The 142,579-nt window shown below is 36.4% G+C and overlaps 13 protein-coding genes, 1 long non-coding RNA gene and 2 pseudogenes across 17 annotated transcripts; 11 read left to right on the forward strand and 5 right to left on the reverse strand.

Annotated features, from left to right (window-relative positions):
* Nucleotides 1–262: 262 nt before the first annotated feature.
* On the forward strand, nucleotides 263–2,056 carry LOC147282552 (uncharacterized). The gene has a single exon (XM_086246135.1). It carries the CDS (start codon nucleotides 263–265, stop codon nucleotides 2,054–2,056), a length of 1,794 nt encoding a protein of 597 aa, XP_086102261.1.
* A 9,495-nt stretch (nucleotides 2,057–11,551) lies between these two features.
* On the forward strand, nucleotides 11,552–13,864 carry LOC147282553 (uncharacterized). The gene has a single exon (XM_086246136.1). The coding sequence runs from the start codon at nucleotides 11,596–11,598 to the stop codon at nucleotides 13,384–13,386; it is 1,791 nt and encodes a 596-aa protein (XP_086102262.1). The 5' UTR covers nucleotides 11,552–11,595; the 3' UTR covers nucleotides 13,387–13,864.
* Nucleotides 13,865–20,563: 6,699 nt separating this feature from the next.
* On the forward strand, nucleotides 20,564–22,712 carry LOC147282554 (DNA-directed RNA polymerase V subunit 7-like). Of its 3 annotated transcripts, none has more exons than XM_086247143.1 (2): nucleotides 20,564–20,835; nucleotides 21,964–22,712. In XM_086247143.1, the coding sequence occupies exon 2, from the start codon at nucleotides 21,984–21,986 to the stop codon at nucleotides 22,512–22,514; it is 531 nt and encodes a 176-aa protein (XP_086103269.1). In that variant the 5' UTR covers nucleotides 20,564–20,835; nucleotides 21,964–21,983; the 3' UTR covers nucleotides 22,515–22,712. The 3 variants fall into 3 exon arrangements, with proteins under 3 accessions (XP_086103269.1, XP_086103268.1, XP_086103270.1); XM_086247142.1 differs by having other exon boundaries at nucleotides 20,565–20,823; XM_086247144.1 differs by lacking the exon at nucleotides 20,564–20,835 and adding an exon at nucleotides 20,842–21,429.
* Nucleotides 22,713–23,408: 696 nt separating this feature from the next.
* On the forward strand, nucleotides 23,409–24,720 carry LOC147282555 (S-adenosyl-L-methionine-dependent methyltransferases superfamily protein). Its single transcript, XM_086247140.1, has 2 exons — nucleotides 23,409–23,623; nucleotides 23,861–24,720. Exons 1-2 carry the CDS (start codon nucleotides 23,474–23,476, stop codon nucleotides 24,509–24,511), a joined length of 801 nt encoding a protein of 266 aa, XP_086103266.1. The 5' UTR covers nucleotides 23,409–23,473; the 3' UTR covers nucleotides 24,512–24,720.
* A 3,257-nt stretch (nucleotides 24,721–27,977) lies between these two features.
* On the forward strand, nucleotides 27,978–36,721 carry LOC147282556 (70 kDa peptidyl-prolyl isomerase-like). Its single transcript, XM_086247775.1, has 12 exons — nucleotides 27,978–28,204; nucleotides 28,560–28,646; nucleotides 29,160–29,420; nucleotides 29,993–30,070; nucleotides 30,183–30,266; nucleotides 33,370–33,564; nucleotides 33,667–33,753; nucleotides 33,835–33,998; nucleotides 34,348–34,468; nucleotides 34,715–34,863; nucleotides 36,209–36,336; nucleotides 36,457–36,721. The coding sequence occupies exons 1-12, from the start codon at nucleotides 28,117–28,119 to the stop codon at nucleotides 36,557–36,559; spliced, it is 1,545 nt and encodes a 514-aa protein (XP_086103901.1). The 5' UTR covers nucleotides 27,978–28,116; the 3' UTR covers nucleotides 36,560–36,721.
* Nucleotides 36,722–41,620: 4,899 nt separating this feature from the next.
* On the reverse strand, nucleotides 41,621–54,680 carry CYSA (cystatin A). Its single transcript, XM_086246364.1, has 3 exons — nucleotides 54,388–54,680; nucleotides 54,081–54,266; nucleotides 41,621–41,961 (listed from the first exon to the last, which is right to left on the reverse strand). The coding sequence occupies exons 1-2, from the start codon at nucleotides 54,592–54,594 to the stop codon at nucleotides 54,084–54,086; spliced, it is 390 nt and encodes a 129-aa protein (XP_086102490.1). The 5' UTR covers nucleotides 54,595–54,680; the 3' UTR covers nucleotides 41,621–41,961; nucleotides 54,081–54,083.
* A 3,622-nt stretch (nucleotides 54,681–58,302) lies between these two features.
* Nucleotides 58,303–66,046, forward strand: LOC147282558 (protein kinase family protein / protein phosphatase 2C (PP2C) family protein). The gene is made up of 12 exons (XM_086248497.1): nucleotides 58,303–58,556; nucleotides 58,685–58,802; nucleotides 58,991–59,157; nucleotides 59,891–59,958; nucleotides 60,068–60,291; nucleotides 62,204–62,255; nucleotides 62,623–63,169; nucleotides 63,313–63,382; nucleotides 63,465–63,684; nucleotides 63,771–63,875; nucleotides 64,322–64,417; nucleotides 65,546–66,046. Exons 1-12 carry the CDS (start codon nucleotides 58,442–58,444, stop codon nucleotides 65,738–65,740), a joined length of 1,977 nt encoding a protein of 658 aa, XP_086104623.1. The 5' UTR covers nucleotides 58,303–58,441; the 3' UTR covers nucleotides 65,741–66,046.
* Nucleotides 66,047–80,510: 14,464 nt separating this feature from the next.
* LOC147282559 (G-type lectin S-receptor-like serine/threonine-protein kinase At1g11410) lies at nucleotides 80,511–82,643 on the forward strand (annotated as a pseudogene).
* Nucleotides 82,644–83,778: 1,135 nt separating this feature from the next.
* LOC147282560 (uncharacterized) lies at nucleotides 83,779–85,185 on the reverse strand. The gene is made up of 2 exons (XM_086246806.1): nucleotides 84,154–85,185; nucleotides 83,779–83,976 (listed from the first exon to the last, which is right to left on the reverse strand). The coding sequence occupies exons 1-2, from the start codon at nucleotides 85,168–85,170 to the stop codon at nucleotides 83,929–83,931; spliced, it is 1,065 nt and encodes a 354-aa protein (XP_086102932.1). The 5' UTR covers nucleotides 85,171–85,185; the 3' UTR covers nucleotides 83,779–83,928.
* Nucleotides 85,186–88,128: 2,943 nt separating this feature from the next.
* Nucleotides 88,129–95,237, forward strand: LOC147282561 (uncharacterized; annotated as a pseudogene).
* A 122-nt stretch (nucleotides 95,238–95,359) lies between these two features.
* Nucleotides 95,360–104,341, forward strand: LOC147282562 (uncharacterized). The gene is made up of 3 exons (XM_086248232.1): nucleotides 95,360–96,596; nucleotides 96,699–97,640; nucleotides 103,536–104,341. The coding sequence occupies exons 1-3, from the start codon at nucleotides 95,360–95,362 to the stop codon at nucleotides 104,339–104,341; spliced, it is 2,985 nt and encodes a 994-aa protein (XP_086104358.1).
* LOC147282563 (uncharacterized) lies at nucleotides 100,930–102,840 on the reverse strand. Its single transcript, XR_015122841.1, has 4 exons — nucleotides 102,636–102,840; nucleotides 102,503–102,548; nucleotides 101,972–102,055; nucleotides 100,930–101,378 (listed from the first exon to the last, which is right to left on the reverse strand). It is a non-coding gene; the product is annotated as an uncharacterized LOC147282563 (long non-coding RNA).
* Nucleotides 104,342–107,800: 3,459 nt separating the features above from the next.
* Nucleotides 107,801–113,405, forward strand: LOC147282564 (mitochondrial fission 1 protein A-like). The gene is made up of 5 exons (XM_086246808.1): nucleotides 107,801–107,896; nucleotides 108,069–108,207; nucleotides 111,978–112,099; nucleotides 112,841–112,904; nucleotides 112,991–113,405. Exons 1-5 carry the CDS (start codon nucleotides 107,801–107,803, stop codon nucleotides 113,077–113,079), a joined length of 510 nt encoding a protein of 169 aa, XP_086102934.1. The 3' UTR covers nucleotides 113,080–113,405.
* Nucleotides 113,406–115,097: 1,692 nt separating this feature from the next.
* Nucleotides 115,098–118,940, reverse strand: AUG1 (HAUS augmin-like complex subunit). Its single transcript, XM_086246807.1, has 6 exons — nucleotides 118,554–118,940; nucleotides 118,287–118,419; nucleotides 117,981–118,115; nucleotides 117,756–117,879; nucleotides 115,496–115,633; nucleotides 115,098–115,413 (listed from the first exon to the last, which is right to left on the reverse strand). The coding sequence occupies exons 1-6, from the start codon at nucleotides 118,822–118,824 to the stop codon at nucleotides 115,306–115,308; spliced, it is 909 nt and encodes a 302-aa protein (XP_086102933.1). The 5' UTR covers nucleotides 118,825–118,940; the 3' UTR covers nucleotides 115,098–115,305.
* A 1,071-nt stretch (nucleotides 118,941–120,011) lies between these two features.
* LOC147282566 (DNA-directed RNA polymerase V subunit 5A-like) lies at nucleotides 120,012–130,310 on the reverse strand. The gene is made up of 6 exons (XM_086246809.1): nucleotides 129,959–130,310; nucleotides 127,107–127,283; nucleotides 125,537–125,650; nucleotides 123,944–123,974; nucleotides 120,613–120,617; nucleotides 120,012–120,358 (listed from the first exon to the last, which is right to left on the reverse strand). Exons 1-6 carry the CDS (start codon nucleotides 130,235–130,237, stop codon nucleotides 120,269–120,271), a joined length of 696 nt encoding a protein of 231 aa, XP_086102935.1. The 5' UTR covers nucleotides 130,238–130,310; the 3' UTR covers nucleotides 120,012–120,268.
* LOC147282567 (uncharacterized) lies at nucleotides 121,462–123,813 on the forward strand. Of its 2 annotated transcripts, none has more exons than XM_086246803.1 (2): nucleotides 121,462–122,849; nucleotides 122,928–123,813. In XM_086246803.1, exons 1-2 carry the CDS (start codon nucleotides 121,462–121,464, stop codon nucleotides 123,811–123,813), a joined length of 2,274 nt encoding a protein of 757 aa, XP_086102929.1. The 2 variants fall into 2 exon arrangements, with proteins under 2 accessions (XP_086102929.1, XP_086102930.1); XM_086246804.1 differs by having other exon boundaries at nucleotides 121,462–122,845; nucleotides 123,035–123,813.
* Nucleotides 130,311–142,579: the final 12,269 nt, after the last annotated feature.

Raw genomic sequence — 142,579 nt, forward strand, 5'->3', positions numbered from 1 at the left:
GTAATTTCTTTCTGGATAAAGCCTTAAGCTGAAAGGATTTTGGACGTCCGTTACATTTGCAAGCCCACCCAGCAGCCTCCCAACCCAGCCACTAGCGGGTGGGCTGGAAATTGGGCTTGAAGGCTCACCCACTAGTCCACCTGCAAGCCCACCCAGTAATCCAAACCGAGATCCATTAGTTCATGCACTCCTCAACCGGTTGCTTAACTTGCTTCTTCCAACACACATTCCAAAACCACTTGAGCTGACCGTGTGCTCCGAGATGCTGAAGACGACGATGTGGAGAAGTGCTTCTTCTTCTTGCAACAGACACAGAGGTATTCCTTTGCCTTGTCTTCACTACTCTACTCATCTTCTTTTCTTCAACAATTACTTTGCCTTGTTTCATTCTCAATCCTCAAACCCAACAAAATCTACAAACCCCCAACCCAAACCCACTAATCTCCACGATGCTTTCAATTTGTTCAATACCATGCTTCAAATGCGTCCTCTGCCTTCGGTTGTCCGTTTCACTCAAATCTTGGGTCAACTTGCCAAATTGAAACATTATTCGGCAGTCATCTCTTTGAATAACCAAATGTGCCTGTTGGGAATTGCACCTGATATTTATACTCTTACTATTGTCATCAATTGTTTTTGTCATTTGAAACAAATGGGCTATAGTTTATCTGTCTTGGGAAAATTCTTCAAATTTGGCTTTGAACCAGATGTCACGACCTTCACCACTCTAATCAGGGGCTTTCTTCTCGAAGATAGAGTTGCTGAGGCTGCAGGACTGTACAGAAATATGGTGGAGGGAGGTTGTAAGCCCAATGTGGTCACATTTGGTACATTAATAAACGCCTTTTGCCAAAAGGGTAATAATGGTGCGGCTATTCAATTGCTTAGGAAGATGGAACAAGAAGGCTGTAAACCTAACGTAGTTGTCTATAGCACGATCATTGACAGTCTTTGTAAAGACACACTAGTTGCTGATGCATTGAATCTCTTCTCAGAAATGATTAGTAGGGGTATTCCTCCAAACGTCATTACGTATACCTCTTTGATTGATGGAGTTTGCAAATTAGGCAAGTGGGAAGAAGCTACGAGATTGTTGAAGGAAATGGTGAGTAAAAAAATCTTTCCAAATGTACGCACCTTCAGTGTCTTAGTAGATACACTTTGTAAGGAGGGGAAAGCTGTGGAAGCAGAAAGTGTGGTTGAAACGATGATTGAAAGAGATATTGAACCTAATACGGTTACGTACACTTCGCTTATGGATGGTTACTGCTTGTGCGGAGAAATGGACAAGGCAAAAAAAGTTTTTGATCTAATGCGTAGCAAGGATACCATTGTCAATGCTCATAGTTATAACATATTGATAAACGGATATTGCAAGCATAAAAAGATCGAAGAGGCCATGATGCTTTTTGAAGAAATGTCTCTCAAGGAAATCATTCCAGATACCATTACTTATACCACTCTTATGGGTGGTTTTTGCAAAGTGGGGAGAACACAAGATGCTCAAAACTTGCTCTCTAAGATGCAAGCTTGTGGCCAACTTCCAAATGTCCAAACTTATGCTGTTTTACTGGATGGCCTTTGTAAAAACCAACGACTTTCTATGGCAATAGAATTGTTTAGAGAGATAGAAGGCAAGAAGTTGGATATGAATATTGTGATTTACAATATTCTAATTGAAGGTTTGTGCAAAGCTGGAAAACTTGAATCTGCGAGGGATCTCTTTCGCAGTTTATCATCAAAGGGATTTGAACCTGATGTGTGGACATATAGTATAATGATTAGTGGATTTTGTACTGCAGGCTCAATGAACGAAGCAGAAAAGTTGCTTAGAGGAATGGAAGAGAAAGGTTGTCCTCCAAATGGTTGCACCTATAACATAATTATCCGAGGGTTTTTCAGTAACAATGAGACATTAAGGGCGGTGGGACTTATTGAAGAAATGGTGGAGAGGGGTTTCTCTGCAGATGCATCAACGACGGAGTTCATAGTTGATTTATTGTCTAAGGATAATGTAGACCCTGCTTTGTTGCCATTGATAAAAAAATCATTATGAAGTTAATATGTATCTTCAGAATAGAAAGTTGATACAGATCCTTCTCACCATCACAGTGAACTTTGAAACTTCATCACCTTTTACAACAATGAAAGTATCATATGTGCTATTTATTAATCAATCATGTGCAATTGCAATGTCAGTTTGTGGTTGGGCCCAATTTATTTTGGTTAAAATTCCTCAAATGTTGAAACTTATTTGCATTTTTTGTTTCGTGCAAGGAGAGAATATACTGTCACTTAAAGGTTCATGGCTACTTCCATTGCATGCCTGTTTATTTATTAAATCCATTTTTTCGTGGATCAACCTATGCATCAAATGAAATCGATGGCTCGCTTTTGTTTGCATATCCTATTTTGTCTAGAGAGGAATTCCTTTATTAAGGGTTACAGTATAATAGTTACTCGATCTGAAGTTCTATATGAGTAACATAAATGAAACTCTCATTTTATTTTTGTTTATGGAGTTGTATACCATTTAGTAGCTTTCACTGCAGGACTGGAGTCTTGTAATAAAGCTCTCATTTTGGGTTGGTTGGTGCAAAAAGTTGGGAGCGTAACAGCAAAAAGCGATACAGTACATGTTGAACTTGTATGATAGTTACTAGATCTAAACTTCTATATGACTAACATAAATAAAATTCTCATTTTCTTTTATCTCTGAAGTTGTATACAATTTATTAGCTTTCGTTGCAGGACCGGAGACTTGTAGAAAAACTCTCATATGTTATTGTTGGTTGGTGCAAAAAGGTGGGACAGTAGCTGAAAATTGAAGTGCTTTTAAAGAAGATTGGATTCTTGGGGAACTAGAGAATCTCAGTTTTTTAGTTTGTCTCCAAAGGTAAATATTCCGCTATTAATCATACTTTCTTGCTAATTGAACATGTATTCAGAAATCTAAACAGAAAATTGGCAATGCATTCAGTTTTCAGAAAATTGGTTAGCTCAACAGCCTCAACAACTTCAGACTGATTGTAATTCTCATTAGTCTTCTTCAATAAAGTTAATAATAAAAAAAAGAGGAAATTACAGATTTAGTCCAGTTATTTTATACCTAGTTCAATTTTGGTCCACAATCTTTTTTAAGTTCTGTTTTGGTCCACTAAATGTTCCACTTGTTCAGTAAAGGTCCATATTTGTTTTCTCAAATTTGGCATGCTTTTTATCCTATCAAATCTCACCCAAATTCAGCGAACATATACTTGTTTTAAAGCTATATATTTCTTCTTTACAATCATATAAAAATCATTCAAATTGGAGTTCTAAAACTCAAGATAATTGACCCCAAAGTAGGGTACCCGAAACTGCCAATTTTTAAAACTTCACCCAATCTCAATTCTTTTAGATTATAATACTCCAAATTTGTTTTTATGACTAAGAAATGATGAAATATAACTTATAGTTCAATTATAATTGAAGAAAACACAATCCAAATGATTTAAAGTCACAAATCTGGACCTTTATTGAACAAATGAAACAATTAGTGGACCAAAACAGAACTTAAAAAAGATTATGGACTAAAATTGAACTAGGTATAAAATAAGTAGACCAAATCTGTAATTTCCTCTTGATTGAAAACATAAGCAAAATGCATATTTTCTCACAGAAATGCAATTTTTTTTTTAGAGGAAATTACAGATTTGGTCTACTTATTTTATACCTAGTTCAATTTTAGTCCATAATCTTTTTTAAGTTCTGTTTTGGTCCACTAATTGTTTCATTTGTTCAATAAAGGTCCAGATTTGTGACTTTAAATCCTTTGGGTTGTGTTTTCTTCAATTATAATTGAACTATAAGTTATATTTCATCATTTCTTAATCATAAAAACAAATTTGGAGTATTATAATCTAAAAGAATTGAGATTGGGTGAAGTTTTAAAAATTGGCAGTTTCGGGTACCCTACTTTGGGGTCAATTATCTTGAGTTTTAGAACTCCAATTTGAATGATTTTTATATGATTGTAAAGAAGAAATATATAGCTTTAAAACAAGTATATGTTCGCTGAATTTGGGTGAGATTTGATAGGATAAAAAGCATGCCAAATTTGAGAAAACAAATATGGACCTTTACTGAACAAGTGGAACATTTAGTGGACCAAAACAGAACTTAAAAAAGATTGTGGACCAAAATTGAACTAGGTATAAAATAACTGGACTAAATCTGTAATTTCCTCAAAAAATAAATAACAAAAAAAAAATATTTGTATTAAGGTTGGACCTTACACCTTAAGTAATCTTATTAGGCCATTTAACCCCTTAGCATGCCTTTTTGCATAATTTTTCATCATTTTGCGTCTCACTATAGGGGGTTATATGCAACAGTTTTGAAACCTCAGAGGGTGTATTTGTAATTATTGAAACCCCAAAGGGTGTATGTGAAAAGACGATAAACCTCAGAGGGTGTAAGTGTAATTAACTCGATCTAATAATGTACTCACTTTTTCTTTTGCCCGCCTATTGTGACATGTTGATTTGATGTTACAATTAAAAACTAGCAGATCCAAGATTCCATTAGACTGACATTCGATTCTATATCGGTGATCTATCCAATACTAAATACTCACTTTTCTTTTGAACATACACACTCCCACTTTAAAAAAATATAATAATTAACTAATTACTTGCAAAACGGGGTTTATAAAGCTTAACATAATCATCCTCGCAAATAAGGTGCTCACACGCCTGGGGAGGTTTATCAAGCAAGGTCAAACCCAAATTAATAGAAGCTAAACACTCTTAACTATTTTTTTCGTTACATAAGTTCTATTTAGAAAATGATAAATATATAGCTGTAGTATAGTATATTGATATGCCATTGTATAGGCTCTTAGCAATCGGAGCCATTACTATTCTTCTTATTCTATGTCTACATTTATAGCATTGTTTGTCCTTTCTATTAGCCATATTGGTCATAAGTTTAGGGAACTGGATCCCCTGCTTTGCTCCTCTGCAATGCTGGTATCAAGCTCAAATCTGAGCCTTTGAAGACAAAGTAGAGAGAGAAAGAGTAGGGAGAAAAAGATTGTCTTCAAAGGCTCAGATTTAAGCCTGGTACCAGCCGTATAGGGAAGCAAGGTAAGGGATCCAGGTCCTAGGTTTAGATATACTATTACTGTTAGGTTTGTCTTCCCTACTGACTTGATCTTAAGCAATATACACGAAAGTTCTTACTACTTCCAAACTTTTTCCTCTTCTCATTTGATAAATTTTTCTAAGTAAGAAGAAGATGGTTTCATCTTCTTCTTAAATCAAAGACGTCAACTATTGCTAGTTGGTTTACAAGTTGTTTAAGCATATTCATGTTTTGAATGTATTTTCAATTTGTACAAATCTCACTTCAAATTCAACTTTGTAGTCAAACTTTTCGTAAGGTGATTAATTGATGACCTTAACGAATTGATGGACCACTTAATTAAAAGTGGACTAAGATGGATTAAATTTTTTTTTTTTGACTTATTCCAATGTTTTTCTATTTGTCCTTACTATTAATTGACTCGAAATATTACACTACTTTTGTGGTGTCCTAATTGGGGATCGCCACAGCGACACCTGCCTTAAGAACCCCTGAATATGATATCACGCCTTAGCATCACTATTCCAAGTTCCTTAGAACAAGTTAAGCATTTTTTTGATGGACTACGGGTTGGATCATAGAGTAAAATGAACAATACAATTGATATAAACATATTTCAAAATATATTTAAAATAAGTCAACCCGGTAAGGTAAGAAGGTTTACAAAAGTAACCCTAACACAACATGACGTCTGTAGAAGTCACGTTCGAGAAACAAACCCCAAAAAGCAATATCAACCGACTACTAAAAAGATGTTCTGAATATTTAGAAACTGGAATATAAAAAGGATAGATAATGAAACAGGTAGAAGACCCAGCAAGATAAACAACATGAGAAGACCTGAGGATGTCCAAAAAGATATATGAGTGCCTCACCCAACAGATTAGTCAAGATCGTCAACTAAAGGATAATCTGCAAAAGCAGTATAGGGGGTAAGCATCACATACGATCATAGCTTCCACTCGGGGGGACCCTAGCTGAGTTTAATAATAGTAAGTAATATATTTAATAGATATAGTCACTGATAAAACAATTCGAAAAGATTCACTAACAAATCAATATCAAAGTTAATCGTTGAAATCCCTAAAAAATTTTATGATGAGCATCCAACTTCTTAAAACGTTATGGGATCCCAAAATATCATTACCTGATGATCGATTACAAATGGCCAACTACATTTACCGCAGCAACACTCGGTAATGTAACGAGAGTATCCATTACCATGATAGTACCCCTTAAGCTAGCCTCCCTAGAAAGACAAATCGACTAGCTCGTCCATACCTATCCCTTCCAGAAGTTTAAGGGATCAAAACCCAAGGTCAACGTTTATCGAGACCTTTTACCCTCAGATCATCATTAACAACAAAAGTACGCAATATGGCATACAAATATGATGCACAGTTCACAGACAACAATATTTATTATCATACATACATACACAAAATAATCCCAACAGCCAGGGTGTAAGAATCCTCCTACATGGTGTCCAAGCTTAACCTTTGTACACTTCTATAGCACTACTGTTCTCAAATCCTCTTATGAGAAACTGGAAATCCAAATCCGACAGAATACCGACCTTAGTCAAACGGTAATTTCGGCAAAGTTTCGGCATGACTTTTCCTTTTGGTCATGTCTTCCCAAAAATTTCAAAAACTAGTTTACTAAGACTAAGTTTTTGAATTTTCGAGACTTAGGGTTTCTACTTAAAGTCTAATTTTATTTATAAGTCTGGAGGTTAACCAATTAAAGTCAAACAATATGACCTGGTCAGGGCATGAGAGACTGAGGGAGCTCTGGCCTAGTGTCCAGCGCCTGTATGCTCACGTACTGACTTCGACATCGCGTCGTTCGGTTACTTTAACAGGGTGTCGTCAATCCATTATTAGATTGATTAATTAATAAGTAATTAAGCCCAACTAGTCATGCAAGCAAAGTAAATTAATCCAACTTAAACTTTATTTGAATGCTTCTTTGTAAATCTATTTCTTTTTAGTTATAGCAATTCTATAATCCAATTTGATTTACATAATTAGTTAATTTAATTAATCCAACTCAATTAACTAATTATGTAATTAAATCCAACTTTAGACATGGTTAATTAATTTAATCAATCCAACTTAACTAATTAATTATACATAATAACCTTAAAGAGAAAGTAAAGATTAAATACATAGTTGTAGACCCTCTTATCTTAATTTACACAAATAGAATTGCTAAAACACAGAGCTCAAGAGTCTTACCCAAAGACCTTACCTAGGCGAGCAGAAAATTCGGCAGAGTCTCCCTACAAATTGCCGAAATTATTTGATTGTGATGTTCCTGGGTGCAAAATCCTTATGGGCACCCAATGGAAAAACCTGATCAAATATTTTAAACTAAGAGACTCCCAACAAATGGTTTGTCCCAAGGCCAAAAGCTTTGTAGAGAGAGAAGCTTTCAACTCTCACAAAACTCTCAGCTGAAATGTAAAGAGAAGTGAGAGACAAGGTCTTTATTTATAAGCACATGAAGTTTAACTAAGCTTCCAATGTGGGACAGTTACACAAAAACATACTAACAAGAGAGTGAAATCGAACCAAGTCTGGGGGGGGGGGGGTTAAATGGGTTGAAGAAACGGGTAGAAAATGCAGGTCAACGGGCTGGTCCGGCTGGGGTTAAATCAGGTCGACACGCTGGTCAAAAAGCCCACTCGGCAGTGACCAAGTTGCCTACGAGATGGACGGCTGAGATTGGGAGAGGTGTTAATGAGCGCCAACACTCAGGATTAAAACGTGGGTTTTAATTCCTTGTGGTGCAACGCACCACTTCCCTAGTACACTTGCTGAGTTAGCGCCACTAGGCGCTTCGTCAGATGCGCTGGGCCAATTGCTAGGGGTGGGCATAAACTCGTTCGAGCCGACAGTCCGACCAACCCGCCTACCAAATCACCCGTAGCCGACCTAACCCGATAGACGCTGGCTCGGGCTCGAGTTCTCATCATCCACTGATCTTCGGCACTTGAGCCGACTCACCAAGTGTGTGTGTGTGTGTGTGTGAGAGAGAGAGAGAGAGAGAGAGAGAGAGATCCAGGCGAAAGAGAGTGAGATACATGCGAGAGAGAGGGAGAGAGATCTAGGAGAGGGAGATAGATCCAAGTGAGAGGAAGAGAAATCCAAGCGAGATAGACAAAGAGATCCAAGCGAGAGAGACAAAGACCCATGTGACTAGGCGAGAGAGAGAGAAAGAGAGAGATCGAGAGAGTGGCAGCGGCTGCCATTTTTTTCGGCGAGAGAGAGAAGCCTTGTCGGCTTAACCCATCTTCGACACGCTCCGACCGCCAACCTGATAGACGATGGCCCTCTCCGACCGATGGCTGTGCGGGCGGTGGCGGTTTGAGCCCCAACCTGCCCGATGCCCAGTCCTACCAATTCAAGAGCACCACGCGTGCGCTGTCAGTCCCAGTCAGCATCCTTTTTTTTTTTTTTTCTAATTCTCCAAACTTCAAAAATTCAACAAACATTCGAACTCCGAAAAATCCTACGAACTCGTGAGGCTGAGTACTAATTATTTGAGGCTTCAAAACATTATTTTGAGAGGAAATTACAGATTTGGTCTACTTATTTTATACCTAGTTCAATTTTAGTCCATAATCTTTTTTAAGTTCTGTTTTGGTCCACTAAATGTTCCACTTGTTCAGTAAAGGTCCATATTTGTTTTCTCAAATTTGGCATGCTTTTTATCCTATCAAATCTCACCCAAATTCAGCGAACATATACTTGTTTTAAAGCTATATATTTCTTCTTTACAATCATATAAAAATCATTCAAATTGGAGTTCTAAAACTCAAGATAATTGACCCCAAAGTAGGGTACCCGAAACTGCCAATTTTTAAAACTTCACCAAATCTCAATTCTTTTAGATTATAATACTCCAAATTTGTTTTTATGACTAAGAAATGATGAAATATAACTTATAGTTCAATTATAATTGAAGAAAACACAACCCAAAGGATTTAAAGTCACAAATCTGGACCTTTATTGAACAAATGAAACAATTAGTGGACCAAAACAGAACTTAAAAAAGATTATGGACTAAAATTGAACTAGGTATAAAATAAGTAGACCAAATCTGTAATTTCCTCTTATGAGGTTATATGTAATAGTTTTGAAATCTTAAGGGATATATGTGAAAAGACGATAAATCTCATGGAGTGTAAGTGTAATTAACTCTATTATATCCAAATTAAACAATAGTGCCTAATTTTAAACACCCTACTCACCAAAAAAATTTGTCTAAACTCCCACCCATCTATAAACTCTTTCAAAACCCTCTAAAACTTATAATCCTAAATTACCCTTCTGACGCATGCTGACGTCACTGTAACTGTATTTTGGTGAAACTGTTTTTTTTTTTTTTTTTTGGAATTGAAGTTTTTGCTAAAACTCAATATTTCACTAAAACTAAAATCAAACACTGAAATTGAATTTCATTACACTAAAACTGAATTTCAAAAATTCAGTTACACTAAATTGAAGAATTCAGTTATGAATTCACTTACTGAAACTGAATTAAGTGATAAAACAATTACACCTCGACTAAAATGCAATTACACCTTAATTAAAAAACAATTACACCTTTACTAAAACAATTACACTTCACTAAAACAGTTACACCTTTACTGAATTCCGTTTCACTAAAAAGAACACAGCAACCTTATCAAAAAAAAAAAAAACCAACAATACAACAAGTCATTGAGATGAGAGGAGTAGCCAACAATACAACGTTGTCCGATCACCTCACGCGCGACGAGTACACGACAGTCGCCACTGCCTCAATCTGTTTCTACCTGCAAATTTGATTCATCATATTCCAGAACCATAATTTTATTCAAAGTTCATTTAAAACTCATGTTTCACGAACTGAAACTGTTTCAAGAACTGAAACTGTTTCACGAACTGAAACTGTTTAATCAATAAATTAAGTAAATTTGTATGTACTTATAAATCAATTAAAAAACCCACATTTCTATCCGATTAACATAATTAAGCTAGAACTGAATTTGGGGTGAAACTGAATTTTCAGAAAGTGAAACTAAATTTTCTAAAACTGAAACTGAATTTACACAGTTACACTAATTAAGCTAGAAACTGAAACTGAATTTGTTGAATTCAGTTGCACTTTTTAATCGCCGAGATACCTGTTTAAGACCAGACAGTTCAACAAATCAAACAGGGTTCATAAAATTGATCGTTCAACGGCCGAGTGGGGCGGTGACCACCACACACGGTGGCTGCCCAGCCCCAATCAACACACAGAAAATTACAGAACTCACCCAAAAATATTCTCGAACCTCGAATTGAGCTTTTAGGATTCGGGGGAGGCTGAACAGCAAAAAAAAACACCCAACCCGCCGCCACAAGTGGCGGATCTAGCGGTTGCAACGGCAAACCAACCTGAAAACCAAGATTTGAGTTAAAACAACCCAACCAATAGCAAGAGCAGGTCGAGAGGACAAAGATTGATACCTGGATCGACAGAAAACACCACCGGAATCGGCCCAAAAACCGTCGGAGAAGCCGCAGCTTTGTAGCTTCGCAAAAGCCGTGCCCAGTGGTGGTCGGAGTGAGGAAATGGCATGGAGAGACTCAGCGTGAAGAGAGGAAGATATTGGTGCCAGAGCTAGGTTGCGACGCTGCCGGAAAAGAGAGATCGCCGGCGGAGGCTTCGCTGCTGTTTGGCGTCGTTCCATCGCCGTCGAGGGTCGGTTGGATGATCGGTGGGCACCACCGTGTTCGTCGCGAGGAGAGGAAGCTATTGGTGCCAGAGTTAGACCGCGACGCTACCGGAAAATGGAGATCGCCGACAGAGGAACTTGGGTCTGCCTGGGTTGATCCGTTGCTGTTGTTGGGTTTCGTGGAAAGTGGAGGGCAAGGGAAGGAAGCGGGTACCAAAAAAAACATAATTAAAATTTTATAAAAATTAAAAGTAAATAAAAGGGGTAAAACTGGAAAATTAAAAGATAGGGAGTCAAACTTAGCTGGATATTAGTTGACTAGGGGGTTTAGGAAAATATTAAGTGTAAGATTGGGGGTTATGGGAGAGGTAGATTTTGGGTGGGGGTTATGAAAGATTTTTTCTCTAACTAGGGGGTTTATAATTATTTACATATTAAACAAAACAACAGTATTAATTGGATCAAAATTAAAAAGAAAAACAAAAAACAAATCGACATTGAAGAGAGATGACAGAAATAACAGGATGGTATTTTATAATTATTTTATAAATAGAAGTTTATCTGTTTATGTAACAAAAAATTAAAAAAGAAGTTAATAGCGTTTGGCTTATATTAAGTTTGTGGACAAATGTTAGTGGCGGACAAATGTCAAAATATTAAGAATGACATTGTGGGGAACAGAGTATTTGGGACAGCCGATTTCATCTCAAACAAAACCCTCTCGCTATCTGAACAGAGTATTTGGGGGCTCCGAGATGCTGAAGACGACGATGTGGAGAAGTGCTTCTTCTTCTTGCAACAGACACAGAGGTATTCCTTTGCCTTGTCTTCACTACTCTACTCATCTTCTTTTCTTCAACAATTACTTTGCCTTGTTTCATTCTCAATCCTCAAACCCAACAAAATCTACAAACCCCCAACCCAAACCCACTAATCTCCACGATGCTTTCAATTTGTTCAATACCATGCTTCAAATGCGTCCTCTGCCTTCGGTTGTCCGTTTCAATCAAATTATGGGTCAACTTGCCAAATTGAAACATTATTCGGTGGTCATATCTTTGAATAACCAAATGTGCCTGTTGGGAATTGCACCTGATGTTTATACTCTAAACATTATCATTAATTGTTTTAGTCATCTGAACCAAATGGGTTGTAGTTTATCTGTCTTGGGAAAATTCTTCAAATTTGGCTTTGAACCAGATGTCACGACCTTCACCACTCTAATCAAGGGCTTTCTTCTTGAGTATAGAGTTTCAGAGGCAGCAGGGCTGTACAGAAATATGGTGGAGGGAGGTTGTAAGCCCGATGTGGTCACATTTATTACTTTAATAAACGCATTTTGCAAAATGGGGAATAATGGTGCAGCTATTCAATTGCTTAGGAAGATGGAACAAGAAGGCTGTAAACCTAACGTAGTTGTCTATAACACCATCATTGACAGTCTTTGTAAAGACACGCTAGTTGCTGATGCATTGAACCTCTTCTCAGAAATGATTAGTACCGGTATTGTCCCAGATGTTGTTACATACACCTCTTTGATTGATGGAGTTTGCAAATTAGGCAAGTGGGAAGAAGCTACGAGATTGTTGAAGGAAATGGTGAGTAAAAAAATCTTTCCAGATGTACGCACCTTCAGTGTCTTAGTATATACACTTTGTAAGGAGGGGAAAGCTGTGGAAGCAGAAAGTGTGGTTGAAACGATGATTGAAAGAGATATTGAACCTAATACGGTTACGTACACTTCGCTTATGGATGGTTACTGCTTGCGCGGAGAAATGGACAAGGCAAAAAAAGTTTTTGATCTAATGCGTAGCAAGGGTGCCATTGTTGATGCTCGTACATACAACATACTTATCAATGGATATTGCAAGCATAAAAACATGGAAGAGGCCTTGATGCTTTTTGAAGAAATGTCTCATAAGGGAGTGGTTCCAAATACTATTACTTATACCACTCTTATGGATGGTTTTTTCAAAGTTGGGAGAACACAAGATGCTCAAAACTTGCTCTCTAAGATGCAAGCTTGTGGCCAACTTCCAAATGTCCAAACTTATGCTGTTTTATTGGATGGCCTTTGTAAAAACCAACGACTTTCTATGGCAATAGAATTGTTTACAGAGATAGAAGGCAAGAAGTTGGATATGAATATTGTGATTTACAATATTCTAATTGAAGGTTTGTGCAAAGCTGGAAAACTTGAATCTGCAAGGGATCTCTTTTGCAGTTTATCATCAAAGGGATTTGAACCTGATGTGTGGACATATAATATAATGATTAGTGGATTTTGTAATGGGGGCCTAATAAATGAAGCAGCGAAATTGCTTGCACAAATGAAAGGGAAAGGCTGTTCTCCAAATGATTTCACGTATAACACAATTATCCGAGGGGTTGTAAATAACAATGAGGCATTAAGGGCAATGGGACTTATTCAAGAAATGGTGGAGAGGGGTTTCTCTGCAGATGCATCAACGATGGAATTGATAGTTGATTTATTGTCTAAGCATAATGTAGATCCTGCTTTGTTGCCATTGATAAAAAAAGCATAAAGAAGCTAATTTGCATCTTTTGAAATTTAAACGGATCCTTCTTACTATCATAATGAATGTTGAAAGTGGTTCACCTTTGACAACTATGAATGTCTTCAATATGACATCTATTATCCATCATGTATTCTATCATATATAATTTGTAGGTGGCTGTAAACGTTGGGTGGAGTAGTAGATGTTCCAGGTTTGTTGATTGTGCTGGTGCTGGTGCTGGTGCTGGTGCAGTGACAGTTGTTGCGGGGGGAGGTTTTATGATTAAAGTGTTTGACAGTGCTTGTGGGTATGGGCGGGATGCAAGATCAGTCTTGACCTGGGATGGTTTTTCTTTCTAGTGGAGCTATGATGTTCCCAAAAAGTTAATATATGATTTTTTTAATATCTAATTTTTTCGCATTTCGGCCTTGTCTTATATATGTTATCTATTATCCTTTTTGTGTATGTATTTTATCATGTTGGTGCTTCTTGTCTTTAGAGGTGGCTGTGAATGTTGGGTGGAGTGGTAGTTGTTCCAGGTTTGTTGATCATGGAGGACCTGGAGGTGCTGATGCTGGTACTGTGACAGTTTTCTGTAGGGGCAGAGATTTTATGGTTGAAGTGGTTGACAGTGTTTGTGGGTTTGCGAGGCTTGACCTGGTATGATTCTTCTTTCTAGCAGAGCAAAGATTTCCTACAAAAGTTAACATATAATTTTTGACTCTCTAATTTTTCTCACATTCTGGCTTTGTAGTAAATAGGCGCTATGTGAGAATTACAGAGTTGGTTAGAGCTTTCAGCGCTGAATATTCCAACTCAGTTTTGAAATTTTGGTGTTGCAATGTGAGGGTGAGGGTGCAAGTTTGTAATGTAGTGAATGAGAGATGAAAAACTGATATGCAGAGAAGAAAGGGGTCTGTTAGGACTAGTGACCAGTGACTGTTACTCTCTGTTGTTTTCCTCTGCCTGTAATTAAGGCAGTGGTTATGGTGATACAGGTAATTGCATTTGGGTAACTTTACGAAGAAACTCTTTGATGGTGTGCTTTAAAGATCAATTGGCCTTGGTTTTTTTGTTTTTTTTTTTTTTTGTGGTTGAAATATTCTTACAGGCACTCAATCATAAAATAAATGAACTGTCTTAAATAATTTTATAGGAGCTGGAATCCTATTGAAGGGTTGGCATTCAAGCGTATTCCCATAAAATTAATGTAGAACTCAGTTATCATCATCTATGATTTCTGGTGCCTGCAAAATCAAAGAAAGATAGAACAGTATTGTATGCACCAACACATCCAATTGAGGCACGGTACGAATGAGTCACAGGCCATGTTGGGCCTAGGCCTTAGTTGTATGAACCGGCATGAACATGACACGAAAGTACTAATGAGCCCAACTTACAATTTTTTTTTAAAAGAAAATTTAATAGTTGGTTGGTAAACACGTATAATAATAAAAGGGAGGTTGAAATTACATAATTTATAAACATATGGATCTTTTTTAAGTAAACGATTTTAAATAAATCAAACCACCTAAATGTTACAATGATAAAAATATCATCTTTTTACTTGAAAAATGATAAATAAACTCATGTTATAATTGGGAGGTGTGTTTTTACAACGCTAAACACTCGACACCCCCTATAGAGCACTCAGTGTGTCGTTTATTTTTAATTTTTTACGTACTGGACATATTGCAATTGTTCGATACTGTCTATCATGGTCATTGACTCTAGAAGCTTGAATTTTGTGTTTTATATTAGTTTTATTAGTTTTCGACATATTTATGTAAAAAAAAAAAAAAGTCACTCTTCCACACTGGCAATCATAGTTACTACTGAACCGTGGCTATTTATAAAAAAAAAAAAAAAAAACCAAGCACACAACTCATTAAAGTGGATTCGCCTATTACCGTGTTTTTGTAAGTAGGTCATCTTATCATGAGCTTTTTCGGCCATTTGATTTGGACTGAAAAAAAAAAAAAAAAAAAAGGTTTTTTTTTTTAGTTTTTGATTTATGCATCATAATAAAGAAGCTCCAAAGTCCAAACCTATCTTTAACCTTCTCTTTATAAAGGTGGCCAAGAAAAAAAAAAACCTTCTCTTTATAAAGGTTTTTGAGGCATTCATCAAACAACCCGCCCCTCCCCTTAGAAGGAAAACCCACGAAACACTAGTTAAGGTTGCATTTTCACTCAAGAATAAAGGAATAAAAAATTTATTTGGGTCAATTGACCACACTCCACTATGTATTTCTTCACTTTTTTGATATATTTCTCTCTCCGCTTTCTCACGGATTTTTACAAAATATTTTCTCTCTTTAAAAACCAAAAATATAAATGTTATCAAACGGATTCTTAAATTAAAAAATTAATTTACATTGAAGAAATTTCAAGTTCACATATACGTATATGTAGACAATTGCCTCTTACTAACTTAAAAAGAATGGAGTAAGGGTGGGTGCTCTCATCTGCTAATAGCCAGAAAATTGAAATAACAAGAAAAGCAAAGAATGTTACACTTTTTTCGGAAAAATTTGAAGTTGTGTGATCCGCATTTTGTGTGGACACATACATAACTCTCAAGCACTTATTGTGAAACCATAAATTGCTACCGCTTATTAATGAAAGGTAAACGTAAACCTAATTAAGCCACTAAATTAGTTATACACTGAGAAAAACAAAAGAATTTATATCAAAATTAATTGATTTCGCTCATTTAATATATCAGAATGCTAAATTGCATCCATGAACATATAGATTAAAATTTTAATTCACAATATTATACGACATAAAGTACATAGATATTGATGAAATACACACAAACATAAAGTAAACAACAAATATAATTGAAAATACAATAAAGCATTAATCATATGATGGAAAGTCTAACAAGCATAATTAAAAACATGCAATTTTAGGCAACCAAAAAACGAGCATCAAATTAAGAAACCAATGTGTACATTTCGTACAGAAAATAGAACAAAATAACCTGAGGAGTTCAATCTATCAACATCCACAACAAGGTACATAGATTTCTCTAAATAAAACCAAACAAGCTTTTATGTATCAAAATTCTCGACTTGCACCGGGAATCATCTTGCTCTTCAACTCCATTACAGCAATACACTGGTCCGGGAAATGATAGAAAACCATCTTCTCCAAATTTTCAGCATACTCAAGGATATACCTTGCAAACTCAAGAACAGTATCCCCATGGTACAGGTCTATGGTTGCCTCCTTGAGATGAGAAATGAAAGCAAGGTTTTGCAGTTTCCAATATTCCATATTAAATTCTGAAGTATGCTGAAAAGTAAAAACAAAGCAACAAATCAGTTGAAATTTTACAAAAAATTAAAAGGAAATAACAATTTGCACAAAAAAAAAAAAAAAAAAAAAAAGACAAACTTACATTTGACTCATCTCGCAGAGATCGAGCTACTTTCAAAGATTTTATTTCCAAATAACTCAAATTAGGCATTCCTCTCAAAAGAGAGATCAGTGCAGGGACTAAGCCATCAATAAAAAAAAGAACTCGAAGGTGCAAACGACTAACGCAATTAAATGGCACTAGCATTGAACCTTTCCTTGATAGACCCTGCAGTGTTATAGAATGAAAAACTAAGTTACAATATATTGAAATTGTTTCTTTAACCAGATAGTATGCATGGCCACATAAAGAATATATATGAATCAATGATTATATTGATTCCTACCAAGACAATATAACCCTACATATATCACAATACCAAGATCTACTTGAATTTGATTACTTTCATTTGTGAAGGTAAGTGTCTCTTACCTTAAGCATTTCTTCATTCAAAATAAGAACTTTAACCCTGCGTATGCTATAAAGAAAATCAGGTAAGGCAACAGGTTGACTGAATTTAAAGGCAGTAGAAATCTCAGCCTTTTCTAAGGCCATTAACTCTCCAAGATTTCGGTGACATGGTAAAATGCCAAACCATTCCAAACATTTAAGATTTGGAGCATAAATGTCAAAAGACTTGTTGCTAGGATTGCAAAACAAGTTAATACTTATTTTTTCAAGTCTGTCACCTGAGATGTTAAGATTGCTGCAGTCGTTATTAAACAGATCAACAGACACAAAACTAAATGACTCCAAAGACGAGCTTTCAATGACAACATTATCTAAGCCACAAACATTCTCAAGGTGCAATTCCTTAATGCGTTTGCAGGAATACGAAATGCATTTCCAAAACCCCTCATCACAAATAAAAACACTACTCAAATTCAAGTATTCAAGATTAGACATAGAAGCCAAGGAGGGTACTTGATAAATTGAACACTTCATGTCCACAAACAGAGACTTCAAAGATCCACAAACAAAAAGGGAAGATGGGAAGTGCGCGCAGAAACCAATCGGGGCCGGTGATCACAAGATGAACCACTTCAACATTACACTTCACTGCACTGTCAATCCATGTGCTCAATCGTAAATTCTCAACATCGCCGCAACATGGATTGTTGAAATTGTGACAGTCGATCTTCCGGGTGGTGATAATGCCAATAAAAACGAAAGCACTCTATCTTATGATCCCCACGTTGAATTAAGAACCTATCCAGAGAATCCAACACCCTTTTCCGCATGTTACATGCAGATAAATCCACATCAGAAAAATCAATCAAATTCAATGACGGATTTGATAGATAAAATCCCCTGCATCTTTTGGACAAACAGCCAACCCGAATGAGCTCTTTGAAGGATAGGAGAGAGAATGTGATGAGCAACTTCAACTGGGAGATTACTGAATCTGTCTATAATACTCTCTTCAGCAGGAGCTCCCTGAGCTTCACAAGAGCTTGGAGTGGGCCAATGCAAACTGGGGAAACAAAATCACAAGAACAAGAAAAATATTTGTCTTTTTACCATTATTTGTTATGAAATTAAAGGGATGTCCCCTATTTATAACATTACAAGGGAAGTTGTGGAGTAACTTGAATAAGTTGGTAATTAATGTAACTTTGTATTTATACGATGGACCAACTTAAAGACAATTCTTGTAACGAGGAGACTCTCTACTTGATTGGTTCAGGTATTAAGAGGTATTAATTATTCTAGATGTAAGATAAAGATAATTGATATATGGGAGGATACATGGCATCATAAATATGACACAAATTCGCAACTTTCAATTTTCCAATACCTTCTGACAAAGATCCAATTAGAGAATTGGATGACAAGTCTAGGTACAAGATATATGTAAGTTCCCACAAGGTAGATGGTATTGTGCAAATTAACAAATTGGACCTCAATGATAGATTTCTCTGAGCTGCAAGATTACGCAAGCAGGATGGTATAGAACCAGAGAGTTGATTACCACCCAAAAATTGTTCTACAAGGTTTTCACGTTGACAGAGTTCAGTTGACATATTTCCTTGCAACTTGTTATATATCATGATCAAAATACAAACCTTGGAGGTTTTGTAGTCTTCCCATTGGAGCTGGAATTGATTGTGTCCCAAGTCTAAAACTATCAAGTTGCTCAAGTTGTCAATATCGATCATTGGGAATCTTACCCTTCATGCGTCATGTTGCAACTGCATGTTTAAATCAATTTATTGAAGAGACGTAGAGAGGTTCCTAAGGGAAACAAGAAGCATGGCACTTAATGGATTATGTGCCTAGTATAATGTACTCAAATTTCTAAAATTAGACAAACAAGAGAGAATGTTTACCGGAGTAGCAGTAGTATCAATCATCAAATTATTGACAATTTTGAAATTTTGATGGTCGATATTTTAGTCAATTTTCTTGTTGACATTGATATTAAGGGTCGATGTTATGTTTGATTTGAGTTTACACTTGCGGTGCTGCAGTATGTTCTTGTCCACCTATTTTTCTCAGGTTTATCTTTGAACACTTTAGATTTGAGTTTTTTTTTTTTTCATCATATTTATCTTCTTCCACTTTTTTGTATATTTTTGTTTTGTCGATTTATTTGTTGATCATTTTATGGACTTAAAAAAGATATTTGCTCCAAAAAATGGCAAAAGAGTCATAAATATTTATTTTAGAAGCTGAAGGTAAAAACAATTTAAATCGAGAGCTGCTATTTGCACACTTTTTTTTTTTTTTCTTTTTGCACACATTTTTCTCTTACACACCTCCTACTATCTTCTAAAATTTAAAATTTCTCTTTTACACACCCCTTCTATTACCAAAATACCCCAACCTCATTAATCTCACCAAAATTTCTCATTACACACCCACCTAATCCAAATACTATACACCCCACCCCAAATATGAATTTTTAAATTAAAAAAAAAACAAAGAACAAAAAAAAAATGTTGAAACCAGCCCAGCCCCTCCCTCAGCCTCTGCCATCCCAGCCCCTCCCCCTCCCTCACCCACCCCGACAACCTCTCTCCCTTCCCCTCCCTCACCGACCACCTCCCTCCCACTCTCTTTCCCTCACCTGACCACCTCCATCTCTCTCTCTCTCCTCCCCGCAACACCGACCCTCATATTTCTCTCTCCTCCTCGCAGCACCTCCTCCTCCCCCGCAACACCAACTTTAAAAAAAAAAAAATTGCAGGTTCGGCAGACCAGTGCCGAACCCGTTAGTTTCGTTCGGCAGGTACCCACCGAACGAACTAGGTTTGTTCGGCAGGTACCCACCGAACGAACCAGGTTTGTTCGGCAGTTACTTGTCGAACGAAACCGACGGGTTCGGCACTAGTCTGCCTAATCACCTGCCACCCTTTTTTTTTTTGCTATTTGCTTGGGCGAGAAGAGAGAGAGAGAGAGAGAGAGAGAAGAATGTGGTAGTGGTGGTGGCTGTTTTGGCTTAAGTAGGGGGAAGAAGAAGGTGGTGGTGGTGGCTGTTTTGGTGGTGCAGGGGCTGGGGGGGTTGGTGCAGGGGCTGAGGGGCTAGGTGGGTTGGGTGGAGGGGGGAGGCCGGAGGGGGAGGGAGGGAGGGGTGGGTCGGGTGAGGGGGTTGAGGGGCTAGGTGGGTTGGGTGGAGGGGCTCGCTGAGGGAGGGTTGGAGAAGAAGAAGAAGAAAAAAAAAAAAAAAAGGGGGGGCTGTATAGTCTTTTTTTTTTTTTAATAGGAGTGTGCAAAAAGAAAAAAGAGGGTGTGCAAATAAAAGCCTCTTTAAATCGGATCATTTTGCAAAATTTCCCGAATAAGTAGGAGTGTAGGACTTGTGTAGTTACCAACGTGGCGTGCAGGTATTGAACATGAGGGGAAAATAAAACGTGGTGTGCTGAGTGCCTACTCTCTACAGTCTCCTTCTCTCACTCACTCACGCAGACGCAGTCACTCTCTACTCAGCTGGAGGACCTGCACGCGTCGATTCAGTGAGTCAACTCGAGCTTCTTCACTTTATCCACTCAGACTAGCCTATTGGGCTCCACACGTTTGATCACTCTCCCTTTCTGTCTAGACCGAACCTCTCTCAGCTTTCATTTCATTTCATATTCAGGGTTTTAGCCGCTCAAGGTATTCTTAAAGGTTTTGCAAACCCTAATCCCTCTTGTTCTCTCTCTCTCTCTCTAACCAAATATGTATGCGCTTGTTTTATTTGATTATTTGGGCAATTGGGTTTCCTATAACTTGTGGAATTGAATATGGGCAGAGTTTGGGTAGGTAACTTTCTTGTGCTCAGATTTATTCGCATGTATTTGGGTTTGTGGAGTTCGTTAGTGAAATTGCCTTCACATTGAGTGTTTGAACAATGGGTTTTTTCTTATTTGGTACAATATTGGGTGTGTGTGACTGACACAAGAGCGGTTTTGCTACTGCAATTGAGAGGTTGGAAGAAAATTTGTAAAAATTGAGCAGCTACTTGTGCTGTCGGGACCTCTGTACCTTAGAAGACATAGAGATAGAAAGATGGCGATTGCAAGCCCTTGGGGTTAGCCCAAGTGGTGAGGGTGGATGGGGTAATGGATTAGGATTAGTGTAGGTCCAGTGTTCGATTACGCAACAAAAAAAAAAAAAAAGAAAGAAAGAAAGATGGCGATTGTTTTGTTGCTTCTGTTCTGGTATGTACTTTTCTCATCTAATAATGACCAGTGAGGGACGACAACACTTTGTATTAGTGAGGTATTGTTTTCAAGATTACTATTTTCTCTGTTTTTTTAAGAAAACTATTGCTTACTATTGGTGACTTTGAGGTGTTGCTTCACTTTGTTTCCTGATGGCTGTTAGTTCTTGCAAATCTTCACTGAATGTTTAGTCCAACTTTTACTTGCTCATTACGTGTTTTTTATGCTTTTTAGATTTGGTGCAGTTGATCATTTGGATACATGTGCTTGTAAATATGTACTTTAGCCTTCTCTTAGTTAAAGGTAGACGGATTCATATGGCAAATTTTTAATATCATCAAAAGATTTCAGTTAACATTTAAAATGGTTTAGAAACTGCTCTCCTCGCTCACGACATAGTTACCTTCTCTGAATGGTAGTCGCAGTTATGTCCTTTGTGAACAATCTTTTTCACTCATTATTTGTTGCATGCACGGAACATTGACTTCCATATGTATGATTTACACTACACAGGGCAAGAATATTGTTTGAGAGAATTCAGGGATCAGACCTAATGTACAATTGGTTGCTGTTTTTTTCTGGTTTTTGGCAGGTAGAGAAAAAAAAAAAACCATGTTTCTCAAAGTACAGTTGCCCTGGAATGTTGTAATCCCTGCCGAAAACCTCAATGCAAAAGGATTGATGCTCCAAAAGGAAATTCTTGTCCGCCTACTCGATGATTTTGCTGCAAAAAAGGCGACCAAAGATCTTGGATACTTTCTTTCTGTCACAACTCTGGAAAGCATAGGAGAGGGAAGAGTCAGGCAGCACACTGGGGATGTGCTGTTTCCAGTTGTTTTCAGCGGCATAACGTTCAAGCTTTTCAGGGGAGAGATCTTGGAGGGGGTTGTTCACAAGGTGCTGAAGCATGGAGCACTCTTGAGATGCGGTCCAATTGAGAACATTTACCTCTCTAATCTGAAAATGCCGGATTACAATTATGTGCCTGGGGAGAATCCTGTCTTCATGAATAAGAAGATGTCTAAGATTGAAAAAGATTCTGTGGTCCGGTTCATTGTCATCGGGACTAAGTGGCTTGAAGCAGAAAGGGAATTTCAGGCATTGGTTGGTTTACATGCTGATTATCTAGGACCAGTTTCTTAGCATATTCCACTATGCTTATGACCTGCAAGTTTGCTTCTATGTTTTGTCCTTAACTTTAAAAATGCTGGTTGTTCATGTTACTCTTAGTATATTCTTGTTGACCGTAACAGCAGCCTCTCTTTGGTATTTTAATGTGATGCCAGTAATTTGTAATGTTTTTCTGAAATGTTTTTGAATGGTAGGTCTGACATTGAAACATTTTGAAGGTCTTGATCCAAAATCCAAGTTAACGTCAAAATCTTTCAGAAGATGGTCTCCTTCTTGTTTGCGGTAGAGTCAAGTTTTTACATGTCTAGAGTCCCATGTTCCTTGACCTTTCCAAGTACAAAAAGATTTCTCCTTTCCTTTAGGTTTGCAAGCTAGCTACTTATTTCCTTTGTTTCCCATTTTAATCTCCGGGTCAAAGCTGGACTTTCAACTTGGAAAGTAAGAATCGATAAAATTACAAGTTAATAAAGAGACTGGCCAGTTAGTTATTAGTCTAATATTATTTGCCTCATTTTTGTTGGAAGAGGAGGTCCTTAAGTTCGAACCTCCCTCCTGTGGATTGAAATCATGAAGGAACGTGATGTTGCTTTCAACTAAGCTAAGAGAAGAAACCTTGTGCAATGGATGATAGCTAGGCCCACTTTCAAAGTACAAATTAGTTAGGCAAAAAAAGAATATATAGGAATAATAAGTCTCTTGCTAGGAAGTTGTCAAGTTGAAGTAGCCAAGTTGCCAAGTTTAATTGTTTTGCTCTTTCACTTTCCTAGTGTGGAGATCACCACATTCACGACTCCTTGGTCAAAAAACAACTACGCGCTCCACATTTCCCTTCCCCATATGTTACCCAAATTCAAGATATTTATATAGTTGATATGATATGGTGGCATTCAGCCATTCACGTGCCATATTATCTCCAATTCTGAAACTTGTATAAATTGGAAGTGCTGTTGTCTAAAAACCCCAACACAGAAATGGCAGAGCTTTTCATCAAACAATCGAAGCAGTATGCAAAGACTCGGCCTGGTTACCCAGAAAAGCTCTTTCAATTCATTGCCTCCAAGACTACTTCTCACGACCTCGCATGGGATGTCGGCACTGGCAGCGGCCAGGCTGCCAGATCTGTAAGAATTTCTCTTAGTTTCTAACATTTGTTGTGCATATTAATTAGGTTGCTTCATTGTCACTCTAGACCTCTCTCTCATCAGTGATCATTAGTTTAGATAGATTTAGAATGTGATAACATAATAACTGACAATTAGCTAGCTAGATGACATTTCCAGGTGTACATCTTTCTTATTTTTATCAAATGATATTAGAGAGAGATTCGAATCAAAACCTTATTGTTCAACTAATTTCAGCTAGCTGGGATCTACAAGAATGTGATAGCCACAGATACAAGCCCAAAACAACTTGAATTCGCACCCAAGCTGCCCAATATTCGCTATGAGCATACTCCTCCAGTCATTTCCATAGCCGAAGTTGAACAAAAATTGGCACCAAAATCAAGCATGGATTTGGTGACCATTGCTCAGGCCCTCCACTGGTTTGACCTCCCTAGTTTCTACCAACAAGTCAAATGGGTGCTCAAAAAACCCAATGGGGTCATTGCTGCATGGTGCTACACGGTGCCTAGAGTTGACAAGACGGTAGACGCCGTCTTTGATCCATTCTATTCCATTGATTCCAAACCCTATTGGGATCCAGCGCGTAAATTCGTTGACGAAAGGTACGGCAGCATCGATTTTCCGTTCGAGCCGGTGGATGGAGAAGACAATACAGGACCATTTGAGTTTGTGACAGAGAGGTTGATGGACTTGGAGGACTTTCTTACTTACATAAGGTCATGGTCAGCGTATCAAACGGCAAAGGAAAAGGGTGTTGAGCTTTTGAAGAGTCATGTGATTGAGGCATTTAAGCAAGCTTGGAGTGTTGATTCTGCTGATGGCCACAAGGCTGTCAAGTTTCCTGTCAATCTAAGAATTGGACGAGTGGGGGAATGTAGGGATTAATTAAGGAGATTGAAAAGTATTTTCAAATGATCATGTGATATGCATGCAAATGGTTGGTGAGCAATGTGTGTCAAATTATTAGTCTTTTAAACAGTGTGTATCAAATAATTAGTCTTTTTTAAACAGTGTGTATCAAATAATTAGTCTTTAATTGTTATAATACATCTATTCTATAATAATAATAAAAATGCTTATTTCACGATTTACCACTCATAACTGTTTTTCATTTTCACATTGTCACTTGAAATTTTTTGTTGTCTCAGTTTACCACACATTTCGTTTTACTTTGTTCCATCAATAACTCCGTCAAAAATGCTAATGTGGCGCGTTGGATATGTGTCACGTGTCACATCTTTTCTTTTCTTTTCTGATTTTTTTATTTTCTTATTTTTATAAACTTTGAAAATTAATTAAAAAAAGCTCTGGACTTAGAAAAATATACGGAAAATTTCTACAGACTCGTTTTGATTAGTACTAATTTACTATAAAGTTAAATTACCAATTTTCCCTTTGAGAGTTTTTAAAAAATTTGAAAAGTCTAAATTTATTTCTAAAAAATTAAAATAAATTTTCCTCTATTAAATGAATTCTAAAATTTTCGTAAAGTCTCAGACAAATTCTCAAAAATATTTTAGAAATTACCAAAAACCTATTTTAGAGAATTCTTTCGAGACTTTACAAAAATTTTAGAATTTATTTTATAGAGGAAAATTTATTTTCCTCTAAGACCGAGAGGTCTTTTGGGTATCAAGTGTTCATGAAAAATGTATTGTTAGTTTTTAGAAGATCAACGTACAGACCTCGTATTTTTTTAAGTTCGGGAGATTATCCTATGAATTTCCAAAGAGTCTGTCTAGAGTATTTTAATTTTCTAGAAATAAATTTGGACTTCCCAAATTTTCTGAAAACACTCAGAGAGAAAATTAGTATTTTGATTTCATAGTAAATTAGTACTAGTCAAGACGAGTCTATAAGAATTTTTCGGAATCCGGAGCTATTTTTAATTAATTTTCAAAGTTTATAAAAATAGAAAAATAGAAAAAAAATATGAAAAAAAAAAATGTGACACATGGCGCACATCTAGCTCGCCACATCAGCATTTTTTGACGAAGTTGTTAACGGAACAAAATAAATTATGACACAGACATAAGTTACAGGTAGTAAGCTGAGACAAAAAAATTTTTAAGTGACAATGTGGAAATGAAAAATAGTTATGGGTGTACTGGTTAATCGTGAAATAAGCCTAATAAAAAAGGGCAATGCTAGAGTGTCCTAATCTTGTGTCATATTTTTGTGCTCTAATGACTTGGAATTTCATGTCATTTTAAATATTTAATTTAATTAAATACATGTCATAATTTATTTGTCGCATTATTTTTTACAAAGACCATTTAACCTTTTATATAATTCTTATGACATTTAAATTATAATAAATAAAAGAATTAACTCCCCCTCGATCCGAATCGGATCCACCATATCTCTTTATTCGTCATATATGTCTTCACCTACCTACCCAGCCTTACCATTAACATTTTTTAATTTTGACAAGTTACTTCTAATACGATAGTAATTAAATTCAAATCATTAACTTTTTTTACATTGTTGACAAAAAATTTCATGTGTCAACACGTGGTTTTGCACATGAGTGGAATTTTGAACATCTCAGTTCACCTGGATGCCTATTTAAGTCTATCATGTCTTTGAACCCCGATTAGTTTGGTATTGAAATCCTTTATTTTTCCAAACTTATTGTACAATGGCAAGTAGGGGCTTATATAGGCATCCAAGCAAACTAAAAGAGAGCAGTTTTGCTCACCTCCTTTAACTCAGGTGTATGCTCACCTCCTATCTAAAATACTGCCACGTGTTTGAAAAACTAACCATGAGTTAACTATTGTATTTAATTATTTATGATGTTATAATGATGAGAGAGAAAAATAATTTGACAACTCCTTTCTTATTTTATCCTTATCTTTTATTACTCAACTTTTTTTTATCACCCGTTAATTTCTCTTTTCTCTTTTATTTAATTATTTCTAATAATTTTTACTTCTTTTGTTTTTTTGCTCTTCTCCAGTACGTCTCTAGTATTCAAAAAATCACATCCATTTTTTTGGGTCTTCTCATGTATACACATTTATCTATTTTTTTAATTAATTAAAAAATAAAAATATTTTAACAACACATTTGCAATTCGAACAAAAAACTCATTTGCAAAGTTTTATCTAAAATGTTGGCCAAACAAAAATCTAAAACAACTCATTTACATATATAGAAAATCCAATAAAAAAGTTACATGAGTTCAAAAAAAAAAAATTTATGTCATTGCAACTATTCTTCTCTCTTCAAATGCTGCAACACCTTAGATTGACCTAAGAATTTGTTTGATCTGAAAAGGTCATGTATGAGACAAGAAAGAAGAATTCTTAGGCAAAAAAAAAATGTGTTGTTGGAATATTTTTTTTAATTAATTAAAAAAGTAGATAAAAGGTGTATACATGAGAAGACCCAAAAAAATTGGATGTGGTTTTTTGGGTACTGGAGGCATACTAGAAAAGAGCAAATAAAAAAAAAGCAAAAATTATTAAATGCATGTGGTTTTTTAGATACTAGAGGCATACTGGAGAAGAGCAAAAAAACAAAAGAAGCAAAAATTATTAGAAATAATTAAATAAAAGAGAAAATAAAAATTAATAGGTAACAAAAAAGTGGAAAAAAGTTGAGTAATAAAAGATAAGGATAAAAGTAAAAAAGAGTTGTCAAATTATTTTTCTCTCTCATCATTATAATATCATAAATAATTAAATACAATAGATTAACTCATGATTAATTTTTTAAACACATGGCAGCATTTTAGATGGGAGGTGAGCATACACCTGAGTTAAAGGAGGTGAGCAAAACTGCTCTTAAACTAAAATGTCCAAAATACCACTTATGTACGAAGTATGTCAGATTTTATGCCAGAAGTTTAAATATGATTAACGATTTGGACTTAATTGCTATTATATTGAAAACACATGACTGAAATTGCTAAAATTAAAAAAAAAAATGACCAAAGTGAAAGTTTTACAAAAGTACAAAGACCAAAAGTATCATTTGACCAAATTTAAAAATACACTTAAATGGATCATTAACTAAAAAAATATGATAAGTATCAATAATTCGGAGCTGCCTAAAAGAAAAATAAAAAATAAAAAACACTCGGGATCATTCATATGAATGAATGAATGATTCATCTGACTCGGGATGTAACAACACTCCGAGTCAACTCTCCAAGTTACCAACACTCGTAAAAGTAAATCCTAACTGAAAGCAATAAAAGGAGGGAAACCAACAACGGCTTATCTTCAACTGCAACTCTCTCTCTCTCTCTAAAGGAGGGAAACCAACAACGGCTTATCTTCAACTGCAACTCTCTCTCTCTCTCTCTCTCTCTCTCTCTCTCTCTCTCTCTCTCTCTCTCTCTCTCTCTCTCTCTCTCTCTCTCTCTCTCTCTCTCTCTCTCTCTCAAAATTCATTATGGTTATGGTTATGGCAGACTCCTCCTTCAAAGTTCAAACCCAGTTGGGAAACTGAAGAAAGTCCAAAATTCAGGTTTGCCTGTTATGGAAATCGGGAACCAAGGCCTAAGGAAGCAGATTCTCAGAAAAGGACATTCATGGCAAACTCCATCTCGTGGGGACGAGGTTGAAGGTACTACTAATACAACCCATCAATTATACTTTACAAGTTTACAGTGGTTTGTTTGGTTGCTGAGAAACGGTATTGAAAGATTGAAAGGGGAATGATGGAAACTGAAATTGAACCAAAAGAATTAAAGAAAAAAAAAAAAAAAAGGAAGAAACTTTTTTTTTTCCAATGAAAAAAAAAGGGAAGAACCTTGAGTCTCATATTTGTTACTGGTTTGTTAAGAATCATGAGTGATCGATCATGAATCATTTTCGACAGAATTTCTTTCTTTCGAATCTTTCCCTTCGTTTTCTCAGTAGCCAAACAGAGAGTGAGAGTGTGTCAGTCATCTGACTTATAGTGGAACTTCATGTTTTAGTACATTTCAGCGGACGTATCAAAGGAGGGGCACATCTTGACTCAACTCATGATACAGGAACTCCATTTCGGTTCAAGATAGGCCAATGTAAGCACTGAATTTATCAAGTAATTATTTAACAGATAATTACTTTCATTTTGTACTCGGTACAATTTCTCATCTGAATTTATTAGCCAACAAGAAGAAAAATTTCAGTGGACTTTAATCTAATTATGAATTGCACTGAAATTCGTATTGAAAATCAATTAGGTGTTTATTTTTTTCTTGTTTTGGATATGGGCTGCTGCTATATAGTTACTTGAGTATGAAGTGTAAGTATCATGGATGTGTTTCGAAACAAAACTGTAATGAAGAGTAAGAATGGACTGCCTTTACATCTCCCATCTATTCTCAATATTATATATATATATATATATATTCTTCAAATTTCTAGATGTAATATTAGGCATGAAATCAGCAATTCTAATTCAGTCTATTGCATGTTTGGAGAGAGGTCTTCATTGGTTTGTAGCACAATTGCTTCCAGCTTGCTGAGGTGAGGGGCTGCTTATTAGACTGCCTCCAATTTTTCTTTTCTTTGACACTTGAATTCAATGTCAGGTGAAGTTATTGAGGGATGGGATGAAGGGGTTTCCACAATGAAGAAGGGGGAGAGAGCAATCTTTACAATACCGCCAAACTTGGCATATGGGGAAGACGGTTCTCCGCCCCTCATTCCACCCAATTCAACTCTCATTTTTGACATTGAGATGCTATCTTGGAGCATCATCAGGGATCTAACTGGTGATGGTGGAATACTGAAGAAGATAACAAAGGAGGGTGGGGGATGGGCTACACCCCGAGATGGTGATGAAGTTTTTGGTAAATGCTTATACAAAAAAATGGTTGCTCTTAAGTGGTCTGAAAAATCATATGGTGTCCTGTTTTACAGAGAAATTATATACTCCAAATTTCTTTTCTATATTAGACTTTTATGTTCAATAATGGTTGACAGAGAGAAGTGTTACATAAACATACCAGAAGCCTAACTGTATGAACCCAACAGGCTGACAAGTCTGACATAACGCCTTTCAAAAGCAAAAGATTGCCCCAAATCATAAGCCCTGTCGAAATTTCAAAAAGAAATCTACCTTGCATTGAACTATCCTTGACTTTGGTTCTATGTGTTAGTTTAGCATCTTCTGAGCTCCATATTAGACACTTTGGTTCGATCTAATACTCAGTGGAAACTGACTGAAACAACAATGGAAGCTTAATAGATACCTGAAGGCATTGTTCACATAGGGGGCCAAGGATTTTTTTTGTGAAGATAGGGCATGCTAAATTTGTTAGTAGGGAGTTCGCTGTGTTCATAGATACATCAATGTTTTTGACTTCTTGCAAAAATTTGAATGGCTGGCCATTGTATTTTTTTTTTTTCTACATATTTGTAGTGAAGTATGAGATAAGGCTTGACAACGGTACACTTGTCTCGAAATCCAATGATGGTATGGAGTTTCATATAGGTGATGGTGAGTTGAACTTCGTAACTTATCTTTTACATTACATCTCAGAAATTTACGGAACACAGAGTTTACAGTCATCATAAGGTTTAATATATAAGTTTTCTTTTCCTTCTGAAAGGTCAAATATGTTCTTCCATATGCAAAGCAGTGAAGACAATGAGAAGAGGTGAGAAAGCAGAGCTAGCAGTGAAGTTCTCCTCCTGTAAGTTGATGCTGGTACTTGTTCCTGTCAAATCAGTAAGAATTTCTTTTTTTGGTTTTATAATTTATTTTGGTGGGTTCTATTCCACTTTTCCCACTACTCTACCAAGAGCATGTTGATGTAGTTTGAGAATTAAATCTTAATTCCCACCGTCACGGCGTACAAGCAATAATTCGATGAAAGATAAATAACAAACACAGCCAAGAAAACAGAAAATAATAAACCAACAAGCACACACAATCACACCGAGATTTGTTACGAGGTTCGGCAAAATTCCTGCCTACGTCCCCGGGAGAGATCTCCGTTCTTCACTATGAGAATAATAAGTATTAAGATTACAATTGGACTAAATCACATAACCCAATCCCCAAATCCCTTGTACACCCTTTCACAAAGTGTTTCCCAAAACCCTAGATCTCTCACCCAAGATTAATTACCTAATCTTGATCTCACCAATTCTAGATTGTGTGCCTCCCAAGAATCCTAAGGACTTGCTCACTCTAATCTGATTCTCTCACGTTTTTCTAAGCCCCTAAAGTCCTATTTATAACCATAGGCCTTAGATTACAATCCTAGATAAAGTAGGAAGAAAGTTAACTTTGAGTAGGAAATAAGTTTCCTTTATACACAAGGAAAACCTCAAAACTTGCCCAAAACGAAGTCCAAAACGCACCAGGAATTAATAACCTTCCAACACCTATTTGGACTCCTAACTTCATCCTAGAATACCATGGAAATCCCCCATGAACCAGGAAATCTTCAAATGCGAGCCAAATTAACAACAATCTCCACCTTGGCGAGCATATCATGCAAATTACCTTGCACCAAATACCATTGGCCTTGACCTTGTACCAACTACACATAACCCGAATCAAGAAACTATGGTCCACCCTTGATTCGCACGGCCAATACCTATGTGCAGCTGCATCGTGTAACCAATTACCGGTTAGCACCGAAGAGGGGCCTCGATTCACCCCCTCCTCCAGTAGGATCTCCTTTCTCACCATCGTTTGAACCTTGGAAACATGTCACAACCGTCTCTGCTGTACCCGCAAACGAGACCTTCCTCAAGCGCTTGATTTCTTGTGCATTCCGTTTCCAACCAACCATCGAGGTTTGAGTTCCTATCAAACGATATAAACCACCACACTTCTCTCCCTTCATTAGGACCATGCTTCCATGAGTAATTTTCATGACTCCACCTGCTATCAAAACCAGGTAGCCCTTGGAATCCAACCTACTCAAGGATATCAAATTCCTTTGTAGCTTTGGGACATAAGCGACTCCACCCAAAGTATGCTCCACCCCATTGAACATCTTGATCTTCACCGTTCCAACCCCCATGACGTCAACTTTGGACCCGTCAGGCAAAGAGAAAGATCCTCCCTTTGATTCTTGAAACTTTTCAAAATATTCTTTCCTAGAGCATATATGGTGAGTAGAACCCGAATCCAATATCCAATCACCATGAGAAGAAGTGTTACCTATAGAGACTGTGAGAAGTTCTCCAGATTCATTATAGTCTGCTACCGCTGTACAGCCATGACCATCCTTCTTATTCCAAGTCGGACAGTCCTTCTTTATGTGTCCCCACTCTTTGCACTTGTAGCACTGCCAGCCCTTACCACTACCCTTTGATCTAGCCTTGCTATTATCACTAGAACCCTTGGTAGTTTGCCTTCCTCTTTGACCATGAGCAACAAACAAGGAATCTTTATCCTCAACTTTCTTTCTCCTTTCACTAGACAAGAGAGTTGACTCGACCTCCTCCATTTTCAGTGTATCCTTACCATACAAGAAGATATCCACTATGTTGTCATATGTATCAGGAAGTGAGGTTAGAAGTAAGAGGGCTCGATCTTCTTCCTCAATCTTTACCCCAACTCTTTCGAGTTGATGCAGCAGTCCTTTGAACACGTTCATATGATCCATGAGATTTGCACGCGCTTCCATCTTCAGCTTATATATGTCCCGCTTCAGATTCAACTTTGTGGCCATAGACTTCTGAGCTAAATAAAGCTTTTCTAGTTTCTTCCACAATTCCGGGGCAGAATCTTCATCTATATTGTTGATAATATTATCAGCAATATAAAGCCGAATTGTGCTTACACACCTGCACTCCAAGTCTTCCCAGTCATCATCTGTCATCTTTGTCGGTTTTCCTTCTTCCTTTCCCTTCAAAGCGCGTGCCACGCCTTGCGAAACTAGGACATCCTTCACTCTCTTTTGCCATAGAGTAAAGTTACCTCTTCCATCAAATTGCTCCACCTTAAAAGATGAAACACCACTACTTCCCGCTGCCATGACAAACTACCCTCGATCGATAAACACGGAACCACGATCGATGAACACGAAACCTGGCTCTGATACCACTTGTTGATGTAGTTTGAGAATTAAATCTTAATTCCCACCGTCACGGCGTACAAGCAATAATTCGATGAAAGATAAATAACAAACACAGCCAAGAAAACAGAAAATAATAAACCAACAAGCACACACAATCACACCGAGATTTGTTACGAGGTTCGGCAAAATTCCTGCCTACGTCCCCGGGAGAGATCTCCGTTCTTCACTATGAGAATAATAAGTATTAAGATTACAATTGGACTAAATCACATAACCCAATCCCCAAATCCCTTGTACACCCTTTCACAAAGTGTTTCCCAAAACCCTAGATCTCTCACCCAAGATTAATTACCTAATCTTGATCTCACCAATTCTAGATTGTGTGCCTCCCAAGAATCCTAAGGACTTGCTCACTCTAATCTGATTCTCTCACGTTTTTCTAAGCCCCTAAAGTCCTATTTATAACCATAGGCCTTAGATTACAATCCTAGATAAAGTAGGAAGAAATTTAACTTTGAGTAGGAAATAAGTTTCCTTTATACACAAGGAAAACCTCAAAACTTGCCCAAAACGAAGTCCAAAACGCACCAGGAATTAATAACCTTCCAACACCTATTTGGACTCCTAACTTCATCCTAGAATACCATGGAAATCCCCCATGAACCAGGAAATCTTCAAATGCGAGCCAAATTAACAACAGAGCATTCATCCATACTCTACCAAGAGCATTCATCCATATTAAGTCAAACCTTTTCAGATGACTTTAGAGAAAATGTCAATGGGAAAATCAAGATCGATGGTGTTGTACCAGCTGCATCCAATTTAACAATCCAACTTGAGCTAGTTTCGTGGAAGAGCATCATTGATGTCACAGGAGATAAGAAAGTCCTTAAAAAGATCTCAAAGGTTGGTGAAGGCTTTGACCATCCTGAGGAAGGAACTCTAGTGAGAGGTAGTTTCTTATGAACATAATGCATTTGTGTTTCATAATTCAATTAACTTTAAAATTTTTGATAAATCAAGAAGTTAAAGCTCCTAGTATTATTTTCTGCAGTGGCATACATTGGTAAGCTAGAAGATGGAACAGTTTTTGATAGAAAGGGAGCCGAGGAGGAACCTTTTGAGTTCTTAAGTCTAAAAGGTTACATATGCCCTTTTGAAATTAACAATACAATTCCCTGATTATGAAACATTGGCATTCATTTGTCCAATGCATTTCCAGAGAAAATAAATGAGGGTTTAGAAAGAGCAATCATGACAATGAAGAAAGGAGAACAAGCCCTCGTGATACTTGGTGCAGAGTATTTGTGTGGCTACGATGTTTCAGGAGTGGTCGCTACAAATTCAGTGCTACATTATGAGGTTCAGTTGATTGACTTTATTAAGGTACAATGCTCCCAAAGCTTTTGATTTACTTCAGTTCACATTGACATAGTGGTCCACCATTACTTTTTAAGATCTCAATTGCCTTTGCCTTTTCTTTTCCCAGTTATGCAAAACTTGTATATTGAAGGGGGTGGAGATGGTTATCCTTAGAGATGTACTGCATAGAATTACTGGTACAACTCTAAGGAAGTACTGCAGAAAGTCTTCTTTCCAGTTTAATTTCAAAATCTATAACAATAATCATTGCCACAACCATCATGTAATTCAAAATGCATAAATTGATAGAAGAACTGGCAATAGCATTTGAACTCTGTTGTGTGTTTCTTCTAGTATTCTATTTTGTGTGCAGGAGAGACCATATTGGAAGATGGATACTCGTGAGAAATTGGAAGCTTGTGAGAAGAAAAAGAAGGATGGAAATGCATGGTTCAAGACTGGGAAGTTTTGGCGTGCTTCTAAAATATATGAAAAGGAATGCTACCCTAATACCTTTACAGATTATATATGTGATTCAATTTTGGTTGGCCATTTTCACACTCCAATTTTGTATATTTGCACTCCTTCCCTTATCTTACTGTTTTAGTAGTTGAATTGATAAAAGCATAAAATTAAGGGGGAGGATTGCAAATGCACAAAATAAGTGTGGGAAAATTGCTACCCCCAATTTAAAAGAGTGCCATTCTAAAATCTGAAGTTTATTTTTAACCACTACCTGCAGGCTGCAAAGTATATTGATTTTGACCACTCTTTCACTGAAGATGAGAAGAGCGCAGCAAATGCCTTGCGGTTATCATGTAATTTGAACAATGCAGCTTGCAAACTTAAGCTGGGGGAGTATCTTGAAGCTTCAAGAGTGTGCACAAAGGTATTTTTTCCTTCCTTGCCTCTCTCTCTCTCTCTCTCTCTCTCTCTCTCTCTCTCTCTCTCTCTCTCTCTATCTCTCACATATAGAGTGATCGATGACCTCATTTAAAAAGTATCTGTTGACATGTGCATGGCATTTACATAGATTGGCTTCCTGGGGAAACTCTCCCTTTGATTGTCCGTGCATGCTGGAGCGACTCTCATGCGTGTATACATCAATTTATCCATGCATGCATTGTAATAGCTATTAAACAGTTGCATTGACTAAAACACAATAACAACCATGACTTTATTGTTCGAAGAGAGATTCTTTTGGATGTTGGAATCTGATTATTGAGGTTTATTGGTATGAGATCTGGTCCAGTTGCTCCCCATGTTAATCCAACAATAAGACATTGAATCAGATGGAAAAAAGAAAAGCCTTTCTTTTTCAAGTTCAAGGTTGAGCTTGTTCAATGAAGCTAATGCTATACTACTGCCCTTCCCTTGTTCTGTTTTTCAAGAGAAAGCGAGGACTTTGTTTTAGCTACTGGCCTAAACAAAAGAGATTAGCCTCTTGATCGATCGGTTGATTGGATAAAAGTACTGTACGAAGTGGTTGATGCATCACCATTCATGGGGAGCATCTCCATTGCTCCCCCATGTTCTCAAATATATATTGCAGCAACTCAATTGTTGTAAATATTAGGCTAATTTATGTGATAAGGAAAAAATGGATTTTATTAGAAAAGAACTAAATTACCAACAAAAAAAAAAATATACAGTGAGTGAGTCAGGCACACAGACACACAGAGACAGACAGAGGAGCACATAGGTTATGAGTTTGATTCCATTCTAATGTACAAAAAAGAACTTCCCTGAATGATAGAGGTGCAAACTCCATAGTACTTTGGTCCATTTCCTGGGAGATTAATCTTCTCCATTGTTGTATTGTACATCCTATAAGTTCATGTGTTCATCATAGCCTCTGATCTAAAGATTTGTAGTTTTTTTTTTTTTCCTCATCAGTCTTTTTAGCTCACTAATTGCAGCCATACAATGAATAAGTTTAATAGTTGACATAATATTGGTGCTTGCATTAGCATCCTGGAAAAAGAACATATATCATAATCAGTTTGTGATGCGGTGACAGCACTGAGACTTCTAGCTGAAAATTGATTAAGGCCTTTTTCCCCCTAACAACATGGACTTGAAATGTGGTCCAATGTTCCTCAGTGGCATGTCAGATATGCAAACTTGGATGCTGTGCTGAATGGCCTTACACACTTAAGCTTTTATATATGAACATTTTTGTACTCCATAACAGGTCTTAGATGTGTGTGTTTTTTTTTTTAAAATGACAACAGGTTTTAGAAGTTGATCCATTAAATGTCAAAGCTTTATATAGACGATCCCAAGCATACCTGAAAATATTGGAGTTAGAAAAAGCTGAGGCAGATATCAAGAGAGCATTGATTATAGATCCCAAAAACAGGTACCTCTAACACCAAAGTTTGGAAAAGTTGGAGTTAGAAAAAAGCAGGAGTGCTTGCTTTAAGTAAAAATTGCTCCATTTTTTAATTTATTGAATTCATCTTTATTGATTTTATTACAGAGAGGTGAAGCTTGGGTACAAGGAGTTAAAAGATAAACAAAAGGAATATGTTAGATACCAAACTGAGATTTTCAGCACCATGCTTTCTAGGATGGTTACTTAGCGATCTGGCAGAGAAGGTTTTTAATCCTCTTCTAAAGAAGCCATGCTTTGTTGGTTGAGTAATTTAACTTTATGCCTTGATAATGTCAGTTTATCTGGTTATCACTTCTTATTTTGGATTGAATTTACGTCAGTTCCATTTATTATCAAGTGATAGTTGTTAGCTTGATATTCATTATTAACTCGTTCTTTAAAAATTTAAGCTTTTTGGGATCTAAAATACCTGAGGCGAGGCCTTCAATCTTCAGAGAATCAGAGTAATCAGAGGCCAAATTGACCAAACGGTGGCCTAAATTACTACAAAAATGAAAGAAGTTGGGAAAACTTTTGGTTTCCCCTTTTCTGGCGTTTCATTACCCTTTGCTCATTTTCTTGATTGGAGCAAGTTCACAATACAAATTTCACCAAAGATAATACCAAAAATTAAGACAATATTGAAAATACTTGAGATTGCAGGTGAAAAGGCATTTTGAACTGAATCGACCAACTGAGCTATTTGATGTATTTCATATGGTATCCACTCAATATGGCTAAGAAGCTTTTAAATAACATGTTAAACCTCATTTAAATGAGCATGACATTTACTCCACTTGTACTTCATTTGAAAATCTGCCATCCTTTTAATCGTTTTGGTCCCTACATCATTTTCTATGTAAAAGAAGTGACATATTATCACAGAATTTTTTTCATTTAAAACATAGAGTCCAAAGAAAATACAAGGTTACACTCGAAAGTATCTACCTAGTGTAAACTAAACTTACATATTAACTTTTCGGGGATATCTTTGTTCCATTCGAAAGAAGAACCATACCAGGTCATACCAGGTCCTCGCATACCCAAAAGCACTGTGAACCACTTTGACCATAAAACCTCTACCAACACAACAAACTATCACTGCACCACCACCACAATCAACCAACCTGCAACAACTACCACACCAACAAACTTTCACACCCAGCTCCATAGACCAGAAAAATCTACATGATAAAAGACATAAATTTCACATGATGGATATATAATAGATAACATATAGACGACATCCATTGTTTTCAAAAGTGCAGTAGTTTCAAAGTTCATTGTGATAATGAGGAGGATCTAAATAAAATTTGAATTTTCAAAGATGCAAATCAATCAAATCATGTTACCAATGCCAACAAAGCAAGATCTACATTATCTTTGGACAATAAATCGACTATCAATTCCGTCGTTGATGCATCTGCAGAGAAACCCCTCTCCACCATTTCATGAGTAAGTCCCACTGCCCTTAATGTCTCATTATTATTAAAAAAACACTCGGATAATTGTGTTATAAGTCCAATCATCAGGAGAACAGCCTCTCTCTTTCATTCCTCTAAGCAAATTTTCTGCTTCACATATTAGGCCTCCAATACAAAGTCCATTAATCATTAGGCTTATTTCACGATTTACCACCTAGAACTGTTTTTCATTCCTAAATTACTATCTAAAAGTTTTTTTGTCTCAGGTTATCACCTTAACTTACACTTGTCTCCTATTTTAACTTGTTCCGTCAACACGTCTGTCTCGTCAACACCTCTCTCAAAAATGCTGACGTGGCCGTTAATGCTGAATGTACGCCACGTCTCACATCTTTTTTTTTTTTTTTTTTTTTTAGATTTTTGCTATTTTCCTATTTTTATAAACTTTGAAAATTAATTAAAAATAGCTCCGAACTCTGAAAAATACACAAAAAATCATATGAACTCATCTTGACTAGTACTAATTTACTATATGGTCAAAATACCAATTTTTCCCTTTAAATGTTTCTAGAAAATTTGAGAAGTCCCAATTTATTTCTAGAAATTAAGCAAAATTTCTCTATATTAAATAAATTCTAGAATTTCTGTAAAGTCTCGAACGAATTCTCAAAAAAAATTTTGAAATTACCAAAAAACTATTTTAGAGAATTCTTTCGAGACTTTACAGAAATTGTAAAATTTTTCTATAATTTATTTTATAGAGGGAAATTTGTTTTCCTAAGACCAGGAGGTCGTTTGGGTAGCAAGTGTTTATGAGAAAGGTATTGTTAGTTTTTAGAACACCAATGATGCAGACCTCATATTTTTTGGAGTTCAGGAAATTATCCTATGAATTTCTAAAGAGTCTTGAGTATTCTGATTTTCTAGAAATAAATTTGGACTTTCCAAACTTTCTGGAAACACTCATAGGGAAAAATTGGTATTTTGAGCCATAGTAAATTAGTACTCTTCAAAATGAGTTTGTAAGAATTTTTCATGTATTTTTGTGAGTCCGGAGCTATTTTTAATTAATTTTCAACGTTTGTAAAAAAAAAAAAAAAAGCAAAAATCCAAAAATAAAAGAAAAGATATGACACATGGCGCACATCCAACGCGCCACGTCAGCATTAACAGCCATGTTAGCATTTTTTACAGAAATGTTAACAGAACAATGTAAAATAGGACACAAGTGTAAGTTATAGCCTATAAGTGATAATCTGGAACAAAAAAACTTTCAGATGGTAATCTGGGGAGAAAACAGTTTTGAATAGTAAATCGTGAAATAAGCCTATATTGTATCTCCTGACAGAAGGTGGAAATCATTTTGATGATACACCGCAAAAGACATCCTTTGCATACTCAATTTTTCTAGCTATGCACAAACCTTCAATGAAAATATTGTATGTCACAATATTTAGATCCAACTTCTTGCATTCCATCTCTCTAAATAATTCTATTGCCATTTCAAGTTGTTGGTTCTTACAAATGCCATCTAGTAAAACAGCATAAGTTTTAACATCTGGATGTTGGCCACAAGCTTGCATCTTAGAGAGCAAGTTTTGAGCATCTTGTAATCTCCCCACTTTGCAAAAATCATCCATAAGAGTGTTACAAGTAATGGTATTTGGAACCGGTCCCTTATGAGACATTTCTTCAAAAAGCCTCATGGCCTCTTCAATCTTTTTATGCTTGCAATATTTGTTTATTAATATGCTATAACTATAAGCATCAGCAATGGCACCCTTGCTACGTATTAGATCAAAAACTGTTTTTGCTTCCTTCAATTCTCCTTGCAAATAATAATCATTCATAAGTGAATTGTATATAACCGTATCAGGTTTAATATCTCTTTGAATCATCATTTTAACCACACTTTTTGCTTCCACATTGTTCCCCTCTTTAGGCCTTGCACTACAGCATTGGAATGGGGGCCTAAAACCTATTTTGGGTCACAAATTGGTTACACATGCACTATAGAATTTGTGACCCATTATAACATGAGACCCAAAGTGATACCAATATATGGGTATTAGTGTAACCAAAACCCAAATCCAACTGGGGAGCCCACGTGAAGGAGAGAGAATTAAGAAGCACCAACAGCGATGCACGCCTCAGAGGTGGGCATGGGCCACGCATGTTGGGTCGATCTATGTGAGTCTCCCTAGCGCACGTGCAAACCACCAAAGGTTAGGATTAAAGGCATGTTGGTGGATATGCGGTCCAAATTAAAGGACCGTTGGTCTTATTTTTTTTCTTTTTAATTTTCTAACATGCCTTTTGAAACCAACGGCACAGATGTGCGGACCATTGGGAGTGAGTAGCCTATATCGCTCTTTTTTATTTATTTTTAAAATAATACAAAAATAATTAAAAATTTGAAGAAAAAAAAAATACCCGAAAAAATTTCAAAAAATTTAAAAAAATCCCTGCCATATTCCCAAAAATCCTATATATATATATATCATGGTTCTTCCATGGTTTTTCTTTACAAATATCAATCTTTGATACCAAATTTACACAAAAAAATTTGGTTTTTAATTGTGAGAAGCTATGTTTATTTGGTTGTTTATTTATCAAGCATATTTATTTAATTATATGATTGTAGTTTGCGGCTTTGTGCAAGCACTTGGTTTTTTTAGGGAAAGACTATAAGCAAGTTTGCATTTTTATATGTTTGAGACTAATTAAAGGAAAGTGCAAAGTAACGGCGGCACACTCCATCCCATGCACAGCCTTGTTGCTTCACATGTGGGATTTGAATATCTGTGAAGGTTGTGACATTTGGTTCAATACCAAATTTGAAGAATTTTCCAAGACAGATAAGCTATAGCCCATTTGTTTCAAAAAACAGTTGATGACAATAGTTAAAGTATAAACATTATGAACAATTCCCGACACATCCATTTGGTTACTCAACGAGATGGCTGCCGAATAATGTTTCAATTCGGCAACTTGACCCATAATAATTTGATTGAAACGGACAACCTAAGGCAGAGGACGCATTTGAAGCATGGTATTGAACAAGTTCAAAGCATCATGGAGATTAGTGGGTTTGGGTGGGTCTCTCAGAAGCTGGGGGTTTGTAGATTTTGTTGGGTTTGAGGATTGAGAATGAAACAAAGCAAAGTAATTGTTGAAGAAAACAATAGTAGAGTAGTGAAGACTGAAGACTAGGCAAAGAAATACCTCTGTGTCTCTTGCAATAAGAAGAAGCACTTCTCCCATCATCATCTTCAGCATCTCCGTATATGGAGGTCACCCTGGGGGTGATCCAAGTATTGTCCTTTCTAAAATCCAAAACTGACTCTATAGAATGTAATCTAGGGACTAGGGATACCCTATAAACTGAGTGCTACAATTTGGAAATAGAACTCTTACCATTAAGTGCCCCAAATTAGCGAGAAAATCCTAGCAATTCCAACAAGGCAAGCTTCTCAAAAAGTATGATCTTATCACTGTGATTAAGAATGGAGGCCAAACTAAGAAGGAAATCTTTCCAAATCAGGAGACCTATCAAGCCAATCAATGGCCTACAAATCAGGCATTTTTCTCATAAATACAAGACTAGCAGAACCTTAGCAAAAGCGCCAAGGCCAACCCCAAACCCAAAACTCTGTCAAACTAACGTTTCAGCATATCGTTTTTATTTTCATAGCAACACCAGCAAACTGCTTGGTTCTAGGTTGTCACAATTCCTTTTGTAAGCTGTAGTGTATAGTTGCCACAAGAGGGGCCACCAAGCAGTATATGTGTGGATGATCCATATGCAAAACTAGTACATGATGTGAGTCGGTAGACTCGGTACATTGAAGTAGAGAAAGTTTATTTAAAAGGCATCAAATATGTGGTATTGACGTACGTGGCTATGTACAAGGGAATATAAAAGTCGGGTCAAGAAGTAAGCATTAAGATTCAGACACGCACATAATTGGCTCTTGGCATTGTAGTTTTTAGTGATCTTTTAAGATCACATTGTACTAGATAGCACCATCAAGTCATCAACCAACACAAATTGTTTTACCATATACAAGGAAGGTTACTAGATTGGGCGATCTCCTTCTATCTCACTCCAATGGAACTTTTCTTCAATGTTCTTATTTAACTTGACCTTCAAAAGCAAAGCACATCTGGCATAATCTTCAATGACCTGCAATAAGCCAAAGCAATTTCCTTTATCAAGCAATCACGCTTCCAAAATATGAAGATAGATCCACCATTAGAGTGAAAGGCAAAGAAATTAGGTTGGGATGAAATAGAGAATAGATCAATCTGTAAACAATGGAAACCCTATCCTGAGTGAGAGGGTCGTATCAAAAAAACGAATTGGACCTGTGCTGAAGGGATTGAACAGCATGATTTGCTGGATCTTGAACCTCGGATCATGAGTTGGCACTGCTGGCCATCCTGGTCCACAGCCATTTGGTTTACAGATTGGACCATATAGTAATTAATTTATGATGCAAGTCTGAATAATTACTACCATCTCCATAACTATGAGTAACACAATATTTCAAAACACATTAATTGTAGCTAAACAAATAAACTTACTTTTCTTTTTTTAAAATGAAAGATAAAAGACCGCTTGTAACATTTCTTTTTGTGCTTTTGTATCAAAGGCTAAATTTAGCAATTCCTGCCAAAGAGCCGACATTTGAGGTGCCAAACCTGCCTATCAATGAGTCTTGGGGAGGATCAATTTATCATAATAAATTAATCATCCATTGAGCGGTGTCCCTTCCACTAAGCACTGTCAGATCACTAAGGCCGACTTTCGTCCCTACATGATGGGTGGGTCTTGCAGTGAAGCTCCCTTTTGGGTGGGTCTACTGAGACTGTCCCTTGTCCCAAAGGGGCTGAAAAACAGTTGGAATTCTAGCTCTCCGGTAGTAGTGCATCACTGATGGCTTGATCTCCCTAGAAGAGGAGTTCTTTGCCAGTGGAGCATGCATGATACAACTACTCCTCTATGTCAATGTTCTGGCTTTCAAGACACGAATGAGGAATGTAGAAGGGGAAGAGAGTTCCAGCAACAAATCCCGGATTTTAAAGTTAAGACCTACCCTTGAACCTTCACCATAATCTGCGCAGGAAAGGCCTAAAACCAATCCCAGGGAACAGTGAAGCTTCTGTTTTATTTAAGTGACCTGATGCCCCAACTTAAAATGCAAAGTTTGGTTTATAATTACACTGGCAAGCTAATTACTAGATTACTAAACCTTTCATGGCCAAAAAAAAAAGATTACTGAACCTTAACATCACATTTTATATTAGCCAATCATGCCAAGAAATTCGACATGTAGTCCAGTTATGGAAAAAAGGGGCAGAGCTAATGACTAGCACCTATTTGTGCTGATTCCTCTGAAGCTCTAGTTTGAGATATTTTACATGGGGGAATTCATACTATCTAAAGTTTGATTCTATGGAAGATTCTTCAGGAAGAGCTAATGATAAGCAGCTATGTGATCTGATTACTTTGAAGCTCTAGTCGTAGTGACTTCTTAATATGGAGGATGCATTACCATCCGAAGTTTTATTCTTAAGGGGAAGATCCATCTTTGATGGATAGACAACAAGTAGCTTTCAAGATAAGCATTAAAGGGAAAGAAATAATCCAATAAACAAAATAGCACCAGATTGAAAACAAAAATAAGGTCCCCTTACATCCCAACGCATCGCATGCTCCTCTAAAGTGACCTACACTGTTTTCTTTATGGCTACTTCAGGAGTCAAAGGTTTGTTTCACCAGGGACACAAAAAAGTTTTAGAAGTCATAAGCAAAGGATACAAGGTAATGGGATCATAGGTGGTTCACACAATTTCTTCTACTTAATTGTTGTTACTCATAGTAAGAGGAGTGTTCAATAGATATCGTTTACAAGAGTATTGTTTCTCAAATTTGTTTCCAATTCGGCACCATCTTTGCAGACATCTTCATTTTTTTGTTTGGCCGCTTGCAAAGATATTGTATAACTTTGTACAGTGTCCCACATCGGATGGTAACTTGAACGTTATTCTATTTATAAGCAAAATTTCAATGCTAGATGATCGCCGGGCTTAGTAGCGTAAGCCTGTGACCCAAGTGGGGGCATTAAGAGGGTTGGATAAGTCGCTTGTCTTGTTCGTGGTTTAAACTGGAATAAACACACTTGAAAAAGACAAAAAAATAAAAAAGTACAAAAATACAAAAAAAATTCCACGATCCCACAGTTGAAAAAAAAAAAACCAGGCAAGCAACCGACCTAGACAGCCCATTTTTTTTAACCATACAAGTCCAAATAATGACTATCCAAAGAAAAAGAATGACGACAAATTACTTCCATATAGATTAAAAATCAATATTTTCAAATGTTATAATTTTACCATTTCTCCAAAAAAATATAGATAGAAAAACAAAGGCTGTTTGTAACGTTTCCTTCTAAAGGCTAATTTAACAATTCCAGTCAATTGTGTCAACATGATCCCATTGTTAAACTACAAGTCTTAGTATGGAATAAATGGTATCCTAATGGCAAGCTAGTAACTAGAATACTAGATCTATGAATATCAAAATTGTGAATGATAAATTAATATAATATTTCATTATAGAAGGGAGGGAAAATAGAAAACTAACGAAAATACTTACCTTCCCTAAATTTTATGGTTTATATCTCTTCTAAATTCTAATTATCAAAACTTGAAATCAATTTCAATTTTGAAAAAGGTTAAAGATGGAAGTGTATACTAATTTATGTCAATATGACGTGAATGATTACACAGGTGGTATTGCTGGTCAATTTCATTTTGACACAAATATGATTATAGTACAGCCAAACCCCACTGATCTCATGGTGGATTCAAGTTGTGTTTTTCAAATCATGTGGACAATTTCTACATGTAGTCTCACAATGGAAAAAGGGGGAAGAGCCAATTACTAGCACCTATTTGTGCCGATTCCTCTGAAGATCTAGTTCAATATATTTTTCATTGGGGAATTCATACTATCTAAATTCTGATTCTAGAGAAGATCTTCTGGAAGAGCTCATGACAAGCATCTATGTTATCTGATTACTTCAAAGCTCTAGACCAAGGTATTTCTTTATATCGATAATGCATTACCATCTAAGATTATATTCTTTAGTGGAAGAAGATTCATCTCAGTGGGTACCAAACAAGAGGCTCAAATAAAATTCTTCAAGATCAGCATTAAAGGGACCCAACTAATCCAATAAACAAAATGTCACCAGATTGAAAGGAAAACAAGGGCTCCTTACATCCCAACGCATCACATGCTCCTTACATCAGGAGTCAAAGTTGTGTTTTACTATGGAAAGAAGAAAATGATTCAAAGTCATAAGCAAATGATACATGGACATGGAATCTTTGGTTGTTGAAACAATTTCTTCTACTTATATTTAGAGGAGTGTTAGATACATCTCGCTAATGAGTATTGCTTCTCAAATTTGTTTCCAACTCGGCACCATGTTTGCATAAATTTGCTTTTTTTTTTATTTGGGCTCCATGCAGAAATATTGTAACTTTGTACAATATCCCACATTGTTTGAAAACTTGAACTTTATTCTATTTATAAACAAAATTTCAACGCTAGAAGATCGCCGGGCTTGGTAGCATAAGCCTGTGACCCGAGTGGGGGCATTAAGAGGGTTGGATAAGTCGCTTGTCTTGCATGTGGTTTAAACCGGAATAAACACAGTTGAAAAAAGAAAAAAAAAATCCAAAAATATACAAAAATACAAAAAAATGACACAGTCCCTCAGTTGAAAAAAAAAAAAACCCAGGCAAGCAACCGACTTAGACAGCCTTTTTTTTTACCATACAAGTCCAAATAATGACTATCCAAAGCAAAAGAACGACGACAGATTACTTCATATAGATTAGAGATCTATCTTTGCATATAATATAATTTTCCATTTCTCCAAACAAATAGAGATAGAGAAACAAAGGCTGTTTGCAACTTTTATTTCTAAAGGCTAATTTAATTATTCCAGTCAATTGTGTGACCATAATTCCCATTGTTAAACGGCAAGGACTTAGTAAGGAATAAATGGAATGACAAAGGCAATCTAGTTACTAGAATACTAAATCTATGAAAACAAAATTGTGAATGATAAATTCAGACTAATATATATTCTAGAAGGGAGGGAAATAGTAAACTAAAAAAAAATACTTACGTTTCCTAAACTTTATGGTTCACCATCTCTTCTAAATTCTAATTATTAAAACTTTAATTTCAATTTTGAAAACGGTTAAAAATGGCAGTGGATTCTAGTTTATGTCAATATTTTTTTTTAAGGAACATAATTTATTGATTAATCAAATGAAAGGTACACAAACAGTAGACAAGAAGTCCAGTGACAGAAAGGAAAACTAACAACATAATAGCTTAGCTAAAACACCAACAGCTGAGAAACTATCTTATAACTGCTTTCCAATCTAGAAAAATAGCCGAAAGGGGTAAATCTTTGGATCCTGTGGAGACCGATGCCCAAAGAGAGGCTAAAACCTCACTCTTTCCCAAAGTTTCTCCACTCACACCCCTTTATAATTATAAAAAATTACACGAATGTTTAATTGCCAAAAAAATATGACGCAAATGTTTACACAGGTAATAATGCAGGTTAACTTCATTTAGACACAAATTGATTATAGTGCACCCAAACCCACTGATCTCATGGTGGATTCAAGTTGTGTTTGCCAATCATGTCGAGAATTTCAACATGCAATCACGCTATAGAAAAAGGGGTAAGAGCTAATGACTAGCACCTATTTGTGCTGATTCCTCTGAAGCTCTAGTTCAATATATATTACATAGAGGAACTCACACCATCTGAAGTTTGATTTTAGGGAAGATTCTTCTGGAAGAGCTAATGACAAGCATCTATGTGAACTGATTACTTTGAACTAGTCCAAGTTATTTTTTAATATAGAGTATGCATTACCATCTAAAGTTTTATTCTTAAGGGGAAGAAGATCCATCTCGGTGGGTTAAAGGGAAAACCTCACCACATTTAAAGCATAAACAAGGACCCCAAATTTCCAAACGCTTCGCATGCTCCTCTTAAGTGGCCTACCCTGTTTTCTTTATGGCTACATCAGGAGTCAAAGATGTCTTTCACCAGGGAAAGAAGAAAAATGATTAGAAGTCAGAAGCAAACAATTCACGGTCATGGGATCATTCGTGGTTGACACAATTACTTCTACTTAATTGTTGTTACTCATAGTAAGAGGAGTGTTAAATACATATCATTTATGAGAGTATTGTTTCTCAAATTTGTTTCCAATTCAGCACCATCTTTGCTGACATCTTCATTTTTTGTTTGGCCCCTTGCAAAGATATTGTATAACGATGTACAGTGTCCCACATCGTTTGGGAACGTGAACATTATTCTATTTATAAGCAAAATTTCAATGCTAGACGATCGCCGGGGTTGGTAGCGTAAGCCTGTGACCCATGTGGGGGCATTAAGAGGGTTGGATAAGTCGCTTGTCTTGTACGTGGTTTAAACCAGAATAAACACAGTTGAAAAAGACAGAAAAAAAAATACAAAAAAATTCCACGGTCCCACAGTTGAAAAAAAAAAAAACCAGGCAAGCAACTGACTTAGACAGCCCCCTTTTTTTTTAACCATACAAGTCTAAATAATGACTATCCAAAGCAAAAGAATGACAACAAATTACTTTCATATAGATTAAAACTAAATCTTTGCAAATGATATAACAATTTCTCAAGACAAATGCAGATAGAAAAACAAAGGTTGTCTTCATGTTTCCTTCTAAAGGCTAATTTATTAATTCCAGTCAATTGCGCGAACATAATTCCCAATGTTAAAAAGGGTATAATTGTCTTAGGAAATCAATTCCTACGCATTTCCCAGAGGAAAGGGAATGTAAGATTCTCATGCCGGTGTTTGGTAATGCTGGGAAAGTAAACCTGGAATTACCTTTTTATATTCATTACCATGTTTGGTTTGTACAAGAATAGGAAATAAACAAAATGTTCAGTTTTCCAATTATACCCTCATCTCTTATATATATACACAGGCTCCTTCTGTTGAGGTATACCTCAACTTATTTATGTTGAGGTATAACCTTGTTGGGGCCCACACAAGTCGTTTTGTGTCGATCCGAACCGTTCGCAAAGATCATCTTCATTGATAGATCATTCTTGCAAAAAATTAGTCAAATTGAAAATCATTTGCCTATCTAACTTTGATAAAACAAATGGGCGGTTTCATTGAAAATATTTGGTTCGTTCATTTATTTGATCAAAGTTAGATAGGCAAATGATTTCCGATTTAGCTAATTTTTTGCAAGGATATCTATCAATGGAGATGTAAAAAATGAACGGTTCGATCGACACAAAACGGCTCGTGTGGGCCCTCACAGGGTATACCTCAACATAAATAAGTTGAGGTATACCTCAACAGAAGGAGCCTGTATATATATATATATATATATAATGTGAAGAGTTTGTTTTGGATAAAATTGGTATTATCAAATATTAAAAGGGGTATAATTTTCTTGAAAATAAATGTTTTCCGAGAGGGAAAACAAAACCCAAGCTGAGAGGAGGGATCATTTTCCCCCCTTTGGGTGCATCAGATTCCCATGGGCCACGAAACTATTTCTCATGCCTGCACTTACCAAACATGAGAATAAAATTATTTCTCATATCCACCTTTCCAAAACTTGAACCAAACGGGCCCCAAAGTCTTTAGTTTGGAATAAATGGAGTGCTAATGGCAAGCTAGTTACTAGAATACTAAATCTATGAACATCGAAATTGTGAGAGTCAAATTCAGAATAATATTTCATTCTAGAATGGAGGGAAAATAGTAAACTAACAAATTCCTTACCTTTCCTAAATTTTATGATATACCGTGTCTCCTAAATTCTAATTATCAAAAATTAGAAACCAATTTCAATTTGATAATGGTTAAAAATGGCAGTGGATTCTAGTTTATGTCAATATGACAGGAACCATTACACCTGAAATATTGTAGGTCAACTTTTTTTTGACACAAACATGATTATAGCACACCCAAACCCACTAATCTCATCGTGTATTCAAGTTGTGTTTGCCAATCCTGTCGAGAATTTCAACATATAGTCCCACTAAGAAAAAGAGGGAAGACCTAATGACTAGCACCTATTTGTGCTGATTCCTCTGAAGCTCTAGTTCAATATATTTTACATACAGAAATTCATATTATCTAAAGATTGATTGTAGTGAAGATTCTTCTGGAAGAGCTAATGACAAGCATCTACATGATCTGATTACCTTGAAGCTCTTGACCAAGTTATTTCTTGGCTTATTACTACTTTTGCCCCCTGACATTGCAATGAAATCTCAATTCACCCCCTTTCGTTTCAATTGTCTCAATTTGCCACTTAATAGTACACATCGTGTTTCAATGCGCCCCTTCGGTTCAATTCCGTCATAATTGCCGTTAGCCTTGCTGACGTGGTGTCTACGTGGCATGGCATATTGGTCATTTCGACCAGTTTAGACCAATCAGCACCTCTCATTTTGCCACATAGACCCAAAGTGGGACCTACCCCTTTAATTTAATACAAAACTTAAAAAATTAAAACAAAAATTAAAATAAAAAAAAATAAAAAATAAAAACCCCTCCCCCCCCCCCCCCGACCCCATCGCAATAGGCAAACATTGACAAGGAGGACGAGCATTAAAGGGGTTTCCTAAAAAGTTTCGCGGAATGGAGTGGAAGTGAGAGGAGGGGATTCGCTTTGGAGGCGAAACGGCACTGTTTTGAAGATGCAGGACACGTGGCACGGCGTTGAGGAGGGAAGTGGCGGCTGGACGTTGGTGATGGGTAAAGAAAAAGTGGAGACGAATATAAACAAGGCATTGGGTTTTGAGAGAGAAAAGCTGTGAATCTCTGGATGGGCTGCTTTTCAGATCCTTAAAACCTGAGCACTTCCAACAATTTTGGTGGGAGGGGGTGCGACAGTGCGATGGGGGAGGGGGAAGGGCTGGGTGGTGAGGGGGTGGCCTACGTCGGGGAAAGGGGTGGCCTGGGTGGAGGGGGAGGGTTTTTATTTTATTTTAATTTTTTAAGTTTTGTATTAAATTAAAGGGGTGGGTCCAACTTTGGGTCTATGTGGCGAAACAAGAGGTGTTGATTGGTCCAAGCTGGTCGAAATGACCAATATGCTCTGTCACGTAAGCAAGGCTAACAGAAGTTATGACAAAATTGAACCAAAAGGGCGAATTGAAACACGATGTGTACTATTAGGTGGCAAATTGAGACAATTAAAACGAAAGGGGGTGAATTGAGATTTTGTTGCAATGTCAAGGGGCAAAAGTAGTAATAAGCATTATTTCTTTATATAGAGGATGCATTACCATTTAAGATTTTATTCTTAAATGGAAGAAGGTACCAAACAATAAGCTCAAATAAAATTCTTCATGATAAGTGTTATAGGGACCAAATTAATCCAATAAACAAAACCTCACCAGATTGAAAGCAAAAACAAGGGCCCCTAATTTCCAAACGCATCGCATGCCCCTCTTAAGTAACCTACCCTGTTTTCTTTATGGCAACATCAGGAGACAAAGGTGTGTTTCAGCAGGGAAAGAAGAAAAATGATTAGAGTCATAAGCAAATGATTTATGGTCATGGGATTATTGGTGGTTGACACAATTTCTTCTACTTAATTGGTGTTAATTGTACTCTGTCCCATATTGTTTGGGAATTTGAACTTTATTCTATTTATAAGCAAAAATTCCACACTAGAAGATTGCCAGGCTTGGTAGCGCAAGCCTGTGAGCGGGGGGTGGGTTGAATAAGTTGCTTGTCTAGTACGTGTTTTAAACCAGAATAAACACAGTTGAAATAAGACCAAAAAAAAAAATAGAGAAAGACAAAAGACAAAAAATGACATGGTCCCACAGTTGAAAAAAAATTATAAAAAAAAACAGGCAAGCAACTAACTTAGACAACCCATTTTTTTTAGGCTAAAAGGCATTTTTGGTCCCTGTAGTTTGCCTGAACTTGCACATTCATCCCCATGGAGGTTTTTTTTTTTTCATTTTTGTCCTTGTAGTTTCATTTGGTTACCAGTTTTTGTCCAAACTGTGAGTTGGGTTCATTTCCATTTTTGTTATCATTTTTTGTCCTTCTACTTTTATATTGTTATCATGTTTTTCCTTGTAGTTTCATTTTGTTATCATTTTTGTCCTTGTAGTTTCATTCAGTTACCACAAAAATGGACTAAAATGAAACCCAGTTGACAGTTTAGACCAAAAGTGGTAATATCAGATATTACAAGGACGAAAATGACAAAAAAATACTACAGGGATGAAAGTGCAAGTTGCGACAAACTCAGAGACCATTAGTGTCTTTTCGCATATTTTTCCCATAGAAGTCCAAATTAATGACTAATCAAAGAAAAAGAATGACTACACATTACTTCTATATAGATCAAGAAATCTATCTTTGCAAATGATAAACTTTTACCCTTTCTCCAAACAAATATAGATAGAAATACAACAGTTGTTTGTATTGTTCCTTATAAAGGCTAATTTAATAATTCCGGTCAATTTTGTGACCATAATTCCCAATATTAAAGTACAAAGTCTTAGTTTAGAATAATTGGAAAGCTAATGGCAAGGTAGTTACTAGAATACTAAATCTATGAACACCGAAATTGTGAATGATATATTCAGACTAATAGTTCATTCTAGAAGGGAGGAAAGTAACACAAGTTCTTCTACTTAATTGCTGTTACTTATGAGTGTTAAATACATCTCGCTAATGAGTACTGTTTCTCCAATTTGTTTCCAATTCCGCACCATGTTTGCAGACATTTTTATTTTTTTTCTTGGCTCCTTGCAAATATATTGTATAACTTTGTACAGTGTTGGGAACTTGAACTTTCTTCTACTTATAAGCATAATTTCCACGCTAGATAATTGCCAGGCTTGGTAGCGCAAGCCTGTGACCTAAGTGGGGGCATTAAGTGGTTTGATAAGTCACTTTTTTTGTACATGGTTTAAACTGGAATAAATGCGGTTGAAAAAAGACAAGAAAAAAGGAAAAAAGGAAGACAAAAAAAGAAGAAAAAAGGAAAAAAAGACCAAAAAATGACACGACCATGCAGATGAAAAAAAATAAAAACAAATAAAACCAGGCAAGCAAACGACTTAGACAGCCCTTTTTCTTTTACCATAAAAGTCCAAATAATGACTATCCAAAGCAAGAGAATGACGACACATGATTCCATATACATAATAAATCCATCTTTGCAAATGATATAGTTTTACCATTTCTCCGATCAAATATTATAGATAGAAAACAAAGGATGTTTATAATGTTTCCTTCTATAGGCTAATTTAATAATTCCAGTCAATTGTGTGACTGCAATTCCCAATGTTAAACTACAAAGTCTTAGTTTGGAATAAATGGAACGCTAATGGCAAACTAGTTACTAGGATACTAACCCTATGAACATCGAAATTGTGAATGATAAATTCAAACTAATATATCATTCTAGAAGAAAGGGCAAATAGTAAACTAACGAAAAAGGGTCAGAAGTGCTTATGATGCATTTATACAGGCAACAATATAATCCTTTAGACTTTCTGTTGGAATAAACTACAAAAACAGAGAGACATAGGTAGCTATATTCTAGCCTTCTAAACGAAGAATTCTACAATTTACCATTAATGCGCTGTAGACTTTTCCCTATTGTTGAATGGTAGATAAAATGTGTCATTATCTTCGTCAAGTATTCAGAAACCAATTCATAAGAAAAGAATATCAAGTTTTGAATGAAAAATAAAAAATAAAAATCTTGATCTATTCTCACCCAAAAAAAAAAACATCTTGATCTATACAACAAATACAGAACAGCCAGAACATGAAAATAATTATCTGGGAAGTAGAAAGAAAACGAAGAAACTTCTATTCTGTCATGGTCAACATATTCCAATCAAATCCTTTTACACAAATGCATGGAAATAAGGATTAGGATTAGGGGAGCTTATATATCTGACTCTCACATCCATTCCCTAATTCTATTTTTCAAATGTAAAAGTTCATGAAAATACATATAGGATTGGAGACCACCCAAAAAGTTCCAGGCCAACAACAGAATAGTGTTGGGTTTCAGAACATGTAGAAGGTGCAATAGTAGGTCAAAATACATGGCGCAATCTTTTTGTCATATATCTAATGTGTAATGTGGTTTAGAATTCTAACGTTATCATGGGGAAGCAGATCAATGATGTTGACGAAGAGAAATAGTGTTGTTGGTAGGGCAATTTTTTAGTGTTGTCATTAGAGAGGCCAAGGTGCCTATCAGGAAATATGCTTTTAATAGTGCAAATCTATTGGGCAACTCTAATGATGAGTTATTTGATAGCTATGTGGTAGATGCCTCTCTTTGCGGTGTTGTTAATCAGACTAATGGTCAAGATAATAAGTCAGGGCAGCGGGGAATTTTACTCCTATTATTTTGGAAGCTAATAAGATAACACAGGAAACATTGGGTTTAGCAAGTTCTTTGTGCGGTATGTCTCCTGTTAGTTGCTAAGCCAGATGTCGGCTCTTCTTGTGAAATTTTGGTGGTTATTACTGCTAATATGGTTGTTCTTTTTCGACAACTAGATATGGCCGTTCAAGATGGCCCCAGTCCCGCAAGGGCTATTGTCATTTTCAATGTTCTGGATGAAGTATATAAATGTGTAAGCTTCTCCTGAGTTGCATTAGATGATAAAGGATAAGCAAGTTGCGGACCATCCCAAAATCATCTGTCCTAATAGAGAGCATGCTCTATTGTTCTCAACTAGTTCGGATTGTTGATTTTTTTATGGAACACATTCACTTGTGTAGGCTTACAGTGGGAAACTTAAATAACCATATTAAGTATATGGTTAATGCATTGAGAATAAACTAAAACTTATGACATCAACTCCGATTGCATCTATTTTTCAAACTTACACCAAGGTATCAAAGTACCCAGAATTTTAAGCAGTGAGTCTGTGACTTCTTTGCTGATGTTGTGCCTCTTAAATGACACAGCTGATATTAATAATAATATTTTGAATCTTTATAGAGACCATTGCTATCTCAAAAAGAAGGAAGCAACCACTAAAATTTGTAAAACCCTTCATTCTCAATACTATAATACTCTATGCATTCACATGGCAATCCCCTATTATGGGCTCATGGCCCTCGACCATTAAAAAAAATAAAATAAAATAGAAAGCTACTTTCTTGTAATTTAACATAGAGAATTTACCTCTCATGGAAGGGCATGCTTGAATTCCTGCAACTGTTTGAAGTTGATCCATGGTTTCACCCAAACCTTAGCTTCATATATCTTCTTCACATCAGCATCAATGGCTTCCAGTGTCAGATGGTATATCTTACCAGCAACCACTTGTTCCCTTGCATTCAACACCCTCACAAACTCCAGCAGACCATTCTGAACAAGAAAATAAATAATGAAAAAATAAAAAACCCAAATAAGAAATCAATAATTATAAAAAGGGAAACGATTATTTCATGAAATCAGTGATTTAAACTGGACAAGAAATGGGGTGAACCTGTTGCTTGTTGTGTTCTTGGACAGCAAAGCGAGCGAGGCTTTCTGTTTCGGCGCTGTTCTGAGAGCCATGGCAATCTTTGAAGCCACCCAGTTTCATTTTTATGAGGGTGTCGTCCCTGCAAAGCCCCAGCTCACAAAACCCACAGAGGAAGAAGAGTACAAGGCTAGCAAGTGCAACAGAAGAAGAGAGGCTGCCAAGCTTCATTGGATATCTTGTGAGGTTTGGTTTGATTTTTTCTCTGTTAGATTTTTGTGTGCTCAGTCAGTCAATCAGTTTGTGGTTGCGGAAATTAAAGAAAGTCGGTATAATATCGGAGGATTGCGTGTAAGTTGGTTTGGTGTCTTTGTCTATTTGATTGGTGGTTAAGGAAAGTTTAACGAAGGAGGGAAATTCTGGGCCGGCCCGAAACTTCCGATCTTGGACTCGGGCCGATCTGGTTGGGTTTGGTAACGATGTCGGGTTGAGTCTAGCTTGGGTCTCAATACAATTGGGCATGTTTCAGATCTAGGCTTGTTTGAGACTACTTCTTGAAATCTGAAACCGTTTTTACTTAGTAGCGCTTTTACTAAAAGCACTTTTACTAAGAAGTATATACAAATATTTATAAAAATTATAAGTGGTTCATGTAAAAATACTTAGAAGTGTTTCATGAGGAAGCACATGCTTCTAAAAAAACTCCTTAAAAGCGTTTTTAAACTTAAAATCACTTATATTTATTTTTGTTAAACGATACCAAAAACATTTTTACTAATTTGAAACGCTTTTAACAGTTCTAAAAACAGTGTCAAACGGACCCCAAAATATATTTACATTTAGGCTAAGTCGCAATTTTGTCCCTTTAATTTGATCAAAATGTCAATTTCGTGTCCGTAGTTTTAATTTAATTATATCCATGTAGTTTCAATTCTTTATAATTTAAGGACAAATTTTAATTCAAGTGTCCCAAAAAAAAAAGGACAAATTTTAACTTCTGTCAAATTTATTTGACGGATTAATCAAATTTGTTTTTCCTTTCTATGTGTTGCATAGAGTAAAATTGGGTTTTAAAGGTCACAAAAAATGTGTAGGGTATTTTCAGCAAATTTTAGGATATAAATAGAATTTCATTTAACTTAAGGTTTTTATTTTTTATTTTTGAGGTTCGAATTTAGGAACTTCTTGGAAAAAATACCACTAGATCAATAACTAATTGGTAATTAATATTAATTTTTTTTAGCCACTTAGTTAATTTTAAGGATAAATGTGCTATTTAATGATATTTTTATGCTAATGTTCCTAAATAGGTTTTTAAGGCCAAATCATGTTTTAGGTCCTTGTAGTGTGGACCAAATTTAACTTTGGTTCCTATAGTTTTAACTATGTCAATTTTGTCTATGTAGTGTCCTAATGGTTGCAATTCAATATTCTTAATTTCATTAGTTTTGTTCGACAAAATACGTGAAGCTCACGAGTGAAAATATTTTAGGCTTTTAGTATATATAACAAATTTTGACACCATACAATAACACAACACAAACCTAACATGAAGTTAGTGGGTCTGATTGATCATTTCTTGACAAAAACACAATTATGACATGGCATGTTGCACATAAATAATAAAAGGGTCGAATTAATGTCAAACATGTGTAGATATAAATACGTTTAATTAGTATTAATTATATGAAGAAAATGAGTAACTTTTCTCAGTTTTTAACATGCATTATATGAGTCATTGTATGATTACATAAATTGTTTTTGGTATGATTTTGTAAGTATTAGGATTAAGGGTTTTTTACACTAACACCACCCAAACTATAGGTGGTGTGCAGATATACCACCAAAAAAAAAAAATTTGCAATCAACTGCCCAAACTTTACAAGATGTTACAATGTAGTTTTGTTAAATTTTATGTTAACTTAAAGGGTATTTTAGTCAATCCATTTTATTAATATTTTTAAAAAAATTAATTGAAATTTAATTTTAGAAACGTTTATTTAGGGAGAACAATTTTTTTTTCTTTTTAAAATTAGTTTCAAAACTAAATTAAGGGCAAAATTATTTAGATAGAGCACTTTTTTTATTTTTTTTTATCTAATTTAGAGGCAAAATTATGTAGATAGAACAATTTTGTTTCATACAAAAAAAAAGGAACAATTTTTTTTTCTTCTTTTTATTTTCTATTTTTTTGTTTGTAAATATAATTTAAATTAGACACTTTAAAAAAAAGATTTAGGAGTATAATTATATAGAAATACTTGTTAAAGTGAATATTCCTTTTTTAATTGTGCTCAAGGACAAAATGAGAAGTTTGGGACAAAAACTTAAGATTTAACAGAAAATTTGACTGTATGTGCCACATTGTTACATCTGGCAAAGTTTGGGAGGTTAATTTAAAAAAAAAAAATTTGGGTGATAAATCTGTACACCCCCCATAGTCTGGGTGGTATTAGTGCAAAAAAACATAGGATTAAATAGATTTTTGTGTTTATAAGTAATGCATAAGTGATAGTGTAGGTTTAAAAATAGGGAGGTGATTTTCACACTCTCATTTTCTCCATTTGCACTCCTTTACATTTGTTTAATGGTTTTTTTATATATTTTTTATTTGTATTACCAAATCTACCCTTTATTCTTTTGACGTTGAAAATGTTTTAATTTATGTATTATGCCTTCTCTTTTTAACCTATTATCATGCTAGGACTAGGTTTCTCTCCGGTGCTATTATCTCAAGAACTTGCTTAATATTGTCTACCTACTAAATATATATCTATGGTCACAATTGAACTACTTTAAGTATTTTTCTAATAGCTGTTTTGTATTGAAATTTTCATTTTCTTCATTTTTCATATTCTCTCTCTATCTCTTTCTTTTCTTTTTCATATCTCTGTAAGTGCAATTCAACCCAAAATAAATCAATAAGCAAATATAAATATTAATCTAATCTAAAGAAATAAACACGTACAATAGAATTTTTAAGTTGAGATTTTTTTCATTCATTCTCTTCCTCTGTATTTTAGATCTTTCTTGTTCTTCCTCTCATTTTTTTTTCTATTTCAGATATTTTCAACTCAAGACAAATATTATCTAAAACAGCCAATTATGATGGCCATTGCCAATAATAATGGTTCTCTTCTCCTTAATAATTCTTGCTTTCACACCCATCACTTGTAGCAAATTTGAGCCATTCTTTAACAAAAATGAAAAACACTAGAGAAAAAATAAATAAATCCAAATAAGATTGCAGACATTGATGTCTTAGATAATGAATTAATAATTAATAAACCAATAAGTCATAAAAGGGTAGATTTGGGAATACATATAAAAAATATATAAAAAAATCTTAGAAATATGTGAAGGAGTGCAAATAAAGACAAGAAGAGTGCGAAAATCGCCCCTATAAATAAATGAAATTATGTTTTTGTATTTAGATTACAAGATATATAGGTCAATCTAAACACGAAACAATTGTAAATGAATTGAGTAAAGTTGAACCATTCGACACGATTAATTAAATGAATTAGATTAGAGTTAATTAATATTAATACAAACACAAAATGATATGATTCGAACATAACTCGTTAACACGAATTAGTTTCTTTACTTTTGAGTGGTTTAGTATTATTGTCACTATCTAAAATACTTCGAATTGTGCAAATAACATACTATTTTTGTTGACCAAATTGACGGAATTAAGCCTGTATCCTCGAAATTGACACAATTTAAACTATAAACTCAAAATGAAACTTGATTCAAATTATAAGGACTAAAAACGTAATTTGGCCAAATTTTAATGGAATGAGCGGAGCCAAAACGATTTATTAAAACAAGATGCTTCTTTGTAATTTTTGGAACGTGGTGATTACTGGTTAGAATTAGAAAACGTGTTAAACTTCCGAACACCCGGGAATGATTGAAGCTGGGTTTGGTCATTTCATCCCATTCCCATCCCATCTAACCGAACGAAACTTCCAACACCCAACCTCTTTCCCGTACACTCCGACACTGTCTTTCGCACTTTTAAATCCTCACTCCCTTTTTCGCCACACGCCTCACAACCAGAGAGAGAGAGGTGATGGGGCTAGAAATTGCGGAGCCGAACGCGTGCATTAGAGGTTGCTGCAGCAGCACTTCCATTCCTCTCCATCTTCCACCTTCGTCCTACACTCTCCTCAAACCAATTGCCCGAGGTAACCGACTCTTGCTAAGGCTCTGTTTGCCCAATGGCTACCACAACTTGTTTTTTCTTTGGTCTGTTTTCATTGATTAAATAATTGATTTTCTTGTTTGGGGTTTTTGGTTCTAATTGTGTGAGTAGGGGCTGAGAGTGTTGTATATGAAGCAATTTTGGATGCGAAGAAAGTTGCTGTGAAGAAACCCATCTTGTCTACTTCTGAAGACCTTGATAAGTTCCACAAGGAGTTGCAATTGATATGGTATTTTTATGTATATATTTACATGTACATTGCATGAATGCTATAAGTTGTTTATGCGTATGTATGCATATGAATTTGAATATATGTTGAACATTTTAAGGCGATGAATGATTATGATAATGATGACCCTTCAATGTCATTTAATATTTTTTTGTTTTTGTGCCTTTGTTTTAATCATAATATTGAAGTAAGCTGGATCACCCGGGGATAGTGAAACTGGTAGCGGCACATGCAAAGCCACCCAATTACATGTATTTCTTCGAATTCTTTGAACCTCCCAATTTATCGGATAAATTACACGTGGAAGAATGGAGTCCCAGTATTGATCAGGTGCTCGTGATTGCTGTGCACTTAGGTATGACTTTGTTGGCTCAGTGATTGTTCCTAGGTATTTTCATGAGTTAGATTGTCTTAGTATTCAAACCTACTATTAAGATAGAAAATGTGAACTAATTATTTAGCAAATGCATTGTATATGTTTAGCATAAAAAGCGTGTTATAATTGTAACTTTAATTTTGCAATTAAATGGGTTCTGTCATTTTACCCTCTTTATTGTACCACAAAAGGGTATTAAGTGTCACAATACACAGGGACACGCACACGCACACGCACACGGACAAGCACACGCACACACACACACACACACACACACACACACACACTCACATACATATACATATACATATATTAAACCTCTGTGGGGTCGGTGATTTTTAGCCTCACCACAGGGGATGTCCGCAATTAGTCCTTTGACTAACGTGTGTGTGTGTGTGGTTTTGTTTTCTTGCATGTTAAGTGGATGATATACTATCAGAAGTTTATTCAGAAAAATATATTAGAAATAAGAATGTGGATAGCCACAAGACGTCCTAGGATTAATTGATGAGTTTGGCAAGTTGTTGTACTAGTGCAACCTCATGAATTGATGCAACTTGCTTCATCTTGATGTTGCCAATTAGAGCTTATTGCTGCAATAATTTCTGCAATTAGTAACTTTACATTTTGCACCACTTTCAATCAGAAGTTTCTATAAAGATTTATTTTGGTGATTTTACATTGTTTTCCTTTCCAATCTTTCCTTTTCCAGCAAAGGCTTTGCAATATCTGCATAACCTCGGGATTGTACATAGGGATGTGAAACCGGCAAATATTCTTGTAATTGCCTATCTTAAGTATCTTATTCTATAGTAAACAGAAATCTTTTTTCTTTTCTTTTTTTGACAATTTGAGGCCCTTAACTAATATTATTCCCTTTATAATGCAGCTTGACAAAGATCTTTATCCACACTTAGCAGACTTTGGTTTGGCGGAATACAAGAAAGATCTTAGAGGAGTTTCTAGCGAGAACTGGAAGTCATCTGGCAAGCCTACTGGAGGTTTCCACAAAAGAAATATGGTTGGCACACTCATTTACATGTCACCTGAAATACTAAAGAAGGAAATAAATACAGAAAAATCAGATGTCTACAGCTTTGGTATATCAATCAAGTAAGAATTTGAGAGTTGATTATGATAAAAACTTGCAAATTTTATTCTATTTATATCTATGAATACGATACAAAAGGAAATGCAGTTGTGTACTTTTGAGTGATGCTGTTTACTTTATGTTATGGATTATTGGATTGAATAAGTGTTTGAATTTTCTTTTTGTAACAAAACTTCTATATGGTACTTGTACATACTCTTAGGATCTTTGACCTGTGAATAGATGTAACGAGACTATCGAGTTTTCTGATACAGTATAACCTTGTTTGAGATATGCTGAACTTAGAACCTATGCAGCTAAAAGTCGTGAAAAATGGATGATTTGAAGACTTTGACCAAATAGTTCATTTTGCAATCCCTATGAGGTGACTTAGGTTGAAATTGAATAAGTTCATTTTGTCTCACAAAGCTTAAGAAATTGTCTTATTTAAATTCTTCATATTAAGATCATTTTGCAATCCCTATGATGGATCTTCGGTTTACTGTTGTTTTGATCATTCAAGGGTAAAATTTAAAAGTGATGCTGTTGGAAGAGCTTTGACATGTTCTGATGCCATTATTGGGCAGCATAAACAAGTTAAAGGTAATGCAGGGTGTTGCATATGTCCTCTTGCGACTAGACACAAACATAGGCATAAAGAAAAAATATTCTGCAATCACACGACAGCTTGTAGCAAAGAGAAGAAAGGAAACTGAAGCTGGATTGATAAAAGGATAGATTTCTGGGATCAAAAGACTTAGTTATTTTTCTGTTAGATGGATCTTAAACTGTATCTATGAGACTCAAAAAAATTGTTTGTACTAGGCTGATAACAACCCTAGCCATAAGCCTGCCTAGGCTGGGCAGGCTCAATAGTCAATAGCCTACTTACGTTCTTGTAGGTGTGAGTGCAGATTGTAACCCTGTTACCACTACCAGGAATGCTATAGTTGATAGTGTCTGTCTTTTGGCCAAAAAAAAAAAAAAGATAGTGTCTGTCTTGAACAATAATGTACATAGGTATGCACAGTTATTCTCAATTGTTTCTCAAGAACATGGTTTGTTATCAATCTAGCTTTTAGCTGCTTGGATGTCAAACAATGATTAATATCGTTTCTCCCTCATTTGGGTCATACTTATTGAAATCAGGATTTTGACTTGAACTCGTCAACTACATAGTCAACATTAAGCTCTATTAATGCATGATGGTAGTAAATTTTTAACCTGGATGAATGCGCATTTATAGTGATACCAAGAAAAGAATGGTCCGAAATGGTTACTCATTATATGCTTCGTAAATCCTCTCTGACCTAGAAAATATAGACAGCTGCAGAAACAAGGAATGTGGTAGCTGTCAGCATGGAAAATCATTAAGAAATTATGTTGTAGATATGTTAGGGTCCTGGGTCATGGAAGTTATTATTTATGATATAAAATGACGTGTTTTGCCAATTTCTGTGAAAAACTACTTTCAGACTTTTGATAAGATTAATGATGTTAAAACTGTGTGTAAGCGTGTGTGTGGTGTTAGTTTGCATTGCATTTACTTTATATATATACATATACAGGTTGGTTCAAGTGTGGACGTACGCATTGTGAACTGTCTCTTGGGTGTTCAAATGCGCAGACAGTCCACACTTGAACATTTTCGTGTATGTATATGAATACATATATTAGAGATTTCATATGCAGAGTGTGGTAATTTATATGACACTGCCACAAGCTTAAAAGTTTTACATTCCCATCCATACCTTTGGTTTGGATTTATTAGATTGCCTTATTGTCATATCACTCTGAATAGTAGTATTAGGGTTATTACTTTTTTATACCAATAAATTTTTTATTATTGTTATTACTGTATAGAAAAATATGCAATATACTTTTTTGTTTCTCTTTTTCCAATGAACATGAAATTTCAATATGATCCTCTTGCAGTGAGCTTCTTACTGGGGTTGTTCCATATACTGATCTTCGTGCAGAAGCCCAGGTTAGCCTTTATTATTTTTATGTAGCTCAACTTATGTTATGATTGGAGATATTGATTTATAGATTCTTTTTGCTGATACACGTGTTTGCACTTTAATGTACAAAGAGAGGGCTTAGTTCTTAAAAAGTTGTTCCTTTTTTGGTTTTCATTACTTTTCTAATTTGCCCTCATCTCAGATTGGACCTTTAGACTATTGGTCTTGTTTGTAAGCATTTTCATTTTTATAGTGGTGGATCATAAATTTAATGTCAAACACAATTTGTAGTTTTTCCATTTTGCAGTTAGTTGAAGATGGCTTTTAAAATGGATTTGACTCCTCATATTTGTCAGTGTAAAGCTCATGGGATAATATTTATATTGCTGGCAGGCACACACTGTACTGGAGATGAACTACACTGAGCAGCAACTTACAGCAGCTGTGGTGTCTGATGGATTGCGACCCATTCTTGCCGGTCCTGTGTCTGGTGCTCCATCAACTTTATTATCACTGATACAGAGGTGTTGGGATGCAAATTCTCAAAACAGACCTTCCTTTGATGATATAGTTGCAGAACTTGGAACAATTTTGGAACACAGAAAGAGAACGAAAGAACCAGATATTGCCTGCGGAAAATCTCCTAATTATCTTGGTGATCAACCTATATGTTCGGCCAACAACTTTCAAGCTTATCAAGAGGGTATTAACTGGTTTACTCAGGGAGAAAATTTCACCAAAAGAGCTTGTGAAAGTAAATCCGGTATGGAAATCTGGCTTGATGCTTCAAATGATCCCTTCGCATACCATCCAATACTTTCTTGGGGATCCTTTGCTACATGCGGGAGAAGGGAGACCATGGAGGATACACATTTCCTTTTGCCCCATATGTGCAATGAAGGGAATATCCATGTTTTTGGCATTTTTGATGGTCATAGAGGTGATTTACTTAAATTCTAATTGTGTATTTGGGACTTCTACAAGGGTCAGCATTGATTTAGTCCTTTGACTATTTCTTAGTGCATCCAGATTCCAGTGCTCAGTTGCATAATAATTTAGTGTTCATAACTGTAACATATGTAGGTGCGGCAGCTGCCGAATTTTCAGCTCGAGCTTTTCCAGGATTCTTGCAAGCTTTAAGTTCGATTAGCAGGTTTATTCCTTCAGTTTTTGTTTCCAACTTTTTTTATATTTTATATTTTATTCATCTGTAATTTACTTATTTATAAATGCAGTCCAAGTGAAGCATTATCCGAAGCATTCATTAAGACAGATATTGCGTTTCGAGCTGAACTGGGTTTTTGTCGTAAATCCAAAAAAGTAATCCAGAAAGACTGGCATCCTGGCTGCACTGCAGCTGCTGCTCTTATTGTTAGAAACAAGCTTTTTGTAGCTAATGCAGGTGATTGCAGGACAATATTATGTCGGGCTGGCTGCCCCTTTGTTCTAAGCAAGGTGAGTGGGATTTGTTACATTCTTGTTTGGCTGTTCTGGTTTACTACAAGGTGTTATATTCCTGATTATAATCAATGACATATTAGGATCATGTTGCAAGCTGTCTTGAGGAGAGAGAGCGGGTTATTGCTGCAGGGGGACAAGTAAAGTGGCAAGTCGATAATTGGCGGGTTGGTCTTGCTGCTCTTCAGGTTTGTCTCTTTAATTATCATCATGTCATGCAATGTTGTCTTCCAAAAATGTAATGTTCTTCAATTTGGTTTGGCGACAAAATGGATTGTACGCTGTTACTTATATGAGCAGAATCTTATTATTTTCCCAATGGAAGTCTCACTAGCAACCTCGTTTCTAGTAATTTTTCAGAACTTGTTTGGTGAATTATAATAAATTCGACAATTGATCAAATTTTCATGAGGAAAAGCAAATAATGTCAAAGTAATGTTTTCGGCAAGGGAAACAATGATGTGTGTTTCGTTGTTTATGTTCCACATATGCGGCACTTAGTTAGGCCTCATGTATGGTTATTTTATATATACAAAGCTACCAAAGAGAAATTAATCACTTTCATACAATACTAGTCTATATTACATTAGAAGATTTCTTGCCAACCATTCTTGTACATTTTTTCTTTCAACAGGTCACTCGTTCCATAGGTGATGATGATCTAAAGCCTGCTGTAACCGCAGAACCAGAGATAACTGAAACTATTCTGTCTGCAGAGGATGAGTATTTGGTAAGGACTATTATTTGGTTATTGGACATTATATTCAATTACTAAAATATGAATGGATAATGTACAGTTGAATTTTGGAAAAATCTGTATTGAGTGCAAATATAAACATCTCAATGGAAGAAAGGATAAAAAGTGAATAAGGAAAGAACCCCTTGTGAATAAAGTTCAAGGCCACTTACTTATCAAAGAAAGACAGAAGAAAGATTTCAAGGCCATTAGCTGTTGGGTTATAATAAAGTTCTACACATTTAATCAGTTGCCTTTAGATTAATATAAAGTTATAAACAGCTAATATTGACTGGGAAGTTCTGTATCATAAACTTAACATATTCTGCTAGTGCCTGGCATTCATGCCATGCTGGATTGAATTAAAAATTTCAGTGAGCTTGGTTAGGAGTGAAAAAGTTCCACGAGGTTAAGAATACTAGAAAAAATTTATTTGTATACTATTTATTTTTGACAAGGAAAATTCATACTTATCTAAGATGTTTCATAATTTCTTAAAGCAAATGCTGTGGAAGAATTTTTTTTCTTTCTCTTTTATTTATATTTGATCCATAGTTCCATTGAAGAATTGATCAAAATGTTAAATTTTTGCCAGAGCTAAAAGTATATCATTTTTCCAAATTTAATAAGGCTTTCACATGTTCATGCCAGAGCTAATTCATTGCCTTCTACATTAATTTTATGTACTGAAGTGTTCTTAGAGAGTCTTTTTTTATTTTTCAATTCTTTGGGGGATATTGTGAGATGCTATATTGGATTTCCTCCCCTACGATTCAGGAGAATTAATTGACCTTGGGCTTTTGTGAACTTTGGTTCCGTCACTTTCTTAAAATTATTGAAACGGGAATGTAATTTAATGAAGAATTAGACTTCATATATGTCTCATCTATTCTAATGGATTCCAGGGTCTACTTCTGACAATATAATTTATCTATTTTGTATTAAGAAGGATTTATAGAAACATACAATATGGACATGATACTGTTAGATAGGCAATTAGGCATTGGAACCCACATATAGAGTTTGCTCTGTTTAAAAATAACTAATCTTAGAATATACAATAGTAACTATAATTTCTTCTTTTTCTTTTTATCTTTTTGAAAAAGCCTGGTTGCTTGGCAGGTAATGGCAAGTGATGGACTGTGGGATGTTGTGAGCAATGCAGAGGTTGTAAGCATAATCAAGGACACTGTGAAAGAGCCTGGAATGTGCTCAAAGAGATTGGCGACAGAAGCTGCAGAGCGTGGCAGCAAAGACAACATCACAGTCATTGTTGTCTTCCTTCGTCCTGTATCCACGGCTGAGAGAATTTACTAGGTTGTCAATGGATATGGATCAAGCAAGGTGTTTCCAACTTCTGAATGAAAATTGTCCGTGCAAAGAATCAAATGTGGCAAGAAACGAAGCTAGATAAGCAGGTAAATTGTGTATTTAATTTAACACTTTATTTGGTAGGTGTACAATACTGATAATATATGTGGAATTTGCATTCAATGCATTCCACCATAATACACTGATAATATACTGATAATAATATACTGATAATACAACACCTTATACTAGTGTTGTATTTATTTTCAATTTTTCACCATTTAATGCATTCTGACCCTGCTTTCTTCTTTTCCCTCCTCATTTCTTAATTCATCGTGAGTAGACCACAATCAAGTATTCTATCCAAGCATTTAAACAATGCTCTTTTAATTCTTCATGTGCCAAGCATGTGCATTTGCCATCCACATTTAAACGATCTTACTTGCAAAAGGTTATAATTGACACTAGTTCATAATTTATGGTTCAAATTGTTCAAGTTAAAAGTTGAAGGACTAAATTGAGATACAAGTAAAAGTTGATGGGGGCTATTTATAATGAGTGATGCTTTTTCCACCCGTCTTTCTTATTTTCCTACCCTCACCAAATTAAAACAAAGTATTAAGTTACTCTTCTCACTCACCAATATTTTCAAATTTACCTTACCTCCTTTCATTACTTAAACTCTATTCCTAATTTCCATCTTTATTGACTAAAAAAATGGCGGGAAACATGGCTGCCACCATGGTCGCTGCCGATGGTTGGATGGTGCTGAAAACAAAACTCGTCCAATCTCATTGCATTTATATTTGCTTTAATAATTTAATATTGAACTTTTCTGGATATTTGCTTTTGGTTTTATTTTATTTTTTTTCAAATATTTGTAAAGTAGAAGACTCTGAACTTAATACTCAAATGGTTTTTGTCTTTTTGGGTTTTATATTTGGTTCTGAAATGGGTATAGTCTATTGATCGAAGACAAGAGGGAGCCCAAAATTTATTAATTATGATTTTATAGTTGGTAATTATTTCATTAGAGTGTGTGCATTGGTTATGTCTATAGATATAGCTATATCTGTAGCGGTGGTTATAGCTATAGCTCTGAACTTTTATCAGTCGAACACATCTTGCTCTTCTATGCAAAATAGCTCCTTATGGGACAGATCAAAGGATATACCTGTTTAGACAAAAATGGAAGAGAAGAATTCAAAACAAAAATAAAAAGGTTATTTGTTATCACAAATAAATTCAGCTAATAAACACAAAATTCAGTTAAAATCTATTACCGTTCGCTCAAATCTTTCTTGAACTCCAGTTAAATTTTTCTAACTTTAATAAATTTTCCTATTTCCCCTTGCAGCCAAGGTAAAGCTTTCGTCTCTCTAGGGTGTCCTTAACAATAAATCAACCCCTATATGGTTGCCTTGACAACTGAGGTAAAGAAATGCTAAACATTCGAACTTAAACTGAAACCAGACAAGTGCAGAATATGGATTCATTTTCTTTAAAAACCAGTAACAGTAAAAAGAGTATAATTTGGCAGTTTGAAATTTCCTTTTTATTGGTCTTGCATTGTAAATTTTCCCGGCAACCAAACTGACCCATAGTTTCTACTATTTTCCAAACTAATCAATGGAAGGTTTGTTTCCTTCCTATGCGTCTTTGACTGACTTTCACAAAGAAGTTCTAGATATATTATATATATGCTTTATGAAAGGGTATACCTTGGACCAGTTGAGCCTCTAACTTGGTCATATGCCATGGTTCTAAGTACTAGAACACAGTGAGAAGGCATTCTGCTACATTTGATAGTATAATAGTATATTGCTGCAAAGGATTTGAATCATTAAGACCTCTAACTACTCATGCATATGAGGAGTCGTGTCTTTAAAATAAATAAAAGATAGGTTTATTTCACGATTTACAACCCAAAATTGTTTTTCATTTCCAGATTAGCACATGAAAGTTTTTTTGTCCCACGTTACCACCTATAATTTACACATGTGTCCTATTTTACCTTGTTTCGTCAACACCTCCGTAAAAAATGCTAACGTAGCACGATGAATGTGCGTTGCGTGTCACATCTTTTCTTTTATTTGAGATTTTTGCTATTTTGTTATTTTGCTATTTTTATAAACTTTGAAAATGAATAAAAAATAGCTTTGGACTTAGAAAAATACAGAGAAAATTGCTACGAACTCGTCTTGACTAGTACTAATTTACTATAGGGTCAAAATACAAATTTTCCCTCTGAGTGTTTCCAGCAAAATTTGGGAAGTTCAAATTTATTTCTAGAAAATTAAAATACTCTAAACTCTTTGAAAATTCATAGGATAATCTCTCGAACTCCAAAAAATACGAGGTCTGCACTTAGTCTTCTAAAAACTAACAATACATTTCTCGTGAACACTTGCTTCCCAAAAGATCTCCTGAAATAAATTTTCCTCTATAAAATAAATTTTAGAAAATTTTTACAATTTCTATAAAGTCTCAAAAAAATTCTCTAAAACAGGTTTTTGGTAATTTTCAAAATATTTTTGAGAATTCATCCGAGACTTTACAGAAATTCTAGAATTTATTTAATAGAGGGAAATTTTGCTTAATTTTCTAGAAATAAATTGGGACTTCTCAAATTTTTCAGAAACACTCAGAGGGAAAATTGGTATTTTGACCCCATATTAAATTAATACTAGTCAAGACGAATTTGTAGGAATTTTTTCGTGTATTTTTCTAAGTCTGAAGCTATTTTTAATTAATTTTCAAAGTTTAAAAAAATAAGAAAATAGCAAAAATCCGAAAAAAAAAAGATGTGACATGTGGCACATATTTAGCGCACCACGTCAGCATTTTTGACGGAGGTGTTGACGGAACAAGGTAAAATGGGACACAGATGTAAGTTATAAGTGGTAACTTGGAACAAAAAAAATTTATGTAAATAATTATAAACCCCCTAGTTCTATTCTAATTAATTCATAGCCTCCAACCATTCTTGTAGTTAATTCATAACCTCCTGTTTTACTTAAATCTTTGTCTAAACCCCCAGGTCAATGGGTATACAGCTGATATTGACTTTTATTTTTATTGTAAATCCGGTTATGCCCCTTTCCATTTGAAAATCAGATTATCAGAACATGAGATTCATTAATCTCATTCTCACTCTCTCACTCTCTCTCTCTCTCTCATCTCTGTGCGTGTCTTTCTCTCCCTGCGACTATTTTCGGCGCGTGCTCTGTCATCCGGCGACGGTTGCCGGCGATACCAGTCCCAATCTTCTCGTCTCTCCTCCCTCTTCCTCCCCCTGTATTCCACTCGCCATGAAAGCTAGCGTGCACGCCGAATCGGGTCTAGGCAGACCCGAGCTCCCTCGCCGGAGATCCGCCAGTTCCGACGACGAAGAGGTGTCAAACCGTCATGGATGGCTTCCTCTCGTCATCCCAAGTCCACTGGTGCCCTCAGAAGATTTGGACGACCCCTAAGTCCGTCGTTTCGAAGAAGAGAAGCCGGCGACATCCTCGCCGGTGATCTCTGTCTTCCGGTAGCCATTTCCGTCGAGTCAGGTACTAATATTCTTCTCCTCATTGTACTCTTTAATTCTATGTGTTTGGATTGGACCAATTGTTGATGAATCAAAAAACCCCAAATCGAACCTCATTGTGTGTTTTTGTAACTGGGTATTGTTGTAAATGTGTGTTGCTCCAAAAATGTTTGGCGTGAATGATAATTAGCAAAGATTGAGAAAATTCTATTAGACATTGTGCCATTTCATATAATGTTAAAATTTTAGTGGCGTGCTAGGCTTGTATGGTAGTTGGTGCTATGTTGTGGTCTTCTACATCTCATTTTTGGTGCAATAAAAAAATGACCAAAAGAAAGAACCTATTGCAGCAAAGTTTGTCTAGTAACTACTTTTTTTGAACTAGTTTGTTTTATATGTTATTATTGATTAAACAGTTTCAGTTCGCGAAACAGTTTCAGTTCGCGAAACAGTTTCAGTTCGTGAAACATGAGTTTTAAATGAATTTTGAATGAAATTATGGTTCTGAAATATGATGAATCAAATTTGCAGGTAGAAACAGATCGAGGCAGTGGCGACTATCGTGTACTCGTCGCGCGTGAGGTGATCGGACGACGTTGTATTGTTGGCTACTCCTCTCATCTCAATGGCTTGTTGTGTTGTTGTTGTTGTTTTTTTTTTTTATAAGGTTGTTGTGTTCTTTTTAGTGAAACGGAATTTAGTAAAGGTGTAACTGTTTTAGTGAAGTGTAATTGTTTTAGTATAAGTGTAATTGTTTTTTAATTAAGGTGTAATTGCATTTTAGTCAAGATGTAATTGTTTCATCACTTAATTCAGTTTCAGTAAGTGAATTCATAACTGAATTCATAACTGAATTCTTCAATTTAGTGTAACTGAATTTCTGAAATTCAGTTTCAGTATAACTGAATTCTTGAAGAGTACTGCTATTTGCACACCATTTTTTTTCTTTTTGCACACCCTTTTTCCATTTTTTCTCATTTCACACCCTCACACCCTTCCCATAATTAAATTTTCTCATACACACACCCCTTCCAATTACCATAATATCCCCATTTTATCCAACACACCCCATCAACTCAGAAAAAAAAAAAAAACACCCCATCCTCCTCACCGAACCACCTCTCTCCCTCCCCCTCCCCCTCCCTCTTCCCCAGCCCACCCCAACCCAGCCCCGTCACAGCCCACCCCAGCCCCTCACCCGACCACCTCCTTCCCTCCCGCACCCTCCCCGCACCACCCTCCTCTCTCTTTCTCTCTCCTCCCCCGCAGCAGCACCTCCTCTCTCTCTCTCCTCCCGTGCGCAGCATCCGTTCGACACTGGTCCGCCGAAAATGTCACACTCGTTCGGCAGTCATCCGCCGAACGATGTGAGTGTTGTTCGGCAGGTACCCACCGAACATCAAGGACTCGTTCGGCAAGTACTCGCCGAACTAGCTACTCGAAAATGTCTACTTGGGCCGTTCGGCATTGGAGGGAGAAGGGGAGGGTCGGCGCGTGGCTGGGCTGCGCTCGGCTGGGCTGGGTTGGGTTGGGCGCGGGGCGGGGTGGGCTGGGGTTATCGTCAGAGAGAAAAGCCAGAGAGAGGAGAGAGAAGCCGGAGATGGAGGAGAAGTTGGGCGCAGGGCTGGGATGGGGGGTTCGGCGCGGGGCAAGGCTGGGGGGTTCGGCGCAAGGCAGAGCTGGGCTGGGAGGGCCGAGGTTGTCGTCGCCGGAGAGAAAAACCAGAGAGAGGAGGGGAGGGCTGGGGCGGGGCTGGGTTGGGCTGTGACGGGGAGAGATGGTAGAGAGAGGGAAGGAGAGATAGAGGGGATGGGGTTTTGGGTAATTTTGTTTTAGGTGTTTTTTGTCATTTCACAAATTAAAATTTTGGGGTGTGCAAAAAGAAATTTAGGGGTGTGCAAATAGCAGCCCTCTTCTTGAAATTCAGTTTTAGTGTAATGAAATTCAATTTCAGTGTTTGATTTTAGTTTTAGCGAAATATTGAGTTTTAGCAAAAACTTCAATTCTAAAAAAAAAAAAAAAAAAAAAAGTTTCACCAAAATTCAGTTACAGTGACGTCAGCACGTGTCAGCATGCGTCAGCGCGCGTCAGAAGGGTAATTTAGGATTATAAGTTATAGGGGGTTTTGAAAGAGTTTCTAGATGGGTGGGGGTTTAGGCAAATTTTTTTTGGTGATTAGGGGGTTTAAAATTAGGCACTAAAAAAATTTCTAATAGTAATATGGGAATGAAAAACAGTTTTGAGTGGTAAATCATGAAATAAGGCTAAAAGATATTGCTCTTTGCCTGTCGTTTCTCCCTAACTTGTTTTTTGTTTCTTCTAAACCTTTTATTGTCAGATATTGTTATAAGTCGAATAATTAAAAAGTATTTTAGTCGATCGTGGGAACATGATTTTTATCTGCACCTATCTGCAGAATGAGAAAGTCTAATAAACTCATATTGTGTATAATTTAAAGAAATATTATGAAAGCAGGGGAAAAACATGCGCGATCATAAGAAAAGGATCAAATACAAGCAGGATTACAACTACTCATGAATTGGATACATGTACATAAAATATATAAGAAAAAAGGAAAAGATTTTGTACCTTATTAGGGCACAAGACCTATGTGCCCTAATCTGATGTGACAAATACACATTACTATTTATTTTCTACATTAAAATTAAGATCCATTGATTTTAATGTTAATAATTATAAACCCCCTAGTTAGAGATCAAATACAAGCATGATTACAACTACTCATGAATTGGATACATGTACATAAAATATATAAGAAAAAAGGAAAAGATTTTGTACCTTCTTAGGGCACAAGACCTATGTGCCCTAATCTGATGTGACAAATACACATTACTATTTATTTTCTACATTAAAATTAAGGTCCATTGATTTTAATGTTAATAATTATAAACCCCCTAGTTAGAGATAAAATCTCTCATAACCTCCACCCAAAATCTACCTCTCCTATAACCCCCAATCTTACACTTAATATTTTCCTAAACCCCCTAGTCAACTAATACCCAACCAAGTTTGACTCTCCATCTTTTAATTTTCTAGTTTTACCCCTTTTTTTAGTTTTCATTTTCAATTTATGGGTGCTCTCTCTCTCTCTCTCTCTCTCTCTCTCTCTCTCCCATCTGGTGCCTCTCTCCTTCATCTTCCTCTCCTTGCCCTCCACTCTCCGCGAAACATAACATCGACGCCAGATCGGTCTAGACAAACCCGAGCTCCCTCGCCGGCGATCCGTCAATTCCGGCGACGACGAGGTGTCGAACCGGTTGGGTTCTTCTCACCTCTTCCTCCTCTATCTATCCATGGCCTTTTCTTTCCCATAAAATCCACAGAAACCCAAATGCAGCCCGAAGTCCGATCATCATCTCCGGCGGTGACTTCGCGATCCGGCGACGTCGCAGCCGCTCTCCACTTCCAGAAGCTTCCTCTCGACGTGGTGAGTGTGAAGGTGGTCTCCGATTCTCCAACTGACCACCGTGGACGGCGAATCGGCGGCGGATTGAAGTGGTTCCGGTCTCATTCTTCTCCCCTTGACAGTCTCTCTCTACTGGTCTACAAATTTTGGTTCAATTGCATTGAATTTCAAAAGCCCTAATTTGAAATTGATTTGTGAATCTGTTTGTGAAATGTATAATTTGTGAATCTGTTTTAATTGAATTTGTTATTAATCGGATAGAAATGTGGGTTTTTTAATTGATTTATAAGTATATACAAATTTACTTCATTTATTGATTAAACAGTTTCAGTTCGTGAAACATGAGTTTTAAATGAATTTTGAATGAAATTATGGTTCTGAAATATGATGAATCAAACTTGTAGGTAGAAACAGATCGAGGCAGTGGCGACTGTCGTGTACTCATCGCGCGTGAGGTGATCGGACGACGTTGTCTAGGGTTTCAGTTTCACTAAATTCAATTTCACTGAATTCAGTTTCAGTGCATTCAGTGAACTGAATTTGAATTTAATGAATGCAATGAAACTGAATACATTGAAATTGAATTCAGACTGAAACTGAATTTAGTCTAAAGTTGTTTGATAGGCTCACATCGATGGCTTGCTGTGTTGGCTACTTCTCTCATCTCGATGGCTTGTTGTATTGTTGTTTTTTTTTTGGATAAGGTTGCTGTGTTCTTTTTAGTGAAACAGAATTCAGTAAAGGTGTAACTGTTTTAGTGAAGTGTAATTGTTTTAGTGAAGATGTAATTGTTTTTTAATTAAGGTGTAATTGCATTTTAGTCAAGGTGTAATTGTTTCATCACTTAATTCAGTTTCAGTAAGTGAATTTATAACTGAATTCTTCAATTTAGTGTAACTGAATTTCTGAAATTCAGTTTCAGTGTAATTGAATTCTTGAAATTCAGTTTTAGTGTAACTGAATTCTTGAAATTCAGTTTTAGTGTAATGAAATTCAATTTCAGTGTTTGAAATTAGTTTTAGCGAAATATTGAGTTTTAGCAAAAACTTCAATTCCAGAAAAAAAAAAAAAAACAGTTTCACCAAAATTCAGTTACAGTGATGTCAGCGTGCGTCAGAGTGCGTCAGAAGAGTAATTTAAGATTATAAGTTATAGGGGGTTTTGAAAGAGTTTCTAGATAGGTGGGGGTTTAGGCAAATTTTTTAGGTGATTAGGGGGTTTAAAATTAGACACTATTGATTTTAACTACTAAATTTCATTAACTTTTTTGTTTAGGTACCAAAATTAAATAGCATTTTAGATTAGGTACTAGTTGAAAAGTCAAACAAAATAATAAAGTAAAAGGTATTAAAATTTACAAATATTACATCACATGCCACTACAATAAAAAAATAAAAATAATATTACATCAATTTATACTATATTGTTTAAAAAAAAAAAAATCAATTCAGTCACAACTTAACTGTGACTGTTTTGATAATTGAAAGAGACAACTCACACCACTATATTATGTATTATTTTGAGTAAAAATATTGTTTTGATCTCTATTTATACTATATTGTAGTATAATTTTTCTAAAAATAATTCAATTAAGTCACAACTTAACTGTGATTGTCTCACAACTTTGATGTGACTGTCGTTCAGTCACAAGTAAATTTGAAGTTGTGAGTGTCGTATAGTCACAACCAAATGTGAAGTTGAGACTACATTAGCAAATTTTCAAGATAATATAAAAGCCTCAAGGGCAATTTTGTCAAAACCTTATAAATTTTAACTAACACCCATCATATGTGGGCCAAAGGACAAAAATGTCAAATGAAAAAGGCTCAAATCAAAGGCGCCAATATATTTGTGACCTAATCTAAAAAATTACATTTAAATTTAGTAGTTCAATTGAAATATTATATGATCTTCATGCTATATCAAAAAATTATTAAAATTTGGTATTTAATCCTAATTTTTTATTAAAATTATCATTATTGTAAAACGACTATTTTATCCAATTCAATTTTAATTCAACTTAATTAATAAATATCAACAGGCTCCTTCTATTGAGGTATACCTCAACTTATTTATGTTGAGGTCTGACCTTGTTAGGGCCCACAAGAGTCGTTTTGTGTCGATCCGAACCGTTCACAAGGATCATCTTCATTGATAGATCCTCCTTGCAAAAAATTAGCCAAATCGAAAATCATTTGCCTATCTAACTTTGTTCAAACAAATGGACGATTTCATCGAAAATATTTGGTTCGTCCATTTATTTGATCAAAGTTAGATAGGCAAATGATTTCCGATTTGGCTAATTTTTTGCATGGACGATCTATCAATGGAGATGTAAAAAATGAACGGTTCGGATTGACACAAAACGACTTGTGTGGGCCCTAATAGGGTATATCTCAACATAAATAAATTGAGGTATACCTCAATAGAAGGAGCCTGTAAATATCAAATATGTTTGCCTATCTTTTTTAGCCCTAATTCTTTCAGACCCATGAGATAAAAAACTGAGGCCACTTTGTCGAGCACTCTCAGGAAATTCTAGCTTCTCAACTCCACTTGAAACCAAGGCTAGATGTAAAGCAACTAAAATTCTGTCTACACTGATCGAATATTCTCAATCATGTTGTACCAAAATATATATATATATATATCCTCAATCATAATCCACACAAGATCTAAAGATTTTATGCTAATCTCTCTCTGTATCTTGAATAAGGGGAGATCACTATGAAATTGAAGAAATCTTTTGTATTTTATATATTTTCATGTGATTGATCAAAAGAGTTTAATTAAGTTCAAGAATTGTTTAATATTGTTTAATTCCTTAGTAGAATTCAAAAGCAAAAACAATATAAGAACTTCCGTGAATTTGTGGGAAGATTGATGTGGGGTCGTGGCTGGGAAATAAAGGTTAATGAGTTTGTGCTTGCTTGATTCGAATGATCAGGAGAATATGAAGGGAAACTTTTTCTAAAAGAGTGGATGAAAGTCTGGCAAGATTTAATTTTTTTTTTTTGGCCAAAAACAAAAGGATTCCATTCAAAAAAGCCACAAAGGCAACAACAAAATAAGGGAAGCAAACATTTAGAAAATTCAAACAGAACCAAATTAGAAAGCTACAGTAGATAGAATAAAAAAACTAAAAAATCAATCCAGAGGGAGTCCATCAGCCACCAAAACTCCAAGCAAGGAAGATGGGGTGTCTCCACCCAACCCTCTGGGCATATCTTCCTTCTAGATAGCACAACAACTGCATTAGCAATTGACTGGAAAAGTAATTGTTGAAGAAAACAAGAGTAGAGTAGTGAAGACAAGGCCGGAATACCTCTGTGTCTGTTGCAATAAGAAGAAGCACTTCGCCGGAATACCTCAATTTGATTCACGAATTTTTCAAGTTGTACCAAAGCAGTACAAACGTTAACTTCCATCTAAAAATTAACAGAATTGGTCAAAAATGTGATCAACGAAATGAAATGCCCCTGAAAATGTGGCCACTTGTTGTGCACATGACCAATTTTTGTTAAATTTTTCGATAGAAGTTAACGTTTGTACTGTTTTGGTACAACTTGAAAAGTTTGCGGGCCAAATTGACACTTTTTATAATTAGTGAATTAAATTGAGATTCACTGTAAAGTTCATGGACAATTTTTGTAATTAACCCTATATTTTATGTACATTGTTTTTCTACTTCACTAAAATCTCTTTCCTAATTAATCTTTAGTTAAAAAAAAAAACAAAACAAAAAAACAAAAAACCTTAAGATTTTTTTGTTGGTTAGTGATGTACGTCTTGGAGCTTATTTGACAGTGCTTATGTATGAAGCGCTTTTGTTAAAAGCATATAAATATTTTTTAAAAAAATCAAAGTGTTTGCAACTTTTTAAACTTGAGGTACTCAAGGAGTAAAATTTCTGTTTCGAGGAAATTTTCGATTGAATTTTGATTTTGACAAAATTAAAAAAAAATGACGGAATTGCTATCAAAATACGAAAATTTTAATTAAAACTTGACCATATGTTTATTTAACATATTTTTTACTACATTAATAAAAAACATTGAAGAAACCAAATTATGTAGTAGGTTTCATGTGATATAAGGTGAATATAATGTGCGCTGGAGGTAAATACTATTTAAAAATGGGTCACTAATTAATAATTATATAAATAACATATCAAATTTATTTATCTTACAATATTAAATCATGAATTAAATAAGTATTCAATAAGATGCATTAGGGTTTAGAGTTTAAAAACCATTAAACGAAACCCCAAAAGAGCCAAACCAAACCCTAAACTCTTTTTTTTCTTTCTAATTGCCCAAAGACCCTAAACCCCAATCAACCATAAACCCTTTTTTTTTTCTTTTTTTTCCTTCCTTTTTTCCTCCCATGACTTCTTATTCTAGCTGATCTGAGATCTACGCAGTATCACTCTTTGGAAATTGGAAATAACCTAGCCTTTGAGTATATATTACAAGATTATTCACCGCAGGCATTACTATTCATTCCCGGCTCTAGGCCATCCTTGGGATTACCCGCTGAGTGCTCTTCAAACCTGAGATTTCAATCGAAAAAGCTCTGGTTCGATGTCGCCTAAATGAAAAACTTCACTCTCATTTCTCTCTCCCCGACCTCATCTCTCTCTCTTCCCACCCTCATCTCTCTCTTCCACCCGCACACACCAGACCTCATCTCTCTCTTCCACCTGTACACACCGGACCTCATCTCTCTCTTCCAGCCACTCATCTCTCTCTCTCTTTCTCTCTCTCTCTCTCTCTCTCTCTCTCTCTCTCTCGCCCCCTGCCGCCGAAGCCCACTAAAACTCAGAAATCCCACCCCAAGCCAATATTTTCACTGAAATTTCTAAAATCTTGACGAAAATATCTTGGTATTTTGATAAAATCTCCCCCTCCTTAAAAAATTAATTTTCCTCTTTGGAGGTACTAACTTGAAAATTGTGGTATAGTTGAGGTACTTACGTGTAATTTACTCTAAAAGTAATAACAAAAAAAAAAAAGAACAAGGAAGAAGATGCACATCCCAGATCGCACAAGCCACAAACCCAACCCACCTCGCTCCAACCCATCTCAGGCGGCCTACCCCCGGTGGTAGCCTACCTACCGACGGCGGCCCTACCTGCCAATGCTACCCCACCCTCCCCCTTTCACTCTCTCACTCTCACTCTCTTTGTGACTGTGTCTCTTTCTCTCTCTGTCCATTCTCTCTCTTCATCGTAACCCACCACTAGAGCAGTGAGGTAGACTGACGAGGTCACTGGTCTCCAAATCGACCATCAAGCCAGCCTTCCTCACTGCTCCAACATTGGGTTATAGTGAAGAGAGAGAAATATATTAGATAAAAAGAGAAAGAGATAGAGAGGGAGAGAGAGAAAGAGGAATAGAAGAAGAGATGGAGATGGAGAGAGAGATAGAGAGAAAGAGAAAGAGAAAGAGAAATAGAAAAAGATGGAGAGAGGGGGAGGGTGGGGCTGCCGCCAGCAGGTAGGGTCGTCAGAGGTGGGTTGGGGCAGGGTGGGGGCGAACTGTCATCTCCCTCTTCTTTTTTAATTTTTAATATTAATTTATTTTTAATATTTTTACTCTAAAATATAGGATTCTAAAACACAAAAATTAATTTTTTTTAAGTGAAATGGTCAGACATATCAAAAGACCATTTTACCCCTTAAAAATAAGTCATGTGACTGACACAAGGTTTTTTTTAAGGAAATCTTGATAGAGGTTACAGATTATCCCATATTGATACAAATTCTAAATAAGTGTCATTCTGTGGCACTCTGGTGCGGACGCATCCGCACAAAAAAAAGTGCGGACCCTATGTAAAAATATTTTTGGCGAGCGCTCGGTAGTGTAAGTCCGCAAAAAAAAAAAAAAAGTACAAGCGTCTGCCCTAGAGAAGGATTGAAGTGTCATTCATCCACAAGAATCTAGATATGTATCCTGAAATAAGATCGACTCAAATGTGTGTCCTATCTAAAAAAAAATTCCCTTTTCAATATTTTATGAAACACCACTTCTAACAGTATAAGTGGCACCAATCTGTGTCTCCTAACATTTAAAATTTGTTTATACCTTCTAAAATGATCAGGAATGTCATCAAATTCATAACGAGATATTAATGAAAATGAAAACAAAACAAGCTGGTTGGGGTGGGGGTATGTTGAAACAGAGGAATAGAAGACAGAAGCTTCCAGGAAGACACAAACTGATTAATCAGTTTCTCATTTAATGATTACAGAGGCAATAAGCCTTTAAATACAATCTAACAGCCACCTATGTAACACGTTACATTCAGTCAACCATATTTCATTACCCTTTGCAGACCATACTATGCATTACCCTTTGCTCATTTTCTTGATTGGAGCAAGTTCACAATACAAATTTCATCAAAGAGAATACCGGAAATTGACAATATTGAAAATACTACATTGACGAAACCCTCTCATCACCATGCAAGTGTTTGACAGGTCTCAGGACCAAATTTCAAAAACAATGGGCAACGGGGGATTGGCCCGGTGGTTGTGTTAGGGAGAAGGCATTGGCATGTGAAAACGGGGAAGGGTTTCAAAGTTTGAAAGGTTGAAACTACCAGATCAATCATGCCATTCTCTTAGAAAATAAGAGTATGAGTGAGTGTGCGGATCTGAATGCCTTCACAACTGTTCTTGCACAGCTTATGCTTATGTAAATCTGACAGAAGGAAGTATTGGGAAATGTTTGACATGGTTTGGTGACTTGATGAATCTTGTAGAGAATCACACTTTGAGGCACATAATATTTATATTCGTGTTCATGGCTCTGAACCAGGTGAATTCACACAAAAGCTCATGCATTTTGTTTTGTTTCGTACGTCCATCATATCACTTTAGGCCTCGTTTGGTTTGCGGATTTGGATTTTTCTAATGAGTATGAGATTTCATTTCCATGTTAATTTGTTAGTGTATCATTATTAAATTGTGTGATATATTTATTTCTTTTCTTTTTTTGTTCATCTATAATGTAATCTTTAACTATAATCTGCTAAATGTGATGTTTGACTGTGCCTCGTTTCATTTATCAGAAATTCTGGTTATGTTAGGCTCGCTCACATTAGAGTCAAGCCGTGATATACAAACTTAATAGCCTAATATGGACTAAGTCACAAGACACAGAGAGACATGGACATGCATAACCTTGGATACCCAGCAGTAGTGGATCCGGTGATGGTGTCAACTCATCTTGTCCCAAAAAATTTCTATTACAGTAAATGATAATTTGGACTTAATAATTGATGATATTGAGGTGCTTTAGAACACATGATGGGCATTTTGAATGGAAGAAACGCAATTATGGTATGAAGGTTCACTAGTTTTAGTGAGCACAAATTATAGTTAGCCAATTAATTTTTTAGTTTGAGTCATGAACTTTCTTTCTTCTTTATGTCTATCTGTCTCTGAATAAGGAGGCTCTTTCTTTGTCTTGTTACGTTACTCTTATCTCTTATCCTGTCATTCAGTACCAGCCAAGGCAAATCTATCAGTGCAAACCAGACCCTGACTTCTTCCCTGGGAACCTTTACATTAGGCTTCTTCAGTCCTCAAAATTCTACCAAGTGCTTCCTTGGTATATGGTACAACAGGATCCCAACAACACCAATAATATGGGTTGCTAACAGAGAATCCCCTCTTGATTCTCCTGGTGTTTTCATGCTCAGCAGTGATGGAAATCTGGTGGTGTTGGATAGGACCAGAAAAGTACTTGTCTGCTCATCTAATGCATCAGTATCTGCTTCTGCAACGAATGCCACAACTGGCTTACTAATATATGGATACCGGAAACCTTGTTCTGAGATTTGGAGAAGACACTCTGTGGCAAAGCTTCAATCATCCCTTTGATACATTGTTGCCTGGAATGAAGCTTAGCTTGAACAAAAGCTATCAAGTCACAAATAGCTCAGTTAAATTGAGGGTCGTGTTGAATCCAACTGGGCAGGTTGAGCTGCATGCTCTGGAAGAATTCCAGTGAAACATGGTTTGAATCGTGGAGGAAGCCTGTTGATAAATGTGATTTTTATGCTCGTTTCGGTCCATATGATGCCTGCCTCAAGAATGAAACCCTTGCATGCATCACCATGCCAGTGTTTGACAAGTTTTAAAGCCAAATTTAAAGAACAATGGAAAAGGAATTGAAATGTGTTAACGGATCAGAAGGGTACTTTTCAAAGTTTGAAAGGGTTGACACTACCAGATCATTCTATTCTGTCAGACAATAAGAGTATGGGTGAGTGTGAATCTGAATCTGAATGCTATCAAAGCTGTTCTTGCACAGCTTTTGCTTATGTAAATGCGACAGAATTAGGAAGTAGAACTGGTAGATGTTTGACATGGTTTGGTGACTTAATGGATCTTGTAGAGAATCACTCTTGGATGGAATATTTATATTCGTGTTCATAGCTCCGGCCAAGGTATGTTTGGTTTTCTTAATTTGCTATGTTCTGGCATGGATATGTCAATTAAAACTCGTACCAGACAATAGTAGTTGAGATTGGACTCATTAGTGTCACTATCACATGATTAGTAAACCAACCAAAATTTTATAGTCTTGCAAGAAATTGACCATTACTTGGAGCCGTCAATATTATTAATCAATCAGATCTTTTTCTGTTCTTTGCTGGTGGCAAGGGTGATGCATTGAAGCGGTCCCTTGTAATTACAATAGTCTCAGCTGTCGGAACAAAAATTTTGGAGAAGGAAGGTACTGCTACTACTCTGTTTCTCTTCCAAATGTGCAGGCACACAGATTCAAGTAATCCAAACAAACGATGCTCTAACAATACTACTGAAACAGGAAACATAGGAGGAAGTATGGTGAGACTATTACTGCTGGAGGTGGAAAGAATGATTCAGAACTACCACTCATTGGTTGAAGAAGTATATTAGCTGCTACAAACAACTTCTCTGAAGCTAATAAACTGGAGAGGGAGGATTTGGCCCTGTTTTTAAGGTGACACTTTCACAGTACTGATCTCTAAATGCAAGTGTGTTGTCCTTCATTTTATACTTTTCTTAATAATTTGGCTTTATAACACTTTACCCACCTGAATTTTGAGTTCAATTTCACTTCATCACCGAAAAAAAAAATTAAATCAATTTACCACTTGAATAAAAATTTGTTGCAATGTACCACCTCTAGCTCATTTTGTCTAAATTTTTGTTAAAAATAAAAGTGTTGGGTAAAATATAAAAAAGCCTAATAATTTCTTTAATTAATTTTGATTGGTAAGGTGGTATTTCTCTTAGTGTTGGGTTTATCTTCCTTCAATCTTTTACAGGGGATTTTGCCTGAAAATCAAGAAGTAGCCATAAAAAGGCTGTCAAAAAAGTCTGGCCAAGGATATCGATCTGGAGTTCATGAACGAGTTAAAGCTTATTGCCAAGCTCCAACATACCAATCTTGTTAGGCTCTTGGGTTGCTGCATTGAAGAGGAGGGAAAAGATATTGATCTATGAGTACATGCCCAACTGAAGTTTGGACAAATTTTTGTTTGATATGTGCTTATCACATCTAAGATTAACTCTTTTATACTGTTGATTTCTGGGACATCAAATTTGATTACCTCTTTGCAACATCTTTTTCTTTGTGTTCAAAAGCTGAGTAGAGCAATTCAACAATATTGTTCTAACCTTTAAAACAAAAATGAAAATCACTTACTCATTGTTCTTCATGGTTGATCTGAACAGATGCATCTGAAAAGACAAAATTTGGATTGGGGTACACGCTTTCGAATTATAGAATATTCACAAGTACTCTAGATTGAAAAATATTCACCGGGACCTAAAAGCAAGTAATATTCTGTTAGTTGAAACAATGAACCTCAAGATTTCAGGCTTTGGAATGGAAAGGATTTTCGGGATAAATCAAACTGAAGAAGATACAAGTAGGGTCGTTGGGACATAGTAAGTATATATAGGCTAGCTAAAGTCATCATCAGAATTGTTTCATGTTTGGATATTCAATTGAACAGAATAACAGAATTGTAATTCTAGCTTGTCATATTATATATAAGCTTCGATCCTATTTACAAAATTACAATTGTAGAGCTCCCAAGGTGGACAGTCCTCAGAAGCTATGTTTGTTATTGAAGCTTATTTTCTTGGGTCCTGGCTGTTGTATGCTTATTTCATTCTTTTTTACGCTGCAAATATGAAAAATTTCATTTGTTGGAAGCATGTTAAATCATTTTGCACAAAGAGGACTGATTATGTGGAAATTTCGACTGTCTACTGCCCATACCTGAGTAATATTTTTTGTATTGGTTTTCTACCCACCAACATGTTGATTTTCCTTTAATTTTGATCTTGGACAATGTACTCTACTTTCTTACATCATATTTATTATAGCATTCCAAAAATGCTATAAAAAATAATTTCTTATTTATCACAGCATTTTCAAAATATTGTGAAACACCACTTCTAACATAATTAGTGGCATCCATCTGTCTCCTAACATTTAAAATTTTGTTCATACCTTCTAAAATGATCAGGAATGTCATCAAATTCATAACAAAGATATTAATGAAAATGACAACAAAACAAGCTGGTGGCGGTGGGAGCATACATCAGGAATGTCATCAAATTCATTACCCTTTGCAGACCATACTATGCATTACCCTTTGCTCATTTTCTTGATTGGAGCAAGTTCACAATACAAATTTCACCAAAGATAATACCGAAAATTAAGACAATATTGAAAATACTTGAGATTGCGGGTGAAAAGGCATTTTGAACTGAATCGACCAACTGAGCCATTTGATGTATTTCATATGGTACTCCACTCAATATGGCTAAGAAGCTTTTAAATACATTTTAATCGTCATTTAAATGAGCATGACATTTACTTCACTTGTACTTCATTTGAAAATCTCTAATCCTTTTAATCTTTTTGGTCCCTACATCATTTTCTATGTAAAAGAAGTGACATATTATCACAGAATTTTTTTTCATTTCAAACAGAGTCCGAAGAAAATACAAGGTTACAGTCGTAAGTGTAAACTAAACTTACAAATTAACTTTTCAGGGATATCTTTGTTCCATTCGAAGGAAGAACCATACGAGGTCAAGCCTCATACCAGGTCCTCGCACACCCACAAGCACTGTGAACCACTTTGACCATAAAACCTCTAACAACACAACAAACTATCATTGCACCACCACCACCACCACAATCAACCAACCTGCAACAACTACCACACCAACAAACTTTCACACCCAGCTCTATAGACCAGAAGAATCTACATGATAAAAGACATAAATTTCACATGATGGATATATAATAGATAACATATAGACGACATCAAAGTGCAGTAGTTTCAAAGTTCATTGTGATAGTGAGGAGGATCTAAATAAACTTTGAATTTTCAAAGATGCAAATCAACTCATGTTACCAATGCCAACAAAGCAGGATCTACATTATCTTTGGACAATAAATCAACTATCAATTCCATCGTTGATGCATCTGCAGAGAAACCCCTCTCCCGCATTTCATGAATAAGTCCCACTGCCCTTAATGTCTCATTATTATTCAAAAACCCTCGAATAATTGTGTTATGGGTGCAACCATTTGGAGGACAACCTTTCTCTTCCATTCCTCTAAGCAACTTTTCTGCTTCGTTTGTTGAGCCTTTCGTACAAAGTCCATTGATCATTATAGTATATGTCCTCGCATCAGCTTGAAGCCCTTTTGATGATAAACTGCAAAAAAAGTCCCTTGCAGATTCCATTTTCCCAGCTATGCACAAACCTTCAATTAGAATATTGTGAATCACAATATCCATATCAAACTTCTTGCCTTCCATCTCTTTAAACAATTCTATTGCCATAGAAAGTTGTTGGTTTTTACAAAGGCCATCCAGTAAAACAGCATAAGTTTGAACATCTGGAAGCTGGCCACAAGCTTGCATCTTAGAGAGCAAGTTTTGAGCAACTTGTAATCTACCTATTTTGCAAAAACCATCGATAAGAGTGGTATAAGTAATGGTATCAGGAACCACTCCTGTACGAGACATATCCTCATAAAGCATCATGGCGTCTTCGATCTTTTTATGCTTGCAATATCCGTTTATCAATATGTTATAACTACGAGCATTAACAATGTCACCCTTACTAAGCATTAGACCAAAAACTCTTTTTGCTTCCTTCAATTCTCCTCGCAAGCAGTAACCATCCATAAGTGAATTGTATGTAACCGTATTAGGTTCAATATCTCTTTGAATCATCATTTCAACCACGCTTTTTGCTTCCACGGCTTTCCCCTCCTTACAAAGTGTATCTACTAAGACATTGAAGGTGCGTACATCTGGAAAGATTTTTTTACTCACCATTTCCTTCAACAATCTCGTAGCTTCTTCCCACTTTCCTAATTTGCAAACTCCATCAATCAAAGAGGTGTATGCAACAACATCTGGGACAATACCCCTACTAATCATTTCTGAGAAGAGGTTCAATGCATCAGCAACTAGTGTGTCTTTACAAAGACTGTCAATGATCATGTTATAGACAACTACATCAGGCTTACAAGCTCCTTCTTCCATCCTCCTAAGCAATTGAATAGCCGCACAATGATTACCCATTTTGCAAAAGGAGTTTATTAAAGTACCAAATGCAACCACATTGGGCTTACAACCTTCTTGTTCCATCATCCTAAGCAATTGAATAGCCGCACCATTATTACCCTTTTTGCAAAAGGCGTTTATTAATGTACCAAATGTGACCACATTGGGCTTACAACCTCCCTCCACCATATTTCTGTACAGTCCTGCTGCCTCAGCAACTCTACCCGCAAGAAGAAAGCCCTTGATTAGAGTGTTGAAGGTCGTGACATTTGGTTCAAAACCAAATTTAAAGAATTTTCCCAACACCGATAAACTACAACCCATTTGGTTCAGATGACTAAAACAATTAATGATAATGTTTAGAGTATAAACACTAGGTGCAATTCCCAACACGTTCATTTGGTTACTCAACGAGATGACTGCCGAATAAAGTTTCAATTTGGCAAGTTGACCCATAATTTGATTGAAACGGACAACCGAAGGCAGAGGATGCATTTGAAGCATGGTATTGAACAAATTGAAAGCATCGTGGAGATTAGTGGGTTTGGGTTGGGGGTTTGTAGATTTTGTTGGGTTTGAGGATTGAGAATGAAACAAGGCAAAGTAATTGTTGAAGAAAAGAAGATGAGTAGAGTAGTGAAGACAAGACAAAGGAATACCTCTGTGTCTGTTGCAAGAAGAAGAAGCACTTCTCCACATCGTCGTCTTCAGCATCCCGGAGCCCCCAAATACTCTGTTCAGATAGCGAGAGGGTTTTGTTTGAGATGAAATCGGCTGTCCCAAATACTCTGTTCCCCACACTGTCATCTCTTAATATTTTGACATTTGTCCACAAACTGTTTTTTTGGCCACTAACATTTGTCCACAAACTTAATATAAGCCAAACGCTATTTAACTTCTTTTTTAATTTTTTGTGACATAAACAGATAAACTTCTATTTAGAAAATAATTATAAAATACCATCCTGTTATTTCTGTCATCTCTCTTCAATGTCGATTTGTTTTTTTGTTTTTCTTTTTAATTTTGATCCAATTAATACTGTTGTTTTGTTTAATTTGGATCTAATAATGGACTCACTTTTTTTTTGCCCGCCTATTGTGACATGTTGATTTGGTGTTACAATTAAAGACTAGCAGGTCCATGATTCCATTAGACTGACATTCGATTCTATATCAGTGATCTATCCAATACTAAATACTCACTTTTCTTTTGAACATACACACTCTCACTTTCAAAAAATATGCTAATTAACTAATTACTTGCAAAACGGGTTTTATAAAGCTTAACATAATCATCCTCGAAAAGGAGGTGCTCACACGCCTGGGGAGGTTTATCAAGCAAGGTCAAACCCAAATTAATAGAAGCTAAACACTCTTAACTATTTTTTTCGTTACATAACTTCTATTTAGAAAATGATAAATATATAGCTATGGTATAGTATATTGATATGCCATTGTGCAGGCTCTTAGCAACGGAGCCATTACTAATCTTCTTATTCTATGTCTACATTTATAGCATTGTTTGTCCTTTCTATTAGCCATATTGGTCATAGGTTTAGGGAACTGGATCCCCTGCCTTGCTCCTTTGCAAGGCTGGTACCAAGCTCAAATCTGAGCATTTGAAGACAAAGTAGAGAGAGAAAGAGTAAGGAGAGAGAGATTGTCTTTAAAGGCTCAGATTTAAGCCTGGTACCAGCCATGTAGGGAAGCAAGGCAAGGGATCCAAGTCCTAGGTTTAGATATACTATTACTGCTAGGTTTGCCTTCCCTACTGACTTCATCTTAAGCAATATACACGAAAGTCCTTACTACTTCCAAACTTTTTCCTCTTCTCATTTGATAAATTTTTCTAAGTAAGAAGAAGATGGTTTCATCTTCTTCTTAAATCAAAGACTTCAACTATTGCTAGTTGATTTACAAGTAGTTTAAGCATATTCATGTTTTGAATGTATTTTCAATTTGTACAAATCTCACTTCAAATTCAACTTTGTAGTCAAACTTTTCATAAGGTGATTAATCTGTGACCTTAACGAATTGATGGACCACTTAATTAAAAGTGGACTAAAATGGATTAATTTTTTTTTACTTATTCCAATGTTTTTCTATTTGTCCTTATTATTAATTGACTCGAAATATTACACTACTTTTGTGGTGTCCCAATCGGGATCGCCACAGCAACACCCGCCCTAAGAACCCCTGAATATGATACCACGCCTTAGCATCACTATTCCAAGTTCCTTAGAACAAGTTAAGCATTTTTTTGATGGACTATGGGTTTAATCAGAGAATAAAATGTACAGCAGAATTGATATGAACATATTTCAAAACATATTTAAAATAAGTCAACTCGGTAGGGTAAGAAGGTTTACAAAAGTAAGCCTAACACAACATGACGTCCGTAGAAGTCACGTTCGAGAAACAAACCCCAAAAAGGGATACCAACCGACTACTAAAAAGATGTTCTGAATATTTAGAAACTGAAATATAAAAAGGATAGATAATGAAACAGGTAGAAGACCCAGCAAGATAAACAACATGAAGAAGACCTGAGGATGTCCAAAAAGATATATGAGTGCCTCGCCCAACAGATTAGTCAAGATCGTCAACTAAAGGATAATCTGCAAAAGCAGTGTAGGGGGTAAGCATCACATACGATCATAGCTTCTACTCGGGGGACCCTAGCTGGGTTTGATAATAGTAAGTAAACTACTTAATATATATATATAGTCAGTGATAAAACAGTTCGAAAAGATTCACTAACAAATCAATATCAAAGTTAATCGTTGAAATCCCCAAAATTTTTTATGATGAGCATCCAACTTCTTAAAACGTTATGGGACCCAAAATATCATTACCTGATAATCGATTACAAATGACCAACTACACTTACCGCAACAACACTCGGTAATGTAACGAGAGTATCCATTACTATGGTAGTACCCCTTAAGCTAGCCTCCCCAGAAGGATAAATCGACTAGCACCTCCATACATACCCCTTCCAGAAGTTTAAGGGATCGAAATCCAAGGTCAACGTTTGTCGAGACCCTTTATCCTCAAATCATCATTAACAACAAAACTACGCAATATGGCATACAAAAACGATGCACAGTTCACAGGCAACAATATTTATTATCATACATACACAAAATAATCTCAACTGTCAGGGTGTGAAAATCCTTCTACATGGTGTCCAAGCTTAACCTTTGTGCACTTCCATAGCACTACTGTTCTCAAATCCTTTTCTGAGAAATTGGAAATCCAAATCCGACAGAATACCGACTTTAGTCAAATAGTAATTTCGGTAGAGTTTCGACATGACCTTTCTTTTTGGTCATATCTTCCCAGAAAATTTCAGAAACTAGTTTACTAAGACTAAGTTTTTGAATTTTTGAGACTTAGAGTTTCTACTTAAAGTCCAATTTTATTTATAAGTCTGGAGGTTAACCAATTAAAGTCAAACAATTTGACCTGGTCAGGCATGAGAGACTGGGGGAGCTCTGGCCTATTGTCCAGCGCCTGTATGCTTACGCACTGACCTCGACATCGCGTCATTTTGTTACTTTAACAAGGTGTCGTCAATCCATTAATAGATTGATTAATTAACAAGTAAGTAAGTCAAACTAGTCATGCAAGCAAAGTAAATTAATCCAACTTAAACTTTATTTAAATGCTTCTTAGTAAATCTATTTCTTTTTAGTTATAGCAATTCTATAATCCAATTTGATTTACATAATTAGTTAATATATATATATATATATAAAGCAAACACCTCTCCTAGGTGAAATTTTCTGGAATTCCATAAAAACCATATAGTGCTTAAGAGTATTAAAACATAGATTACCTTAATAAACAAGGGTAAAATGGTCAAACAAACAATTAGTTACAATTAAAAATTTAAAAGAAAAACCATTTCCATCAGTCCATGTTAGCATAGGGCAGTTTTCTTCTCCCCACGTTAACGTATTGCACTCCTTCCCTGAATTTATTCTCTCCACCAAGACTTCACCTTCATCCATCTATGAGTGAAGCTCAAAAGGAAAGGATTCAAGGTTCTTTCCACCTTCGATTAGGGAAAATTGGATTTTCCCAATAAGTTTCTTTCTGTCTCCAACTTCCTTTTTATATTATTTCAATTTATTATTAATTCCATGATTCTTTTATTTAATTAAATTACAGACTAATTAGAATGCTTGACGTATTCCCAAGCTTTTTTTTTCTGTTATAATTTAGGGTTCTGAAGTCTGGCTATTTTTTGTTGGTAAACTGAATTCATTAAGCCCAGAGGCAAAGGAAGAGGAGGGAAGAAAACCAGTCCAAAGCCAAATACAGGAGAAAAAGAACAATAAAACAGAAGAAATAGATTTTCTGAAGTCTGGCTTAGAATTAGGTAATCATTCATCTCATGATGTGTTTCAACATATTTAAGTTATGAATGTGTGGGGCGGAAAAATAATTGATGGGGTTTCACTTTGATATTATCAAATTTCATTTAATAATCCACTTGCATTGATATTATAAGTACTATTTTCATCATCAATATGTTTTATTTGTAGGTATTTAGCTATATATGATCTGTTTTTATTCATGAGAATTCTATGAAAACTGCTCACCTCATTCTCTTGAAATTCCCATATATATCTAACAATAGGTTCTATTTTTTGTTTCTGTCTTACAAGGGTCCTCGATCTTGATTATGGACCTTACAATGATGCCCCTCCTTTCACTTTAAGGTAAGAGAATGACCCCTTTTTAGCATTTTGTTTGTTTCCCTACAAAATGAGAGAAATAGTGGAAGAGAATTGAAAATTTTTGAATTACCAAAAACTTTCTGTTTGTTGGAATCACATAATATATATTGGACTGTTTGTTGGCATAAAGGGCATCCATTTCAGATACATCAGTTCTGATGGCCTACACAATTCTGATGGCCTAATGCTAATATGATGAATATCTCTTTCTATTTGGTGTACGGATTGGCACTGCCGTTCTAGGTTGAGTCCACTAATTGTGTGTGCATGTATTTGTTTGGATTATTAATGCATTCCTCTGAATTTTGTGTACAATTTTCATATGAATTCTGTGAGGAGAACAATAACATTGTTTGCTTTGTTTATTAAACTTTTTTTTTTTAATTTCTTGGTTTATTAATTCTTATATTAACAAGGATTTGATTTTTGCAGATGTTTCATGTGGATCATAAGTTGGTGGAAGTTCAAGAGTGGAGACATTTTTTGATTAATTTGCCTTTTCCCCAGGCTATTATTCTTAAGAACATAAATTATGCTCAATTGAGATCGGAAGTAGCAAGAAGAGCTCTTTTTGTATGATTCAAATTATTATCGAATGAAATTTGTGCAGAAATGATGGTTATAAGATCATAAGCATATATGCAGAGGAAGCCTTGCAAGTTTCGATGAGATTGGTTTGGAATATTTTTTTCTCCAGCTCTCTATCCATTTATGCATGTGGTGATCATCAAATTGAGGTGCATTTTACTACTAGAGATGTCTATGCTCTTATAGTCTTATACAGCGGTTTGACTATGTAGAATTTATTTTATTCTTTGTAATTGATTACTTATGAGAAGGTATTGATGTAATTGGTATTCTCTGTGTTAGTAGAAATCAATTGTCCTCCATTCAAGCCTAATATGCAAATCCATATCAACACATATTTGTAATGTGCATACCTGACTAATCATTTTTTTTTCTTTTTTCTTTTGCTTATGTATTCACCCATGCATCTTTTTTTTGGCTGTCACATTTATTCCAGATTTTAGAGTTACATATAGAAACCTCTAAATATGTCTAAATGATTCTTATAATATTTTGCATTCTATCATAAAATCACTAAATCTTGGTTCTTGCAAGGCTTTTTCTTTAGTCTTCATTATCTTTCTCATTTTGTTTGTCAAATAGAGCATCAAATTTTACACTATATATGAACAGGCCGGGCACACACAAAAACATAACATCCACCCAAATCGTAGACAGATGAATTCAACATATGTGCAATAAAAAGAGCCAATTTCTCACGTGTGTCGAGAGGCTAGAAATGTGATATTTTATTCAAAATCATATACTATTAAGGAAAATCATCATGAAGTTGATAAGCTGCACAGTAGTAGTGGAAATTTTCTCCGCAAGGTATATAGTATATGATTTTAATTTTATTTATTTAATTATTTTTTAGATTCAAGCTGATAATCATAATTTGTGATCTTGCTTCCATACTCTAATTTTGTGATCATATAGTTGTGTGTGTTTTTTATTGACCATTATTGACCATTAAATACCATTAAAACTAAGGTATGGAAGACAATTATTGACCATTAAAGGTATTATTGTGCTTATCAATTTCTAATTATAAATGATACATTAATAATTATTGTAGTAGAGAAATCTGAACAGTATGTCATATTTATAATTTTCGGATTTTTAATAGCTCTTCGCTTTATTTAGGCTGAAAAAGGGCAAGAACAAAGCATTTGAAAGTTCAAAGCAGTTTCATATTGCCAGTCTCTCTCTTTGGTTTTTCTAATTCAAATTCCAAAGCTTTCAGGTATTAAGCTTCTTTCTTTGATTTTGTTAAAATAATTCTTTTTAAAGCTTTATATTCTTCTATTGATTATTAGTTATGTTGCACTTATTTAATGGTGTCTTGATTTGGTTATTTCATTAGCTGGCTTTTCATTTTGATCGTGTTGTCTGAATGAGGCTTCATACTGCTTTCGTTTTTTGGTTCACTTTTAACAAGTAAAAAAGAGAACATACTTGATTGATTTGGGGTAGGAAACTCGCTGACACTGATGCTTCAGCGCCCGATGCTCCGGTTAAAGCTGAGAAATTTGCTCCAAGGTAAAGTGTACTGATTGTTTGTGGTGGTTTGTGAGGTGGGTTTTTTGAAATGTCTGTAATGTGTTTTTGTTTTTTACTGTGAAAGTTATGCTGAAATACTAGAGGACTTGAAGAAGGACCTTGAAAGTCACGGTGGACCGCCTGATTGCATTGTAAGCACAAAATTTAGTTTAATTTAATTACTTACCACTTGGGTGTTGCATTGCAATTTGCGAGCACAAAATTAATGATGCTATTGCAAATGAAGCATAGCGTTTAGAGAATTTGGTTAGGGAAATATTTGCAGGAAACATATTTGATCTTGGTTCTGCATAGGTATGCAATTTTTGTATTTTATGATTGTTGGGATTTTCTTATATATTGCTTTATATTATGTCGACACCTTTACAATTTAGTTTAATTTAATTACTTACCACTTGGGTGTTGCATTGCAATTTGCGAGCACAAAATTAATGATGCTATTGCAAAGAAGCATAGCGTTTAGAGAATTTGGTTAGGGAAATATTTGCAGGAAACATATTTGATCTTGGTTTTGCATAGGTATGCAATTTTTGTATTTTATGATTGTTGAGATTTTCTTATATATTGCTTTATATTATGTCGACACATTTACCCAAATATTACAGATTAATATAACTCTTCACAAAAGAAAAAAAAAAAAAAAAACCATAAGCCTAACTATTTTACCCTTCATAGTCCACTAATTCACAAACCTTCATAACTTTAAATATATTTGAGAAACAAATCAAAAGACAAATACAATTTTTTGCCTAATCCATTGCAATTTTTAAGATACACCCAAAAAAGTCTTTCACACAATCTTAATTCTGTGCATCACATTTTGAATTTCAAACTTCCATATTTCATAACACACTTTTTATATATTACCTTCATAATCTAGAATACATATTGGAATACAATTAATAAATACGAAAAATAGGGGGAGAGAGTGAGGATGATGGTGTGATTTTACTTTCTCTGAGTGCAGCCCACCATAAATATTTGGGATTGTAGTCAATCAACATGGTTGTCGTTATGCTAATTTTAAAGTGCACCATGATATAAAAAAACTTGACTGATAATTTTCCTTCAAAATAAAATGAACCCTAATTTTTTCACACGTCTTTATTTTATCCTTATTTTTTTTTTATACGATGAGTTCAACAGAATGGAGACAATCACTGAGTTCTTCACAATATCGCAATTATTTGGCTCGACAGTGCGAGGCATCTCGAGGAAAGCGACCAATGGTTGATAATGTTTGTGATGATCGAATTGAGGCGGACACCAGTAATAGAGATCAGTCATCCCCTGGTATTTTTTGTACGCTTAACTAACATTTATACATTTTTAGGGTTCTTATTTAAAATAAGTTCATATATTGTTTACACTATTAAGTAACATTTTTATTATTATTCTTCTTTAATTATAATTTTTTAAGCATGAAAAGTGAAATTAAAATTAATAATACTCAAGTGTAATCATCAATTGGATAGAACGAGTTGGCGATGAAGGCCCAAGTTCAAGAGTTATGTCAAATCATGAGAATGAAGGTCGATATGCTTCTACAATGCGTGTGAACCATATAACGCAGATGCCAAGTTCAAATACGGAAACCAATTTATTTGAACAGGTGGAGGATGAAGGCCCAAGCACAAGAGTTTTATCCAATTATGGCAACAACATTGAGCAACCTCTTAGAAGACGTTTGACTCATATAAGACGAATGGCACGTTCGGGTACGTTACGAATGGCAGACGAGGATAATCTAAATTCTGCTCCTAATGGTGGGTTATTTTTTACATTGTTTTTAGTTTGAATTACAATTCTTTCACTCAAAATTAAAAGTGAATTATTTAAAAGCAGAAGTGCCTAATGAAGCGACGAATCGTAATGCGGGGCCAGGCAGCATTAGCGTACCTCGAGTTCAACGTAGGCCAAGAGAAATGAGAAATCATAATTGTGCTAGAGATTATTGTGACAGCATGGAAGTCCCAGGATGCCAATTACCTATACCAACCATATGTTCAAAGTGCGCAGCGCAATTATTTCATAATGAGACCTCCAATATGTGTTGTTGCAACGGAAAAGTTGCCTTGCCATGGATACCATCTCCGCCAAAAATGGTAACACTTTTCATAGACCAAACATCGGAGGGTAGACACTTTAGGTAAAATATTCGAGCCTACAATCATGTATTTGCCTTCACTTCAATGAGTGTCCATGTTGATGACAGAATTAATATTGGAGGACGTGGAATTTATACATTTCGAGCACAAGGATCTATATATCATAAAATTGGTAGTCTTCTACCAAGAGAAGGTAATAGACCGCGATTTCTACAAGCTTATATATATGATACCGAGCATGCAATTGAAAATCGGTTGGCTGATAGTGATATTCTAGATAGAAGTGTGGTTGAAAAGATACAACGGATTCTTAATGAACATAATCCGTTCGCTCAGACATTACAACACTTAGGGTGACACCCACAGTTGCCAAATTGCAAACTCATCTTAAAGGAGCAACCAGCAACCGGCCTCAATATAGTTTACCATCTGCATCTCAGGTCGCTGCAATTATAATAAGCGGAGATGAAGACACCAATCAAAATAGAAGAAATTTCATCGTTCAGACAGCTCAAGGGCAACTTATAAATGTCCAAGACACGGCTGGATTCTATGATCCTTTACAGTATCCGTTGTTATTGTCGTATGGATCATATGGATGGGATATTAATAGTCGTGACGATCGTGGAAGAGAACTATCGCCTTGCGACTATTATGCGTATATTTTACAGGTGCGTACAGAAATAAAAACCATCTAATTAATTTCAGGGAATTTTGAGATGTAAACCCAAACTTTGATTTTGCAGATACGCAAGGATGATCCATTAGTTCTACTTCGAGGGGGGCGTCTTTTACAACAGTACGTTGTGGATAATTACGTGAAAATTGAATCACACAGACTTAGATGGGTATGTTCCCATCAAACAACACTTCGAGCTGAACTTTACCAAGGCCTTCAGGACTCTCTAAATGCTGGTGAAAATAATGCGGGTATGGATCTCTCTCCACAATCATAACTAAATATTATCTACCATGTAAGGAGTGTGCAAAGTAATTACCAAACAAAAATTTTAATGCCCTAGGTAACATCGGTTGCAGAACCATTTTGCCATCATCATTTGTTGGAAGCCCACGTGACATGTATCAGCGGTACCAAGATGCAATGACTTTGGTCCAAAAATATGGGAAGCCTGATCTTTTCATCACAATGACATGCAACCCAAGTTGGGAAGAAATTAAAAGTGAATTACAACCTGGCCAAACGCCTCAAGATCGTCCTGACTTACTCACTAGAATTTTTCGAGCAAAATTTACAGACTTAAAGCAAGACATTGTGGATAAAGGGGTATTGGGCAAAGTTGTTGCACATGCTTATGTCATTGAATTTCAAAAGCGGGGCCTTCCTCATGTGCACATGCTTATTGTGTTAGATGAAAATGATAAGGTTCACAACCCAGATGATTATGACCGCATTGTTAGAGCTGAAATACCGGACGAAGATGGAGAGCCGCAACTTTACAATGTAATGTTAAAACATATGATACATGGTCCATGTGGAGTACAAAACCAACATTCTCCATGCATGAAAAATGACAGATGTAAAAGAAGTTACCATAAATCCTTTGCACCCGTCACTATTCTAGGGAGTGATTCTTATCCAATTTATCGAAGACGAGGAGATCGCATGTCCGTCCCTCTAGATCGACGTGGAACTGTAATGGTTGATAACAGTTGGGTTATTCCATACAATCTGTGGTTGCTTTTAAAGTATGATTGTCACATCAATGTAGAAATATGTTGCAGTATAAAAAGTGTCAAGTACTTATATAAGTATGTTTACAAAGGACCAGACAGAGTCACCCTTGAAGTACAGCCATATCCTATTAGAGACGAAATAAGGCAATTTGTCGATGCAAGATGGATTTGTGCACCGGAAGCACTATGGCATATTTTCAAATTTACCATGAATAAGATATGCCCATCGGTGTGGCGATTACAAATACATCTTCAGAACATGCAACAAATCCAATATCAAGCTAATGACACTATAACAAATATTTTGTCAAATGATGGATTATCAATGACAATGCTTACTGAATATTTCACTCTGAATCGTACGGATGTGGAAGCGAGAAGACATTTGTATCGAGAGATGCCCGAACACTATAGATGGATCAGTAAGGAGAAAATATGGACTAAACGAGTAGGCCTTCAAAGGGTTATTGGGAGGATAAACACAGTCTCACCTTCAAAAGGTGAGAAGTTTTATCTTCGCATCCTCCTCAATCATGTGAAAGGACCAAGATTATTCGAGGATTTACGAACTGTTGATGATGTAATGTGTCCCACGTTTAAGCAAGCAGCCGAAAGACGGGGTTAGCCAATAAAATCTTATTTCTTGATTTTCAAATGATTTGAATTAGAATTTTTTTTTTTTTTTTTAACTTTCTTAATGTTGTTGTGGTTTTTGTGTGTAGGTTTATTAGAAGAAGATGACAATATTCAACAATGTTTGCATGAGGCCTCTACTATGAGGATGCCATTAGCTTTACGAAGATTATTCGTTACAATTTTGGTGTATTGTGAACCAACTGGCGTACGGAGATTATGGGACGAATTTTATCCATTCTTGATTGAAGATTATCCTTCTTCAAAAGACGTAAATGATGTGTTCGTCGTCAACAGACTCTTGCGTGATTTAAACGGACTACTGGAGCAGTTTAACAAAAACATTTCACAATACGATCTTTCCCAAATGACAAGTGATGTCGAAACAAGCTCAATGGAGCCGAGATGTATTCAAGATGAAATGTTGATAAGCATTCCACAAGGGGACCTTGATGCAATTGAGCGTCCAAATGACGACCAAAAGTTTGCATTCAACACAATAATGGGCGTAGTTGACCGTCATGAAAATTCAATATTCTTTGTGGATGGTCCAGGTGGAACTGGAAAAACTTACTTATATCGTGCATTGTTGGCAAACTTAAGGAGATTAGGTCTTATAGCATTGGCAACAGCAACATCTGGAATAGCGGCTAAGATATTGCCGGGTGGGAGGACAGCCCATTCTAGATTCAAGATTCCACTAAACCCTGATGCATCATCAACGTGCTCTATTAGTAAACAATCTGATCTTGCAAAATTGATACAAAGGACAAAAACAATCATTTGGGATGAAGCCACAATGGCGCATCGTCATGCCTTTGAAGCATTGGATCGAACTTTCAGAGATATATTAGATGTCGATTTACCGTTTGGGGGGAAGATAATGATCTTTGGTGGAGATTTTCGACAAGTTCTTCCCGTAGTTCCGAAAGGGACCAAAGCTGAACTAAGTCAAGCCAGTGTGGTGAAAGCATCATTTTGGTCGCAAATAAAGATTCTGAAACTCAAAGAAAATATGAGATCTAGAAATGATGAACTGTCACGCCCCGAAACCCAGGTACGTAACAGAGGCACCTATCTTGCGAATACCAGAGACTACAACAACCAATCCCCCGGTGTTATAATCCCAAATATCCACAAAATAGGTTAAGCCTTTTGGTTTAGTAAAAATGGGTTGGATCAGAGTGCTTGAGTTTGCAGCGGAAAATTTATTCAGAAATAGTTAATTCATAATTAAACCAACCCTCGGAGCTACTATTGTTTAGAGTAACTTCAAAGAAACTGTTTATATAGACTCGATAATTCAAAAGTAGACAACCCAAGGACTCAGTGTATATACAAGATATGACCAAGGGTATATAAAGATAGTAAAAGGACACCAAAGACCTGCCCAAGGAAAAAAATATACTGACTAAACAGGAACACAGGAGTTGACAAGCTCGAGACCGCACCACCACCCCTCAATCGAGGCCGTCAAAGTCCACACGCGCAGCACCTGAGAGGGAGAAAAACAACAATGTAGGGGTGAGCATCACATACGTTCATTGCTCCCCCTCAGGGAACTCCCTACTAGGTTTGAAAAATAGTTTGAGATAATTTAAAATCAAATGCACAACACAAACCAGTTGTCAAGCTTTGTAAAACGAGTAGCATGCTCATACAATTTTCAAAATACTGTTTTCCGGGCCCAAGTTCGAAATCATACCTGTTGACCAGCCGTTAGGGCTAACTACCCTCTCACAAAAACATAACAAAGTCCTGCAGTCATTTGACCGGGACAGGGTAGCGAAAGTGGCCATTTCATGGTTATACCGCCTAGACTGGCCTCCCAAGAAGGACAATCGACCAGTCCGTCCGTACAACCCCTCATGAGGTTTTGGGGATCGAAACCCAGGGTCTACCGTAAGGGACCTTTCACTCTCAAGTCAAACACAATAACAATCTCACGAGAATATGCATAACAGTCATCATTCTCATCATCATAAAACCAAGCAGATATGCCAATCAAAAACATGCATCTTTATCACACAGTATTTATTATATAGTACATGCAGGAAATCCACTAGTCAGAGTGTGTTGTCCCCCTACCTAGGGTCCAAAGCGTTTGCTTGTTTTCGAGTACAAATCACAATTTGCCACGTCGCAACGATCTCCTTTAGGTAACTGGAGTTCCTAGTTTGACAACAACTGGTGTTAAAAACGGTCTTCACGTAAATCGATGACCTTGTCTGTTAAGACCAGGTATAATTCAGAGGTTTGGCACTAGCGTAACTGCTAGGCTTCTCTGAATTCTTAATCCGACATGACCTTGCACCCCGAGGCAAACAGTCATGTCAGACCGTGTGGTTTCTATATCTATTTTAATTTATTGTCGAGGAGGTTGATCAGATATGAACCTACAACGTGACCAGGTCAGTGCATGGGGAAACTGAGGGAGCTCTGGCTCAGTACCCAACGCCTGTATGCTCATGGACTGACCTTAGTCATCACGTTATTTGGTTACCACTGATATGGCCTCAATATTTATTAAGTTCATTTGATAACAACAGTTAAACAGCGTTTCGTCTATAACCACAACTTAAATAACAGCAGGTTAAATAAGCTGGGTTGAGGGTATACCTGTTGAAGACTTCCCACGGGCAGAGTCTCGGTACTACTAGACTTGCTAAGTAACAAGATTAAAAGAACCTAATTAACAAGAGATTTATTTAACAAAATTTTAGCAGAAATTCGACAGGGATCAAGAAATTACCTACGGAGCTCAGAAATGATTTTTTTAAAACTTCACCAAAACATAGCCTTCACACTACTAGAATTGAAGAGCTCGTCGCCACGATCGCGTAGGCGAAATCGGATCGTCGATCGGAGCTTCAGAACTCAAGATAAACTCAAAACAAGATTGAAGAAGATAGAGAGAAAGGAGGAGAGAGGAGAGAGAAGCTCTCTCTTGGGAAGCGTGCGGCTGAATTGTGAGGAAATCAGCTGGGGGTGCGTTGCTATTTATAGGGAGAGTGAGTGAGTCAACTCGGTTGACTCATCCGAGTTGACTGGGTTGACTCAAGTCAACCGTCATAACTTTGACCAATGAGAAATTGACACGTGGCGAAGGCTTTGACACTTGGCTGCACATGCAGCCATCAGATCTTGCTGCCATGCAGCGATGGACGCCCCAGATCGTGCCACGTGGCGCGATCTGGTGATTTCCTATTTTATTTTCTTTTTCCTATATTCTCCAACTTCAAAAATTATTTAAAAATAGCTCGGGACTCAGAAAAATACCCCGAAAAATACTACGGACTCGTATCGACTAGTACTAATTAACTATGAGGTCAAATTACCAATTTGCCCTTTATAAAAATTTCGAAAATTTCAAGCTCCACAAACTAAGATAAAATGCTTTAAAGAAAAGAAATTTTGGGAAATTCATAAAATAATCTCTCGGACTCAGAATAATACGAGACTTGCACCGTTGGGTTCGTGAGTAAAAGTACTACCTTTTAAAGTTCTAACTTGGGTCAAAACCCTAGTCAAAATTGGTCAAACAATTTAAAGCTCAAGGTGAAAAAAAAAAAAAAAAATTAGATTTTCTATAAAACCTTTTTTGAAAATACGGAAAAATCACAAAATAAATTTGAAAATTTCCGGGTCTCACATCCTCCCCTACTTAGAAAAAATCTCGTCCTCGAGATTACCAAGGGTGCTCGAACCAAAAGTGGGTACGTGGACTCTAGTTCCCGTACAACGTTTTCTCCTTTACGTTCTCAATCAATCATAATCCAACTTTACTTGAGTGATAAAGCATGCATAACAACAACTCTCGAGAAAAATACCTCTATTGATCAAGTCGAAATACTGGAGACTCATTTTTGAAAAGATAAAAACAAGCTACGGTTGATATCAGTCCCCAAAGACACTTCCGTTGATCTGACGATACCGTAATGTCGAGGATCCTTCTGATAACCAAACCCGTAAACTAAAGCGAAAACGGAGACCTCCATTGATCTCGACTATAAGTGATACTAGAGATAATTTCTCCTCACAACAGTCGTTCGCCCAATGTTAGCCGTTGACCTTTTGCTGTGCCTTCATTTGGTTTGGTGGCTGAGCGCGGTTTTGACGTCGGGGCGGCATCTTGTCAACAGAACTGACAGACTAAAAGAAAAATGGGCAGACTTAACAATGACTTTCAAGAATAGAAGAAAAGGATGATAAACAAGAGAATTTCGAACAAGACTCTTGGAAGAAGAAAGAATTTCAGAAGACTCTATTTCGAAAACATTTTCAGGAAAATAGCTCTGATACCATTTTAACTGTCACGCCCCGAAACCCAGGTACGTAACAGAGGCACCTATCTTGCGAATACCAGAGACTACAACAACCAATCCCCCGGTGTTATAATCCCAAATATCCACAAAATAGGTTAAGCCTTTTGGTTTAGTAAAAATGGGTTGGATCAGAGTGCTTGAGTTTGCAGCGGAAAATTTATTCAGAAATAGTTAATTCATAATTAAACCAACCCTCGGAGCTACTATTGTTTAGAGTAACTTCAAAGAAACTGTTTATATAGACTCGATAATTCAAAAGTAGACAACCCAAGGACTCAGTGTATATACAAGATATGACCAAGGGTATATAAAGATAGTAAAAGGACACCAAAGACCTGCCCAAGGAAAAAAATATACTGACTAAACAGGAACACAGGAGTTGACAAGCTCGAGACCGCACCACCACCCCTCAATCGAGGCCGTCAAAGTCCACACGCGCAGCACCTGAGAGGGAGAAAAACAACAATGTAGGGGTGAGCATCACATACGTTCATTGCTCCCCCTCAGGGAACTCCCTACTAGGTTTGAAAAATAGTTTGAGATAATTTAAAATCAAATGCACAACACAAACCAGTTGTCAAGCTTTGTAAAACGAGTAGCATGCTCATACAATTTTCAAAATACTGTTTTCCGGGCCCAAGTTCGAAATCATACCTGTTGACCAGCCGTTAGGGCTAACTACCCTCTCACAAAAACATAACAAAGTCCTGCAGTCATTTGACCGGGACAGGGTAGCGAAAGTGGCCATTTCATGGTTATACCGCCTAGACTGGCCTCCCAAGAAGGACAATCGACCAGTCCGTCCGTACAACCCCTCATGAGGTTTTGGGGATCGAAACCCAGGGTCTACCGTAAGGGACCTTTCACTCTCAAGTCAAACACAATAACAATCTCACGAGAATATGCATAACAGTCATCATTCTCATCATCATAAAACCAAGCAGATATGCCAATCAAAAACATGCATCTTTATCACACAGTATTTATTATATAGTACATGCAGGAAATCCACTAGTCAGAGTGTGTTGTCCCCCTACCTAGGGTCCAAAGCGTTTGCTTGTTTTCGAGTACAAATCACAATTTGCCACGTCGCAACGATCTCCTTTAGGTAACTGGAGTTCCTAGTTTGACAACAACTGGTGTTAAAAACGGTCTTCACGTAAATCGATGACCTTGTCTGTTAAGACCAGGTATAATTCAGAGGTTTGGCACTAGCGTAACTGCTAGGCTTCTCTGAATTCTTAATCCGACATGACCTTGCACCCCGAGGCAAACAGTCATGTCAGACCGTGTGGTTTCTATATCTATTTTAATTTATTGTCGAGGAGGTTGATCAGATATGAACCTACAACGTGACCAGGTCAGTGCATGGGGAAACTGAGGGAGCTCTGGCTCAGTACCCAACGCCTGTATGCTCATGGACTGACCTTAGTCATCACGTTATTTGGTTACCACTGATATGGCCTCAATATTTATTAAGTTCATTTGATAACAACAGTTAAACAGCGTTTCGTCTATAACCACAACTTAAATAACAGCAGGTTAAATAAGCTGGGTTGAGGGTATACCTGTTGAAGACTTCCCACGGGCAGAGTCTCGGTACTACTAGACTTGCTAAGTAACAAGATTAAAAGAACCTAATTAACAAGAGATTTATTTAACAAAATTTTAGCAGAAATTCGACAGGGATCAAGAAATTACCTACGGAGCTCAGAAATGATTTTTTTAAAACTTCACCAAAACATAGCCTTCACACTACTAGAATTGAAGAGCTCGTCGCCACGATCGCGTAGGCGAAATCGGATCGTCGATCGGAGCTTCAGAACTCAAGATAAACTCAAAACAAGATTGAAGAAGATAGAGAGAAAGGAGGAGAGAGGAGAGAGAAGCTCTCTCTTGGGAAGCGTGCGGCTGAATTGTGAGGAAATCAGCTGGGGGTGCGTTGCTATTTATAGGGAGAGTGAGTGAGTCAACTCGGTTGACTCATCCGAGTTGACTGGGTTGACTCAAGTCAACCGTCATAACTTTGACCAATGAGAAATTGACACGTGGCGAAGGCTTTGACACTTGGCTGCACATGCAGCCATCAGATCTTGCTGCCATGCAGCGATGGACGCCCCAGATCGTGCCACGTGGCGCGATCTGGTGATTTCCTATTTTATTTTCTTTTTCCTATATTCTCCAACTTCAAAAATTATTTAAAAATAGCTCGGGACTCAGAAAAATACCCCGAAAAATACTACGGACTCGTATCGACTAGTACTAATTAACTATGAGGTCAAATTACCAATTTGCCCTTTATAAAAATTTCGAAAATTTCAAGCTCCACAAACTAAGATAAAATGCTTTAAAGAAAAGAAATTTTGGGAAATTCATAAAATAATCTCTCGGACTCAGAATAATACGAGACTTGCACCGTTGGGTTCGTGAGTAAAAGTACTACCTTTTAAAGTTCTAACTTGGGTCAAAACCCTAGTCAAAATTGGTCAAACAATTTAAAGCTCAAGGTGAAAAAAAAAAAAAAAAATTAGATTTTCTATAAAACCTTTTTTGAAAATACGGAAAAATCACAAAATAAATTTGAAAATTTCCGGGTCTCACATGAACACTTTTCTGAATTTTTACTTCGTGTTGGCAATGGGGAAGAGCATGTGGTCAAGGATGACATGATTAAAATACTAGAAAATATGGTTGTACCATGGGAAAGTGAGCAATCCATTAATCAACTGATTGCTGAGGTTTTGAGGTACATGGTGGAAAGAGCCTTAATAACCCCTACAAACGAAGTTGTTGACATGTTGAATGAAAAGATAATTGGTATCTTTCCAGGTATGGAAGAGACTTTGTATTCATTTGACAAGGTCGAGGACGACACAAGGAACTTGTATCAACCAGAATTTTTAAATGCAATAACGGTTGGTGGTTTGCCGCCACACAAATTGACGTTAAAGAGAGGTGCTCCAATCATGTTGCTAAGGAATATTGATCCGAAATTGGGATTGTGTAATGGTACCAGATTATTATGCCGTGGTTCTTACCAAAACCTCATTGACGCTGAAATTCTAACTGGGCAATTTGCGGGAACTAGAGTTTTTCTACCAAGAATTTCTCTAAAGAATCCAGAGACTGCTGGACTCCCATTCGAATTAACAAGGAAGCAGTTTCCAGTTAAATTGAGTTTCTCCTTGACTATAAACAAATCTCAAGGTCAGACAATACCACACGTAGGTATTTATCTTCCAGATCATGTTTTCAGTCATGAGCAGTTATATGTGGCTTTATCGAGAGGGGTTTCAAGGTCAACAACTAAGGTTCAAGTAAAAAAAGGCTCAATAGCCGGTGAAAGTGGTATTTTTACCAGAAATGTGGTGTACAAAGAAGTTTTGCTCCAACCCGATAACGTATGACGTGTCTCTCATAAGCAACCTAATCATATGGATTAGGGTGGTTTTCCCTACAACTTTATTGCTCATTTGCACATATATTTTGAGAACTATTTGAATAAATTTAGTAATTGCATTCTTAGTTAATCCATGCCTCAAAAAGTGATAACATTTACTACAAAGTGCGACGACAATTTGGTCAGAAGGGAAAAGCCGGCCTCTCGCATGTATTACTTGAGATGAACCCGATACTTAGACTCATAATAACAACTATTGTAACAAATCAACAGTGTATGCGTAAAAAATTTCATGCCAATTTAAAAAAAAATGAAACATTCTCACACTAGAAACAAAAAAACATCAAAGGTGCACATTAATAAATAGAATGTATGCCCAAAAATTAACGTATGCGCAATAGAAAGAGCCACTTCGCACTCGCGAGAGCGAGTGCGGAGAGGCTAGTTTAATTAATATATCCAACTCAATTAACTAATTATGTAATTAAATCCAACTTTAGACATGGTTAATTAATTTAATCAATCTAACTTAACTAATTAATCATACATAATAACCTTAAAGAGAAAGTAAAGATTAAACACATGGTTGTAGACCCTCTTATCTTAATCTCCACAAATAGAATTGCTAAAACACAAAGCTCAAGAGTCTTACCCAAAGACCTTACCTAAGCGAGCAAAAAATTCGGCAGAGTCTCCCTATAAATTGCCAAAATTATTTGATTGTGATGTTCCTGAGTGTAAAATCCTTATGGGCACCCAATGGAACAACCCGATCAAATATTTTAAACTAAGAGACTCCCAACAAGTGGTTTGTCTCAAAGCCAAAAGCTTTGTAGAAAGAGAAGCTCTCAACTCTCACAAAACTCTCAGCTGGAATGTGAAGAGAAGTGAGAGACAAGGGTTTTTATTTATAGGCACATGAAGTTTAACTAAGCTTCCAATGTGGGATAGTTACACAAAAGCATACTAACAAGAGAGTGAAACCGAACCGGGTCTAGGGGTTAAATGGGTTGAAGAAATGGGTAGAAAATGCGGGTTAACGGGCTGGTCCGGCTGGGGTCAAATCGGGTCGACATGCGGGTCAAAAGCCCACCCGGCAGTGACCATGTTGCCTACGAGATGAATGGCTGAGATTGGGAAAGGCGTTAATGAGCTCCAACACTCAAGATTAAAACGTGGGTTTTAATTCCTTGTGGTGCAGCGCACCACTTCCCTAGTACGCTTGCTGAGTTAGCGCCATTGGGCGCTTCGTCAGATGCGTTGGGCCAATTGCTAGGGGTGGGCATCAACTCATTCGAGCCGACACTTCAACCAACTCGCCGACCAAATCACCCGTAGCCGACCTAACCCGATAGACGTCGGCTCGGGCTCGGGTTCTCGTCATCCACTAATTGTCGGCACCCGAGCCGACCTGCCAGGTGAGAGAGATAGAGAGATCCAGGCGAGAGAGAGAGAGAGAGAGAGAGAGAGAGAGAGACAGAGAGAGAGAGAGAGAGAGAGAGAAATATCCAGGAGAGAGGGAGAGAGATCCAAGTGAGAGGAAGAGAGATCCAAGCGAGAAAGACAGAGAGATCCAAGCGAGAGAGACAAAGACCCATGCGACTAGGCGAGCGAGATAGAGGAAGAGTGGCAGCGGCTGCCATTTTTTCCGGCGAGAGAGAGAAGCCTTGTCGGCTTAACCCGTCTCTGACATGCTCCAACTGTTAACCTAATAGACGATGGCCCTCTCCGATCGATGGCTGTGCGGGCAGTGGTGGTTTGAGGTACACGTGCGCTGTCAGTCCCAGTCAGCATCCTTTTTTTTTTTTTTTTTCTAATTCTCCAAACTTCATAAATTCAGCAAACATCCGACCTTCGAAAAATCCTACAAACTCATGAGGCTGCGTACTAATTATCTGAGGTTTCAAAACATTATTTTGATCTCCAGAATTTCTATGAAAAATTCAACTTCTCCAAGTAAAATTTCAAAAAATCAAATAATAGCCTAAAATAATTACCCAACTTAAAAAATTCGTAACTCCTTCTTCCGAATTCCAATTTCAACAAACCTCACACCGTTAAACTTAGAAAAACAAGCTCTACGCTACCAAGGTCTAACCTTAGTCACTTGGTATTCAGAAAAATTCGTCAACTCTGAGGAAAAAAACTTAATTTCTAAATTAAATAGAAAAATAAAATATTGGAAATTCTAGGGTGTCACAACTTTTTAGTGCTTATGTTTATTTTCTTCTTTTTACACTATACTAGAATGAAATTACTGCATTTCTTACAAATGATTAATGTAACCTAAATTTATGGTAATTGATTGAAAACATAAGCAAAATGCATATTTTCTCACAGAAATGCACTTTTTTTTTTATTAAAGAAATTTTATTGAAGAAGACTAATGAGAATTACAATCAGTCTGGACTAGTCTGAAGTTGTTGAGGCTGTTGAGCTAACCAAAGTGGAGCTTCCCCTACCCAACTAGATAATCGCCCACAATGTAAGGCAAACCTAGCTAAAGCATGAGCAGCCCCATTACAAACCAGAGAAACATAAGCACAACTAGCTCCTAGAAAATTACCCCAAACTCGTTTAGTCTCCTCCAAAAGGTGCCCATCTTGCGCCAAGTCCTCTTCAGCCCATTGAAGTCGAGAGACAATCCCTTGAGCATCAGATTCCAAATGGGACAAAGACAACCCCTGACCAAGAACAAAACAAAGCCGTGAGCAGGAGCTTGCCATTCCCCACTCTGCTGCACCCCATGCTGCTGCTTGGGAGCTACATTTGCACTGGAGAACTCGTCAAAAAGCTGCATAGCACGTCATAGATTACTGCTGGCTGGTGAAGTCCCATCAAACAAGGAACGTCGACTGAGAAGAACAAGAACCCACCTTCATCTCATGAAGCTTAACCTCCAACCCCAACTTATATGCACTACTTTCCAAAAAAATATTTTAAATAAAAGCCTCATTCCAGTGCCCATTCGCATTAATCAAAGAATAAACCTGAAAAGTTGCAGGCCTTCACAACCATGGGTCACCATAAATCAAGGTGTCCTCACCATTACCAACACCACGTCGCAGACCTCGTCACAAAAATGCACTTTAATTGTATATTTTCTCATAGAAATGAACTTCAATTGCACATTTTTTCTTTATCATATTCGAGAGCTGTCAAATTCAAATTGCCCTTCCTAAATAAACTTTTTTTTTCCCATATATCAATTTAAATACCTAGTGAGCATTTCTAATCTGCTACATTCAAATAAATTATAATTGTGTGAACTAGAACCACTAACACATTACAACCTTAGTTTCTTCTTTCAAATTAAGAAGAAAAAATAAAGAAGAATATAGCCCAAGTCCCATTTTGGGTCCAAAATCGAAATAAAACATTTAATTATTTCCCTATAGAAACCTATAAATACAAAACCCAAAGATAACACGTGAAATCCCTTGGGAGGATTCAGAGTCAACCACAAATGGAAGACGTGATGACCAAATTTTTCGATTCCGTCGCTAACTTCCTCTGGGCCAGCGGAGATCAGATACCCTGGTGCGATCGCGACGTCATCATGGTAAGCACATACACTTGTTATTCTGATTCCCCAATGTTCATTTTCCGTTTGGTTCCCGGGAAAATTGAAAAAAAAAAATCCAAAGAAAACAACGAAAGAGTGATCTGGGTCTCCTCTTTTTTTCATCAACATTGCCTTTTCTGTTGGCATTAAATTGTGTTTTATGATTCAGGGGTGTGAGAGAGAAGTTGCAGAGGCCAGCAAGGGTGACTGTGAAGAGCAGAAGAGCGAAAGCATAATGAGGTTGTCATGGGCACTCGTTCACTCCACGCATCCAGAAGATGTGCAGCGTGGAATAGCCATGCTTGAAGGTATTATAATTTGTAAATACCTACATTAATTTTCCCAATGCTCATTTTTGATGATGCAAGCTTCGTGATTACATGGGTTGTTTATGATTGACTCCTTTCTTAATGAATTTTAATTAGTATAATTGTTTCAAACTTTGATTGGAACAATCTTCTCTTAATAAGTGTTGAACAAAATTTGTAAATAAATAATAAATATTACCCAACATAATTTCACCCAAATTCATTTATAGAATGAGGGTTTTATTATTTTGGGTACGACCCATTCAAGATGAAGTGCATCTCTTAATTACAGTCCCTTGACTCAAGGGAATACCCTTTGATTCCAATTGCAATGAAACCAACAGATCATCTTGCAAGTGTTTGGATTTCCAATAGGTAAACGACCCATTGAAATAGAATTTATTTGTGATTGCGGTTGCACCTGTATTTTAGGTTGCCTACGTACCCATTGCAGGATCAAACCACACGTAGTTCCGAGGTTTTAGGATTTAAATGGGTGGATGACCCACTTAAAATATTTGTGTAACTTGGGTAGGGTTTAGAGCCCTTGGATTTGATTTGAGAAATTAATTCAGGGACTTTTGTGTGTAGAACTAATTTCTGAAGAATTTGGGTGGATTTGATTTGGTACGAAATTAATTCAAAGAAATTTATATGAACTAATTCCTAAGGGAATTTAGAGAATTTTGTGAATGAGGTTGAGTGTGAATTTTGCTCACATTGCCTACGTACCCATGATGGGATCAAACCGGACGTAGTTCGGTGAAAGAATTTGACTTGATTGGCTTTGTGCCATTTTGAAGTTGAATTTAGGATTTAGATTTGAGATATTTGGTTTTGTACCAATTTAAGAGAGATGGTTTTGTACCATTTGAGAAATGTGGTTTTGTACCAATTTGAGAGTTTAAATTTGGGGTTTGGATTTGGTTTCGGTTTTATACCGATTGAGAGAGTTGGTTTTATACCAATTTGAGAGTGTTGGTTTTGTACCAATTTAAGAATTGGGATTTGGAGGAAAATGTGCCCATTAATATTTTTTGTATCATTTATTTGTTAAATGATACATTCTTTTATAATGGGCTAACATGAATTTGGTTATGTATGCCCATTAATATTTTTGTATCAATTATTTGTTTAATTGACACACTTTATATTTTTAATGGGCAAAAATTAAATGGAAAGAGCCCATTAAGCTTTATTTTTGTATCAATTATTTGTTTAATTGACACACTTTATATTTTTAATGGGCAAAAATTAAATGGAAAGAGCCCATTAATATTTTTGTATCAATTATTTGTTTAATTGACACACTTTATATTTTTAATGGGCAAAAATTAAATGGAAAGAGCCCATTAAGCTTTATTTAATTTTCTACCAATTAATTTTCTATTGGTACGTAATTTAATTTTGCTAATGGGTATCCTGATTTTGTGGATGCAAGCTCAATTAATTTGTAGACTTGCATTCTTAATTGCAAATTGCAATCCAAATGGGAAGTAGCCTTTAGCTCCCGTGGGCCCAAGCAACCACATGGGTTTACTAGCTTGATGACTTTGATAGCCAAATTGATAGAGAATAGCAGACCACTTTAGGCCTTTTGTCTTTCCCTCTTATTTGCTGCGCCTCCTTCCAAGTTAGACTTCTTTTGCATGCTAGGTATTACCCAACAAGGCCTCTCTTGCAGAATTTGGCATGAAAGGCCAAGATAATCTTTGAGCTTCCTTGCCGTAACTTGAAGAGGCAAGATCTCTTTCTTCCCTGCATGCGTCAGTATAGCAGCAACACGTCCCTTGTCTGCGTCTCTCTGCAGAGAGCAAGAAGTTGATCCTTATTTCTCTCATTTATTTTTTTCCTGGCTTGCTGCCCATTTGTTGTTTTTCTTTTTTTCGTGCCTTTCTCCTTCTTTGTTTTCCTCGTCTGATGCAAAGGAAATATATCTCAGCCATAAGACTTGTTTTCTTTGTTGACTGATGGCAGAGAAGGTGATTTTTCTGTGGCATTTTGGGGAATGTGGATTCAGCAATATTCCATCTTTTTTTCTTTGAGGATTTAGCCAAATCCATTTTTTTTGTGCGGATTCAGCCGAATCCTTTTTGTTTATGGATTCAGCCAAAACTAATTTGAAGATGGATTCAGCCGAATCCTTTGATATACTTTTGTGGTTTCAGCCGAAACCGAATGGAAGAGAATGAATTCAGTAGAATCCTTTATGGTTTCAGCCGAAACCGATTTGGAGATAGATTCAGCCGAATCCTTTGATGAATTTTTGTGGTTTCAGCCGAAACCGATTGAGAGAAAATGGATTCAGCCGAATCCTTTGGCAAACTTTTTTTTTGGGGTTTCAGCCGAAACCAAATATTGAAAGGAGCAATGAATAAAAGAAGTGTCATCTACCTAGCGGTGGCAAAGCTTTGGTGATGGCAAATACACGTTCCTCTTCTTCTTGCAGCCTTTCGGTGTCTTCTCTCCTCTTTCTCTCCTCCCCTTTTTTCTGAATCCCTTATGCTCTATTTATAGAGTCCATGGGAAGTCCAAGTGATGAGATCAGATGGAGATGAGATAACTCTCTCCATTTAAATTTAAACTCATCAGATAAGAGATAATTAAGATTTCAGATAAATCCACATTATCTCACTTTTCAATTTGTTTTCATTTGAAATTAATGTGGCACATGGCATATGGGGATCTTATCTCAACCTCAACCTTTGTATTTTTTTTGAATTTTTTTACGGTTCAACAATAAGCTTCACGTACATTTTTCTCCTTAGTATGTTTTCTCGTGGAAACAGTCTTTAATGGGGCAGTTGTACCACCAACGTACCACTCACATTTACAATTCTATTTGTTTAAAAAACCCGTAAGTTTTACTTGAAATAAAGACACATGTCAGCATATTAATAAGGGTTGCACCGTACACGTGGCGTGACTATCCCACTAAAGAATCTCAAACTATGGTATGAATTATGCTAGGTGAGTTGTAGGGCCATTTGGTAAGGTTTTGTTTTTTGTTTTTATTGAAGAAAGAGAGAGGAGAAAAGGAAAACATAGATCTGTGAAGGAAGAGAAGAACACATGTAATGGTTTTTAAAATAAAAACTAAAAATAGTTTTAAATTATATGTAGGGCCCACTTCATAACGTTTATGCTTTTGGTTTTTAGTTAAAGAGATGGATGCCAGATATATGGAAGAGTGGGAGAGTAGATATGAGAGATTTCATGTGAAGATGAAATGAGGGAAACCTAAGAGAAGAAATAGTTCAAATTGTTTTTGGTTTTTGGTGTTTAGTTTTTATTTTATAAATCTTCCTTCTCTTTTAATCCAATTGTTTTTCTATAGAGCAAGAAAATAATCGTGTTAGTATAGTTTCATATTGCAAGTAATCTTTTTTGTTGATTCTCACAAACAAAAGTAGTCTCCTAGAAATTAATTAGAGTATGCTTCTTTTTTACTTCCTTCTGCAATAAGCAATTGGGAGCCCTTCTGGATTTCTGGTAAATTATAACTTTTCCATTATAAAATTCCACCTATCTTTTACTTAAATGGTTAGCCTTGTCCATTAATAGTAAAAAGTAGATTACCTATACACTTTCGCCTGTGATGTGATTGTTTTTCTGTTTTGCTTTGAACTGAAGAACTCTTGTTCTAGCTTGTCTCTGGTGCTTTTGAGTTTCCAATGTTGGATATTGGGAGTGCATGTTTTCATTCTCTAGTCTTATCTCTAACCTACAATAGTCTATTGAAAAACACTGAAGAATATAAACATGTACAGCTGCATTGGCTAACACTCGGTCCCCTTTGCATCAGAGAGAGAAGCTTTACCTTCTGGTTGTTGGATACTATAAAACTGGTGAATATTCAAACTGTCGGAATCTTGTGGGGCAATGCTTAGAGGTATGTTCTTGTTTTTCTTTTGGATTGCAAATAATTTTACCTGGAATATCTGAGTGGCATTCATCTCTCCTTTTTGCTACATGTTTACGTGCGTCTTACATTTAGCATATGGTTCGGTAACTGTCATTCAGTGAAATTCTAGCCAGAATATTGCTGTTTGTTTCATAGGATCTGTTATTTTAAAATGTTCTGTAACACTTGGCTTTGCTACTGTTTACATTCTTAAAGTGTGCCCTCTTCTAAAATTTTGAGTGGGTGCTATGTGCATGTGCCAGCGTGGGATAAGCTGATTTTCAGAATAATGAAATTTACTCAGTTTATCATATACTTTCTACTGTACTTTAAAATCATTGCAAAATCAATGTTGTGTTGACTTATCTAATGTGATATTGCAGACTATCTGTCCCACTTTTTCTTTTCGTTTATACAAACTAGAAGCATTACAGAATGCATGTGCAGTGTGATGGAAGTTATAGTAGGGAGAAAGAAAGCAATATGAAAGTGGAGTAATATGCAATTGCTATAATAATCTTAGTATTTAAATCAGTTATTAAATTATTTCATGTAAAGGGGGCATATATGACATGTCTTTCCACAACAATGACAAAGACTAGACTTGTCTTACTAATAGTATTATGAGTTGCCTTCGGCCTGTTTCCATTTGGATTTTTAAAGTTCTTACAAACTATCTGTTCTCATTTTGTTATAAAATAATTTGTTTTAACCTTTTTGTTTTTGCAGATTGCCCCTGATTGGAGACAGGCTGTGACCCTTAAGAAGACAGTGGAAGAGCAAATTTCCAAAGGTAACAAATGTGCAGAATTGTTTCTTTATTACTACATTGTAACACCAAATCAAAGGAATTGTAAAAACACATGTTTTGGAATGCAGATGGGATTATCGGAATAGGCATTACTGTTAGTGCTGTTGGGCTTATAGCAGGTGGGGTTGCTGCAGCATTGCTTGGGATTCGCAGATAATAACCACCAGCCAATTAACAATGTTCATATAGACTTACTACCAAACTTCACTTCTCAAGCTTTCAATTTTCCCACGAAGAAAGGCTTCAAATACTCGGGCTGAGGAATTCTGCGGCTTGGTACCTTCTATTTTCTGGAGGAAGCATTTCATTTCATTTGTTGTAATTTCTTTACAAAATCCATAGAAACCCACTATTCTTCTATGTATATAGGCACAAATACCATTTCTCTACTTACTGTACCAATCTGTAACCAATTGTCTCAAGTATTCAACGATCTGTTGATTTAAAATGGGATTATGACCTCTTAAATTAGAGGTGTCTATGTCTTCAAGTGAAGTTCTCATCCCAAATATGTGCAAGTCATCATCACCTTTAATCTCTTTAAAAAAAAAAAAAAAAATCCAGCCTTCCCCTCCTTCCCCTCCTTCCCCTTTCATCAGCATTCAAGAACAATAAAAAAAGATTTGAAAAGACAAAACCCCATCCCATATTTCCCATATCCCTCTTAGTCAAACTCCTCACCTGGAGCACTATGATGGATTGCTTTGTAAAAACCTCTAGTGCGATTGCAAAGGAACCCATATGGGTATCATTACGAAATAGAGGGAAAAGAGCAAATAAAAACACCAAATGGGAGTGGGTTTTGACTATTTGTTCAAATGGTGGGTGGTGAGATTGGACTAGCAAAGGGTGGGTTGTAAAGCGAAGAGGGTGGGGCTGAAAATTGTGGGTATTAATGTGTTTGGTTAGTGGTTGTTTTTGTATTTTGTTTTTTTGTGTTCAAATAAGAATAAACAGTGTTAAAGGGTGTTAAATAAAGGGATAGATGTCATCCTATACGATAAGGCCACCCATGCCTCAACAAGAGTTTCTGTTATATGTGTTATCTCCTCCCATAAAAAAGAGAGTAGATGCGCCAGTTTGGTATTGCTGTGTGAAAAAACAGTTGTGTGGTAAAACAACTGTGAAGTAAAGTCAGCTGTAAAGTAAAGCAGCTGAGTGTTTGGTAAAATATGTTTTCAAAAGTGCTGTGAGTGCAAAAAATAGTATCAAAGTGTTTGGTAAATGTTAATGAAAAAGTGTTGTGACTGTGTATAATTACTAAAATAGACATGATGCTAAAAATGTCTTTGACTTATTTGTTTGGTAAAAAAAAATGTGTTTTACTTGTTTTTTAAATTGTTGGCTACAAATTTTTATTAGCATTAATTTTTCTAAGAACAACATTATTAAATAACTATGTCTATTATTTTTTTAGGTATATTATAATTTTAATTGTGCAAATAAAATATCATAATTAATTATCACAATATAAAATATAACTAACAATGAACATATTTTTTAATTTAAAATAAACAAATTAAAAATATAGAAATCAATGAGGATATTATGGGTAAAATAAAATATTCATTGTTGCTGTGATTCACTGCAGTTTTCAAAAGCACCTAGAAACCTGCTTTCTGTTTTTGTTGTGGGGAGTTGAGAATTGTGGGGAAAAGCAGTTTTTAATTTTTTTACCAAACACCAAAACTGCTGTAGGTGATTGAGAATTGTCATCCACAGCAGCTTTTGAGTCTTCCACCGCATTCCCAAACGGGGCCTTAGTCAAATCGTCATTAATGTACCAATATTGCCCTTGCGGTTAATGAAGCTACAAATTTCAAATGCTAAAGTTCGTCCCAAAAAATGACTGCCAAGTTGCCAACCAAAAGGATAGAATGTTCTCCAAAGCAAAAGTAAAAGCTGAGCACTTGCGACCAGAAACATATCACAAGAGACATGTACTAGATTTTGATTTCATATATGAGGGGTATAAAATTTAAAGAATAATTTGACCAGAAAAAAATGTAAAGAATAATGTTTTGGTTGTGAACTGAGTCAAAAGAGTACATGTCCCTTATCGATCTAAAAAGTATGTAAGCAGCATTTGAAATGCTAGTAAATAATTTTTTGTATACAGAAACAGTAATATTAAGAATTTTGGGGATTCATCCTTTCGGGAGCAAATCAACTCCATACAATAAAACTTTCCATCAAATTAACTCCACGAGCAGAAACAATAGTAACAAACGTAATGAGACCACGACTTGTGCAACAATCGAATCAACAAGGAAACATGATCCTTGACCAGTTCTTCAGTAACAAAATAAATATATATTTACATATAAACACAATTACACAAATGGAGAGGAGGCGATCATACAAAAATAAGTCTACTGGTGCATTACTCTGAAGTTGAAAGAGCTGACTGCAACACATCTTCGAGGTACTTCTCAGCAGCAGCATACTGCCTTTTCTTGTCCTCAATTGCTAAAGCAGCCAAAGCTTTATCCTGCACATACACATATCTTATAACTCACAGTTTTTTTAGCACTTAAACAAACTTTGATCAATTAACTAAAATAGAGAACTACAGGCGGCAAATCTTGGTAGCTTCTCAAAGTATCAACGACAGGCTTTGTCTTCTTCTCTAATTCCTTCCGGTGCTCAGCCAGTTCAACCAACACCCCATGGCTAATCTCCGGAGAGTAGCCCCGACGATTAAGCTTATCCTGTCCAAGAGATTTACAGCAGCACTCTTACTAAGAATAAATAAAGAAATTGTAGGTTACAATTTTAACTGCACAATAGTATTAAAGGCTAAAAGCCCCATACTTAATAATAAGCGTACAATCTGGATGAGTACATATATTCCTGCAACTTCAGTACTGCCATTGCAATAAACCAGCCATCTACTGAACATTTATCACTGATTTTAATCATTTACTGATGCAAGACAGCACAAAGGGCTGCCTGTTGTTGAAATGAAAAAAGTCAACCCAAAAACAAATAGAAAAAGAGAGATAGCTCTTCCTCTAAACAAGGAAAGCGATAAGAGGCTTATCTTTTATCCTCCCACACAGCCTATAAAAGACCCACATACATCTCAAGAGGTGAGGTAAGGAGGTTTTAGCAGCCCACCCCTACATGACTGCACATTTAAAGAGATAAGAGGTTTTTCTTTTAACCTCATACACAGCCTATAAAAGAACAAGGAAAAAAAAATTAGACAAAATATTGAAAGGAACAAAAGGCTGGGAAAAAGATCCACCAGAAATCCCCCAGACAGACTGGATTCGAAACTGGGGCCCCCCACCAAACCCTACAATCTTTGGGAGGCAGGAAACTGTAGCAAATAGCTAGATATGTACCTTTGAGGAATCAAACCTCAAACCACGTGGGAGCAAACGAAGGGCCTGACGACTCAGCTATTTCTAGAATCCAATTACTTAAAAAACTACTACTATTAAAGGGAACTTAAGCTATTAATCTTCCAATACGCACCTTTCTTTTAAATCAACACAGTGCAGATGCTGTAAGAAATGCCCTATTTTACATTGCCCTGATTGTTCCTTTATTCCAGCATTCCTGGAGGTGGGTTTGCATTCATAAACCAACAAATCTAATTTGGTATCCAACTTCAAGCAACTTGAGTGTAATAAAAACTTATTTTCACAATTATGGAGTTCATAATTTTATAGATACTGGCATATGCATCACAAGCTATGCACCGTTGAAATTTGAAATAAAGCTTTTCTTTCTCCAATTCACAACTATATTCTCTCACCTGATGGATAACTAAAATGATGCCATAATTTCTTGCTAGGTTCAAAATTCCAATGGCAGGGGAGGCATTTCTTCATTTGTATAACACCCCCTTCCTCCACGACTACCACCAACCATACAAACATTCAACCATTTATACATGCATACATACATACGTAACTAAAAAACCCTTCAGTAATGGAATTTGTTCTACACTCTTACAGAATCTGTTGGCAATGGAAAATACTAGTATGTATTTCCCTGTTGTCATGGTTAAAGATTAATAAGGCAAAATGTACTTTGGTGGGATCAATTTGGAAGAGGGTAAAGTTGCAAGGCTGGCAGAAGCTTGGGTTTTGCAGTGGGGTCATGTCCAATGAAGTATTTGCACCTCCCTTTGGGAGGAAATCCTAGGAGTTTAAGTTTCTTGAATCTGGTGGAGGAGAAGGTTAAAAAAATGCTTAAGAGCAGGAAGAAGGTGTTCTTATCAAGAGGGGAACACTCACTTTTGGGGTGCATAGCTATTTACTATATATTATTATTTAAGGTTCCTTGTGGTTGTGGCTAGGAAGATTGAAATGTTGATGAGGATTTTGTTGTGGGATATTACAAGGGAAGGAGAATATCTTTGGGCTTGCAGGTTTGTTCCTTTTTCCATATAATTGGGATTTTGGACCCCGAAGAAATATAAATGAGCAGGAGTTGGAGGAGTTTTCTACACTATTAAGGCTATTGGAGGAGGTGCAAATGGACCCATCAAGATGTGATAAGAGAATTTGGAAATTGGAAGGCTCAGGTGCGTTCTTATGTAATCCCTACAGCAGTTTCTTGAGCAAAAAATATGACTTTTCTTCCCTTCAGCCTTTTTGTCAAATCTGGAAAGCAAAGGTTCCTCCCAAAGTAAAGGTTTTGTCTTGGCTAGCGGTTCATGGAAGGGTAAACACATGATCAAGTTCACAGGAGAAGACCTTAAATATGTTTCTTTCCGCTTTGGTGCATTTTGTGTAAAAAAGGCGCGGAGAGTGTGGATCATGTTTTCCTTGGCATTAACAATAACAATATCATGAACCAAAGAAAATAAATAAATACCTTGAAGTTGGCAGTCTGTTGATTGTATTGTTTCTCCTTATCAGCCATAACCCCCAAGTTGGTCTTCCAATACTCAATATGCGCCTCACATGGACCCACATCAGCTTCTAGTTGGGCAAGTGTTCTACCAAAGTTTAAAATAACTCAATAAATTCAGAAAAATGCCATATTCAAATTCATGCCCTTAACTTTACGGTTCTTGCAATGCTTCCAACAAGATGTTACCTTTTCAAATAATTTAACCTGGCAAGAGCCTTGCGAGTATAATCGAGAAGAATTTTGGACTCTTTTTGAGCTTTAGCCCTCTTCTCCTCCACACCGGTCTTCCTCAACGATATATCCCCCATCGCCACAAGAAAACTAAAAACCCACCTTTCTTATGTCAGCTCAGTAGTATTCAAACAACATGTAAAAAGTAAAACCCACATTTATAATCAGAGGCTGGTTTAGCTCAGCACAGTGAGTGAGTCAGTATTCAAAGTAGAATGAATTTTCACATTGCTTAAAATTCAAAACACACAACACACACACCTGCTTAGCTCAGTATCTCTTATATTCAACAAATTGGCCACATTCGCTAAGACCTGCGCCGACGACACCACGCTGGACGCCAAACCCTCCTGTGCCAACCCCACACTCTCTAAGATCTCCCTAATCCTCGCAGCTACAACCACAAAAATAAATAAAATCAATCAATCAATTAATAAAATACACAACAACCATACACGACATTACACATTCAAACATACATATAGAATAATAATAAACAATAATAACAATAATCGAATAATGAGAGACCTTGGGAGCGGTATTCGGAGGCTTTGAGGCGGAAATCGGAGGCGAGGATCTTGGAGGCTTGGGTGTGGGCTTGGGAGAGAGTGGCAAGGTTGTGTAAATATGCCACCGAACGAGGGGTATATTCGAAATGGGGCACTTCTTTCCCGGCTTGGGAGAATTCCTGGGCCAGCCATTGCTTCACCTCTCCGATTCGAGACGCGTCCGACCCGCTGCTGCCTCCGCCGCCGCCGCTCTTCGACGTCGTTATACTTACTGACGAGGAATCGTTCATTGTATGGAGGAGGTGATTGCTGAGTCGACTCGCTCAACCGTTGGCTCGTTCCGGGTTCGTTGGGTGCTTCTGGATTTTGATTTTAATCGAAGTTAGAAACTCAGTGAGCACTTATAAAGTTATACAATAATGTCTGTTAGTTATTGAAATCGCGAATTTGGTCTTTTAATCCACTTATCCACCTACAATTTTTTTTTCTTATTATTACAATTTTGCTCCTATCAGTTTTAAAATTTTCAAATTAAAAAGATATTAAATTACATTTTTGGCCCCATATTTTGATCCAATTTTCACTTTAGTCTCCTTCATCTCAATTTTGATAATTTTGGTCCTCTAGTTTCATATATGACAAGTGGGAGAGACTAGAGAGTGAGGATAGGGGATTTGAGTGTCTTTGTGTTTGCTTTTTATTTTTTTAATTGAATTTTCACTTTTGTTTTAACAATTTTTAAATACTGGGTTTTTAATTAGTCTAATCTCCAAAATACCTTTAGTGAAAAGCCATGTGGTGAAGTCCTTAGAGTTAGCTCAAGTGATAAGGATGGTTAGAGTATAGGTTATGATTGGACTAGATTCATGATTGGATTCTCTCCAATATAACAAAAAAAAAAAACTATGTGATGCCATCCACATATGCAAAATAGACGGAAAATTGACAAAATAGAACACAGTGTTGGATAAATAAAAAATGGCTCAAGTATATTAGCATCCACCAATGGCTCATTTCAAGTTGGTGCACGATCTATAAAACATTTCAAATTCCCTCATTAACTATAAAAAATATACAGATTGTAAGGTTTAGTGTCAACAAATAGTATCATAGTTTAAGGATGTTAGTGTAAGGGAATTCTTTTTCAAATTTAAGTTTGATTTTAAACTCGAGACATTTCTAATATTATAAAGAGAAATATCATTAACCGGTGATTTTACACTGATCCTTTTGGAAACTGAACATTAAACTAAAAGCTTTTATGCATGTAACATTAACGCCCAAAAAGGTCGGCTGCAGTCAAAGGAGCCGGCCCTCCTGTATATGCTTACCGAAGCAATTGTTGCAAAAATGGTTATTTAAATGAATTTGGTTATAAATAAATTTCATGAGCTAGAACCAGAAGATATGACCATATGACATGGGTATTCACTATTTTTATTTTTTTTGCGTAAAAAGCGGAAAGAAAGAAAACCCAAGAGAGAAATATTCCACTAAATTGGTGCAAGTAAATTAAAGGAATCAAACAGGCCAACCCATTTAATAATCGGACCGCAGAGGACCAACCTATAGGGCTAAACAGATTGGACATAGACAAGGATACCCGATCTCGGCATGGCTTAGCAATCCAGGTCGTGCTTGCAGATACATGAGACAATATATACTAGAAACTAGAGAGGTGTTATTCCTCAAAGGATAAGATACAAAAGTAAAGCTACAGCCAGAAGAGAGGCATCACCAGACGCAACGGTATGTAACATGTGACTCGGTAATATCACCAGCATACGTAACTTTCACCACCTGCCCCCTCTCAAGTCCATAGTACTGTGCAATTGCATCCAGGGACGGACGCACAGCCAAGGGTGGGGGGTCGGGCGACCCCCCGAACGGCGGAGCACGCAAGCTTAGACCCTTCCACGGCGACGCCAGCGACCCCCCGACTTGAAGAAGGCGACCCCCCGACGCGAAGAAGGCGACCCCCCGACCCCGACGCCGACGGCTCGACGTGAAGAAGGCGACCTCCAGGGCGCCAGCCTCCAGCCTTCCAAGTTCCAGCAGCCATCGTCGCCATCGCCAACCCTGCCTGGTTCGGTGTTCCTGAAATGCTGAGAAACAGAGAGAGAGAAGAGAAACAGGGCTGAAGAAGTGAAGAGTGAAGAAGAGAAACAGGGCTGGGCTAGTGGGCTGGGCGCCTGGGCTAGTGGGCTGGGCGCCTGGGCTATTAATTTTTTTTTAAGTTCCTACTCAAAACGACGTCGTTTTGAGCTAGGAGTTTAAAAAAACAAAGAAAGACTAACCCGTGTGTGGCTGTGTCATTCAGTCATTGTCTGCTCTTTCAGCAATTCAGCTTCTTCCCCAAATCGAATCCCCTCATTCATTAACAGTAAAACCCACACAGACAGAGCCCAAGTGCCCAACCCAGCCAGCCGTGAGTCTTTGACGCCGTCGCCCCTGTTGCCCGCCGTCGCCCCTGCTGGCTGCTGCCCAGTGCCCCTCAAAACTCAAGTTTCAAGTTCCAATTTTATTTTTTCAAGTAAGTTTAAAGTTTCAAACCCTAATTCCTAATTCTCAATTCACTTTAAATTTATAATATATGTTGTTTTTTAATTAATTGATAAGATTATTGTAATGAAATTAGACTAATTAGTGGTTTCTTGAATCTTGATGTTGATTTAATTATTGGTTGATTAATTGATTATGGGTTTTTATTGTATATTTGTATTAATATGATTATTGATTTATTGGATTGTTGGATTGTTGTTGATTATTGTTATTACTTTCATAATTTGATTAATTAATTATGAGTTTTTATTATATTAAGTTGATTATTGGATTTTGGCTAATTATTGTTATTACTTTGATAAATTTGATAAATTGATTATTGGACTTTAATTGATTATTGAAAATTGGTTTACATGTGTAGAATTATGGAACGATTTTTTAAGAGAAAATGTCCAACGGGTAGTTCAAATAATTCGGTTAATTCAAGTTTTGGTTCGACTTTAAGTGGGTTAGATGATATTTTGGCTAATCTTCAAGCAGACCCTGGATTAAGAACTCAAATGGCGGATTATAGCCCTAATATTCGAGATGAGATCCGAAGAGCATATCTACAAAAGGGACCTTGTCAACCTAGAGGTCATATATTCCCACAAATTAATCAATCGGGAATTGATCGACGCTTCATTGCCCAATGGTTTGATGAGTTTGATTGGTTGGAGTATAGTCAATCTAAGGATGCCGCATTTTGCCTTTATTGCTATCTATTTAAATCCAATTTTGAACAAGCGGGTAGTGACGTCTTTACTGGGGTAGGCTTCAGGAATTGGAAGAAAGGGAGAGAAAAGTTTAGCACGCATGTTGGGCCGGTTGACAGTGTTCACAATCGATCTAGAGAAGCTGCTATGAATCTAATGAACCAAAATTCACATATTGAAACAGTTGTGCAAAAACAGTCAGACAAAGCTCGTATTGCTTATCGCACTTGCTTGAATGCATCAATTGATTGCACAAAGTTTTTGTTGCGACAAGGACTTTCTTTTCGTGGCAATGATGAAAGTGCCACTTCAAGCAATAGGGGGAATTATTTGGAGCTTTTGCAATTTCTTGCAGATCATGATGAGAAGGTTAAGGCCGTTGTGTTGGAGAATGCCCCGGGGAATCTCAAGTTAGTAGCTCCTTCAATTCAAAAAGATCTTGTTAATGCATGTGCCATGGAAACCATTGGGGTTATCATGAATGATATGAAAGATCGACTTTTTTCTATATTGGTGGATGATTCACGTGATATTTCAATAAAGGAGCAAATGGCTATGGTGTTGCGTTATGTGGACGACAAAGGGCAAGTAATTGAAAGGTTTGTGGGGGTCCAACATGTTGCCGAAACCACTTCTAGTGCACTAAAGGATGCCATTGATGCATTCTTTTCTTTCAACAAATTGAGCTTTTCCAAGATACGAGGGCAAGGTTATGATGGAGCTAGTAATATGAGAGGTGAGTTCAATGGCCTTAAAACAAAGATTTTGAGAGAACAACCTTGTGCATTTTATGTTCATTGCTTTGCTCATCAACTTCAACTAGCTCTTGTTGCCATTGCAAAGAAAAATGCCGACATTGCCACTTTTTTCACATCTTGTAATAGTGTGGTTAATATTGTTGGAGCATCTTGTAAGCGTCGTGATGCATTGAGAGAACAACTCCAAAAAGAGCTTATGGAAGCCTTTGAAAATGATTGTCTTCAAACGGGTCGAGGCTTAAATCAAGAATCTAGTCTCAAACGTGCCGGTGATACACGTTGGAACTCCCATTATGGTACGTTGATTAGTTTGATTTCTATGTTTTCATCGGTTGTGAAGGTGCTTGAATTGATTGTTGATGATCGCTACAATGATAGTGTGGGTGAAGCAAATAGATTATTGGGAGAAATGTTATCTTTTCAGTTTGTGTTTCACCTATTTTTGATGAGATCTATATTGGGAATCACAAATGCTTTGTCAAAAGCATTACAAAAGAAAGATCAAGAGATTGTGAGTGCAATGGCTTTAGTCAAAGTATGTAAGGAAAGACTACACCATATGAGAAATAATGAGTTTGATCTTTTGGTTGATCAAGTAGCTTCTTTTTGTGCTAAAAATCATATTGAGGTTCCTAACATGGATGAGACATATGTAGCTCGAGGGAGATCACGGCGCAATGCTCCAATAAAAACATATCATCATCATTATCGTGTGGAGCTTTTTGTTTATGTCATTGATGAGCAACTTGTGGAATTGGAGGATCGCTTCAATGAGGTAAATAGTGAGTTACTTATTTGCTTGGCATGTTTGAGTCCGGATAATTCTTTCGTCGCTTTTGACATACAAAAGTTACTTCGTCTTGCTCAATTTTATCCTCAAGATTTTTCGGATCGAGATCTATTGGCACTTGAAGATCAACTTAGGATTTATATTCATCATATGCGTTCAAGTAGTGATTTTTCAGAATTGAAAGGGATTGGTGATCTTGCGAAAAAATTGGTGGAGAAAGGGTTGGATCGGACATATACTTATGTGTATTTGCTTATTACATTGGCTTTAGTTTTACCGGTTGCAACTGCTTCAGTGGAGAGGGCATTTTCCGCCATGAATATTATTAAGGGTCCACTCCGCAACAAAATGGGAGATCAATGGTTGAGCGATAGCTTAATTGTTTACATTGAGAAAGATGTTTTTGATTGTATTGATAATGAAGCTATAATGGCGCGTTTTCAGAATATGAAAACTCGTCGTGGACAATTGTAACTTGTATGTTTTTATTATGAATTATAAATGAAACAACTATCATTTAATTTTTTAGTGTTATTTTCGTAAAAAAAATTTATGGCATTGTGTACACTATGACCCCCCGGAATCAAATTCCTGGATCCGTCACTGATTGCATCGCTTCGTAACAGTCGGGGCAGCTGCAGAACGAAAACATGTCGAAATTAAAATAGTGGCGAAATAACAGTTTAGTTACCAGTAAGAAGCCAACCAACCACATACGTGAAATTTAATGGTAATATACAGTCTCATAAACAAGAATGCAACATTTCATACTCTATCATACCAAAGCGCTTCCAAGACATATAAAGGAGTCCACCTATATTCAAGGACTCGTATGATGTTAAATCCTGGATGGGAGAGAAGGAGAAGATTGTGCTAGTTGACCAAAACTTATAGATAAAGGAGTAAATTAGGGAAAGATGAGGCCAGATTGTCAGAGTTTCTTTGGAATGGGAGGAGACCAGTTTATTTTTCAAGTTTTCTCTACATAATGGAAGGGTACGAAGGGTATTATCAGTTTCTTGGGATGGCAATTTAGGAACTGGGATCTCTGCTCAAGTACCTAAAGAAAGAAATAGAATGAGAGTGGCCACTCTAATCACAAACGCTTTGGAGAATTCCTTCAATATATGGACACTTGGAATACAATGCAATTGCATGTGTTGTGTGTGCAAATGGACGTGTGTGTTCAACAATGCACAAAAGAAATGGCTCAAGTATTATTTTGGGTCCCTGACCTTTATTAAGGGTTTCCATTTGATCATTGTAATTTCAATTGCTTCAATCAATTGTTTGTCCCTACCTTGGATGCATCAATTATGTTAGACAGAAATTGATGTGGTGATTGACTAAAAATTGACACGGCATAAAAATGGGTTCAACCAGTTCACTACTTCAAACCATCAGCATACCACCACACACAAAATTATAACACTCTTTTTCAACTCCATACCACTATTCATTTCACACAACAGAGGGCACACCACAGCCCAAGTCAGACAAGCAAATCAAACCATTACAGATTATTCAGAAATCAAGAATATTAGTTAGTCAGCCCCCTTAGTTGTCCCTTGATTAGTGCCTTTGTACATATTCTGTTAGGTTGAGTGGATGGCATGGGTCTTACTTTGTTAGATTGAGTGTGAGCTTTCTCAATTGCACAATCGATCACAGTGGTGATAAAATTAAGTGTTTGCTATGAGCAGCTCATAATTATGAGAGGTGAATCTCACCGGGATGGCATGACAAAGTATGGCCAAATGTGGTGGTGTTCTCCCTTTAGTTCCTATATTCAAATTAGCTCTCTTAAGTTGCCTCTTTCTTGAAAATAAAAATACAGCCATGTCATCAGTATTTGTGGCGTATTAGATAACTAAAACAGATACGTCAGTATTTATTGTAAGTTGTAGCACCTCACCAACTTCCCTCTGGCCTCATTGACAGCATCCAAGGAAGGGACAACATTGAAGCATTTTTAAAAATGAACCAACTTGACGGAAGCAATTGAAATTTCCAGAACTAAATGGAATTTTTCAACAAATTTCAGGACCAAAATAATACATGAGTCCAAAAAATATTATCATATAGAAGACAGAGACAATTAATTCCCAGGGCATGACCCATCTCCACAGAAAAAATAAAAAATAAAAAATAAAAAAATCAGAGACTGATTTGTCTTTACTTGAGTTAATAAACTAACCTGCTTTTCTTCTATGTTGTACTTTTTTAAGAGTTTTTGTTTCTCTCGTTCAGTCAGTACCTGATGCTTTGGCTTCAGGACATGCTTTGTGATATTAACAAGCAAGTCAGTAATCTGAGAAACAAAGCAAGATATCGAAAGATCAGAGGCATGAGATGGAGAACTTCTAAGTGAATGAACCAAATACAAAGAACAATAAACAAGTTCCACACAAAGAAAAAGATAGAACATATGTCTAAGCACAGAAACACGTTCCCAACCAAAAAACATGAATGTATTTACATATCAGTTCACATACAAAGCCATATAGCAAAGGACTTCAAGATTCAATGTCAACGGTAAAAAAAGTTCAGCAGGCTATATAATTGCATGGTGGCTAAATTTCAGTTTTGTCCTTGTAGTTTTGGCTAAGTTCCACTTTGGTCCCTGTAAATTGTTATGATTTTGGTCTTGTACTTTACAAATCTTTGCAATTCAAAGACACATTAGCATTTTTGCTCATTAAATCTTCAAATTCGTCCCGCTTTTGATCATGTACTTTACAAATTGTTGCGATATTGGTCATGCACCTGCAAACTGTTAGCGATTCAACGACGAATTTGACGAATTAATTGACAGAAAATGCTAACATGTCCTTAAATTCGATTTGTAAAGTATTGGACCAAAATCAAAACAATTGAAACTACAAGGACCAAAGTCAAACTTGGCCCAAAAGTGAAATTTAGCCATCGCATGGTCAACAATCCCATATTAAGGATCTATTTAGGATTATTATGACTTTCAAAAAGCTACTGGAGAAAAAAAAAAAAAAAAAAAAAAAAAAAAACTTCTAAAAAAGTTTCATTGAATAAGTGTTTGGTATCAACCGAAAAGAGGGAGAGGGAGAGAGAGAGAGAGAAGAGAACTAGTGTTTAATAATATCATATAAAAATTGGCAGAAACACTTGTAGAGTGTTTGGTAAATGTTTCAGTGAAATGCTGTAAAAATAAAAAGAAAAATACCAAAATAAGAAAGGCAAGATGATTCTGATATATTATGAAAGAATTGAGGATAAATATATCTAGTGAGAAGAAAAAAGGCAGAAGTAACTTTCAACAAGCATATCTTAAATGCTTTTATAAAGCGCCTAAGGAAACAACGAAAACACAAGGATAAGTACCTTGGTCGAAAATAACCAAACACTCAATTGGGTGCCTTTAAAAAGAAGAGCACAAGCATGTTAAAAAGCAATCCACAGAGCCTAATTTTTTTATTTTTTTCGATTTACACAGAGCCTAAATCTAAAAGGTTTTGTTTCACATTGCAAAATTATTCAATTTTCTTAGGATATGCTTTATGCCTAGACTACAGAAAAGTCAAATGTACCAATGCATTTTGACCCTGAAACAAAACTCATCAATTTTATCTTCTAGGAAAATGCTTATATGCCTCTCCAACCATAAGTCATCTACAAAAGCTAATCAAGAAAATCAGAAACATAATTAAACATAACTATCCTACAGGACTTTTAATGTTTAAAAAAAAAAAAAAAGATAAAATGAAAAACATAATTGATACCAGGAAACGAACCTGGAATATTTCAACTTTAAACGGATAAAGATCCAGATTTTTCCGAGCTTGGCTTGTTATTTGGTCCTGAGTAATCAATATGAGCCCAGTCAAAGTGTCTTTATTAGCAATCTGAGTTGCAAGCCCACGAATCGCATTAACCTTCACTATGCCAGGGCCACAGTAAATGACCAGAATCTGCAATTGAAAAAGAAATCAATAAATAATGATTGCTTATTACTAGTATCACATAAAGTTAATTAAGTGAAGACAAAAGGAAAATGCAACACTACTACTACTGTTTCTGCCTTTTTGTCCCAGTACCCATGCATATCAGTTCTACATTTCATTATTTCATTCCAAAAGAAATAACCATGCCAAACTAACATATTTTGTCTGTGTCAAACACCAACACTTATTCTTATGAACTAAACTAGTTCCTAGCATATTAAGTACATGTTTCCATGAGCAGTCATGCACTAATCCAAGAATACAACATCAGATTGCTTACCTAGTACTCCTTAATGACTGTAATACTCCAAATATTTAAAACTGCTAATGCCAACTTTTAATTCCATGTCAAGTTGTCAACATGAACCATACCAGAAAAAAAAAAAAAAAAAAAAAAAAAAAACTCTGTATTAGTAAAAGTTCAGGCTGCAATGTTAATGATGCAGATCAAAGGTAAAGGATGAAGGATTACAAAGTCAAAGTAGTCTTCCTTCGCAGATATCCTTTCATAACTGATATCAATTACAAACTCAGTTTGGCTTTAGTACCACTTAAAGATCTCAAGACACTAAAAGTTCCCAAGACACAGATGAGTTCTTTACTTGTAATGATTGAAGATCCATGTGGAGTCTTGTGAATCGGATGGTCTGGTCATGATTTTCAGTTTCTAATAATGTATGCATGTTGATATGAAAGGCATATTTCTATTGACATGTTTGAACTGCATACCGAAGTGAAGCAGGGATGGAGATGATGGAGAGGGAGGCAGTTGGAACACTAAGAAGGTGATTGCACAAAGCTCCAATGTTAGACACCCAATGGATGCTTACATGCAGCATTTGTAAGTTTCAGCATGCAATTTACATCAGTTGGTTTGTTACAGTGCAAGGATAGTGATTTGCAAACGTGGATATCCTGGTCAGCATTCATACTCACTAGACCTTTTTTTTGTTTGCTTTAGCAAGAGTGCATGTGCTTGAATGGGAGGAAGTCGCATTGGTTCAGGGTAAGTGGAATAGTGGAAGTACACCAAGTTAACAGTCATGTCTAGTCTGAATAAGTAAAGTTAAGCAATCATCAAAAACTCTGTGCATATCATCAACAGCATCTCTAACTCTCCTGGACTCTTTCTCCATTGTTTGGCCAGAAACCAGATCGGGAATGGGAATTAATTAGTTTCCCATTCCAGAAAGATATGGTGTTTGGCTAACTTAGAAAGGAAATAAAAACCATGAGTTTACTGGAGTCAATTCCTTTAAGTAGGCAGTATAGAAACCCAGCATAGGGTTGATATTTCTATTCCACTCAACACATGGAATGCTCCGCCACTACTCTTCTAACATTCTAAAAGAAAAGTAAATTAGTTTCGAAACTCTCTCTGTCTACTTTCAATATCAACAAGAATCATAAGAAAACATGTCTACGACAGACAGAAGTATTGTTTTCTATTTTGGCTGTTAGTATACCCATAAATTGTTAAGCAGTGTGCAGCCATGCTTTTGTCCATACCAAAGTCAATCACGGAAGTTGTAACTTGTAACTACTGCTCAAGATGCAATGTTAAAACATATAAAAGTTTTACTGCTAAATATTTAGTACACAAACTATTCCTAGATCTGTCAAAAGGAACAACTATCTAGTGACAAAGCAAAAATAGGGATAGAAGAAACAAGAATACGAAAGAACTAATTGAATATCTAGTAAAAGGGGAAAAAAGAAGAAGAAGAAGAAAGCAGAAACAAAAGAAGCAACACAAGTAACTTCCAGAGTCAACAGGATCAGACATCCGGAAGAATAAACGACTTTGCTAGATGATGCAAGCATCCAACCAAAACAAGCTTCTAACTATGAAACAAACACTCAAACACTCCACACTCTCAACTCCAAGAAAAGCACAATGGAACTGCTTCTCAAAGAACAAACAACAGACGCTAAAGCCCAGTAAACTGCTTCCATATTCCTGACTCTTAAATCATTTATTGTAGTTTTCCAATGAAATTATGCAACTTTTGGCCCCAGTAAACATCTGTTACAACTAAGCATGCATGTATAAGTTGTATTGAGAATTCTCAAAACAGAAAATAGTCCAAAGAACCAAAATTCTAAGCCACTAAATCAGCCTTGCTTCTTTGAGGGCCGTAGACCCAAAACTCTGAGAGCAAGCAAAGAAACGAAGTACGCATTCATGAGTACCAAAAGTTAAGGACTAGACAGTAGTTTTTTCATCTTGACAAAGACCAACTATGCCAGAACTGAGTAGAAAAGGACTGTAAAGTAATGAGACTTGTAACTAAACAAGAACATGCATCCATAGATAAAGCATGTATATGACATGCAAAGCAGGATCGCCATGGTCCACCTCAAGTTGCAGACAGAACAGCAGGCTATTCCAAAAGGGTATAGAATTCGGACTTGAGTTTCACCCATAAACTCCTTATGAACATCATATTGGTAAACCCCAACTGTTTTTCCAAGGCCCCAAACCTTACAATTGTCAACTTTGAGAACCATATATATAGATTTCAAAATCCAACACATCATTAACCGAGAACAGAACTTTTTCTTTCTTAGCTTTTTCTGCCATTATCAAGCGAAAGAGAGAAAACCCATGAAAGCTTACAAAGTTCTGAGTTGCTACTTACCCTCTCGGAAGGGTCGGTGCAGTGAGTAGTGGAGAAGCGGAGGCGCTCAACATCGGGGCTCTGGCCGTGAAGGGCTCGGAAGTCTTGGAGAGAGAGGTCGATTTCGGAGTTGGGAACATTGTAGCCTCTGTCCCTCAGCATCTCCAGCACAGTTCTGCGTGACAGGTAGTATCTGTGGCTCTCCGTGCTACCGTCGTCCACGTAGCCGCTCAAGCACGGCCCCAGAATCTCTCCATTATTATTCGCCTCCCCATTATTCACCTCCCCGTTATCTTCCATCTCTCTCTCCCTCTCTCTCTCTCTCTGATCTCTCTGTGACCGAGACTGAGCGAGTAGTGTGTGTATTGTTGTCTGAAAGTAGGCCTCACCAAAAAGCCCAAGGCCCAAAGCCCACCCGAAGCCCGCCCGGCCCATTAGGCCCGAAGCCCGATTTGGCCCGAAATTTGGGCCGGCCCGGCCCGGCCCAAAAGTCTCTTGGGTTGGGCTTGGGCCATCCCCTTGAAGCCCATGGGCCGCCCGAAGCCCGGCCCGTTTAGGCCCGCCCAAAGCCCGACCCAAAGCCCAATTTGGGAATCATAACATATTTAATAGGTTTTTCGTTTGTTTACTCTAATAAATTATTAATATGTTTATTAAGTTATTATATAATACTATAATGTTAGTAAATAGTAATAGTGTAAACTATGTAATACCATAAATAATAAAATAATAAACTTTTAAAATTATATATAACATTACAACTATAATAAAACATAAATGTATATGTGTATATACAACTATAATTAAAGTTATTAAACCACAATCGTCAATTCATTAATTCAACGATCTGAACCGTTCATTTTCTATTTTCATAGTCAAAGATCATCCTTACAAAAAATCGGCTAAATCGGAATTCATCTACCAACTCGATTATCATTAGAAAAACCACGACCGTTCATTAATTCGACCACTGTTACGCCACTTTTATATCTCCGATTAAGCTAATTTTTTGCAAAAAATCTATTTGAGTGGGGAACTAAAACTTGAACGGTTCGGATTGTTGAAAACACGATCGATATGTGAGCTTCTACATATAAATACACTTGAAGAATATAATTCTAATAACTGTCCCGTTGAAACCTTGTTGTTTCCATAATTATGAAGACCACAACGTGATTTCAAAAATCTGACCCGTTCATTTTCTATGTTCATAATCAAAGATCATTCGTACAAAGAATCGGCTAAATCGAAATTCATCTACCCATTTGATCATCATTAGAAAAACCACGATCATTCATTAATTAGATCAACATTATGTCACTTTTACATCTCCGATTGAGCTAATTTTTTGCACGAATTATCTTTGAGTGAGGAACTAAAATTTGAACAATTTAGATCGTTGACAACACAATTGCATCGTTGGTTTATAAAAATATGTAATAAAATATATAATAAAACATATGTACATTTATGTTTTATATAGTTGTAATGTTGTATATAATTTTAAAAGTTTATTATTTATGGTATTACACTATTACTAACATAATAGTATTATATAATAACTTAATAAACATATTAATAATTTATTGAAGTAGACAAACGAAAGAGCTATTAAATATGTTATGATTCACAAACTTGACAAATAAACTAGTCAGCTCAGTTGGTTGAGAGTTGAACCTTGTTATGTGAGGTCCCATGTTCAAATCACAACATAGCCAAAATTCTATATTTTTTTTGAAGATATATATGTGTCTAAACAGGCTTTGGGCCCATTTTGGGCCGCCCGTTCGGGCCTAGCCCGGCCCGGCCTTCCAAGCCCGCAAGCCAAAGCTCGATGGGCGGGCCTTGGGCTTGTGTATTAAAGCCCAAGCCCGGCCCGAAAATCCTATTGGGCTTCTATAATTCAAGCCCGAGCCCGGCCCGAACCCGAAAAATTTGGGCCGGGCTAGCCCGGCCCGGCCCGGCCCATTGCCGACCCCTATCTGAAAGGCGTTTGCTTGGGTTTGGGGCTCTGGGAACTTTCTATTGGAATTGGAGCGTGCGTTAAACTGTGTTAAAGTGGGGTTGGGAAGTACATGTTATCCAACTCAATTCTGGATTTTCTGTCTGGTACTTTTACTTCGATTGGCATATGTGAAAGCCACGCTCCAGTAAAGCACGTGGGAAACACTTGACTCCATCAGTTACCCGACGGGGCGGAGATGGGAATGGCAAACCCGGCCACGCCCTGCCCCATCAAATATTCGGGGACCCAAATTCTATTTTTTTAATTATTTTTTTCTTATTAAAATGACAAAATTTACAACAAATATATAATATATAGTACACAAATTATATTCTGATATAGCGCATCATATTGCCTAATTTGCTTTGAATTGTAGTGCTCCATGCTCTTGGTTTAAGAAGGATCCGAACTGGTTGGATCCAGAGGTGTACAATGGGCCGGGCCGACCCGAATCCGGCACGAGCCCGGCCCATTGAAAGTAGGTCCAGCCCGGCCCGTTAATAAGTGGGCTAGGTTGGGCCAATGTTTTCTATCCCGTTAGGCCGGCCCGGCCCGAGCCCGTTTTGTGTTGGGCCGGCCCGAGCCCGTTATGAGTTTGGGCCGGCCCGTTTATACTAGTATTTTTCAATTTTTTTAAAAAAATTTAGTATTAGCCTTGTTTTAATTTTTAATTTTGATTTTGATAGTGAAATTTGATAGAAAATGAAATAAAAGTAGTAGAAAATTAAAAAATTTGATAGAAAATAAAATGACATAAAAAACTATTTGATTTATTAAACAATAATAGAAACTTAAAATAATTAATCGGCCCAGCCCGAGTCCAACATAACCCATTATTAGATGGACCATAGGCCGGACTGGGCTTAAGGTTTAAAATAATTGGGCCGGCCCAATTATTAAATGGGCCGACTTTAAATGGGCCGGGCCGGCCCGTTGTACACCTCTAGTTGGATCCCTATCATTCGAGAGGATGGAGCTGCAACTGTGTAATGCATTTTGTTTTAATATATTTGTTTCAGTTCTCAAAAAACAATGTAAAACTATAAATTATAAACACTAAACTTAAAAAGACAAATAAAAATAAATTAAAGCTACAAATTAAAAGTTTAATATAAAAACATTTATGTATACTATATGAATAATACTATATTTATTCATATTTAAAAAAAGAAATCGAGAAATGGGGCGTGTACGAAGCAAGGAGTGTTACTCACTGGGAGTTTTTCCTAGGGCTGGTATCAGTTTGGTTTTTGAACCGAAAGCTCGCAACCGACAACCGACCGAATGTAGTCGTGGTACCACAAATGCCAACCGCAATTGAATCGACGGTTGTCGGTTTTCGACTGCGTCGGAGGCGGTCGGTTGGTGTCGGAGTCTGTGGGGAGGCAAAGAGAGTGCGAGAGAGACCGGTGGTGGACTTGGTGGTGGAGATCACAAGTCGCAGTGGTGCTCGACGGTGGAGATCGTAGGTGGTGCTTGGCGGTGGTGACTGGTGCTCGACGAAATGAGAGAGATGCAAGTGGTGGTGACTGGTGCTCGGCAAGATGAGAGCGATGTGTGCAGGTGGTGGTGACCGGTGCTCGGCGAGATGAGAAAGATGCAAGTGGTGGTGGTGACTAGTGCTCACTGCTTAGAGACACAGGTTTGAGAGAGATGAGAGAGATGAAGAAGACACATATGTCAATCGATTCGGTCGGTTTGGAGGTTCCAGAAACCAAGGCCAACCTCGACTCCAATGATGGTACGTCGGTGAGAAAACTGATCGACAACCGATCTTTCATCGAATAGCCAAAAAACCAACGTGCCGATTGATTCGATATTGGTCGGTTAGTCGGACAAAAATACCAGCTCTAGTTTTGCCATCCCAACACGTCGTGTGTGCCATTTTGCTTAGGCCTAAGGAGCCAAACCACATCGATGCTAGGAAAAAGCTGCCAATGAGAGAAGCTACGAGGTTGGCCTGTGACTACTCTATTAGAAAAAACCATGGGCAAGAGGCTAAAATATATTGTTGTAAAATTTTAATATTTTAATTAAATGTTTTATTTTTGTAATAAATTAAGTGATTTATTTTGGAGGTTTTGTGATTCCTATTGTGTAACTGTTGTAACTTGTAACAGTTTTCATCTATATTGTATAATCGTTACCTTTAACTTTTATTTCTTCTACCCTATTAACTTGAGGGGGGTCTTATAAGACTATAAATTTCTCTTTATTTTTTTTTTCAAAATATATAGATTTCATAATTTTCACTCAAAATAAATTACTTGTGTTTTTCTGGCCAAAGAAGGGTGTTTAGTTGGTGGAGCTTTGGGCTCATCCACTAGTGCAGGTAAATGTGAGCTATACAACGCTTTGAGTTGGGTTGTTGTTTCCTGGAGGGGACAAGTCAAGTATTTAATATGCTGCATTGGTTTGTGATCTTACCAAACCGCAAAGGGCTTGAATCTCCTTAAAGAGAGCGATATTTTCGCACCCCAGCCTAATTGTCAACGTGCTACTCGAAGACCAATTTATAATTTCTACCATATATATTAAGCCCAAAACTCAATTTGGTGAAACTTTCGAAAATTCCCTTTTCTAATGGAAAAAAATTAATTTGGTACTTTTTCTTGTAATTGACTAGTTATATGGACTATTAATTTTTACCTTTTCTAGAATTCAGTGTCTTATACTACTAAATTTGTAGAGTGTGATGGATTGAGAAACTTTAAGGTAGCAAATTTAGTCCTTCAGATTTAAATTGTCACCTAGATAAGCAAAGAATAATTTAATTCTTCTTTTGAAGATGCTCTCAGATGATTTGAAGGATGCTATTTGAATTTTTTCAGGAAAAAGATTATTCGAAATTGAATCAACATAAAAAAACAAAAAGAAAACTGCAAAAATCCAAACTCGAGCAAAAATCTTAGGTTGAGGATTATGTGTGGTCTACAATACCGCCCATTTTCTCAATTTGAAAACTTGCCATTTTCTTTTCGATCTTGTCTTTGTCAAAACTTTTATTCTTTATTAGATCTAATTTTGATCATCTCTGCCTATGGCTTTTCCGTTGAAGCTTGAAAATGAAGGAACCTAAAAGAAGATTTGTCTCTGTCCTGTAAATATTGTTAATGTTCTTTGCCAGAGAGGCAAGAGGAGGTAATGGAGGTAAGTGGTGAGCTCGGAAGAACCAAAAATGGCTCATGCTAGTAGCAGTGTGTTACCTTCTTTGCACACAAGAACCCCTCTTCGTGATATCACTGACATAGTGAGGGTAATGACCACTTTCTCGATCCTTTGGCTCTTTGTAATTTGATTAGTTTAGCGAAATGTGTATTTAATTGGGGATTCAAACTCGGGACCATAAGCGTAAAGGTAAAAATACTCTTAATTACTAGAGCTACTATTTGTACCCAAAAATAACATTTGGGCTATTTGGGCTTAGAAATAATTGTTGATAACTTATTTCGTGGTCAAGAAGCGTTTGTGACCCATATTTCCTTATTTTGTGGCCAACTTATTTTACGGCCAAGGAATGTTTTTAACCCTCATTCCTTTAGTTTGTAGTTTGAGGCCTAAAGTTCATTCGGGGCCAAGAATTATTTAAGTCCACTTGCTAGTGTGGCTCGCAACCCAAATATGTTTTTGAGACCGACCATATGACTAGAAGATAAATAAGCTGAATTCAATTAAGGCAAATAAAAATGGTCGCGGCCCATTCTCGTGAACAACTTCAAGAAGCGCACCTAAGATTACGTAGGGACCAATTCTTTGAGTCAAGTAATGAGCTTAACTTTGGAAAGAATTTTGGTCTTTATATATTAATGATGAGATTTGATCTTCAAATCCAAAAAGATGTGGAAAGTCATTGCAGACAAGTCACCTAGTGGAGCAAGAATTCAACACAATCAAGCAAAGATTCCCTTTATGGAAAGAATTTTGATCCTCATCAATGACGAAGTAACGCGGTTAGCAAGAAGATTAGCCCGAGAATCCTACCATGTCTTGGATCCCTGAAGATCGAGTCTCACTTAAACTAGGCAAGTAATGGCCCATTGCACTAGCATTGCACCCTAAACCCTATAAATACATGCATTGAGAAGAAGAAGAAGACACTCAAACGCTCAACATCACATAAACATGCATACACCATGTCTACTTATTTTAGTTTTCCCTAGTTTTAGTTCTAGGTTTTGCTCTACTAAGCCTTTGCAAGGCCTTAGTATCATTTTAGTTCTCTGTCCATTTACTTTCAAATACTCTACTTTTGGGAAATTTTCAAGTAAGAATGTCCTTACTTTAAGAAAAAGTAAGACCATCATTTTTGGACCTACAATTCAATGATCGAAACCGTTCATATTTTAGAATATCATTCAAAAATCACCCTTACAATAAAAATCAACCAAATCAGAAACAGTTTAGCCAATTTATTTTAGCAAACATCATTTCAATTTTATCCGACGGATTGTGTTTGTCTACACAGTTTATATGACCAAACAATTACCGATTTGGCTGATTTTTTACAAGGATGACCCTTGAGGAGGGATCTAAAATATGAACGGTCTGATTATAGAATTGCACTGCTAAATGGTCCTCAGAGATGATGTTCTTACTTTTCATAAAGTAAGGATATCCTTAATTACTTGAACGGGATTATTCTACTTTTTGTTCTTGCACTTCAATCCAATTTCAATACAAGTTGTCTTTATATTTTTCGCATTATACTTTCTAGTTTCCTTTGCTTTACGTTCTCATTCTTCAATTCTTTTTAATTTGATGCACTTTATTTTCCTTGCAATTTATTTAAGATCCTTATTTATGTTTATGCACTTGTTCTTAGTTCGATCCATCTTCTTTGATTGTTTGTTACAAAGCCTTGCCCCTAAGATAAAAAAGAACCTTGGCCAAAAGGTGGTTCCTTGCTTGGTCAATCAATCATCTAACTAAGAGTTAGATCAGGGCGCAATACACTTAAACCATCCAACACATTCCACGTAGGCCGAATTTCGACCATATGGTGGCACGCCCTTGCATTACATCCAAAGGACCAAAGTGTTTGTTAGATAACCTATACTTGTACGTTAAGTATTGTGTATATGGGCTTCTATTATTGTTGCTTGAGCCCTAAGTCTATAGGGTCACGTATACTTGTATAAATACATTATTATGTAATGAGAAAGATCAACCAATTCTATCAAAGCTCACACGGTATCAAAGCACCAAAAACCCTAGATAGAATTTTTTATCCCTCATGCCTCTAACCCTAACCTATCAACCGCATATCTTTTCTCTTCTTCGGCGTCTCACCATGTCTACCCTTGATGATGTCATGTATTGTGGTGCATTAAAAAGTATCAATTTGCCCATTCTTTTTTTCATTACTTATGGGCGTAAAATTATGACGTTGCCCTTAATTTAGTTTAGGGTATAGAAATGGAGTGTAAGGTATATAAATGAGATTTAGGGTTTAGAAATGAAGTTTATCGTTTAAAATTAGGGTTTTAGAGCTTATGGCTTAGGACCCTAAGCCGTTTTGTTGTGTAGCAGTTAAATACAAATATAATATAAATCTAAATATAAATAGTAATATATGTTTATTAATTTATTGTAATTCATATTTTTTTTTTATTATGGTCAATAATAACTAAAATAAAATTATAAAAAAGTGCATTGATTAAAATGTAATTTAAAAAAAAATTGAGCTATTTGGAATTAGCACTTTTTTTTTTTAAGCCAAAACCCACCTATTAAGATACTCTGCCCGTCTACCCCCTTCTCTTTCACTTCATTAGAAGACATTGATATCTCGACAAGCATCGCAAGCCCAGTTTGGCAGATTGGATGATGAGTATTCCCATGGTGGTAAGCTTAGGAGCTCTTACCACATGACAGAATACAAGATCTTCCACACAATGCTTTTACTTCAAAATGGCATCAGAACAGAAATTCCCAAATTTCTGAAGCAAAGTGAACATGGCCCATCCACAATTTTTGCTCAAGATTAATAAAAGTGTTAATATCAAGGGTTTATTTCATATTTAGTACCTAAACTTTGACCATTATCTTAATGTGGTACCTAAACTTTTATTTGTCTCAATTGAGTACCTAAACTTTTATTTTGTGTCTAATAGGTACCAAAATAAATTTCTGTTAAAATTGTCAATAAAAATTAGGGGCAATATAGTCAAAGTATATTTTAATTATTTTCTTTATATGTTTAAAATTATTAAAAAAAAAAAACACACAACAAACAAAAAAAATAAAAAATTATAATTAAAATATAAATTTTTTGAAGTGACTATATTGCCCCTAACTTTTGTTGACAATTTTAACAGAAATTCATTTTGGTACCTATTAGACACAAAATAAAAGTTTAGGTACTCATTGGGACAAATAAAAGTTTAGGTACCACATTAAGACAATGGTCAAAATTTAGGTACTAAATATGAAAAAAAAACCCTAATATCAATTATGTATTCTTCTTAAATGAAAAATTGAAGTGAATCAGCAAAAAATTATATAGGTGACATAAACCTATTTGAGATTTTTGGTATGAGATAAACACCCAAAAAAACAAAATTGATCAACAGACGAAGGTAGAGGAATTAGACATGCAATTGATTAAACGAGATGAGATTCTTCATAGAAGGATGCAAAAGATATGAGGCCAGAAGTTTTATTGGATATAACGGTTTGGGTAGTGCTCAAGACTAAAGTGAGATCCAGTGAAGGACAACAATATATGGAGGAGGTAAGCTGACATTAAGTATTTTCTCGCCGTCGAGAGGCTTTTGCTGGGTTGTTTTACTTGAAATCAAAATGCTTATGTGGAGGATCTGGTACCGTTTGATCAAATAAAGGATGTGGATCTCTTCAAAGGCACATAATTGCAGACAACCAAAAGGCAGAGGAGAAAAATCTTGAAATTTCTGTGCATGACCATTTGATTCAGTGGATGACACCAATCTGCTTTTGTCGGAGTGAGTCTTGAGTTCCGTTCTCATGCACAACAATTGATCAATAAAAAAAACATAAGTCATGAGATTACCAACCTATATGCATTCAAAACCTACTTGATCATGTTGTGGCAACCACCAGTTTAATTTCCTTAACCCGGGGATTACATCTTTTAAACTCCATAACAATTATCTCTTTGTTTTATTTTGTTGTTATTTGGGTCATGATTTCAAGGTAAAAATGGCTAGGAAATACAATAATTTGACATTATTCAGTTGATAGAATACTAGCTGATGAAACAAGAACCTTGAACCGATGGAGCTAGGCAAAAAAAAAAAAAGAAGGAAAAAGAAAAATGTTTAACTAGCATAGTAGGTTGAGCTATTTTAGGAATCAGATCACTATATATTAGCTACTGAATTTGTGCTATTTTGGGAATCAGATCACTGCGTATCGACTACTGGATTTGAGCTATTTTCAGTAGCCGATACTTAGTGATCTAATTCCCATAACAGTTCAGCCTACTATCAATTTTAATTTCAAGAACAAACTATTCTAGTTGTAGATAAGGATGAGAGGGAAGGGGAGGTGCGACAGTGTGACGAGGGAGGGGGAAGCGGGTGGGAGTTGGGTGGAGGGGGAGGTTTGTTTTTTAAAATTTGATTTTTTTTTTTTGAGTTTTTTATTAAATTAAATGGGTGGGTCCCACTTTAGGTCTAGTTGGCAAAATGAGGGGTGTTGAGTGATTTAGGTTGGTCGAAATGACCAATATGCCCTGCCACGTAGGCGTCACATCAGCAAGTCTAACAAAAGTTATGACGGAATTGAACAGAAGGGGCACATTGAAACACGGTATTTACTATTAGGTGACAAATTAAGACAATTGAAAAGAGAGAAGGTGAATTGAGATTTTGTTACAATGTCAGGGGGCAAAAGTAGTAATAAGGCTTTGATCTATGGCCTTAATATGGTATTGTTTTTGTTTTGTTTTTTACCATCCATTGTTACATTTTTGTGTGAATTTTCTTCTTTTATGTGACCATATTCACCAAAATTTCAAGTTTAGTAATGCCTAATTGACAAGCTTTCTATTTAGTTTAGAACTTAAGATAGGCACACCCCTCTTGTTCTGATGACGTATCACCTGTTCAATTACTAATTACTAAACACTGTTTCAACTTGTTTTGTTCATTGAATCATTGAATTATGCCCTATGAATTAATTTCCCAGTTGTAGAAATCCGCAGCCTCACCACCCTCGCTACCCTCGCCACGTCACTGCCACTGTCCTCTCATCTAGATTTGTGTTGTCTCTTGCTTCACAAATGTGCAGCCCCCTTCATCGCCCCTTCACTTTGCCGCCATGCCATCATCAACTCAGGTTTTGAAATAGGTAGAGGATGCAGTAAGAGACAATGAGATGACATGGTGCTTCATTATTTGAATCGCAGTGAGAATTGAAAAGAATCTGAGCACGCCTTTGGGGCAAGGAGTTCTGCCAAATGAATTTATACAAAAAAGAAAGCTCTAGTTTTTTTTTGTTTTTGTTTTTTTTTTTTAATTTACTTGTAGTTTGTGATGGATTGATTTTTTGGATTTTATAGAGATCCTGTTATTGAAAGATTACTCAGTTGGATTGGAGTTCAGTAATAAAATTGAAATTGTAAAATTTGGTGTTAAATTACTGTTTTAAATTGCAAAATTGCATGGGTATGGTGGAATGGAATTGGTTCAAATTATGTACCTAACAATGCTTGTGTATGCAAAAGCTAAAGCTTGGTACTATCACATATCATCCCAGCTTATAACTTATCATCCTAGTCTTCTTACGGATCCTATTAGTAAGAAGAGTCCATTAAGTAATCCAAGTTAACACACCTGGCCCTTGTAAGCCAACTGAACTTGTTGCAAAGTCAGACTGTCAGATCATATCTTGAAACATTTTACTGGGAAAATTATTTCATTGTACCCCTTCCTGATTCAGACTTAATGGGATTTAAACCAAGCTGATGTACTCCATCATTATGTACTCTCTGTGGAAATTAATTTCTAAATTTTCAGTCAGACTCAGCAATTGAGAACTGTGGTGGTTCTCCTTCAATTTATTTGATATATATATGTTCAATAAAATCCATTACTTTTAACCATTGCAGATACCACTTTTCAAGAAGTAGAATGGGTTCTGAGTCTTTTGACTTGGGTAAACTTGGTAAATCATCAGTTGATGCACTATTATGACATTAATTGTCTAATGCATGTTTTCTTCATTCCTTCGTTCTTCCTAATGCATGTTTCATGGAACCCCATTTTTGCCATGATACTCAGCATCTATTCACACAGGTGTTTCACAGGAATGCAAACCATTTTTTAACTTGATTTACAGACAAGTTCTATTGATATGATATTAGCAACAAACTAGCCAAACACATAATCGCACCATATATAGTCAACACATATTAGCAACCACTTCTTTTTTTGGGTACAAAGATGCAAATACACTTCACTCATTCATGAAATAGATAATTGGAATATGATGAAAGCTTAAACTTACTGCATATTGTTCAAATAGACAACAAACATAATAACCAAAATCCTAATGATATAGACAGACCAATATAAACAAACTTCAGACAAAATCCTCTAAATACACAAGACTATCTACTATTCCTAATGGTAGTTGATGCTGCAGAAATAGCATTGTAACAAATAAACAAAAATGTTCTCTTATTAAGAGAACACCACGAGCAGCAACCAGGGCAACTAATCAACCCATTCTTGTTGCAATCTTACCACCTCCTCCATCCCCCTACATGGTCATCAAACACCTTTCAGCTGCCATTGCAATTCGGGCATGGTGCAAACCTTGCATCCCTACATCCAGCATCCCTCACAGGAAAGCCACCCAAAAGCACTGCCAATTCTCCAACGTCATTGAGCTGCTTGACTTCCTCTGCTCCTCCAACATACTTTCCTCTAACAAACACTTGTGGCAGACTCACTGCTTTCCCTCCAACCGCATCATCTGAACTGCGCTACAATCCTTGTAGTCTTCCGAATTCCTCTCAAACTGGCGAGAGTAGATGACAAATTTATCTTTAGCCCCATGAATATGAAAACAAGCATTCGAAAATGAAGAACTCAAAGGGGTATTATAATTCAATGATCTTGTAGCTTTGGCATGGTTGTAGCCCAATTGTCTAGCAGACAATGCTCTTCTATAAGTTAAAACCACATTGGAGTCCGATTTTGCCAACAATGATTCCTCAAATAAATGCTGCCAAAGCGGCTTTGTTGTTGATGACAAAGAGTCCTCTGGTAGTATTTCTGAGGATTTCACTGGTTCCAAAGAATGAAGCCATTTCTTCACACAAACCCATCAAAGCTGAAGTCCCTACAGGAACCGGGTTTGTTGGAAAACCCAATTGGGTTTGAATTGTCATAAATAAAGGAAATGGGTTGTTTTGCAGAGAAATGAGAATGGCGATTGGAGTCATCGAGACTGTCCATGAGTTCTCAGGTGTTGATGACAGAGTCAGGAGAGAATGAGTTCTTTTGGGGTTGATCAGGAGGATCCTGACCGTTGATAAGATTGTGCGGGTTGGGGATGGAGGGTGGATGAGGAGGGAGCCATAGGTGGTGGAGGTGAGAGAGACATGGTGGTGAGCGTCACCCTTTTCCGGAGGTGGGTGGTGCACAAGA

The sequence above is a fragment of the Dryas octopetala genome, chromosome 6 (genome assembly GCF_963921425.1).
Source record: "Dryas octopetala chromosome 6, drDryOcto1.1, whole genome shotgun sequence".
Lineage (NCBI taxonomy): Eukaryota > Viridiplantae > Streptophyta > Magnoliopsida > Rosales > Rosaceae > Dryas > Dryas octopetala.

Coding starts and splice junctions, on each gene's coding strand:
- LOC147282567 (XM_086246803.1), top strand. CDS start 121,462: ATGGAACGATTTTTTAAGAGAAAATGTCCAACGGGTAGTTCAAATAAT. Junction 122,850..122,927: donor TGGAACTCCCATTATGGTAC/GTTGATTAGTTT, acceptor CTACAATGATAG/TGTGGGTGAAGCAAATAGAT.
- LOC147282553 (XM_086246136.1), top strand. CDS start 11,596: ATGCTGAAGACGACGATGTGGAGAAGTGCTTCTTCTTCTTGCAACAGA.
- LOC147282556 (XM_086247775.1), top strand. CDS start 28,117: ATGGAAATCGGGAACCAAGGCCTAAGGAAGCAGATTCTCAGAAAAGGA. Junction 30,071..30,182: donor GGAGTTTCATATAGGTGATG/GTGAGTTGAACT, acceptor TCCTTCTGAAAG/GTCAAATATGTTCTTCCATA. Junction 30,267..33,369: donor AGCAGTGAAGTTCTCCTCCT/GTAAGTTGATGC, acceptor AAACCTTTTCAG/ATGACTTTAGAGAAAATGTC.
- LOC147282560 (XM_086246806.1), bottom strand. CDS start 85,170: ATGATTAGTAGGGGTATTGTCCCAGATGTTGTTGCATACACCTCTTTG. Junction 83,977..84,153: donor ATTTATTGTCCAAAGATAAT/GTAGATCCTGCT, acceptor TTTATCATGTAG/ATTCTTCTGGTCTATAGAGC.
- AUG1 (XM_086246807.1), bottom strand. CDS start 118,824: ATGAACGATTCCTCGTCAGTAAGTATAACGACGTCGAAGAGCGGCGGC. Junction 115,634..117,755: donor AACAGACTGCCAACTTCAAG/GTATTTATTTAT, acceptor TCTCTTGGACAG/GATAAGCTTAATCGTCGGGG. Junction 115,414..115,495: donor GCTACCAAGATTTGCCGCCT/GTAGTTCTCTAT, acceptor GTGTATGTGCAG/GATAAAGCTTTGGCTGCTTT.
- LOC147282564 (XM_086246808.1), top strand. CDS start 107,801: ATGGAAGACGTGATGACCAAATTTTTCGATTCCGTCGCTAACTTCCTC. Junction 107,897..108,068: donor GCGATCGCGACGTCATCATG/GTAAGCACATAC, acceptor TTTATGATTCAG/GGGTGTGAGAGAGAAGTTGC. Junction 108,208..111,977: donor TGGAATAGCCATGCTTGAAG/GTATTATAATTT, acceptor AAACATGTACAG/CTGCATTGGCTAACACTCGG.
- LOC147282554 (XM_086247143.1), top strand. CDS start 21,984: ATGTTTCTCAAAGTACAGTTGCCCTGGAATGTTGTAATCCCTGCCGAA.
- LOC147282552 (XM_086246135.1), top strand. CDS start 263: ATGCTGAAGACGACGATGTGGAGAAGTGCTTCTTCTTCTTGCAACAGA.
- LOC147282558 (XM_086248497.1), top strand. CDS start 58,442: ATGGGGCTAGAAATTGCGGAGCCGAACGCGTGCATTAGAGGTTGCTGC. Junction 63,170..63,312: donor CATTTTTGATGGTCATAGAG/GTGATTTACTTA, acceptor TAACATATGTAG/GTGCGGCAGCTGCCGAATTT. Junction 64,418..65,545: donor CTGCAGAGGATGAGTATTTG/GTAAGGACTATT, acceptor GTTGCTTGGCAG/GTAATGGCAAGTGATGGACT.
- LOC147282555 (XM_086247140.1), top strand. CDS start 23,474: ATGGCAGAGCTTTTCATCAAACAATCGAAGCAGTATGCAAAGACTCGG. Junction 23,624..23,860: donor GCGGCCAGGCTGCCAGATCT/GTAAGAATTTCT, acceptor AACTAATTTCAG/CTAGCTGGGATCTACAAGAA.
- LOC147282566 (XM_086246809.1), bottom strand. CDS start 130,237: ATGGAAGATAACGGGGAGGTGAATAATGGGGAGGCGAATAATAATGGA. Junction 127,284..129,958: donor GCACCGACCCTTCCGAGAGG/GTAAGTAGCAAC, acceptor TTTCAATTGCAG/ATTCTGGTCATTTACTGTGG. Junction 123,975..125,536: donor ACAACATAGAAGAAAAGCAG/GTTAGTTTATTA, acceptor TTCGTTCTGCAG/CTGCCCCGACTGTTACGAAG.
- LOC147282562 (XM_086248232.1), top strand. CDS start 95,360: ATGTATCAGCGGTACCAAGATGCAATGACTTTGGTCCAAAAATATGGG. Junction 96,597..96,698: donor GCAAGCAGCCGAAAGACGGG/GTTAGCCAATAA, acceptor TTTTGTGTGTAG/GTTTATTAGAAGAAGATGAC. Junction 97,641..103,535: donor AAATATGAGATCTAGAAATG/ATGAACTGTCAC, acceptor TCCGGGTCTCAC/ATGAACACTTTTCTGAATTT.
- CYSA (XM_086246364.1), bottom strand. CDS start 54,594: ATGAAGCTTGGCAGCCTCTCTTCTTCTGTTGCACTTGCTAGCCTTGTA. Junction 54,267..54,387: donor AAGAACACAACAAGCAACAG/GTTCACCCCATT, acceptor TTTCTTGTTCAG/AATGGTCTGCTGGAGTTTGT.